This window comes from Salvelinus namaycush, chromosome 18, assembly GCF_016432855.1.
Source record: "Salvelinus namaycush isolate Seneca chromosome 18, SaNama_1.0, whole genome shotgun sequence".
In the NCBI taxonomy this organism is placed as follows: domain Eukaryota; kingdom Metazoa; phylum Chordata; class Actinopteri; order Salmoniformes; family Salmonidae; genus Salvelinus; species Salvelinus namaycush.
The window spans coordinates 21,309,534-21,453,712 of NC_052324.1; the positions used below are offsets into that span (position 1 = coordinate 21,309,534).

Here is a 144,179-nt window from a genome sequence, read left to right on the forward strand (position 1 = left end):
ATTAGCAACAATTTTATAAAAAACTGTTTTGCCTTGTCATTATGGAGGTTGTGTGTAAATTGATGAGGGAAAAAATTATTTATTCATTTTTAGAATAAGGCTGTAACGTAATAAAATGTGTAAAAAGTCAAGGGGTCTGAATACTTTCCGAAGGCACTGTATGAATTTATAGTAGGATCGGAATCGCCGTTATAATCATTGGCCAGTATGGAGAATTAAGAAAAAAGTCTAAATCCCTATCTCCATCCATGGCTAATTTATGAAAGGGACTATTTTAGCTAGCTAGCTACCCACAGGAGGATGACGAGATGCAACAATTCAAGATTTTTATTTTTTGATGAGACAGGACCATTCACAGCGGAGCGCACTCAGCTTAGCTCAACACTAATTGGCTATTTTATATATTTTTTTTATAAAGGGAGGCCAAATGCTCGCTGGCTTCCCTTGTATTCAATGCTACGGCGGCAACAATGTCACTCTCTTTTTGACCAGACAGCATCAGATAGATGAGCTACACATACTGAGAAAGAGGGGCGCTGTTTCGCTCGCATGCTTTCTCTGGTGAGATAGTCAGCCTTTTGTGAATTGAATGAAATTCATGAGAAACAGAGACAAAAGACAGAAAAAAATAATACTTGGTCAATTCTTTGGGGAAAATTAGCTTCCCTTGGCATCCATGAATACACGCCACTGCTAATTCATTCAAGTACTCAGAAAACCAGGTGTTTTAATAGACATATGCTTTGTTTCTGACCTTATGCCGATTAAGATAAGCAGAGTAAGGTGTTTACATGACTATTTCCATACTCTGTCTACTGCCATAATCAGTTTAATATGAAATGATTAATGCGCATGTAAACATACTCAGAGAATGACCGATCTAAAAATCAAATTTTTATGTGAATTTGGTTGGATCGCCCAAAAGTTACATAACAGAGTTGACTGCACAGAGATGAGGGTTTGGAGACAAAAAAAACACACAAAAAAAACACAGAAATGTATAAATTATGTGTCTTTAATTACTTATTTAAATGTACAATAATAGTAACAGACTTAGAAAGCAATGCAAACTCAAGCTTTCCTCCAGACCATAGTGGCAAAAGGAGTATCCTCTATCCGTGCAACATGTGCACCTTTTCCAGTCAGATTGACAAAGGATTTAGTTGCCAATATTCAGGGAATTCTATAATATAGTTACACTTAATTCAATGTACTTTATTTTATTTACATTATACAGTGTGCACATGTTGTATATAGATGGAGTTGTTTTTTTAATAACCAATACTTACTGAGTTATATGGTGTGATAATATGAGATACTGCAATAAATACATTGTCAGACAAAAGTTAGTGGACTCCATCAGCCTGGAATCCTTCCAAAGCAAACAGCAGGACAAGGACACTACTTCAGACAAGGTGGGGTCCCCTCTTACACACTGAGTCCCATAGCCAGAAAGGTTGACAGCTGACAATCTCTGGGAACTTATGAAGTCCAATGACAATTCTCTCAAAATAACAGCGAAGTTCTTCCTTCGTCACTGCTGTGCTTTAGACACGCCTCTACGATGCGGATTTATCAGCTATACTGGAGTCAGGAGTGGCTGCAGGAGGGGAGAGGGTAAGAGGAATGTCTATAAGGTCTGAGTAGTTTCCATTGGACTCAGCCTTGGGCAACCTCTTCTTGCTCATCCTTCACCTGGGAAAGTACATGACACGTTAGGTTCGTCTTGTGAAATCGAGAACTAGACCTACAGGCAACCATCTCAAATTCTGTACGTTCTTTTGTACAGGGTACAAACCTGCTCCACCCCTTCCACTTCAGGGACATAGAACTGCAACATATTCTGGATGCCACTCTTCAGAGTGACCATGGAGCTGGGGCAACTGGTGCAGGAGCCCTGCAGCTTCAGCTTTACAATGCCATCCTCAAAGCCACAATACAGGACATCTCCACCATCCTCCTGCACTGTGGGCCTGGGGGAAGCCACATTAGTTAAGAATTTAATACATACTGATACTGCATTGAGCAGAGAGACACTTCTGATAACAGGGAGGGAGATATCAGCTAAAGGCTATGTATAACTACAGTAATGATACCTGATTCGGGTGTCCAGAAGCTCTTTGATCATAGCAATCACCTCATCATCATCATCTGATGGTGCTGTAAAGACAAAAGGAACAGTTCATGCAAAAATATGCTTACATTACTTAACATTTAACACAGGAAATAAACCATAAACCAAATGCAACCATCTTTAATATAATAGGTAGCCCTTTCCATTCACAGCCCGTAATTTGTATACGGGTTGAAAATGGCAGATTGTCATCGATATGCCACTCATTTCGACGCCAAACACACCAAAACGCTCTATTTTCATGTCATCCAACACATGTAAATGCCTGGAGTTTGCCTAACTGCACTTGGATTGGAACTGGTGGTTTGGTCAGATGACATGAAAATAGAGCTCTTTGACCACACACACCAGTGGTGGGTTAGGCATCAAAATAATAATGCAGGAGCAGAAAATAACCCCACAACTACTGTAAAATATGGTGGTGGATCTTTCTGTTATGGGGCTATTTTGCGTCCACTGGTCCTGGATCCCTTGTTAAGGTCAACGGCATCGTGAACTTTACCCAGCGGCCACCTTTGCCAGGAGGTGGAAACCTGGATATTCCAGCAAGACCAAGCAAATATCAAAATCCACAAAGAAATAGTTAATTGCCCCCCCCCAAAAATCTACATTTTGCAATGACAATCTCCGGACTTTAAAACCTGTGGTTTGCATCGAAGAGGGCAGTTCTTATGCACAGGATATCAAGAATCTGGAAGGATTCAGTATGGAGGAATGGTCTAAAAAAGGTTCAGTGCGGTTTCTCGTTGTTGAGGTATGTTATAACTATATGAAGAATGTCATGTTAACCCCCGAGCCAAAGGTGCCTATTCCTAATAATAAATTTTCAGGACCACGGAGTGCGACTGCAAGCAAGTGTGGGAGAAACCGCTCAGAGTTTAAAAGACCAGTATTCACGCTAACCTGTTCCAACTGGACAGGATTTAGAACTGAACTGCGCCGAGCTCCCCACCAAAGCTTTTAATGAGCAATTTCAATACATTTGTGCTGGGCTACAGGTGCCATGTCTAACTTGTGTTTGGCCTGGCAGGAGCAGAGTTGACCAGGAGAAACAATGAGGGAACTTGCACGATTGAAACAGAGTCGGGGAACGACAAGGCTGTTGAACAGAATTGATCAGGTACTGGGAGAGGAAAACCCTGATGTGAATATCTTGGAGGAATGTATGGAACAATTCATTGCAAAGGAACAAACATTGAATGAGATTGACTGGAACGCTGAAAATGAAACTCCCATGGATAGCTTGAACAAAGTAGTGAATACTGCAATGGGTTTTGCAGTATTCACTACTTTTTGACTGGTACTGTCATTTATAAAACCAGGCACATGTACAGTTAGGCTATTGATTATACACCTAATTAAGTTGGGGTATCCTCTCTCCTCACTTTTCTTAGACAATTAAAGCAAGGGCTGTTTTCTCGTCTCCTAACTCTGCTGCTGCCTCACCGCATTTTTCTCAACACCAATATGCTGGTTAACACATAGCAACATGGTCTAGGAAAAGGTGCCAGTTCAACAGCGCACTGATGTGTTTCAGAACCACGGACAGTGACCACTATCCAACAAAGGAGAACGCACATTTGTTAAACATTTTTTATTTGTGTTGCACCATTGTTCTTATGTAATAACCATATACAATTTCAGTAGCACGTCTTAGAGCGATGGTCTGTGCCATCCCCACGGCCTCCACTATGGATTAGTCCACTCAGACAGGCGCGAATCAGACGGGTGTTTTTGCTACTGCTCAACTAAATAAACCTGTCGACCAACAGCCTATCGACTAAATGAGGTTAGCTTACCACGACGATATCGAATGTTCCTGAGTGGCCTAATTATAGTTGACTTAAAATCGGCTTGAAAATCTATGGCAAGACTTAAAAATGTCTGGCAATCAATGACTAACAACCAACCTGACAGCACTTGAAGAGTTTAAAAAAAGAAAGTGCAAATATTGTATAATCCAGGTGTGCAAAGCTTTTAACTTACCCCAAAAGAATCACAGCTGTAAATCGCTGCCAAAGGTGATTGTAACATGTATTGAATCCGGTGTGTGAATAGTTATGTAAATTGGATTTCTGTATTTCATTACATTTCTATAAAACATGTTTTCACTGTCATTATGGGATATTGTGTGTAGATGGGTGAGATTTTTTTATTTATTGAATCTATTTTGAATTCAGGCTGCAACACAGCAAAATGTGTAGAAAGTCAAGGGGTGACTGAATGATTATTTTCTGAAGGCACTGTATCCATCTTAGCCAAGGTATTGTAGAGCAGGAGCTTAGTGATCATTCAGATAACCCTGTATACTACTTACCAGATCACAGTGATCAAGGAGAGGACAACTATCAAGCTCAGAGTAGTGGTTGATGCATCCTTGCATGAGAGATATAGTGGGGCAGCAGGTAGCCTAGTGGTTAGAGCGTTGGACTAGTAACCGAATGGTTGCAAGATTGAATCCCCAAGCTGACAAGGTAAAAATCTGTCGTTATATATATATATATTAGTAGTTTGTTAAATGACTGCTTACTAACAGGACCAAATCTAAACCATTACCTGTTGAGTATTCTGATTAAGGTCAGGCAGCACAGAATAGAGATAATGGCAGACATCGAGAAAGCATTTTTGCAAATCTCTCTAAACAAAATGGACAGAGAAGTATTTTGAGATTATTATGGAAGTGACATCCCAATGACAAATGAAGAAATCATGATGTACACTGAGAAAGAGGAGAGTTCCGTTTGGAGCATCCGCATGCCCATTCCTTTTAGCAGCCACAATCAAACACCATCTGAACAAGTATGAGGGGGTTTATCCAGGCGTGGTAACTGCACTGAGGGAATACTTGTATGTTGACAACCTTATTTGCGGCACAGAGGACAAAGGAACAGCCTCTGATCTAACCACGAAGGCTAAAGAGATCATGGAAAGCGCAAGCATGAACCTATGTTAATGATTTTTTTTTCTTTTTTACATGAGCTGCAAAGTGAATGGACAAAAGAGAAAGTAACAGAACAAGTTGAAGTGAAAAGTCAAACTCCATAAAAAGTAGCTTACTAGGATTAACATGGAGATCAGACACTGATGACTGTTTGAAAGGACAGATGATTGAATTTCTAAAAGACAAGATCATAAAAAACGAGGACTTCTTCAATCAGCTGCATGAATATTCAATCAGACTGTATCCACATTCAGCATTAGGATCAAGTGTCCATTCCAAGAAGTGTGGAAACAGGGCCTATCATGGGACGAAGAGCTTCCACAAGATTTATCCACTAGGTACATGCACACAGCAAATGCAGAAGGAGAATGCACTACAGGTCTAATCACAGCCAAGACAATAGTTCTCCATTGAAAACTCCACCCAGACTAGAACTCCCAGAAGCAGCAATATGAGCAAGATTAGGAAACCATCAAATTGAAGCAAGATTAGGAAACCATCTAAAGAACTTGAAGATGAGTGATGTACAAGTTCACTACTGGACAGACTCAATGATAACACTCCATTGGATCAAGACCAGTCAAACAATGGAAACCATTCATTGCTAACAAAGGGGATGAAATCCCAAAAGTCTGACACTTCCAGGAAATTGGAGACACTGCAGTGGGAAAGACAATCCTGCAGACAGAGGCACATGAGGAACAAGTGTGGAGAAGTTAACCAACGATTCCCTGGGGTGGAATAGACTGCAGTGGTTAAAACTCAAACGCTGAACCACAGCAAGATCTGGGAGGAACAGAAAAACAAGAAGAAGTCAGTGTCATACAAAACCAAGTTGCTACAAAATAACTAAATGAGAAGAGCGATGTAATACCCATTTTAGAGTTGAGCATAACACACAGAACTGCAAAAATTGAGTCAGCAAAGAAAAACTGGATACAGCTGACAAATGAAAAGTTTCTCTAAAGAAAAGAGACAGCTACAAGCTGGAAAAGGAATCCAGAATTCTTAACCTGAAACACTTTCGAGATGAAGATGGACTTATGCGTGTAGGAGGCAGACTATAACAAGCAGAGTGGTCATACGGGGAAAAACACCCATGGATATTGCCATCTAATGACACGTTTTCAGAACTGCTGTTGAGGACAGCACACAACGAAGTCACATTCAAGGTTGGAGATGTTGCACTTGTGCACAAAGACAAAATCCCACGTCATATGTGGAAGATGGGACATGTAAAAGAGATGTTCAGAGGAACAGATGATAAGATATGCTCAGTGAGCATAAGAATGTCATCGAACACTCTCCTAAAGAAACCCCATTCAATTGTTGTATTTATATGAACTAAACTAATGGATGAATATTGAGAAGGCCAAGTTCATCGGGCCAGAGTTTTATGTAACTATATGAAGAATGTCATGTTAACCCGTGAGCCCGAGAATGTGCCTATTCTGAAGAAACTATTTTCAGGATCACGGAGAGCGACCGCAACAAAGCGCAGGAGAAACAGCTGTCACAAAGTTCAGCCCCACGGCAGTTGATTGCGCCACTCTCTGCACCAACCCAGGCCCCCACCAGAGCTTTTAATGAGCAGATTTAACACACTTGTGTGGGGCTAAGGAACTTGTTTTTGGCATGACAGTGGCAGACTTGCAAGGTAGGAAGAATGCTGTTCTTGATGTTTGTTCCACTTCTCCTAAAGTTTAGATTAGTAAAACAAAAGGGAATAACACAAGATATATGTTTTTCAACAGCAAGTACTGCTTCGGGACTCCAGATTATACACCACAAGGTATTGAAAACAGAGGTGTCAATAATTTACCCCTACCTTGTCAAGAAAACATTTCTTTAACAAAAAACATATATAATTTCACCCCTTTTTTTGTTGCATATAATATAGCTCAGTAGTCATTTTTGTGTGTGTGTGTGTATCTATCGCCTATCCTATGTAAAGTGCCGGTCTTGTACTGCCTTATAAAGTGCTTGTTTGCTTGTCTGTTCTATACCTGTATCTGCACGAGGGGTGTCCTCCTCATTGACAACAGGGAGTCCAGATGTGAAGAAGTCCATAATGGCAGCAAACACATCAGGTTTGATTAACTTCCATTCCAGATCTACATCTGTCTGAATAAGAAGCCAGAAACAGAGGAATTCTTATCATTTCTACCCATGATTCAGACATGACATATTTTAAAATATACATGTAAATGACTGGTAATATTACCTTGGTTATGGTTATGAAGTCAGGACCCAAAAAGACACCCTTGACACCATCGATTCTAAATAGCTGCCTGAAGAAATAATACGTATTACAATGTTGCCCAAGATAAGTTAGGGCTGTAACAAGATGTCTCAGACTGCTTGTTCTTTTAATTGTTTAAATGTTATTTTCAATATTGGTAGGCATGATTTCAGTAGCCGAAGTCATTAACCTTGCGAGGGGGGAGCAATAGGCTTCACGGGGTGCAGTAAAATCCATCGTTCCTTGTTCAAGGACCATGCGACCAGGCAGAAATTTCAAGCTGTTTGGGTTGGGAGTGTCCTGGGTCTGAATAAACATGGTCCTTGCTGGAAAGAGGGGCACAATACTGTCAAAGTAATTTTAGCAATTGTGGTGCTAAAACACATTTTAGATAGCTCCAGAAGACATTTCTATACACGGTTTTCATGCCTACCAGATACAACTGAAAATGGTGGCAGTGACCATCTCCTGGTAACACCAATGTTGTGTGGAGTCCAATGCAGCCCAGCAAACTGATATGCACGCACAGCAAGCCTAAAGAAAAAACATTTTGATAAGTTCAATTTAGAATAAGAATAAGGTAAATTGATTACCGGGATCAACCAGACCAAATAAAAACAGAACCAGTCACGCACGCTAGATTTGCCAATATGATGTCACATGATGCAACACTATTGGAGCACAGCATGCTGACAATTAACAATGTAATTAGTTGGAGACCTGGGCAGCAATTTATTTTAAAAATCCAGTATGAAAATATTCCTGTGATCAAACGCAACCGTATTAATTATGCAAGTAGGGATATTATTGTGCTTGCTGAGCTCTGTGGGGTTATGTATTTTTCACCAATGAGGCAAGCTGAGCAACTAGCTAGTTTGCTAGCTACAAATGAAATGTTTTATTAAACCAGTTCAATCATATTGCAACTATAATAACTTCTTACTGGAGCTTGAGCTACAATAATCACGTTACCTCACTACTCCTAAACTGCGTCAGACCGTATCTTATGAAACAGAGCTAGCTAAAGGTTAGCCGCTAACAAATTAGTTGACGAACACGTAGTGAGAGAAAAGGTGAAAACATGCATTACTACAGCTTTATAGACATCCTCAGTCAGTGTTCAACAGAGCACAACTTACGGACTTGAAATTCTTGCAGAAATACCCAACAACCTCCCGACCTGCCTGTAAGTCGCCATGTTTGTGATACTTATAAACAATTACGCAATTTCCGTCCTTGTATTATTTCCCTGGAACCACATTTTATGTAGGAATCAAAACATGGTTCCTGTATACACTGAACAAAAATAGAAATACAACATGCAACAAATTTACAAGATTGTAATGATAGTTCATAAGGGAATCAGTCAATTGAAATAAATAAATTATGCCTTAATCTATGGATTTCACATGACTGAGAATACAGACATAAATCTGTTGGTCACAGATACCTTCAAAAAACAAGTTAGGTGCGTGGATCAGAAAACCAGTCAGTATCTGGTGTGACCACCATTTGCCTCATGCAGCGCGACATCTCCTTCGCATAGTTGATCAGGCTGTTGATCGTAGCCTGTGGAATGTTGTCCCACTCCTCTTCAATGGCTGTGCGAAGTTGCTGGATATTGTCGGGAACTGGAACACGCTGTCATACACGTTGATCCAGAGTATCCAAAACATCCTCAATGGGTGACATTTCTGAGTATGCAGGGCATGGAAGAACTGTGACACTTTCAGCTTCCAGGAATTGTGTACAGATCCTTGAGACAGGGGGCCGTGCATTATCATTCTGAAACATGAGGTGATGGCAGATGAATGGCATGACAATGGGCCTCAGGATCTCGTCACGGTATCTCTGTGCATTCAAATTGCCATCAATAAAAAGCAATTGTGTTCGTTGTCCGAAGCTTATGCCTGCCTATAGCATAACCCCACCACCACCATGGGGCACTCTATTCACAACGTTGACGTCAGCAAACTGCTCGCAGCCGCGACGCCATCTTCCTGGTACAGTTGAAACCGGGATTCATCTGTGAAGAGAACATTTCTCCAGAGTGCCAGTGCCATTTTCCCACTGAAGTTGGTTATGACCTCAAACTGCAGTCAGGTCAAGACCCTGGTGAGGATGACGGGCTTCCCTGAGACAATTTCAACACAAATTCTTCGGTTGTGCAAACCCACAGTTTCATAAGCTGTCCGGGTGGCTGATCTGAGAGATCCTGCAGGTGTAGAATCCAGATGTGGAGGTCCTGGGCTGGCGTCGTTACATATGGTCTGCGATTGGGAGGTTGGTTGGACGTACTGCCAAATCTTCTAAAACAACGTTGGGGGCGGCTTATGGTAGATACATTAACATTAAATTCTCTAGCAACAGCTCTGGTGGACATTCCTGCAGTGCGCATACTTGAAACATCTGTGGCATTGTGTTGTGACAAAACTGCACATTTTAATGGCCTTTTATTGTCCCCAGCACAAGGTGCACCTGTGTAATGATCATGCTGTTTAATCAGCTTCTTGATACGCCACACCTGTCAGGTGGATGGATTATCTTGGCAAAGGATACTTTTTTTTTCACAATTTGAGCAAAGTAAGATTGTGTGTATGGAAGATTTCTGGGATCTTTAATGTCAGCTCATGAAACATGGGACCAACACTTTACATGTTGCATTTATATTTTAGTTCAGTGTAATACATACCTATAACCACAAGGTAGAGGAAACGTTCATCTTATAACATGCATTGCATATGGGTGCATCTCATGATGATACACAAACGCAACAAATTACAACTGAGATTTACTTGTTTTGCATACATTTATTTATCTTCATCTTTACGTAAGAACATACAAGATATGATGGTGTTGAACGGCAAGCTTTGCATGACTCAAGTATTTTGATATGGGTGCCTTTAGGGTTCAGCAGGTGAGGCTTGCTGTAGAATCAGCCACCACACTTTACAACACAACATATTACAGTCAGACAAATCAAACAAAAATGCTGCTTAAGTTTTCCAGGAAAGGACCTACAAAGAAACTATTTCAACAACTTCAGAAAGCTGTCACCTCAACACATGTAATTGTAGAGTACATTATCATTGCTGCTGATGGTGTTCAGTCTTCATTTGCACGGCAGATGAATTAACATGTTATACAAAGAGTAATCACAAATGACAAAAAGCAAATCAGAATAATTTCTCGTTTTAAGACGGGGATTCTTACTTTGGATCAAGTAGCTGAGAAAGTCTGTATTGGTCCACACCATCACTAGGTAATGTAATGGATCGCAAACATTGAAAAGTGCTTCAAGACTCTACAATAGTCAGTGGAATACCATATCAGCATTTCATATGGCTATAAAAAAAGGAATGCAAAATCTGGTGTAGAAGTGCGAAAGCTTAACACTTATGGGTTTATGATGAAACCATGTGTTGACCCTTTACTTGGAATTGTGTCTTTTGAGCATGTGTAGGTAAGTGTGTGTCTGACTTGCCACAGGTGAAAGTTGTGTGTTTTGCTTGAGGTGCTTCACAAGGGTTTTAGTTATTCTGATATGTTCTGACAGGGGGTGCTGATTTGTAAAGGTAGAATTGGTTGCTGATTGTAAAGGTCTCCAAATCTTATTGAATCGAGTGCAGGTAGAATGTAGGCTTGCTAATTAAGAAAATTATTGAATGAGCAGGTGTGGAATGTGAGTGCATAGAGTTACATAGCATTAACAGTAGATGCTGACGGAGTGTAGTGGAGGTGCTGACTGGGACTTTGCCAACAGTGCTGGTCGTGAGATTTGAGGACTTCTATAAGGCGTCTCTGCTACAACATTAACAACCTGCTCAGTTCAAAATTAAAGTCAACTAACACCAAATTACATACAGCAGAGGCACCCACAAGTGATGACAGGTTTAAGGTGAAACTCTGACCTTTGACCTCAGTAAGGTACGCTCTGTACTATATGCCCTGCATGTACAGTAAGTGACAGATGCCGTAGGCTGACTTTAGCAGCACTGTGAGTCAGGTGACCATAAACACAAGTGAATAAGAAGGATTGGATCAAAACAAAGGCTAAAATGTCAACTCATAATGCATTATAGTTTGACATGTGCAACATAATCCAGCATCGGATTAATATTATAAATGATCAAATATGACAGCACCGCCAGATGTACATTAACCTACCTCGTAAAAAGTATACACCACTAAATAGGCTAAAATGGTCATCAGATAACTTCCAAAACAACAGAAGTATATAAGACATGTAGAGGAACCAATATAGGAGGCCTTTCTTGGGCCCCTGTGAGAGGATAACCCCTGGATGAGTAGTGACATCATCACCCTGAGAGATCAGGGCTGTCATGGGAATACTTATTGGACCTTACAGAGCAATGGATAATGAACTGAGTGAAGGAGCAGAGGGTCAAATTTCATTAAGCGGTAAAGCCTAGAACGGGGGATGTGTGTGTCCTGTCTGTATCTAAACCTCCAACACTGGCCCCCGACAAGAAGCTCTCTAAATTGAGCAATGTTTTCGCTCCGATGGAAAAGCTGAGGGCAAACTGAGGTAGGCAGAAAAAAACAACTGCCATATCCTCTGTGCATACCAAAGGATATGACAGCTACCAGCACAGGGATAACTGGGACTGACTGGAACCTCTATTCTACTGCAGCAAAAAAGTGCATTGATGACCTTGCGCAATTTCAAGACCTTTCCGAGTTTGTAAAGGATAAGATCTTAAGAGTTCTATGCCACCCTGCAGTCCAGCCCCGGTGCTGGTGACAGCATGCAGTGTGTATGCTTTAGTGTAGTGTGCACAGGTGTGGCCTCCAATGCTGGCTCCCCTGCTTTGTAGGGAAGGATGGGAGCTTTCAGGGCTTTTCTTGCGGGGCCTTGAGGTGAAAGGGCGCAGAGACAAAGGGGTCTACTGCACTCACCTCTGAAGTCCAGGAGTGTAAGGGTCCCACGGGTACTGAGCTCACAGCAGTCTGCCTGCTCATGCTGGACAACACCCTCTGAGCTGTCACAGGCTGCTGAGGCAATGGGCCTTGAAAGTGTCGGGAGTACTTGGCCAGGGCCTGTGGGCGGAAAGGCTGCGGGGCCACCTGGCTCAAGAGGGCTGGTTCAGGGGCCACAGGGTAAAGCACAGCTGGGTGAGGGTGCAGGGTCTTGGGCTTCACAAAGGGGGCCTGCAGGAAGACATCTGGATGCTGTTGAGTCACAACAAGGGGACGTGGGAACGGGGCATTTGCGAACACATCGCCTGCCTCTTCCTGTCCAACCCTGAAGGGGGCTTTGGAGAAGACATCAGGGACAACCTCACCCCCCCTGGCTTTCTGGGGCATCTGGTGGGAATTATTCTGGCATGGGACATGTGGGCCTGGGGTAGGTTGGTTGGAGGGAGTGGAGAGTTGTGGGTGTGATAGGCGTGGCTGGGAGGGTGGGAGGGGTAATTCAGACCCCTGCTCCTCCTCTTCATCTGAATCCAGCAGCAAAGGTCTGGAACCACTGCAGTCATGGACCACCTCATCACTCTCACTGGCCCTCCTGCATTGCACCTCCTTTCTCTTGTCTTCCTCCTCAAATTCCTCATCGCTGGAGTGGACACAGCCCTTGTCTGCTCTGTGGCCTTCTTCAGGCAGCTCAAACTTTGACCTCCCCTTGTCTAGCACAGCGTGGCTTTTACTCTCCTCTTTCAGCTCTGCAGAGGGGAGAAGACAAAGTAAAGGATGAGACTTAAAAGGACAATTCTGCCACTTTTCAACCTCATCCATTGTCTCCAGCACCATACCAGTGTCTACATTATGGGAAAACGGCACGTTTCTATGATCTGTGGTTAAAAAGACTAGGCCCTAAAAATGCAGGATTAAAAGTAGAAAAACCTGTCATTTTCAAAACCTGTAACAAGTTTCTAGCCAGGAGAGTATTTTCTGGCTTCCCACATCACCACAAATCTCAATGTTTGAAAATCCCTTTTTAAAATGTTTTACCTTTTGATGACGTCATCAGGTAGAACTTCTAAACTATATATATTTTTTCCTACAAAATATAGAAATGCGCCGTTTCCACATATGTAGACAATAGTATTGTGCTGGAGATAATGACAATGATGTTAGTGGTGGAGTTGCCCTTTAAGATGTGTACACTGAGACAAGATGACTGGTGGTTAAGACTCCAACTTAGTTTACATTGAAAACCCTCTCTCAGCTTTGAACTACACCATCTGTGGTCCTTTGGTCTAACAGAGCATCAATAGGCCACTCCCAAAGATGACACGTACAACAGTTCTACTACAAACACGTAAACACCATGGAAAAACAGCAACAACAGCACAATGGTCCAACAGCAGCAAGCCAGTACAGCACGACTCCAAAAACACAACATGATCTACTCTGTACAACACAACGAACACAACGCGACAGACAAGACGACTATTCAGCGCCATCACTACAACAAAAAATACATTGTTTCCACTTGTTGTTTTTCAGGAGACCTCCAACATCCTCTAAGCAGACACACAACCCCTCACCAAAACAATTCCACGCACCACTACATAGAGTAATACTGGTAGATTTAGGGTCTTTATTGGTAAGTTATATAAAGATATAGGGACTTGATAAGGAGCAAATGGACCCGTGGAAACAAGGTAGAGTGAGGACTCACTGGAGTCCCAGCAGAGAGTGAGATTGACAGGAGCACAGACAGACAGACAGAGGGCGGCAGAAACAGGGGCAGTCTTACCTTGGTAGTGCAGGTAGCAGGAGTTAGCCGGCAGCTCCAGGGGGAGAGGGTTAGTGGCAGCCATTTAGGGCACAGTTCAGAGTCAGCCAGAGGGCAAAGAGTTGGGCAGGGTGTGAGTAAGAGAAGAGGTGGAACTGTAGCTCTAAGATACTCAACCTTCCAGTGGATTGAAAGGCAAGAAGTTAGGTGTGTGAGAGTACTCAAACCCCATGTAAGAGTGCAGTGTGTGTTGGGTGCTCAGTCTAGCACCAAGGCATAATTGGATGAGTGAGCATTTCCATACTGTACTGAGATACTGTGTTTATGATAGGGCGAAAGGAGGAAAAAGGCTTCCGAAAGCCACTAATGCATTCATAAACTGGCAAACTGGCAGCAGATTGTGTTTTCTGTCTGAAGTGTGAGCCTTGACATTTTTAGGGAAGTGAATTATGTGGGTGTGTGACTACGCAACAGACGGATGTGTTATCCACCTATACTTGCTCTTCCAATTATCTCATAACACCATCATATATTGAACTTAATTTCCTACTGATGAATTGAAAAATACACCAAGGAGACTAGAGTTACATTCAGATGTTAATTTAATGTCCCTTTCTTATTGAATATTTTTTTCTCATTTCATAAAAATATAAGGTATACATACACTAGATAATAGCTCTGTGCTTTCACATATGGACAACTGCTGTTTGCGCAGTTCAACAGTGTTCATATATATGCCCCAGCAAACACTAGGTACATCAGTTTCACAGCAACACAAGTCAAATTCTACTGGCAAGGCTAGACCTCTACTGAATACAGCACTGTGGTGTCTAAGGATAATATGAGCACTACTGTAGAATTGCATAGGTTAGCCACACCTAAACCTGAAAAAGACTGAACTGTACAACAAGTAGATCGGAGAGGAAAATGAATAAAAACTAAATAAGAGTAGTTTTACTGATTCTCTCCAGACACTCTTCAAAAGCCACAGCCCAATTTCTACTTACTGAACAATATATGGTTTGGAGAGGGGTAAAACACATTTTTACTTCAAAGTTAAAAAACAAAGAAATTAACTTCAACTTAAAGTATGCGATACTAGCAGTAACACCTCAAATGGAAATGTATATTTTTGCTTTGTCTATTTTCCAAGTATGGAAACAATACTTTCTGAAATTGAATAAATGCATTTTGTAGAGTTGAGAGTTCTTCGATGGGTTGCATTTCAGTTTAGTTTCTGAAACATTGTATCATTTAATTTGAATATTCCTCAGGTAAATCAAGTGTGGGTACAATGTAGTACATTATATCCACTGATTGTGCTGGCTGGGAGGATGATGAAGACGTGTCAAGAGTAAGACACATTTAGGTTCCGTTTCCAACAAATGAGACGGCATTGTAACATGTAAGTAGGTAGGCGATATAGCTTAGCTTGTTTGATGCATTTAGGGGTTAACAGTAAAGAGGAGGAAAGGACAGAGATATCAGGAAGACCCTTCCGTCATAAGCCCTGTTTTCAGAGGGAGGGGACTCTGTTGTTAAATAAACTACAGCTCAGAGGAAGAAGATCAAACCAGGAAAAACGATGGGAAAACCAAGGATGAAGGTTTAAGATAATACCCCAATAAGGCAAGTCACAAGCACAGAGCTGTTCTCAGAACACCACCAAATTAAGATCGCTAAAACCATGGGGCTAGTGGCTTCCCTATGCTGAAAATGTCTCCCACAAGACCAAGGAAAGACAAAAATACTTTGGACAAATTGGAGGGACACAATATCTTTGCACTCTTAAATACAGCCCCATAAAGAATACACAGAAATAAACTTTATTTTAATTTACCTATAATATGTACTTATGAATTGTATATATTTCATATTGATACTCACTTCATACATTCATTCATTCTATAGCACTGTCACATTTATTCATATTATGATAGGTCTTTAAATATGAAGCACTTTAAAATGTATACTGATGAAAAATATAAACGCAACATGTAAAGTGTTGTTCCCATGTTTCATGAGCTGAAATAAAATATTCCCGAATTTTCAATGTGCACAAAAAGCGTATTACTTTTAACTTTTGTACACAAATTTGTTTACATCCCTGTTCGTAAACCTTTTTCCTTTGCCAAGACAATTCATCCACCTGACAGGTGAGGCATATCAAGAAGCTCTATACCTGCAGAGTATTTCTGTCTGGAATAAAGCCCTTTTGTGGGGGAAAACTCATTCTGATTGGCTGGGCCTGGCTCCCCAGTGGGTGCGCCCCTGCCCAGTCATGTGAATTCCATAGATTAGGGCCCAATGAATTTATTTAAATGTACCGATTTCCTTATATGAACTGTAAATCGTTGAAATTGTTGCATGTTGCGTTTATATTCTTGTTCAGTATACTTGAACTACTTCTTTACAATGGGAGAATGAGGAAATAGTGGTTTTATATACATATGACTTGGTAATGGCTATTTGTCCAGATCATTACACTATATAGGACAAGCAACATCAAGGTGTATATATGTGTTTGTGTAGTATGGATGAGTAGATTGGAAAGAAGGGAGATGAATGATGAGGATGAAAATGTGCAACAGAGACACATGGAACAAAAAGAGAAACTGTGATTGGCTGTAGGACCACACCAGCACAACACAAGCAGACAAAACCCAAGCTCAGCTGCACCTACTTGTCACTCTGCTGGCTCACTGGTAAAGATCAGCTGACCCTACTTGTCACTCTGCTGGCTCACTGGTAAAGATCAGCTGACCCTACTTGTCACTCTGCTGGCTCACTGGTAAAGATCAGCTGACCCTACTTCTCACTCTCCTGGCTCACTGGTAAAGATCAGCTGACCCTACTTCTCACTCTGCTGGCTCACTGGAAAAGATCAGCTGACTCTTCTGCTGGCTCACTGGTAAGAGATCAGCTGACCCTACTTCTCACTCTGCTGGCTCACTGGAAAAGATCAGCTGACTCTTCTGCTGGCTCACTGGTAAGAGATCAGCTGACCCTACTTCTCACTCTGTTGGCTCACTGGTAAAGATCAGCTGACCCTACTTCTCACTCTGCTGGCTCACTGGTAAAGATCAGCTGACCCTACTTCTCACTCTGCTGGCTCACTGGTAAAGATCAGCTGACCCTACTTCTCACTCTGCTGGCTCACTGGTAAAGATCAGCTGACCCTACTTCTCACTCTGCTGGCTCACTGGTAAATATCAGCTGACCCTACTTCTCACTCTCCTGGCTCACTGGTAAATATCAGCTGACCCTACTTCTCACTCTCCTGGCTCACTGGTAAAGATCAGCTGACCCTACTTCTCACTCTCCTGGCTCACTGGTAAGAGATCAGCTGACCCTACTTCTCACTCTGCTGGCTCACTGGTAAAGATCAGCTGACCCTACTTCTCACTCTGCTGGCTCACTGGTAAAGATCAGCTGACCCTACTTCTCACTCTCCTGGCTCACTGGTAAGAGATCAGCTGACCCTACTTCTCACTCTGCTGGCTCACTGGTAAAGATCAGCTGACCCTACGTCTCACTCTCCTGGCTCACTGGTAAATATCAGCTGACCCTACGTCTCACTCTCCTGGCTCACTGGTAAATATCAGCTGACCCTACTTCTCACTCTCCTGGCTCACTGCTAAATATCAGCTGACCCTACTTCTCACTCTCCTGGCTCACTGGTAAATATCAGCTGACCCTACTTCTCACTCTCCTGGCTCACTGGTAAATATCAGCTGACCCTCACTAAACAACCACAATGAGATACACGACCATTGCACTGTTCAGCTGTATCCATATTCAATATGGGACTCATTTCTCTCTCACATTCTGGGAAAAGTAGATCTGTTAACCTTGCCAATGGGCCGAGGACAGAAACCCAAATCAAACAGAATAGCCACGATAAAGCTCTTATTGGAATACACATGCTCAATAACCGGTTAGCATGCAGACTCTCTGAGGTCATTAAAGATCCCATGGCACTTTTCGTAAGAGTAGGGGTGTTAACCCCCGGTGTCCTGGCTAAATTCCCAAATCTGGCCCTCAAACCATCACGGTCACTTAATAATCCCCAGTTTACAATTGGCTCATTCATCCCCCTCCTCTCCCCTGTAACTATTCCCCAGGTCGTTGCTGTAAATGAGAACGTGTTCAGTCAACTTATCTGGTATAATAACGGATAAATAAATAAAATATTAAAAAAATTCTGCCCAAGAGAGAAATGTCTTGAGCACCCGTCTTAATGTACAGTATGACCAAGAAGACAAGGGCATTGAAATGAATTACACACATTTAGAATAATACCACGAATGAGTCAACCTTTCCAGATAATTCTTATACTTAGAGGTATAGTAAGAGGCTAAATGCACCAGCTCAATATGACCTTAAACTACAGGAAATGCACAGCACGGGAACAATAATCCCAGGGAATGGTCAGATAAAAAGATTGTAGCTCTTACATAAAGCACAGCCAAGATAAACATGGTTGTGCAGTCAAGGAGATGGTTGTTGTAGAAGACCAGACTATCAGAGGCAGTTTTGGGGTAGCTAGACACAGCCTGTAGATGTCCACCATAACGGGGCATGTTGCATAAGCGCTTTTGACCTCACAATGACACAGACATCTTCGACCATTTGCAACAGACAGCCAAACATTCCCAGGGGGCAGCGGTGAACCACAGCAGTATGAGAAAAGTTAAAAACACGGCAGGAACCTAAGGACTGACAGCTCATTGTCCTCATTGGTCTCATCTGTATGGCCCATGCAAGCAGCTCGTGATAGTTTAGTCAGCGTCTGCTTTCCTAAAGGCCTGCTTTGCTCTAATGACTAGACATGGTCATAGCTGCTACAGGAAGAGTGCATACAGATAGCTAGGAGAGATAGAAGTACTATACTGCTGTGTTACATGGTCAGACCTGGGACACATACGTTTGCATAAACCCTGATCAAACATTGTAAAACAGCAAAGCCAATGGAGTTATGCGCAAGACAGGCAGTATGTGCATAGCGTGGGGTTGAATCCACAAGGCAGGACAAAGAGGAATGTTGACAGATGGATGACAGCGTGATAAAGACCACAGTGCAGCCAAGACAGAAGCAGACAGTCTGTCAGGACGGGGAGTTAATGCCATGTTGTTGCCAACATGGGAATGCCAACGGCCAGGATGAATGGTTTGAAAACAGCTTATCAAGAAAGCAAGAGATGGAGGCGGGGGCACGGAGGCACACAAGAGAAAGTATTCACGAGTCCACACTAAAGCTCCTCCATTTCACCTTGCAAGGTACTACATAAGTGCCTCTGCTGCCCCCTCCCCGACCCCTATGTGTTACGACTGCAAGCTGCCCCTTCGACCTCTCTCTCCCACCCCCTAGAGGTCGATGAGCTGATCCACCAGCAGAAGGGAGCGGGCCAAGTTGGGGATGCTGGACTCTGAAGTGCCACTGTTGCTGCGCGAGTGACCACCTGAAACGTGCCAGAAAGAGAGAGAGAGACAGAGAGAGAGAGAGGAGGACATGGACGGAACAAGGAAGAGAGAAGTGGGAGAAAGTGGAATCAGCGGGAGAGAGTCATATTTAGAGAGTATTCGAGAGAGAATAGGAGAAAGGACAGTTAATAGCAAAGAATTGAGAGTTGGTGAAAGAGAATAGGACAGCAGAGAGGGTGGGATGACAGGAGCATAAAGGAGTGAATGAGGAAGACGGGTAGAAAGAGAAGAAAAGAGAGAAAGTAAGCCAAGATTATCTATATGCAGCCGCAGCATTTCAGGGAAAGAGTGCTGGGAGGAGGACATCTTGTATGTCGACCTAACCTCTAGAAAACACTACTCTTAAAAGATGCCTTAATGCTCTGCCTTTGGTGCTCTGTTCTGACAGACTGTATAAAACAACTGCATAATGGTGCCTGCCTTTGATAGGAACTGCCAATTCTTATTGGCAAAGTTCAACCAGTGAAAAGTCAATGAGAAACCCACTGATGTGAAATCATGCTAGGATGGAAGGGCTAGTTAATGTTACAGCACATCCAGCCATGGTTGCTCTCAGCAGGTGTAAGTGATGAACTAAGGTGTTAGCTAGGGTTTCTCAGTAATGGCTGTGCTCATTCGTGGTCCCCTGGCAGTTATGTGGGTTGAGGAAGGCAGCTCATACAGAACAGTACTTTGATCCTCTGTGTGGATCAATGAGACACATGGATCCAACCCTATCTACACACTGCTGGCCTGCCTTACATACCTTGGTTGTTGGAGTGTTTGGAGATGAGCACAGGGATGGGGTCAAACTCGTCCTCAGTGCCCTTCTCCCCAGCCTCGGGCGGCTGGAAGCCCAACATGAGGTAAGCAGAGTCTGCAGGTGGAGGAGAGGAGGTGAAGGGGTGATGGAGGGGGAGGTTAGCGCAGCCCAGAATAGAGCGAGGGGGAGGGAAGAGTGCAGGGAGTACAGAGACAGACGCAGCCAGAGCAGTCACAGCATTAGTACTAAGCCATGCATCTGATGTGGCTTTTGTAAATGAGTCAAGGGTCTGCAGAAGGTCCCACAATGTTGTGGCAGCTGTATAGCGCTACAAAGAAAGGGCCCTTGATACAGGCTGCCAACATGTCTGTCTCAATATCTCATTCTCCAGTTGAAATGATATAGTTCATGTTGATATTAGTAATATGATAGTTAACTGGGTAGTTTAACATCATCCATTCAAAGGTTGCTTGGCTTTGAACATGTATATATTAGTAGTCTGACTGGGCGTTACAGCTGAGCGATATTGCAGGTCTGTGGTACTGTGATCAGAGGTCAGACTTGCTGTGAGGAGTTAAACCACAGGTATACAATATATGACAGCTGGAGAGAGGTCTTACCAGCAGATGTCTGGGCAGTGCCAAATGAGACTGGAGCTAGCTTGTCCAGACAGGAAGCAGAGCCAGGAGGGGCAGAGGAGCAGGAGGAGGGTGGTGCACAGACAGTTTGATCCCCAGGGGTGGAGGTGTGAGACAGCAGAGAGCAGCCCAGCAGAGAGTCCTCTCCAGCCAGAGGATCTGAGGGAGGGGAGGCCAGGGGTTACGATGGAGGGAGGAAGAAGGTAAGAAAATGAAAGACCATTAGCCTAAGCAGAGGAAAAAGCAGTAGGGCTAGTAAGCATGCTCACCCTTTTCCCCACAGAAAAAAGTTTAGACCAAAAGTGAATGAGCTTCATACTCTCAGATATACAGTACCAGTCAAAAGTTTGGACACACCTACTCATTCAAGGGTTTTTCTTTATTTGCACTATTGTCTACATTGTAGAATAATAGTGAAGACATCAAAACTACGAAATTGCCTTGACAGCTTTGCACAAACTCTTAACCAGCTTCACCTGGAATGCTTTTCCAACCATCTTGAAGGAGTTCCCACATATGCTGAGCACTTGTTGGCTGCTTTTCCTTCACTCTGCGGTCCAACTCATCCCAAACCATCTCAATTGGGTTGAGGTCAGGTGATTGTGCAGGCCAGGTCATCTGATGCAGCACGCAATCACTCTCCTTCTTGGTCAAATAGCCCTTACACAGCCTGGAGATGTGTTGGGTCATTGTCCTGTTGAAAAACAAATGATAGTCCCACTAAGTGCAAACCAGATGGGATGGCGTATTGCTGCAGAATTCTGTGGTAGCCATGCTGGTTAAGTGTGCCTTGAATTCTAAATAAAATCACTGACAGTGCCACTAGCAAAGCACCCCCACACCTCCTCCTCCATGCTTCACAGTGGGAACCGCACATGCGGAGATCATCCGTTCATCTACTCTGCATTTCACAAAGACACGGCGGTCGGAATCAAAAATCTCAAATTTGGACTCATCAGACCAAAGGACAGATTTCCACCAATCTAATGTCCATTGCTTGTGTTTCTTGGTCCAAGCAAGTCTCTTCTTCTTATTGGTGTCCTTTTGTAGTGGTTTCTTTGCAGGAATTCGACCATGAAGGCCTGCTTCACGCAGTCTCCTCTGAACAGTTGATGTTGAGATGTGTCTGTTACTTGAACTCCGAAGCATTTATTTGGGCTGCTATCTGAGGTTCTGTTAACTCTAATGAACTTTTCTGCAGCAGAGGTAATTCTGGGTCTTTCTTTCCTGTGGCGGTCCTCATGAGAGACAGTTTATTCATAGCGCTTGATGGTTTTTGCGACTGCACTTCAATTAACTTTAAAAGTTCTTGACATTTTCCAGATTGACTGACCATGTCTTAAAGTAATGATGGACTGTAATTTCTCCTTGCTTATTTGAGCTGTTCTTGCCATAATATGGATTTGATCTGTTACCAAATACTGCTATCTTCTGTATACCACCCCTACCTTGTCACAACACAACTGATTGGCTCAAACACATTAAGAAGGAATGAAATTCCACAAATTAACTTTTTACAAGGCACACCTGTTAATTGAAATTCATTCCAGGTGACTACCTCATGAAGCTGGTTGAGAGAATGCCAAGAGTGTGCAAAGCTGTTCTCACCGCAAAGGGTGGCTACTTTGAAGAATCTCAAATCTCAAATATATTTTGATATGTTTAACACTTTTTTGGTTACTACATGATTCCATGTGTTATTTCATAGATTTGATTCCTTCACTATTATTCTACAATGTAAAATCAAGACAGACCCTGGAATGAGTAGGTGTCCAAACTTTTGAGTGGTACTGTATGTCCACCCTCAAAGTAGATATCCCCTGATCAAACCCCAGACTATTAGTGGTACTTTGCTGTATGTAGGAGTTGGACCAATGACAGGACCATTGTCCATTGGTGCCCTCTAGAGGAGCAGATTGACACTACAACCAAAAGGTGGGAGAGGAGGGAAAAACTGCCTACTGCGTGATGTTGAGAGGTCAACCTCAGGGGCAGCAGACACGCTCTATTGCTCAGCAGTAGCGGCCTTGTCCCCAGATCCAGCCTACATTCACTGGGGAATGTCAGTCATGACACAAATATTCACACTGTGCTCAAGTTTATCTGGAGCAGAATCAGCAATTCTAATTAACAGTGCACTGCAAATGTTTTCCTGTTCGCCCTCAAGAGTACGTCATGGCAACGGATCATTGCAATAAACCTAGACACTCACTGTCGCAACCGTTCCAGACAGTTTAGTGGACAGCATTGAAGAAATGGCGACAGGGAATATTAATTTGGTGCAGGCAAACGTGTCAGCTATCCTTGGCAGGGTATGTTTGCGCAGGTTAATGATAAATTACCTGGTCCTTTCAACATCAAGCAATAGTTAACACAAAGGAAACCACAACAGAGCCCCTGAACTAAGAGTCATATCCCTGTATGATGTTGGTGCCAGAAAAAAACCATTCAATCTTAGTGTTATCCCAATAACTCATTACCTTGTGGCACCACACAGAGCACACGTCATATGAATTAATGCAAGCCAAGGGATAATGTAATAACATTGCCTATATTATTTAAGGCTGACACAAAGGAGTGGTAAGAACAGGAAGGTACAGTACAGGGCACTAACCTGGCAGGCTGGCTGAGACTGTATCCAGGCCCGGGATGAGAGAGTCCACACACATCTCAGCCTTCACTGCTGATGAAAGAGGAGGAGACACGGTCAGATAAGGAAACGAATGAGAAGAGAGAGAGGAAACCAAAGAGCTCCAGCTCCAGAGAATAAAGGTAGATGAGACGGACTTCAGTTCATAAACAACCTGAAACATCTCTCATGTGTGGAGAGGATACAGGAAGGGGAGAGGAAGGCATGCAGCCAGGCAGGCAGGCAGAAGAGCCTGTTACCATTGCTGTTGCCCTCTGCAGAGCTGCTGAAGGGGTCAGCCAGGGGTAAAAGGTCAGGGAGCAGCAGAGATGTCTCAGGGGACTTCAGTCCCTCAATCAGCTTTTCTGTGAGAGGGACAGGGGGACGAGGAGAGGACAGGGAGGAAGGCATTGAAAGAGAGAAAAGAGAATGTGCATAAGAAAAGTATGAGCAGGGAGAGAAATAGGGAGACGATGATGTAGGACTGAGGACAAGGGAAGATGCAGTGCACACGGAAAGTATTCAGACCTTGACTTATTCCACATTTTGTTACGTTAGCCTTATTCTAAAATGGATTGAATATGTTTTTCCTCATCAATCTACACACAATATCCCATAATGAAAAAGCAAAAACTGTTTGACATTATTGAACATTTATTAAAAAAATTAAACTGAAATATCACATTTACATAAGTGTTCAGACCCTTTACTCAGTACTTTGTTGAAGCACCTTTGGCTGTGATTACAGCCGCGAGTCTTCTTGGGTATGACGCTACAAGCTTGGCACACCTGTATTTGTGGAGCTTCTCCCATTCTTCTCTGCAGATCCTCCCAGCTCTGTCAGGTTGGATGGGGAGCATCGCTGCACAGCTATTTTCAGGTCTCTAAAGAGATGTGCGTTGCCTTGGCTGTGTGCTTAAGGTTATTGTCCTGTTGGAAGGTGAACCTTCGCCCCAGTCTGAGGTCCTGAGCGCTCTGGAGCATGTTTTCATCAAGGATCTCTCTGTACATTGCTCCATTCATCTTTCCCTCGATCCTGACTAGTCTCCCAGTCCCTGCCGCCCGAAAACATCCCCACACTATGATGCTGCCACCACCATGGTTTAAAGTAGGCAAACTCCAAGTGGGCCCCCATGTGGCGCAGTGGTCTACGGCACTGCATCTCAGTGCTAGAGGCGCTACTACAGACCCTGGTTCGATTCCAGGCTGTATCAAAACTCGCCATGATTGGGAGTCCCATAGGGAGGTGCACAATTGGCCCAGCATCGTATGGATTTGGCTGGGGTAGGCCGTCATTGTCAATAAGAATTTGTTAACTGACTTGCCTAGTTAAAAAAATAAGAAAGTATTTAACCCTTATTTAAGTAGGCTGTCATGTCCCTTTTACTGAGGAGTGGCTTCCATCTGGCCAATTTACCATAAAGGCCTGATTGGTGGAGTGCTGCAGAAATGGTTGTCCTTCTGGAAGGTTCTCCCATCTCCACAGAGGAAATCTGGAGCTTTGTTAGAGTGACCATCGGGTTCTTGGTCACCTCCCTGATCAAGGCCCTTCTCCGATTGCTCAGTTTGGCCAGATCTAGGAAGAGTCTTGGTGGCTCCAAATTTCTTCCAATTAAGAATGATGGAGGCCACTGTGTTCTTGGGGTCCTTCAATGCTGCAGAAATGTTTTGGTACCCTTCCCCAGATCTGTGCCTCGACATAATGCTGCCTCAGAGCTCTATGGACAATTCCTTCAACCTCATGGCTTGGTTTTTGCTCTGACATGTCCTGTCAACTGTGGGACCTTATATAGACACGTGTGTGCCTTTCCAAATCATGTCCAATCAATTGAATTTACCACAGGTAGACTCCAATCAAGTTGTAGAAACATCTCAAGGACGATCAATGGAAACAGGATGCACCTAAGCTCAATTTTGAGTCTCATAGCAAAGGGTCTGAATACTTACGTAAATTAGGCCTGTTTATTTTTTTAAATAAATTAGCACAATTTTCTAAAAACCTGTTTTCACTTTGTCATTATGGGGTATTGTGTGTAGATTGATGAATTCTTTTATTTATTTAATCCATTTTAGAATAAAGCTGTAAAGTAACAAAATGTGGAAAAAGTGAAGGGGTCTGAAAACATTCCGAATGCACTGTATGTACGCTAGGCTCATCTAAGTACAAATGAGAACATGATCATTATACAATCAAGGTGAGAATTAGTTGGTAACGTTTGCAAAGTGTAGCAGCTGTTAGTTCTTGGTTTTGTGAAGTCACTCTATTGGCCGGGTATTTTGCCATGAGGAATGATATGAAGACACCGGTCTTTTCCTTTACTCTTCAGCAGAGGCACATTCGAAGGTTAGGAAAAACTAAAATCACTCCTAGTATGATGACAGAGTGCACAGACCATGCTTGATAAAAGGACATATTAATTTCAGGCGGGTAATACCATTCATGTCAAACAAGTAGTGGAGAAAAACAGCATGCCTTCAAAAGGACTGCTAGCCTTAAACCACCAACACATCATTCCATCCCACCAACCAACGACGTGGAGACGAATACAAACACACAGCAGCTAGTCAGTATTTCATCTTTATTGGCTCATTAGTTGGACTAAAGAGCAAAATTTCAGCCTCACTCAACAAAAAAGGTTAGCTACCATAGCACCATTCCACAGACTAGGCCTACATCACTGACTGTCTTTACACGTCTCTTCTCCACTTTCATCACTGAAAACGTGTTGGATCAGTCAGCACTGTTAGACACCTGACTGACAGCATCCTTGTTAAGTAACTTTGCTGGGTGTCCCAGGGCCGTGCCACAGACAAATCAGGAGGACTGCCTTCAGGATGTGCCTCTCCAGCAGGTTAGTGCATCCAAACAGACTGAGTGCAAACCAGGTGCATGCATGTGAGTAAGTATCTTCTGGGTCAAAACCTAAACTCCATACATACTTACAGGTGACTGGCTGCTATGGAGAGACAGGGGGGCAGAGGACCTGGGGTAGGGGGCTCAGAATATGACACAGCACAGCTGCCCATTTGCCCCCTTCACTAAGGGAGAGAGGTCATAGGTCGCAGGTCAATGATAACAAACTGCTATGACACAAAGTCTGAACTCCAGAGCCTTATTTATGCTGAACAAAAATATAAACACAACATGTAAAGTGTTGGTCCCATGTTTCATGAGCTGAAATTAAAGATCACAGAAATGTTTCATACACACAAAAAGCTAATTTCTCTCCAATGTTGTGCACAAATGTGTTTACATCCCTGTTAGTGAGTATTTTTCCTTCGCCAAGATAATCCATCCACCTGACAGGTGTGACATATCAAGAAGCTGATTAAACATCATGATCATTACACAGGTGCACCTTGTGCTGGGGACAATAAAAGGCCACTCAAAAATGTGCAGTTGTGGCACACAGCACAATGCCACAACTGACTGCAGGAATGTCCACCAGAGCTGTTGCATGTTAATTTCTCTACCATAAAGCCGCCTCCAATGTTGAATTTAGCAGTACCTCCAACCGGACTCAAAACCACAGACCACGTATAATTACGCCAGCCGAGGATCTCCACATCCAGCTTCTTCCCCTGCGGGATCGACTGAAACCAGCCACAGGCTGACCACCTGTTACGTGAGTGCAGCATCAAAAGGACCTTGTGGCTGCAAGGAGCCAAGGTAAGTTGCTAGCTAGCATTAAACTTATCTTATAAAAAACAATACATTTTCACATAATCACTAGTTAACTACAACTGTGGGTTTGCACAACTGAAGAATTTCTGCACAAACTGCCGGAAACAGGTCTCAGGGAAGCTAATCTGCATGCTCGTCTTCCTCACCAGGAACTTGACCTGACTGCAGATCGGTGTCGTAACCTTCAAATGGCCACTGTCACACTGGAGAAGTGTGCTTTTCACAGATTAATCCCGGTTTCAACTGTACCGAGCAGATGGTGGAGGGGTTATGGTATGGGCAGGCATAAGCTACGTACAACAAACACAATTGCATTTTATCGATGGCAATTTGAATACACAGAGATACCATTCCATTTATCCGCCACCATCACCTCATGTTTCAGCATGATAATGCATGGCCCCATGTCGCATCGTACACAATTCCTGGAAGCTGAAAAAGTCCCAGTTCTTCCATGGTCTGCATACTCACTAGACATGTCAACCATTGAGCATGTTTGGGATGCTCTGGATCAACGTGTACAGCAGCATGTTCCAGTTCTCGCCAATATCTATGAACTTCGCACAGCCATTGAAGAGGAGTGGGACAACATTCCACAGGCCACAATCAACAGCCTGATCAGCTCTATGCGAAGGAGATGTGTTGTGCTGCATGAGGCAAATAGTGTGCACTCTAGAGGTCGACCGATTAAATGGCCGATTAATTAGGGACGATTTCAAGTTTTCATAACAATCGGTAATCGGCCTCTTTGGACGCCGATTGTGGCCGATTACATTGCAATCTGCGTGGCAGGCTGATCACCTGTTACGCAAGTGCAGCATCAAAAGGACCTTGTGGCTGCAAGGAGCCAAGGTAAGTTGCTAGCTACCATTAAACCTATCTTATAAAAAACAATCAATCAATCTTCACATAATCACTAGTTAACTACACATGGTTGATGATATTACTAGGTTAACTAGCTTGTGCCTGTTAATTTATCATCGAATCACAGCCCACTTCAACTTCACCAAACGGGTGATGATTTAACAAAAGCGCATTCGGGGAAAAAGCACAATCGTTGCACCAATGTACCTAACCATAAACATCAATGCCTTTCTTAAAATAATACACGAGTATATATTTTTTTAAACCTGCATATGAAGTTAAGTCATTCATGTAAGCAGGGAATATTAACTAGGGACTTTGTGTCACTTCTCTTGCGTTCAGTGCAAGCAGAGTCAGGGTATATGCAGCAGTTTGGGCCGCCTGGCTCGTTGTGAACTATGTGAAGACCATTTCTTCCTAACAAAGACCGTAATTAATTAGCCAGAATTTTACATAATTAAGACATAACATTGAAGGTTGTGCAATGTAACAGCAATATCTAGACTTAGGGTTGCCACCCGTTCGATAAAATACGGAACAGTTCCGTATTTCACTGAAAGAATAAACGTTTTGTTTTCAAAATGATAGTTTCTGGATTTGACCATATTAATTACCAAAGGCTCGTATTTCTGTGTGTTTATTATATTACAATTAAGTATATGATTTGATATTTGATAGAGCAGTCTGAGTGGTGGTAGGCAGCAGCAGGCTCGTAAGCATTCATTCAAACAGCACTTTCCTGCATTTGCCAGCAGCTCTTCGCTGTGCTTCAAGCACAACGCTGTTTATGACTTTAAGCCTATCAACTCCAGAGATTAGGCTGGCAATACTAAAGTGCCTATAAGAACATCCATTAGTCAAAGGTCTATGAAATACAAATGGTAGAGAGAGAAATAGTCCTATAAATCCTATAATAACTACAACCTAAAACTTATTAACTGGGAATATTGAAGACGTTAGCATTTTTAAATGGCACATATTGCACTTTTACTTTCTTCTCCAACACTGTGTTTTTGCCTTATTTAAACCAAATTTAACATGTTTCATTATTTATTTGAGACTAAGTTGATTTTATGTATTATATTAAGTTAAAATAAAAATGTTCATTGTTCATTCAGTATTGTTGTAATTGTCATTATTACATACACACATATATATATATAAATAAATCGTCCGATTAATCGGTATCGGCTTTTTTTTGGTCCTCCAATAATTGGTATCGGTGTTGAAAAATCATAATCGTCGACCTCTAGTTCACACCAGATACTGACTGGTTTTCTGACTAGGGCTGTGGCGGAAGGAAATTTCATCAGCCGGTGATCGTCAAGCAAATAACTGTCGGTCACACAGTAATTGACCGTTTAGCATCTTCTGGCTTCCACACATGGCTTGTAGGCCATTTTAAAAAGTCAAAAAAATCCATGTAATACAGCCTACACCTTCACAATAAATCCATCATATATTTTAGACAGGTCTAAAAAACATATGACAAAAACGGAGTCTATTTTAGAATAAAAGAACAGAATACCGAGTAGTCCTTATGTTAGGTCCTGATGTGGGTATGACTGTGTGCTACACTAGTTAATTTAGCAGACAATATTTGCTTATAATTCCGTGGCATGCGTGCATATGTATTCACCCCTTTGCTATGAAGCCCCTAAATAAGATCTGGTGCAACCAATTGCCTTTCGAAGTCACACCATTAGTTAAATAAAGTCCACCTGTATGCAATCTAAGTGTCACATGATCTCAGTATATATACACCTGTTCTGCAACACCACTAAGCAAGGGGCACCACCAAGCAAGCGACACTATGAAGACCAAGAAGCTCTCCAAACAGGTCAGGGACAAAGTTGTGGAGAAGTACAGATCAGGGTTGGGTGGGTTATAAAAAAATATCAGAAACTTAACATCCCACAGAGCACCATTAAATCCATTATTAAAAATGGAAAGAATATGGCACCACAACAAACCTGCCAAGAGAGGGCCTCCCACCAAAACTCACAGACCAGGCAAGGAGGGCATTAATCAGAGATGCAACAAAGAGACCAAATATAACCCTGAAGGAGCTGCAAAGCTCCACAGCGGAGATTGGAGTATCTATCCATAGGACCACTTTAAGCTGTACACTCCACAGAGCTGGGCTTTACGGAAGAGTGGCAAGAAAAAAATAAGCAAACATGTTTGGTGTTCACCTGTGGGAGATCCCCAAACATATGGAAGAAGGTACTCTGGTCAGATGAGACTACAATTTAGCTATTTGGCCATCAAGGTAAACGCTATGTATGGCACAAACCCAAAACTTCTCATCACCCCGGAACACCATCCACACAGTGAAGCATGGTGATGGCAGCATCATGCTGTGGGGATGTTTTTCATTGGCAGGGACTGGAAAACTGGTCAGAATTTAAGAAATGATGGATGGCGCTAAATACAGGGAAATTCTTGAAGGAAACCTGTTTCAGTCTTCCAGAGATTTGAGACTGGGACGGAGGTTCACCATCCAGCAGGACAATGACCCTAAGCATACTGCTAAAGCAACACGAGTGGTTTAAGGGGAAACATTTAAATGTCTTGGAATGGCCAAGTCAAAGCCCAGACCTCAATCCAATTGAGAATCTGTGGTATAACTTACAGATTGCTGTACACAAGCGGAACCCATCCAACTTGAAGGAGCTGGAGCAGTTTTGCCTTGAAGAATGGACAAAAATCCCAGTGGCTAGAGGTGCCAAGCTTATAGAGACATAACCCAAGAGACGTGCAGCTGTAATTGCTTCAAAAGGTGGCTCTACAAAGTATTGACTTTGGGGGGGGGGGGGTGTGAATAGTTATGCAAGCTCAAGTTCTGTTTATTTCTCGTATTTCTCGTTTGTTTCACAATAAAAAAAAATGTGTATCTTCAAAGTGGTAGGCATGTTGTGTAAATAAAATGATACAAACCCCCCCCCCCCCCCCCCCAATCCATTTTAATTCCAGGTTGTAAGGCAACAAAATAGGAAAAATGCCAAGAGGGGTGAATACTTTCACAAGCCACTGTATAGGCCTATGGGCTGGGCTACATGAGGTATGCGACTATGATTGAAAAAGTCGCCAAAAAATGCATTGTTTCTTATGCTGGGCATCATGCACAAGTGATATAAAATTCACAAGTGATATGCTAATATTGTCACCCATCAGACGATTCTTGATTTAATCTTGTCTTTACATATACTAAATAATGTTTTGATTTAGAATGGACCATTATCATGCACCTGTATCGAAACGGGCAGCGGAAAAATACAGTTGAAGTCAGAAGTTTACATACACTTAGGTTGGCGTCATTAAAACTCGTTTTTCAACCACTCCACAAATTTCTTGTTAACAAACTATAGTTTTGGCAAGTCGGTTAGGACATCTACTTCGTGCATGACACAAGTCATTTTTCCAACAATTGTTTACAGACAGATTATTTCACTTATAATTCACTGTATCACAATTCCAGTGGGTCAGAAGTTTACATACACTAAGTTGACTGTGCCTTTAAACAGCATGGGAAATTCCAGAAAATTATGTCATGGCTTTAGAAGCTTCTGATAGGATGATTGACATAATTTGAGTCAATTGGAGGTGTACCTGTGGATATATTTCAAGGCCTACCTTCAAACTCAGTGAATCTCAAATCAAATTTTATTTGTCACATACACATGGTTAGCAGATGTTAATGCGAGTCTAGCGAAATGCTTGTGCTTCTAGTTCTGACTATGCAGTAATATCTAACAAGTAATCTAACCTAACAATTTCACAACAACTACCTTATACACACAAGTGTAAAGGAATGAATAAGAATATGTACATAAAAATATATGAATGAGCGATGGCCGAACGGCATAGGCAAGATGCAGTAGATGGTATAGAGTACAGTACATACATATGAGATGAGTAATGTAGGGTATGTAAACATTATATGAAGTGGCATTGTTTAAAGTGGCTAGTGATACATTTATTACATCAATTTGTCATTATTAAAGTGGCTAGAGATGAGTCAGTATGTTGGCAGCTGCCACTCAATGTTAGTGATGGCTGTTTAACAGTCTGATGGCCTTGATAGAAGCTGTTTTTCAGTCTCTCGGTCCACGCTTTGATGCACATGTACTGACCTTGCCTTCTGGATGATAGTGGGGTGAACAGGCAGTGGCTCGGGTGGTTGTTGTCCTTGATGATCTTTTTTGGCCTTCCTGTGACATCGGGTGGTGTAGGTGTCCTGGAGGGCAGGTAGTTTGCCCCCGGTGATGAGTTGTGCAGACCTCACTACCCTCTGGAGAGCCTTACGGTTGTGGGCGGAGCAGTTGCCGTACCAGGCGGTGATACAGCCCGACAGGATGCTCTCGATTGTGCATCTGTAGAAGTTTGTGAGTGCTTTTGGTGACAAGCCAAATTTCTTCAGCCTCCTGAGGTTGAAGAAGTGCTGCTGCGCCTTCTTCACAACGCTGTCTGTGTGGGTGAACCAATTCAGTTTGTCCGTGATGTGTACGCTGAGGAACTTAAAACTTACTACCCTCTCCACTACTGTCCCGTCGATGTGGATAGGGGGCTGCTCCCTCTGCTGTTTCCTGAAGTCCACGATCATCTCCTTTGTTTTGTTGACATTGAGTGTGAGGTTATTTTCCTGACACCACACTCCGAGGGCCCTCACCTCCTCCCTGTAGGCCGTCTCGTTGTTGTTGGTAATCAAGCCTACCACTGTAGTGTTGTCTGCAAACTTGATGATTGTGTTGGAGGCGTGCATGGCCACGCAGTCATGGGTGAACAGGGAGTACAGGAGAGGGCTCAGAACACACCCTTGTGGGGCCCCAGTGTTGAGGATAAGTGGGGTGGAGATGTTGTTACCTACCCTCACCACCTGGGGGTGGCCCGTCAGGAAGTCCAGGACCCAGTTGCACAGGGCGGGGTCGAGACCCAGGGTCTTGATGACGAGTTTGGAGGGTACTATGGTGTTAAATGCTGAGCTGTAGTCGATGAACATAGGTACATAGGTATTCCTCTTGTCCAGATGGGTTAGGGCAGTGTGCAGTGTGAATGCGATTACGTCGTCTGTGGACCTATTGGGGCGATAAGCAAATTGGAGTGGGTCTAGGGTGTCAGGTAGGGTGGAAGTGATATGCTCCTTGACTAGTCTCTCAAAGCACTTCATGATGACGGAAGTGAGTGCTACGAGGCGATAGTTGTTTAGCTCAGTTACCTTCGCTTTCTTGGGAACAGGAACAATGGTGGCCCTCTTGAAGCATGTGGGAATAGCAGACTGGGATAAGGTTTGATTGAATATGTCCGTAAACACACCAGCCAGCTGGTCTGCGCATGCTCTGAGGACGCGGCTGGGGATGCCGTCTGGGCTGGCAGCCTTGCGAGGGTTAACACGTTTAAATGTTTTACTCACGTTGGCTGCAGTGAAGGAGAGCCCACAGGTTTTGGTAGCGGGCCGTGTCAGTGGCACTGTGTTGTCCTCAAAGCGAGCAAAGAAGTTGTTTAGTCTGTCTGGGAGCAAGACATCGTGGTCCGCGACGGGGCTGGTTTTCCTTTTGTAGTCTGTGATTGACTGTAAACCCTGCCACATACCTCTCGTGTCTGAGCCGTTGAATTGCGACTCTACTTTGTCTCTATACTGACGCTTAGCTTGTTTGATTGCCTTGCGGAGGGAATAGCTACACTGTTTGTATTCGGTCATGTTTCCGGTCACCTTGTCCTGATTAAAAGCAGTGGTTTGCGCTTTCAGTTTTGTGCAAATGCTGCCATCAATCCACGGTTTCTGGTTGGGGAATGTTTTAATAGACGCTGTGGGTACAACATCACCAATGCACTTGCTAATAAACTCGCTCACCGAATCAGCGTATTCATCAATGTTATTGTCCGACGCTATGCGGAACATATCCCAGTCCACGTGATCGAAGCAATCTTGAAGTGTGGAATCCGATTGGTCTGACCAGCGTTGAAAACAGACCTGAGCATGGGCGCTTCCTGTTTTAGTTTCTGTCTATAGGCTGGGAGCAACAAAATGGAGTAGTGGTCATACTGCATAGAAGCAAGGCGGCCATCTCTGTCGGAGCCGGAAGTAAACCAATCTTAGCTTGACATCATGGGAAAATCAAAAGAAAATCAGCAAAGATCTCAGAGAAAATATTGTCGACCTCCACAAGTCTGGTTCATCCTTGGGAGCAATTTACAAACGCCTGAAGGTACCGCGTTCATCTGTACAAACAATAGTACGCAAGTATAAACACCATGGGACCACGCAGCCGTCATACCGCTCAGGAAGGAGACACGTTCTGTCTCCTAGAGATGAACATACTGTGGTGCGAAAAGTGCAAATCAATCCCAGAACAACATCAAACGACCTTGTGAAGATGCTGGAGGAAACAGGTACAAAAGTATCTATATCCACAGTAAAACGAGTCCTATATCGACATAACCTGAAAGACCGCTCAGCAAGGAAGAAGCCACTGCTCCAAAACCAAGCCTATAGAAATGTTGCGCAAAATAGCTCATGGGCTCTGAAGTGTTTGATTAGATTTTCAAATACATTTTCATTGATGTCCGAGTGATTAGAGGGACACTAGAGTGCTGAGTACCAGGCAGTTGGCACGTTTAGTAGGCTACTAATGACCATCAGCAGCATCAGAGCTTGTAGAAGCCTAATTTCCGTGACTAAACGGTCATGTGGAATTTGACTGCCGTCATGACTCGCGACCGCCGGTGTGGCGGTAATACGCTCACCGCAACAGCCCTATCTGTGATCAACAGATGCATATCTGTATTCCCAGTCATGTGAAATCCATAGATTAGGGCCTGATGAATTTATTATATGAATTGTAACTCAGTAAAATCTTTGAAATTGTTGCATGTTGTGTTTATATTTTTGTTCGGTGTAGATGTATGGCTCTGGTGTACTGCTCTTGTGGTACCATATAACAGCAGCATGCACTGACCTGTGAGGAAACGGGTACTCTTTCCAATCGCCTTCTCACATTTAATATGAGAATTGAATAACTAGACTAGATAGTATGGCCATCCCTTCTGAAAGGGCTTTACATCTGGCCTGTGGCTATATGAACTCCTGTAGACACTGTGCAGTGCTTTCCCAACAGCAGGGGTGCAGTTCCTGTTGTGGGCTCTACCAGTGCTATGTGCCAGTAAATCCTCAGTGTTCTCACTCTGTTTGTGCCCTGTGTAGAAGACTGTGTGTGTGGGGAGAGGACAGAGAAAATTAACCACACCCAGATTATGTAACAGCCGCAGGCAGCCTTTTAACCCCTCAGCTCAGTCCCCACTAACTGACAACACTAGCATCCACTGACTGTCATTGGAGCGATTATGTGGGCCTTACAGGGAATACAGCCTAGCCTGGACTAAGACAAACTGAGGACAGAGTATTGCCCCTGAGCCATTTTGAAAAGCCATCAACTACCAACTGAAGGAAGAGCTCAGATGTGATGCTTAACTTTCCCACTGTTCTCAGTGACAGAAGCATTCTAAAGCAGGCACCTCCAGAGGAACAGCAATCCGATTAACAAAGGAGAATGTGTCCTTCAGGTAACCAGGCAACAGTAGTCAGAGGCACGGGTCCACAAGTGTGAGGTGATCCAGCTAAGGTCTCTATTCATAGGAACTGAAAGGGAATCAATGACGCTAACAGAACATGGACAATAGGACTAAAGAGCAAAGCCATGTCACCCCAGACTCATGATCTAAACAATGGCTTTAAACATTAGATATAGGACACATACAATCCTCCAACATGAGTGTCTCAGGAACATCTATGTGCAGGAATTGAAACACACTGGATGGAGGATTAATGGTAAAGTATGGATCCTGGCAGGACAGAGAAGTGGAACCTAACACATTCCACAACAATGTTGCATGCTGGGAAAGGGCGTTACCTGTGGTGTCAGAGAGGGAGAGGGCGTTAAAGGGGTCCGGGACACTCAACATCGCTGAGCCTGCATCCAAACCCAGGATGTCAGCAGTTCTCTCAGCTTAACATTACACAGGGAGAACAAAAGAGGGAGAAGGAGAGAAAGAAGGAGAGAAAGCAGGAGAATAGGGGGAGGAAGGATGTTGGAGAAGACAGGATGGTCAGGTTATGACAGTTACCGATCTAATAGAAAGTCAACAAGATGTAAGAGGACAACAGCGCTGAGGAGAACAAATTACACAACAGTAATTGGTTTGGGTTGGGCTTAGAGAAAATAGTCTCACAGTAAGGTTGGAGAGGTTCACTTGACAGCTCAGACCGATACATCTCTCTATGAAAGAATTCTACAGAGCTGGAGAAACATCGTCCTTCAAAATAAAGATTTACAGAGAAGAAGCCGGCAGATAAAATCACAAGGACACCACATGGGAAATATGTAGAGATGAGGGAGAGGGATAATGACGTCTGTATGACACAGGGAGAGAGAGGAAGGCTGGTGAACACGTAGGGTCTTACCTGGGAAAGCCTTGCATGTGGCCCCAGCAGCAGAGACAGGCTGCAGCCCTGAGATGAGGTTCTCTGTGGAGAGGCCGGCCCTCTCCCCTGTTGTAGCTGTCATAAAGACATACACAATTAGAAAACAACATCACCTCTGATAATTTACCTATCTACCATCTATCCATTGCACTTCTAGATGTCAATAAACAGACTGGACTTTGTGGTCTTACTCTCGGCCAGCTTGGCAAAGTCCTTGTTGAGCAGCTCCTCTGCAGAGAGCTTGGAGAAGTTGTCATCACCAAAAGGGTTCCAGCTGCCAGTGGGTACAGAGGGGGCTGTCTGGGCACCACCCTCCCCTGGCTGGTACACACTCTGCTGGGAGGAGCAGGGGGAGCCAGAGGGGGTGGTGCTGGCTGACCTACAACACACACAGGAAAACACAAAGGTTACAGTGGAAACCATCCATCTCATTTATCTCACGTACAAACAAGTATGTGCCAAATATAAAACATGCATACAAATATGGGTGATAAAAAAGCCTATTGAGTTATTTGTAGATTGAAAGGACTGTTTATTCCTGTGTTGAACTATATGGGCTATAAAAGGGAGTGTTTAAAGGGTTCTCTGAATGAATGCCTGTTCGCGCGCGCTCTCTCTCTCTCTCTCTCGCTCTCTCTCGCTTGCTCTCTCTCTCTCGCTTGCTCTCTCTCTCTCGCTTGCTCTCTCTCTCTCTCGCTTGCTCTCTCTCTCTCTCGCTTGCTCTCTCTCTCTCTCTCTTGCTCTCTCTCTCTCTCTCTTGCTCTCTCTTGCTCTCTCTCTCTCTCTCTCTCTCTCTCTCTCTCTCTCTCTCTCTCTCTCTCTCTCTCTCTCTCTCTCTCTCTCTCTCTCTCTCTCTCTCTCTCTCTCTCTCTCTCTCTCTCTCTCTCTCTCTCTCTCTCTCTCTCTCTCTCTCTCTCTCTCTCTCTCTCTCTCTCTCTCTCTCTCTCTCTCTCTCTCGCTTGCTCCCTCTCTCTTTCAGTGCGTGTGGAATGAATGGACAGTTGATTCCTCAGTTCATTGAGATGGGTTAATTCAGCTCACTTGGACTTGTTGAGGCTGGCCTCGGCTGCAGCCGCCTGCAGTAGCTGGGTTGACTTGCTGATTGGGACCCCAAACACAGCACTGTGGGTGACGTCGCTCAGGATGCGTCTGTGACTGCCTCGGGGGGGCATCTTTGGGGAGGAGGGGGGCGTCAGGGAGCCAACCTTGTGGAGCCCACGTCCAGGAGCCAGATGCTGGGAGGAGAGAGCGAGAGAAAGGGTCTAATATGGAGATAAGGAAAATATCACACCAAATATCAATATCAGTGGGAGAAGGAAGAAAATTACAGGCTGATTCAAGTTGATTAGCTATTCTATTGGTTAGTTTAAAGACATGGTTAATTAGTGGCAAAATTCCAAAGGATGGTTTTCAGGATGTTATTGATTCATATTGGATTTAGAACAATACATCCTAAAGGAGACAGAACTGAGTGTTGACAGGTTCCAGTGACAGACGTTTCATGACAACTTGAAACATTATAACTACAGTGAAAGGAAAAGCAGCTAGACAGCTTCTGAATCCTATCTTTTTGGTTTGATTCTATTTGATCACTATGCAAAGCATGAAATGGCTGTCTTCAGTGTTAGGTGATTAGCTAGATTCTAAGGCCCCAGACAGAGAGAGTCAGGGCCTGTTAGCCCTCCCTGTCCTACAGACCAGCAGGCTGCCAGAGGGGATGGACCTGTTAGCCCTCCCTGTCCCACAGACCAGCAGGCTGCCAGAGGGGATGGGCCTGTTAGCCCTCCCTGTCCCACAGACCAGCAGGCTGCCAGAGGGGATGGGCCTGTTAGCCCTCCCTGTCCCACAAGGCAGCAGACTGCCAGAGGGGATGGGCCTGTTAGCCCTCCCTGTCCCACAAGGCAGCAGGCTGCCAGAGGGGAGGGGGGTTACTGTGGGCTCAGAGTCAGTCAAGTGCAGGTCCTGTGGCTGCAGGTCCAGGGGCTGCAAGCTGAGGGGGTGCTGCTGATTGGGGGGAGGGGGGGTCTGCTGCAGGGCCAGCTGGCTGCTTTTGCAGAGGAGCAATTGCAGCCACAGGATTAGCTTTGGGCTGCACAGCCACAGAGCCCTGGAGGATCGGCATGGGAGGCTGCTGCTGTTGTTGTTTGTAGAGGGTCTGCACCAACTGATGCTGCTTAGGGATAAGACGGTGGGAGAAACACTTCCTACTGTCTCATTTTGCCCAGTTTGGGATGAGTTATTGCTCTGCCAAGTGCAAACCAGTTCACCACATGTAAATACTATTCTGTTCCCTGTGTTTTTCATGAAAGTTGTCATTTTTGCAGTTGGATTTTTGTTAAACATGACATGTCAGTGTATTTTAATGAACAGATCAGATGGGAGTTCGTGTAAAGTCAATAAAGTTATTCAGTTGGATTCAATTTCATTCAAAACCACAAGGTCATTCAGAGGTCCTGCTAAAAGTGCACTCCACATAGAAATATCATAAGTTAGAAGGCAATAAACGGATAAATAAAAAACAAATGACTTAATATTATTGGCAAATGGTAAAAAGATACTCTGATATATTAAGAATCCCAAACACAAGGTAATATGCCCACCTGGTTGGTCTGCTGCTGTGGGCTGAAGAAGGCTGCAGCCTGCTGCTTCATGAAGAGACCCTGCTGATGCTGGGGCGTGGCCATGGGCTGCGAAGGGGCGGTCTGAGCCAGTGGGGGTGTGGCCTGCTGGACTAATTGGACAGCAACTGCAGGCTGGGCGGTGCCTAAAACACCTGTAGTACAGGGGAAAAGATGCTTGTCTTGTAAGGGTGACATTGATAACAAGTGACTAAAACAGACAAGCTTGCAGCTACTACCTGTCTCTATACAAGCAGATGGGCAGAAGGGCTCAGAGAGACTACGGGTGTCACCAAGGGCTCATTAATAGACTATTAAAGCCTTGTCCGGATGGACAAATTGAACCACTGGGATTACAAGGCCATGTTATGTCAGCCAAACACTTGGAACAGTTCAATACATCAAGCTCAATACAGGATGTCTATCTTGGTGAGTGTTTTGTTACAGGATAAGAGACTTCCCCTGCTAGCAGGCCTCACCTCTCTGCTCACCACATCATCAGGTCCTTGTGGTTCAAGCTTTGACTGAGAAACAAAGCAGGTACAGAGGGTAGTTAATGCGTACCTATGGGCTGGGGCCCTCCTGCAGCCATGTTGGGTCTCTTGCGTGGGGTGAGGGCCGGCTGGATGGGCAGGATGCCTATGGACTGTGCCCCTCCAGCTTTGGGGCGTGAACGGGGCGCGATGGACGTCTCCATTGTGGGGACAGGGTCTGAGAGCCTGGGAGGGGAGAGGAAGGGCAGGCCAGATTATCCTTTGCCAGAGCTTTACATCTGTAACTATAAAAAAGCTCTGTTTCTCATGCTCCTCACTTACCTGGCTTTGGATTGACTCTTTTTGGCCACAGCTTCGCTGGCTCTGATTGGTTCAGGGAGTTTTGTAGGAATGGGAGAGTTCTGTGAAGGTGAGAAGAGTTTCAGTAGTATGCTTAGATATACTACTCAATTTTAATCAATCAGCTTCACTCAGATTTCTAGTGTAATGGTTTTCCTTTTGTCACAGCGAGGCAACAAGAACCCTTTATCATTATAACTTCCACATGACATGACTGCAGCAATGTCATGATCAGTTAAAGATTCCATGAATCGACCTTGAATGTCCCCTGGGAATGACGTCTGAAATGTGCTATGTCAGATGATTGAGTGCTGACATTGCTCAATCAATGCAAAGCAAAGGGGCCTGGGGGACAGAGGGCAGCCAACTGGCAACAACCACAAAGCTCCTTGTTCCCCCATCCTCTGGCATTTTTCACTAGACATGTGTTGCTTTCCAAAAAGATTAGACATGAATAAAACTTCATAGTAAAATGTGGAAGCTTCTTACATTTGAAATTAAATAACATTACACCTGGCATTTGGAGGGCAAGGTAACAATTCAAATAAAGTTAAAAGTTCCTCTACATTTTCGCCCTTTGAATTATTTGGTTGTAACCTTCGTCTCCGGGGAGATTTTCTAGTCCTGTTGTCATTACTGATGGTGAGATGACTTACATGTATGTTCTGGATGGGGCATTCGATACGGGCCAGCCTGAAGGAGAAGTAGGACACTTGGTAGATATCTGGTCTCTTCTCTGGGTCAGGCTCCAGCATGTATCCTGATGAATGGAAGAAAACATGGTTGGTAATTATGATACTGCGACAGTGCATTCGGAAAGTATTCAGACCCTTTTACTTTTTCCACATTTTATTATGTTACAGCCTTGATTAATTGATTAAATAATCCCCCCCCCCCCTAAATCTACTCACAATAACCCATAATGACAAAGCAAAAACAGTTTTTTAGAGAAATGTGCACATTTATTAAATATAAAAACAGAAATACTTTATTTACATTAGTATTCAGACCCTTTGCTATGTGACGCGAAATTGAGCTCAGGTGCATCCTGTTTCCATTGATCATCCTTAAGATGTTTCTACAACGTGATTGGAGTCCATATGTAGTAACTTCAATTGATTCGACATGATTTGGAAAGGCACACACCTGTCAAAATAAAGGTCCCACAGTTGTCAGTGTATGTCAGAGCAAAAACCAAGCCATGAGTTCCGAGACAGGATTGTGTCGAGGCACAGATCTGGGGAAGGGTACCAAAACATTTCTGCAGCATTGAAGCTCCCCAAGAACACAGTGGCCTCCACCATCCTTAAATGGAAGATGTTTGGAACCACCAAGACTCTTCCTAGAGCTGGCCGCCCAGCCAAACTGAGCAATCGGAGGAGAAGGGCCTTGGTCAGGAAGGTGACCAAGAACCCGATGGTCACTCTGACAGAGCTCCAGAGTTTCTCCGTGGAGATGGGAGAACCTTCCAGAAGGACAACCATCTCTGCAGCACTCCACCAATCAAGCTGGCCACTCCTATGGTAGAGTGGCCAGACAAAAGCCGCCACTCAGTACAAGGCACATTAAAGCCCGCTTAAAGTTTGCCAAAAGGCACCTAAAGGACTCTCAGACCATGAGAAACAAGATTCTCTGGTCTAATGAAACAAAGAATGAACACTTTGGCCTGAATGCGAAGCGTCACATCTGGAAGAAACCTGGCACCATCACTACGGTGAAGTATGGTGGTGGCAACATACTGACTGGGAGACTAGTCAGAATCGAGGGAAAGATGAAAGGAGCAAAGTACAGAGAGATACGAATACGCTGATTCGGTGAGCGAGTTTATTAGCAAGTGCATCAGCGATGTCGTACCCACAGCAACTATTAAAACATTCCCAAACCAGAAACCGTGGATTGATGGCAGCATTCGCGCAAAACTGAAAGCGCGAACCACTGCTTTTAATCAGGGCAAGGTGACCGGAGACATGACCGAATACAAACAGTGTAGCTATTCCCTCCGCAAGGCAATCAAACAAGCTAAGTGTCAGTATAGAGACAAAGTAGAGTCGCAATTCAACGGCTCAGACACGAGAGGTATGTGGCAGGGTCTACAGTCAATCACGGATTACAAAAAGAAAACCAGCCCCGTCGCGGACCAGGATGTCTTGCTTCCAGACAGACTAAACAACTTCTTTGCTCGCTTTGAGGACAACACAGTGCCACTGACATGGCCCGCTACCAAAACCTGCGGACTCTCCTTCACTGCAGCCGACGTGAGTAAAACATTTAAACGTGTTAACCCTCGCAAGGCTGCAGGCCCAGACGGCATCCCCAGCCGCGTCCTCAGAGCATGCGCAGACCAGCTGGCTGGTGTGTTTACGGACATATTCAATCAATCCTTATCCCAGTCTGCTGTTCCCACATGCTTCAAGAGGGCCACCATTGTTCCTGTTCCCAAGAAAGCTTAGGTAACTGAGCTAAACGACTACCGTCCCGTAGCACTCACTTCCGTCATCATGAAGTGCTTTGAGAGACTAGTCAAGGACCATATCACCTCCACCCTACCAATTTGCTTACCGCCCCAATAGGTCCACAGACGACGCAATCGCAACCACACTGCACACTGCCCTAACCCATCTGGACAAGAGGAATACCTATGTGAGAATGATGTTCATCGACTACAGCTCAGCATTTAACACCATAGTACCCTCCAAACATGTCATCGAGCTCGAGACCCTGGGTCTCGACCCCGCCCTGTGCAACTGGGTACTGGACTTCCTGACGGGCCACCCCCAGGTGGTGAGGGTAGGTAACAACATCTCCACCCCACTGATCCTCAACACTGGGGCCCCACAAGGGTGTGTTCTGAGCCCTCTCCTGTACTCCCTGTTCACCCACGACGGCGTGGCCATGCACGCCTCCAACTCAAGCATCAAGTTTGCAGACGACACTACAGTGGTAGGCTTGATTACCAACAACAACGAGACGGCCTACAGGGAGGAGGTGAGGGCCCTCGGAGTGTGGTGTCAGGAAAATAACCTCACACTCAACGTCAACAAAACAAAGGAGATGATTGTGGACTTCAGGAAACAGCAGAGGGAGCATCGACGGGACAGTAGTGGAGAGGGTAGTAAGTTAAGTTCCTCGGCGTACACATCACGGACAAACTGAATTGGTCCACCCACACAGACACAGAGGCTGAAGAAATTCGGCTTGTCACCAAAAGCACTCAAACTTTTACAGATGCACAATCGAGAGCATCCTGTCGGGCTGTATCACCGCCTGGTACGGCAACTGCTCCGCCCACAACCGTAAGGCTCTCCAGAGGGTAGTGAGGTCTGCACAACGCATCACCGGGGGCAAACTACCTGCCCTCCAGGACACCTACACCACCCTATGTCACAGGAAGGCCAAAAAGATCATCAAGGACAACAACCACCCGAGCCACTGCCTGTTCACCCCGCTATCATCCAGAAGGCGAGGTCAGCACAGGTGCATCAAAGCAGGGACCGAGAGACTGAAAAACAGCTTCTATCTCAAGGCCATCAGACTGTTAAACAGCCATCACTAACATTGAGTGGCTGCTGCCAACATACTGACAACTCCAGCCACTTTAATAATGTAAAAATTGATGAAAAAAATGTATCACTAGCCACTTTAAACAATGCCACTTCATATAATGTTTACATAACCTACATTACTCATCTCATATGTATATACTGTACTCGATACCATCTACTGCATCTTGCCTATGCCGTTCTGTACCATCACTCATTCATATATTTTTATTCTTCATTCCTTTACCCTTGTGTGTATATGGTGGTTGTTGTGAAATTCTTAGGTTAGATTACTCGTTGGTTATTACTGCATTGTCGGAACTAGAAGCACAAGCATTTCGCTACACTCGCATTAACATCTGCTAACCATGTGTATGTGACAAATAACATTTGATTTGAATACTTTCCGAATGCACTGTTTATTTCTCTCTGTGGACTAAAGGACTTGCACTGTGTAATCGAGAAGGGGCACAGAGAGAAAGACAGAGCCAGAAAGACAACTCTCTTACATACAAATGCATGGACCAGTCAGTAGGAGTTGACAGGGAGGATGGCTACTCACTGATGAGGCAGTGCATGTCCGGGGAATAGCGGGAGTTGTCTGGTATAGTGAAGCTGCCGTCACAGATGGCCACCTGGCTCTCCCCAAATGGCAGGGTGAAGTAGCACAGTTTATACAGTAGGCAGCCCATAGCCTGTAGAGACAGCACAGTGGACATCAGCACACCTTCTATTACCTCAAACTTGCAACCCAGCAAGTCAGTTACACTGTACTTGGCATCACGCCAACATAACTCTATAGTGGAGAGAAACCAGTCATAATCTCTCATGGCGATTCAGCAGTATGCCAACTCACCCAGATGTCTGCCTTTGTAGTGATGACCATGCCATTGTAAAGGTTGATCATCTCTGGGGCTCGGTATGACAGAGTAGTGTACCTTAAGATGGGAAGGGAGCACACTCATTTAGGAAGGACTTCAAATGGCAAAGTAAATCCACAACATCCCAACCTGTTGTACTTGTTGGTTCACTAGACTAAAACTATCAAACCACACCCATGAATTCAGTATTTCAGCTGAGGTGAAGCTCTTCAGAATCACTCACTTCTTGATTTCCTCCTCCACCAGTGGAATGCCCTCTGTCTGAGGGTCCTGGAAGCGGTTGGTGGCGCTACCAAAGTCACACAGCACGTAGTGTCCCCGGTCATGGAGCAGGATATTCTCCACCTGCAGAGGAGATAGACACACAGATGACTCCTGAGACAGGTGACTCCTGAGTTGCTCTTTGAATGGTGTGTAACATATTTATACACTTCATGGTTCACTTCTCATGCTGCAACACACATATGCAGCTCGGACATGTATTAAAGACAAACAGATAGAGGACAAGTGTGAGTAGGGTGTAGACTCCGAGGGTGTGTGTGTGAAGACAAGTGCTCGTGCCTTGAGATCTCGATGGATGATTGGCATCTTGCACTGGTGGAGGCGGGCCACAGCCTCGCAGGTGTCACAGAAGATCTGCAGCACCTCTGCCTCAGTGAAGCCTGTTTGCAGACGCTGGTTCATCAGGTTCACCACCTGACCACCTGCAACAAACCAGGGAGGGCTTACAATGGGTTTGGAAACGAAGTAGATACGCTCCTGTAATGGTATGAGGTTTGTACACTAATGAAACTACGAAAGTGATTGATAAGGAAAGAGGGGCAGAATTACCACGACAGAAATCCATGAGGATGAGGACCTCCCAGACATCTCCTGCTCCCACTGCAGTTATACTGGAGTCCAGGAAACCCACAATGTTCCTGTGGCCCACAAGGTCCCTCTGCACATGCACACACACAATTGGTTAATATTACAAAGAATATAAAGAACCTCATAGGACTCTGGTTTGGTTTCAAGTTCCAAACAGGCTGCCATAACAATGGTGATCTTTGTTTGTTTTTTGGATTGCCCGAGTGTATTCTGCTTCTGGTTGCTCACTATAAGGATCTGCCAAAAGGCTGGAAGTAATAGGGTTGTTCCACAAAATGGGTGCCGTAACAGGTTTCAAACCTGTTTCAAACCTGTTACGGACACTTATGTAACTGCTTAACTTTTATTTAAAAACATGTTTGAGATAAATCCCAAATGTTCTCATTGATCAAGTATCCCTTCTACAAATAAACTCCCATATAATATCAAATGGATAAAGTTACCGTTGGGCCTCTAACAGGGTTGACGATAACACAGTTTGGGTTTAAGGTGAAGATCGGCCATTACTCCTCATGTGGTGAAGAGCATGGGACCACATGGTGTTCATAAAATTAGGAATTATACACAAGACTTACTTCCTTTTCCACCATGCTGTTCAGAGGCCCCAAACAATGTCACCTGCTGTGAATCATTTAACATGGTGGAATGGTCCATTATTTTAAAGGAATACATTGTTTGCATAACAGGGTTGGCCTTTAAAATGAGGGACAGACGTAAATGCATCACCAATCACATTAATAGCAATAATAACCTTCAGAAATGACTGTCAAAGCAGCAAATATAAATAGGCCTTTACAATGGTGAAACTTGGAGACATTTTGGGATTAAGCGAGTTGAAATCTTCCTAGAAGTGACATGTCAAAATGTTGAATTTTGGCACTTTAGCAAGCCATTATTCATACAAAAAAAATCAGATGTATTGAATTCTTCATGTGGTCTATATTATAGTGTACTTCATTTAATATGACAGGCTTTTTAAAATTCAATATTGGTGCATAATTTGTACTTAAAATATCAAAGGGACGCAAAAAGCACCCATTTCGTGGAACGACCCAACAATGATAGCCATCCTGTCCCAATTATGCCCCCCAGGGTGTGGCTGCAGGGGCTGGTTATCTTACAGCATGGCCTCCAGTTATGGAACTGAGGCCCAAGGGGGCGGGGGAGTTTATCTGCATGATGTCCAAATCAACATATTCAGCAGCAGGCTCTAATGGAGTGAAGAATGTATGACTCAGTTACTACCCACCCTTCTGCTCCCTCCCTCTCTATATATGTTTGTTTAAATTAGTCTTGTCAACCCTCCCCTTCCACAGTCAGCAACTCTTTCCCATATCACCTCTTCCAGAATAAAAACACAATCCTATTCTTTAATTTGTGTAGTTTTATCTGTGTGGTTCTACATCAGCTTCACTACAGCAGTGGCACAGTGATTTGCCCCCTTTGTGAAGCCCATTTGTCTGAGAGAGCCTGTGCATTATAAGGTAGACTGGGTGACAGACTGAGCTGAACTCCAGCCCAGAACCGGTTCTCACCATGATCTGGATCTCTAGCTTGCAGATATGCAGGTCATGCTCGCTGTTGACGTACATTCTCTTCAGGGCACAGCGGACCCCCTGGTGGGTCCGCACCAGGAACACAATGGCAAAGCCTCCTGGAGAGAGAAAGATTTCAGCATTGTCCTGTGACTGAGTGGCACAGGTCACCACTGAGGCCAGCTGCGTTGTCAGCTAACCTAACAGTAAGAGAATACAATAAACACAACAAGAGACCAGCTAAATATGGAGCTACAAAAGTTTTGATTCGTGACACTGGGTTCCCCTCAAGCCAAACAGCTAAATGACGTGCTTTGCTTCGACAAATATCAGTAACAGTGACTGAATTAGCCCTGAGTCATGGTCAGTCAGCCTGGATGAGTCAAAGCTGCTGATACTGCCGAGTGGCTGACGGTGTGCAGAGCAGGCCCCCTTCAGTCTGTCCATTACCTCATCATGATAGCAGCACACCACACAACCCTGGCAACGTTCGTCCTCTCTGTCATATAAACTTCTGGTATAAACACACACTGTATGACCCCAGATCAACAGTGGCAGAGCTAGCTGGGAAGAAATGCTGTGAAATCTGTGTTCAGTCAGAGGGGTGGATGAAGCTGTGGTTAAGGAAGGCTCAACAGAGCATTGGTGAGTCAGCAGTAGAGATGAGAATCAGAGGAAGACTGCAGGTAGCGGAGCAGCCGCACTGTGACTGGAGAAGGTGGAGAGAGTGTGAGTCCATCATCCGACTATTAGAGGCACATTGTGCTGAGACATTGGGCAGTCGGGCACGGCTCCAAAACAGCCCTTTTGTCTGGGTCTCTCCATTTCACTCCCTCATGGATGCTAATTCAGACATATGCAGACACACAAACCCATGAGTGATTGTGTGGCTGGCTGTGCACACTATTTGTTTCTGGTGACCCAGGAGGCAGTGCTGGCTTGCTGTGATCCATGAGTGATACAACACTGGTCTCTTTCATCTACACACCATTCACACAGTGAGGGGGCTGGCTCTGCCTACATAAAGAATAACACCAAAGGGCAGGGTTCAGCAGAAGCACTGTCTGGAACCAAACATACTGAGCATGTATTTTAGCTAGAATGATCTTACATTGTTCAAAGAGAAAAAACAGTTGTGTATTATGTTGGTGATGCAGATATGGTGTTTTGAAGGACTGGTGGCTCTACAGTGTTATTGGAGCACAGCGCTGTAAGATGTTGGTAGTATGTGTGTCTGATTACAGGCTAGTAGAAGGTGAGCTAATGCTCTGAGGGGTTGGTTGAAAGCTCTGCTGGGCTGCTGCACTAGGCTCAGCACCTCAGCACCAGATGCAGGGCTGGCCTGCAGCCTCCACTGGCTGAGCTGGAGGGTTCTGATCAAAGCAGAAGCAGATACGGGTCAGGATCAAGTTTCACTAATCTGAATAAGAAATTCACATCCTATTAGTAGTTCTCAAATCAAATTTTATTAATGCCGAATATAACCTTACCGTGAAACGCTTACTTACAAGACCTTAACTCTTATTTTTCTTAAAACTGCATTGCTGGTTAAGAAACAATATGTACAAAATAAAAGAGTAACAATAAAATAACGAGGCTATATACAAGGGGTACCGGGTCAATGTGCGAGGGTACAGTTTAGATGAGGTAATATGTACATTAATAAAAAATGTCACCTTTATTTAACCAGGTAGGCCAGTTGAGAACAAGTTCTCATTTTCAACTGCGACCTGGCCAAGATATTTTTATTTTTTATTTCACCTTTATTTAACCAGGTAGGCTAGTTGAGAACAAGTACTCTTTTGCAACGGCGACCTGGCCAAGATAAAGCAAAGCAGTTCGACATATACAACAACAGAGTTACACATGGAATAAACAAACATAGAATAATACAGTAGAAAAATCTATATACAGCATGTGCAAATGAGGTAGGATAAGAGAGGTAAGGCAATAAATAGGCCATGGTGGCGAATAAAGCAATTAAACACTGGAATGGTAAGATGTGCAGAAGATGAATGTGCGAGTACAGATACTGAGGTGCAAAGGAGCAAGATAAATAAATAAATACAGTATGGGGATGAGGTAGATTGGATGGGCTATTTACAGATGAGCTATGTACAGGTGCAGTCATCTGTGAGCTGCTCTGACAGCTGGTGCTTAAAGCTAGTGAGGGAGGTAAACGTCTCCAACTTCAGAGAATTTTGCAGTTCGTTCCAGTCATTGGCAGCAGAGAATAGGAAGGAGAGGCGGCCAAAGGAAGAATTGGCTTTGGGGGTGACCAGTGAGATATACCTGCTGGAGCGCGTGCTACAGGTGGGTGCTGCTATGGTGACCAGTGAGCTGAGATAAGGCAGGGCTTTACCTAGCAGAGACTTGTAGATGACCTGGAGCCTGTGGGTTTGGCGACAAGTATGAAGCGAGGGCCAGCCAACGAGAGCATACAGGTCGCAGAGGTGGGTAGTATATAGGGCTTTGGTGACAAAACGGATGGCACTGTGATAGCAAATTGGATGCAGTCTGAGTATGCTGAGTGTTGGAGGCTATTTTGTAAATGACATCGCTGAACGGAAGGCCACGGAAGGAGAGTTGTATGGCATTGAAGCTCATCTGGAGGTTAGTTAACACCGTGTCCAAAGGGCCAGAGGTATACAGAATGGTATTGTTTGCGTAGAGGTGGATCAAAGAATAACCAGCAGCGAGAACGACATCATTGATGTATACAGAGAAGAGAGTTGGCCCGAGAATTGAACCCTGTGGCACCCCCATAGAGACTGCCAGAGGTCCGGACAACAGGCCCTCAGATTTGACATATTGCACTCTATCGGAGATTTAGTTGATGATCCATGCGAGGTAGTCACTTCAGAAGCCAAGTCGAAAGCCTTGGCCAAGTCGATGAGGACGGTTGCACAGTACTATCTTTTATCAATGGCGGTTAAGATATCGTTTAGGACATTGAGTGTGACTGAGGTGCACCCATGACCAGCTCAGAAATCAGATTGCATAGTGGAGAAGGTACGGTGGGATTCGAAATGGTCGGTGATCTGCATGTAGGTTGGGGTAAAGTGAATAATAAACAGCGAATAGCAGCAGCGTAAAGGGGGGGGGGGGGGTCAATGCGAATAGTCCGGGTAGCCATTTGATTAGCTGTTCAGTTTGGGAGTAGCTGTTGTTTAGGAGCCTTTTGGACTTAGACTTGGTCCTCTGGTACTGCGCGCCGTGCAGTCTATGACTAGGGTGGCTGGAGGCTTTGGCAATTTTTAGGGCCTTCCTCTGACACTGCCAGGTATACAGGTCCTGGATGGCAGGAAGCTTGGCCCCAGTGATGTACTGTGCCGTACACACTACCCTCTGTAGCAGTTACCATGCTCTTGATGGTGCAGCTGTTTAACTTTGAGGGTCTGGAGGACCCATGCCAAATCTTTTCAGTCTCCTGAGGGGGAATAGTCATTGGCGTGCCCTCTTCACGACTGTCTTGGTGTGTTTGGACCATGATAGTTTGTTGGTGATGTGGACACCAAGGAACTTGAAGCTCCACTACAACCCCGTTGATGAGAATGTGGGCGTGCTCGGCCCTCCTTTTCCTGTAGTCCAAAATCACCTCCTTTGTCTTGATCACGTTGAGGGAAAAGTTGTTGTCCTGGCACCACACTTCCACACTTTGACCTCCTCCCTATAGGCTGTCTCATCGTTGTCGGTGATCAGGCCTACCACAGTTGTAGTGTTGGCACGCTTAATGGTTTTGGATTTTTTTATTTGTCAACCTCCAAAATGTGGTTCATCCTTGGGAGCAATTTACAAACGCCTGAAGGTACCACGTTCATCTGTACAAACAATAGTACGCAAGTATAAACACCATGGGACCACGCAGCCGTCATACCGTTCAGGAAGGAGACTCGTTCTGTCTCATAGAAATGAACGTACTGTGGTGCGAAAAGTGCAAATCAATCCCAGAACAGCAGCAAAGGACCTTGTGAAGATGCTAGAGGAAACAGGTACAAAAGTATCTATATCCACAGTAAAACGAGTCCTATATCAACATAACCTGAAAGGCCGCTCAGCAAAGAAGAAGCCACTGCTCCAAAACCGCCATAACAAAGCCAGACTACGGTTTGCAACTGCACATGGGGACAAAGTTCATACTTTTTGGAGAAATGTCCTCGGGTCTGATGAAACAAAAGTAGAACTGTTTGGCCATAATGACCATCATTATGTTTTGAGGAAAAAGAGGGATGCTTGCAAGCCGAAGAACACCATTCCAACCGTGAAGCACGGGGTGGCAGCATCATGTTGTGGGGGTGCTTTGCTGCAGGAGGGACTGGTGCACTTCACAAAATAGATGGCATCATGAGGCAGGAAAATGATGTGGATATATCAAAGCAACATCTCAAGACATCAGTCAGGAAGTTAAAGCTTGGTCGCAAATGGGTCTTCCAAATGGACAATGACCCCCAAGCATACTTCCAAAATTGTGGCAAAATGGCTTAAGGACAACAAAGTCAAGGTATTGAAGTGGCCATCACAAAGCCCTGACCTCAATCCTAGAGAAAACTTGTGGGCAGAACTGAAAAATCGTGTGCGAGCATGGAGGCCTACAAACCTGACTCAGTTACACCAGCTCTGTCAGGAGGAATGGGCCAAAATACAACCAACTTATTGTGGGAAGCTTGTGGAAGGCTAGCCGAAACATTTGACCTAAGTTAAACAATTTAAAGGCAATGCTACCAAATACTAATTGAGCGTATGTAACTTCTGACCCACTGGGAATGTGATGAAAGAAATAAAAGCTGAAATAAATCATTCTCTCTACTATTATTCTGACATTTCACATTCTTAAAATAAAGTGGTGATCCTAACTGACCTAAAACAGGGATTTTTTACTAGGACTAACTGTCAGGAATTGTGAAAAGTTTTAAACGTATTTGGCTAAGGTGTATGTAAACTTCCGACTTCAACTGTGCGTACGGTCACTGTGTGGACAACGTCATTGATGCAGTTATTGATGAAGCCAGTGACTGATGTGGTATACTCCTCAATGCCATCGGATGAGTCCTGGAACATATTCCAGTCTGTGGTAGCAAAACAGTCCTGTAGCTTAACATCTGCGCCATCTGATCACTTCCGTATTGAGCGAGTCACTGGTACTTCCTGCTTTAGTGTTTGCTTGTAAGCAGGAATCAAAAGGAAAGAACTATGGTCAGATTTGCCAAATGGAGGGCGAGGGAGAGCTTTAAATTGCATCTCTGTGTGTGGAGTAAAGGTAGTGTAGAGTTTTTTTCCATCTTGTTGGTAGAAATGAGGTAAAACGGATTCAAGTGTCCCTGCAAGTCCCCGGCCACTATGAGCACCACCTCTGGATGAGCATTTTCTTGTTTGCTTATGGCTTTATACAGCTCGTTGAGCGCGGTCTTGGTGCCAGCATTGGTTTGTAGTGGTAAATAGATAGCTACGAATAATATAGATGAGAACTCTCTTGGTAGATAATGTGGTCCACAGCTTAACATGAAATACTTTACTTCAGGTGAGCAAAACCTTGAGACTTCCTTAATATTTGATTTTGCACACCAGCTGTTATTGGCAAATAGACAGACTGCAACCCCTTGTCTTACCGGAGGCAGCTGCTCTGTCTTGCCAATGCACGGAAAAACCAGCCAACTGTATATTATCTCTGTCGGCGTTCAGCTACGATTCGTGATATATAAGACATTACAGTTAATGTCCCATTGGTAGGATAGTCTTGAACGGAGCGAATCCAGTTTATTCTCCAATGACCGCCAATAGGACGGATGGTAGAGGCGGGTTACCCACTCGTCGACGAATTCTCACAAGGCACCCGGACCTGCATCTTCTCTTCAGCCGAATGACGGGGATTTGGGCCTGGTCGGGTGTCTGGAGTAATTAATTTGCATCCAACTCGTTAAAGAAAAACATCTTTGTGCAGTTCGAGGTGAGTAATCGCTGTTCTGATATACAGAAGCTCTTTTCAGTCATAAGAGACAGTGGCAGAAACATGTACAAAATAAGTTACAAATAATGCAGAAAAAAACCACACAAAATAGCACAATTGGTTAGGAGCCCGCAAAACGGCAGACATCTCCTCCGTTGAGTCCCATCTTCTGCATCCACACACAAGCACCATAAACACAGACACTTCACAGTGGCTCCTCACCCTGCACCAGACAACAGGCTTGTCTGTACTCATGAATCTTGTAGATTATTCTTTAAAAAAGGGGCCTTCATGCCCTGGGCAGAATACAAACTGGGAGATGGCTGTGTATGTGAATGCAGAGCACCTGCAGTCTGTAAAACAAGCAAGGTCCAAATCAAGCCTTTGAGAGCATTTTATTGGACACCTGCTTCCTTGTCTATTCCTACTGCTAGCACAGCTAAAGCATTTCAAACCTGCAGAAAGTCTCTGGCCATGTACACAATCTGGCTCGCCTGCTACTAAGTTAAACAGCATAGTGCAGCATACTATTTAGCAGTTATGGCTTCATATGAAGTGGACAGGATCGTTTGTAGCCCCACCCAGTGACCTTTCATGTTGTTGTTTTGGGCTAACATTAGCCAAGTACCTAGCATTTGGAATGAAGTATTTTGAGTAATCTTGAGTGTACCATAGGCCACGCATGTTTGAACTGAAGAGTCACCTGAAGCTTGAGAGGAATGGGAGATGCAGTGGAGGAATGCAGTGCTGAAGCAGGGGGCTCATAATGAGGATGACTGGCTACTACTCTGAACTGTGTGTGGTGAGCTTACTGGCGCCCAGAGCGAATGAGGCATCACCCAAGTGGGTGCCATACATTGTGAAGGAGAAGTCCAGTGGCTACAAGACTCTGGTTCCCAGAGTAGCCCTCTTTAAGATCATTACCAGACTCAATCTTCATCAACCATCTCCCTGATCAACTTCCTCTGATCAAGCCAGGAACTGTCCCTCTCCATCTTCGGAGGATGCATGCACTCAGACTTGGCCTCTATTGGTTGAACTAGCCAACTATAGCTCTGCTACTCATGATGTATTGCTTGTTTGTTTGCGTTTGAAATTATGAAAAGTGCTATTGAAATGTAATCAGTTATTATATCAAAAGATGGCTTATTTAGTTTAGTAGAGCAAAAAGCTCTGACGAAGGCCAAGAGGCCGACACGTAAGCTTCAATAAAAAAGGGATACTAGCAAGATCAGTGTGCGGGTTTCTTTTTTGTTTCAACTTATAAACTGTGTGGTTCGATCTCTGAATGCTGATTGGCTGACAGCCGTGGAATATCAGACCGTATACCACGGGTATGACAAAACATGTATTTTTACTGCTCTAATTAAGTTGGTAACCAGTTTATAATACCAATAAGGCACTTCGGGGGTTTGTGGTATATGGCACACCGCGTTGCGCTGTCCCTTAGCCGTGGTATATTGATCATATACCACACCCCCTCTGGCTTTATTGCTTAACCATGCACCTGCAACAAGATACCTCAGACGTGGAAGTGAATTTTTTTATGTTGAAATGTTGAAAGTAAAAACACACCAACAGTAGATGTACCGGTATCAATTTTTATTTATTTATTACAAACAAGAAACACTTTTTGATGAGAAAACTGAAATCCACTTGGGGTTTTACAAAAGGACTTCACCAAAACCAGTAGAAAATCAATTAATGTAAAGGATACTTCTGGATGTTGGCAATGAGGCCCTTTATCTACTTCCCCAGAGTCAGATGAACTTGTGGATACCATTTTTGTGTCTCTGTGTCCAGTATGAAGGCCGTTAAACTAACATTAGTGCAATGACTAAATATATGGGTATCTACTAGCATGCTAGCAGATCACACAATGACTGGGAGTCTATGGCTGATGCTCTCGTTAACACAACTTAGAGTCCTACTAAAGCATGTAGCTAGCTTTACTAAAGGCATGGCAAGCAGCAGATCTGTTTCCAAAGAAGTAACGTTACAATTAAAATAGTTGTGATCATTTTAAATGAGAACAAAAGTGACTTCCATTTGAAGACCACCGCAGAAGCTTCACTATCTTGCAAGTTGTTTACTCAAAGAGATCTAGCTATCAAAACATGCATACCCCTCTTCCAATACATTTTAAATTCCTGAAAAGTGTGCAGCGAATTCTACTAGATGAAAAGCCGAAATGACAACATCCTGGCATTTAAACCACAATAGATTTTTTTAAACGCACACACTATAACACTTCCTATTTTCACATACTCAAACAGCCTACTATTTAGGACGCAAGTATGGGCATTCGGACACAAGCCTCCATCTTTATTACTCACTCGGACAGACAAACACAGTCAGTCCTACTAGAGGAGGCTGCTGCAGCTGCTCAGAGAGGCCTGTGGGTAGCCAGCCCCATGCTCTCCCAGGCCAGAATGCCAGAGCCATGCCCTGGGCTGAGTCATCCAGCTCGCCTCGCATCACTAAGCCAAGGACAGCTCCCTCCACGTGATCAGTCTGTTTGATCATCGGAGGCTTTCCACCACAGCCTTCAGTTCAGTAGGTGCTGCTGCTGTCCAATGAGGCTTCGAGTGAATAGTACGTACGCTCAGTAGAATGGTATTCTACATACGTACACATGGTATTGGTAAATGTATGACCCATGGGTCAGGCTAAAATCAACTCCCTTCCGTATTTTCTATTCATCATACCCGCACCATAATACTTAGTCCTATGGTGATTAATTAAGTATTAAAGACAGAATGAGGAATATGGGCTGAAAGAAACCCCATGGTGCTTATTTAAGATTGACTGCATTGAGTTTTTTTTAAAATAGGCTGTCTCATATGAACAAGTTCAAACACATTTATGCAAATGTATGCAAAATAGTGTATCCAGCAAAGCTTGTTTTGTGCCTGAATCAAATTGAACATCAGAATATACTGCGAGGGCAAGAACACAAACATGTACACACTACAGAGAGAGTGTGTGTGTGTGTTCCTGCCACAGCTGATGTTGGGTTTGCCCTGCCAAGCACCTGCTAGTTCGCACCGTCTAATCTCGGGCGCCTGCGTGAATTTAGAGGGATTAGCAACCTTCTTAAGTTACATGCACCAGCACACTGATTTACTGGACTGGACAGGTCAACAACAAGTGCTACAAAATACCCCCCCAACACTGATGACAGTCAGCATAATACGTTGTTGTCCACTCAACCAAACATATACAAATGAACACTTTTTGAATACAGTTCAGTAAACAAAGGGTCATCATCACTGCAATGGAGCTTGTGTAACAGCATGTAGCCTACTATAAAAGAAAAAACTACTACATTGTTTACAAACACGCTCACTGAGGAGTATGCATTACCCTGCATCCTGCATTGAGCAGACAATTCTACTGGCAAAGTCTTGTCTCCAGTAGGCATTAATATTAAACCAGCGTGCACCAGCTGATACTCATCGGTAAATAGAAAAATGAAAGGCAGTCAGATTAAAATTTGATCCTTGCATTTTCCTAGCATGCCCCAGTGGTTGCATTGTGTGTGTGTGAGGGTGCAGCAGCAGGCAGGCTTCCTCCATGACAATGCCAGTCATATATGGTTGTGTCTACACTTTACACTTACACTACCGGTCAAAAGTTTTAGAACACCTAGTCATTCAAGGGTTTTTCTTAATTTGTACTATTTTCTATTTCTATTCTAATTTGGACTCCAGACCAAAGAACAAATTTCCACCGGTCTAATGTATTTCTTGGCCCAAGCAAGTCTCTTATTATTGGTGTCCTTTAGAAGTGGTTTCTTTGCAGCAATGCGATCATTGATTCATCATTGATGCGATCATCCTGATTCATGCAGTCTCCTCTGAACAGTTGATGTTGAGATGTGTCGGTTACGGTACTTGAACTCTGTGAAGCATTTATTTGGACTGCAATTTCTGATGCTTTTAACTCTAATGAACTTATCCTCTGCATCAGAGGTAACTCTGGGTCTTCCATTCCTGTGGCAGTCCTTATGAGAGCCAGTTTCACCATAGCGCTTCACCATAGTTTCTGCGAATGCACTTGAAGAAACGTTCAAAGTTCGTGAAATGTTCAGTTTTGACTGACCTTCATGTCTTCAAATAATGATGGACTATCGTTTCCATTTGTTTATTTCAGCTGTTCTTGCCATACTATGGAATTGATATTTTACCAAATAGCGCTGTTTTCTGTATACCCCCCTACCTTGTCACAACACAACTGATTGGCTCAAAGGCATAAATAAGGAAAGAAATTGCACAAGTTAAAAGTTAAGGCAGCACACCTGTTAATTGAAATGCATTCCAGGTGACTACCTCATGAAGCTGGTTGAGATAATGTCAAGAGTGTGCAAAGCTGTCATCAAGGCAAAGGGTGGCTATTTGAAGAATCTCAAATATATAAAATTATTTTATTTGTTTAACACTTTTTTGGTTACTACATGATTCCATGTGTTATTTCACAGTTTTGATGTCTTCACTATTATTCTACAATGTAGAAAATAGTACAAATACAGAAAAACCCTTGAATGAGTAGGTGTTCTAAAACATTAGACCGGTAGTGTACATGCAACTTCTGCTATCAGAATACGAAGATTGCATTGAAAAGACACGTCTAGACAAACAAAAGTTTGTGGTCAGATTGTGTACAGATCTGGCTTACCACTTCAGGAGGTGGTCAGGGATGCAATGTGTGTGGATTTATCCCCAGTCTGGACGCTAATCAGGCTACCGAAAGTGCATACGGTGTGCCACGTCATCAGCACTCCTCCCACAATTTTTTTGGGGGGCTAAAGTTATGCTAAGCCATTTGCAATCCCTTTAGCGTTGCTTGCTAGCTACAGAGGTTTTCTGGCTAGTTAGCTACTGCCATCAGTTGTGTTATTATACTTTTCCTATTCCACCGTTTGTAGAACACATACTGACATTTGAATATAGTGTGGGAAAAGGGAAGCTTAGGCCCAAAGAAACACATTGGGCTTTTTTTTGACAGATTTTGAAGAGAGTGAAACCTCTCGCTTTGCCTCTTCCTCTCTGATACTACGCATGCATACAAGGACCGGACATTTTTTATTGAGAGCTTAATGGAAATGTGCACCAATCGCAAGCCTATCGTCTTACAGTTCAAAAGGCTATAACTTATTATTGAACATGCAAATCCTGTAAAGAAGCAGCTAATAAAACATGTTAAACATTTGCCAAAATGCAATTCATGGAAAACACCATTCTAAACAGCAGTTAGTGAGCAGTTGTGACAAATATTAAAATCTCTGTTAGAAATTTAGAAAGAGGGGGAATTTAATAGCAACAACTATGATGGGTTGCTAATATGACTAAGATTGTGCCTTTGGCTTTTGGACAATGAAAGAAAAGTGATATGAAAACCAATAGAACAGGAGCTAAAAGCTGATTAATGGCATAAGGAAGTCCTTATAAAATAATTGTCTCTACGTTTCTACGGACAGATTTTCACAGGGCTACTTTGAAGCAAGGCATGCTTCATTATTTGAAGTAAATTAAAGCATTCAGGTTTCAAACAATTATACTGCTTGAAGCTCACATTGCAAAGTGGTGGGTGACTCGCTGATAGTCAACGGTAGGCCTATACACCCGATTGGGAGGCACACTTTAATTACGAGTTGAGATTGAGGTATAAAAATAGCTTATTTTAATCGTGGCCAACAAAGTTTAACAAGCGATTGCATTTAGAATTGGTATTTGTTCCACAATGACTGGGCTTACAAAAGCAGATTTCACTCCAGTAGCCTACAGGCTTTTGAGGAGCTACTCTTGAGCTGTCTGACAGGTGGTAGGCTATTCTGCTCCTCAAACTACACTCTGTATGCTGTGCATGTGTGATGAATAGAATGCATGAAAACTAACACACACACCCCAATTTAAATTCCACAAATTACCCTATAGACATAAGCATGACCAGTCAAATTACCCTATAGACATAAGCATGACCAGTCAAATTACCCTATAGACCGATAAGCATGACCAGTCAAATTAACGGTTAACATGCCTAGTTGCAGCTAAATGCTTTCTGGTTTTGGGTTTGCTGAGTGAACATGGGTAAAGCTGCTTTTAAAATTCCTGCAAATGTGACCAAGCAATACCTCAAAACCATCTGAACAAACAACCTGACTGGAGAGCAAATCTACAGCCAGAAAATATGATCCCTCGAAAAACATTCCAACTGTAATTTCTCAAAATGCACAATTTCTAAATGGAGAGCAGGAGCAGTTTGAGGAAGTCAGCTCAGCTGGTTCCACCACTGGACCCAGACCGGTAAACCACATCAGCATTTAGAAAGCAGCCTGTTCATGCATGGTTTGAGAATATACAGAAAGTTATCAATGTAATGTTATACTGAGCTGTTTCACTGAATTGACTGTACCATCCAACAACCCCCATGTGTCACTGTCCCCTCTGAACAGCACACTCACTTTCATAGAGGAGTAGTCCTAAGCCTGCGGAGGACTGAATGTGAGGATATCCAGGCCATAGAGATCATTTAATAGTATGTTTTTATTTATCATACTTTATGTACTATAATTCCTAATTCTATGATCCAGGCATTTAACCAGGCGTGGTGCGGACCGACAGATGGCGCCCATCTATACCAGTGATGAATAAATCATACTCTGTCCATCCATTATTCAGCAGCAGGCCATCTCAGCTGACAAAATGGCACATTCACTTTGAACATGGTTTGTGGATCAGCATAGCATTGTCCCTAAAGCAGAGCACCAGTGTGCGGGACAAACATCTGGCTCAGCAGACTAGACAACACAGTGAGGGTGTAGATGACAGTATTGTCCCATCAATGGGCTAATACTGTCTAGAGCCCTCAAACCCAACTCTGGACCTCGAAGCCAGTTCGTGCATTTTTTTAATTGTTCCCCTCTAAAATCAGAGACCGATTTAGACCTGAGACACCAGGCGAGTGCAATTAATTATCAGGTAGAACAGAAAACCAGCAGGCTCCAGGTCTAAGAGTTGGATAACTCTGGTCTAGAGCATAGCTCTGGGGCTATGGTGTGGAGAGCAAATTAGCCTAATGATGTAATAGTCTAGAAGAGTAAACAATGTAGTAGTGCTGAGTTATTAGTGCTTTTGTAGGTCGGTTCGGTTAGATTATTATGCTGTAACAGGATAAAACAAATTCATAAGTCTCATGATGGAAGGCCTAGTGACTGGTCATTACTGCTTATCACCTGTTAACTATCATTTATTCACATTACTTTAATACAACATTTCAGTTATGTACATTACATTTGTTTCATTTGATGACTTTATTATTTAATTCCAAGTCAACTCATCTCTATAGAGCTGCCTATGCTGTCGGACAAAATCACTATTAGTTCTTCAAAGTAAATAAAGCATACTTTTATGACTGCTGAATATCAACTTTCAATCGTGTAGATCATTATTTTCAGGTAGAGATACCCCATGAAGCAACTGCTCTCTATCCCTCTCGATGCCGTATCCCTTTGTCTCTTTTACATAGCAGGAGTAAAAGCATTGTAGTGTGCGCATTGAGCTTTGTTAAGAATGGCGCCGGAGAGAATGGCTGCCGTTTTACAGTCTCTTAACTAGAGGTCGACCGATTATGATTTTTCAACGCCGATACCGATTATTGGAGGACCAAAAAAGCCGATACCGATTAATCGGACGATTTTTTTAAATGTATTTGTAATAATGACAATTACAACAATACTGAATGAACACTTATTTTAACACATCAATAAAATCAATTTCGCCTCAAATAATGAAACATGTTCAATTTGGTTTAAATAATGCAAAAACAAAGTGTTGGAGAAGAAAGTAAAAGTGCAATAAGTGCCATGTAAGAAAGCTAACGTTTAAGTTCCTTGCTCAGAACATGAGAACATATGAAAGCTGGTGGTTCCTTTTAACATGAGTCTTCAATATTCCCAGGTAAGAAGTTTTAGGTTGTAGTTATTATAGGAATTATAGGACTATTTCTCTCTATACGATTTGTATTTCATATACCTTTGACTATTGGATGTTCTTATAGGCACTTTAGTATTGCCAGTGTAACAGTATAGCTTCCATCCTTCTCCTCGGCGCTACCTGAGCTCGAACCAGGAACACATCGACAACAGCCACCCTCGAAGCAACGTTACCCATGCAGAGCAAGGGGAACAACTACTCCAAGTCTCAGAGGGAGTGACGTTTGAAACGCTATTAGCGCGCACCCCGCTAACCATTTCACATCGGTTATACCAGCCTAATCTCGGGAGTTGATAGGCTTGAAGTCATAAACAGCGGAATAAACAACAGAAGAGCTGCTGGCAAAACGCAAGAAAGTGCTGTTTGAATGAATGCTTACGAGCCTGCTGGTGCCTACCATCGCTCAGTCAGACTGCTCTATCAAATCATAGACTTAATTATAACATAATAACACACAGAAATACGAGCCTTAGGTCATTAATATGGTCGAATCCGGAAACTATCATCTCAAACAAATTGTTTATTCTTTCAGTGAAATACGGAACCGTTACGTATTTTATCTAACGGGTGGGCTCCATAAGTCTAAATATTCCTGTTACATTGCACAATCTTCAATGTCATAATTACGTAAAATTCTGGCAAATTAGTTCGCAATGAGCCAGGTGGCCCAAACTGTTGCATATACCCCGACTCTGCGTGCAATGAACGCAAGAGAAGTGACACAATTTCACCTGGTTAATATTGCCTGCTAACCTGGATTTCTTTTAGCTAAATATGCTGGTTTAAAAATATATACTTCTGTGTATTGATTTTAAGAAAGGCATTGATGTTTATGGTTAGGTACACGTTGGAGCAACGACAGTCCTTTTTCGCGAATGCGCACCGCATCGATTATATGCAACGCAGGACACGCTAGATAAACTAGTAATATCATCAACCATGTGTAGTTAACTAGTGATTATGATTGATTGATTGTTTTTTATAAGATATGTTTAATGCTAGCTAGCAACTTACCTTGGCTTCTTACTGCATTCGCGTAACAGGCAGGCTCCTCGTGGAGTGTAATGTAAGGCAGGTGGTTAGAGTGTTGGACTAGTTAACTGTAAGGATGCAAGATTGAATCCCTGAGCTGACAAGGTAAAAATCTGTCGTTCTGCCCCTGAACAAGGCAGTTAAACCCACCGTTCCGAGGCCATCATTGAAAATAAGAATGTGTTCTTAACTGACTTGCCTAGTTAACCTGTTTGGGCTGCAAGGGGCAGTATTGAGTAGCCAGATAAAAGGTGCCCATTTCAAACGGCCTCGTACTCAATTCTTGCTCGTACAATATGCATATTATTATTACTATTGGATAGAAAACACTCTCTAGTTTCTAAAACCGTTTGAATTATTTCTCTGAGTGAAACAGAACTCATTCTGCAGCACACTTCCTGACCAGGAAGTGGAAAGTCTGAAACCGAGGCTCTCTTCTACTTCCTGCCTATAAATGGGCATGAGATCTATTAGTATACATGCACGTCATACACCTTCCCCTGGATGTCAAGAGGCTGTGAGAGAAGAAATGAGGTGATTATCTTGGTCTGAGATGGAACACATCATCTTGGAATGACGTGTCCCCCATTTTCGGTACTCTGAAGAGCGCGACGTGGACAGTGGGATTGCCTTCTCTTTAGCTGCCGTAATAGGCGACTACTATCTCCGGCTTTGATTTTATTTGATACATGTCACCATATCATCGTAAAGTATGTTTTTTCAATATAGTTTCATCAGATTATTGAAAATTTTTCGGGAGTTTTGCCGTGTTCCGTTCTCTTCCGTTTGTTGACATGGAGAGATTCGCGCCACTTGGCTAGTGTGCATGCTAATTGAAGAGGGAAAGTTGCCGTTCTAAATCCAAACAACGACTGTTCTGGACAAAGGACACCTTGTCCAACATTCTGATGGAAGATCAGCAAAAGTAAGAAACATTTTATGATGCTATTTCATATAGCTGTCGTGCATGTCAACTAGTCGTCGGCGCTTAAGTGTTTCTGGCTATTGTGGCTACGCTAATATAACGCTACATTTTGTTTTCGCTGTAAAACACTTAATAAATCGGAAATATTGTCTGGAATCACAAGATGCCTGTCTTTCATTTGCTGTACACTATGTATTTTTCAGAAATGTTTTATGATGAGTAATTAGGTATTTGACGTTGGTGTCTGTAAATATTATGGCTGCTTTCGGTGCAATTTCTGATTGTAGCTGCAATGTAAACTATGATTTATACCTGAAATATGCACATTTTTCGAACAAAACATATGCTATACAATAAATATGTTATCAGACTGTCATCTGATGAAGTTGTTTCTTGGTTAGTGGCTATTTATATCTTTATTTGGTCGAATTTGTGATAGCTACTGATGGAGTAAAAAAAGTGGTGGGAAAAAAAGTGGTGTGTTTTGCTAACGTGGCTAGCTAATAGATTTACATAGTGTCTTCCCTGTAAAACATTTTAAAAATCGGACATGTTGGCTGGATTCACAAGATGTGTACCTTTCATATGCTGTATTGGACTTGTTAATGTGTGAAAGTTAAATATTAAAAAAATATATATTTTGAATTTCGCGCCCTGCACTTGAGCTGGCTGTTGTCATAAGTGTACCGACGCCGGGCTGCAGCCATAAGAAGTTAAACAAAGGTGGAAAACAAAACAAAAGAATACTGATTTCCGATTGTTATGAAAACTTGAAAATTGGCCCTAATTAATCGGCCATTCCGAAGGTAAGTGAATCAAAGGTAAGTGAATATATATAATGCTATTTCTGACTTCTGTTGACTCCACAACATGGCAGGTATCTGTATGGCTTGTTTTGGTCTCTGAGCGCTGTACTCAGATTATTGCATGGTGTGCTTTTTCCGTAAAGCTTTTTTGAAATCTGACACAGCGGTTGTATTAAGGAGAAGTATATCTTTAATTCCATGTATAACACTTGTATTTTCATCAACATTTCTGATGAGTATTTCTGTAAATTGATGTGGCTCTCTGCAAAATCACCGGATGTTTTGGAAGCAAAACATTACTGAACATAACGCGCCAATGTAAACAGATTTTTGGATATAAATATAAACTTTATCGAACATACATGTATTGTGTAACATGAAGTCCTATGAGTGTCATCTGATGAAGATCATCAAAGGTTAGTGATTCATTTTATCTCTATTTCTGCTTTTTGTGACTCCTCTCTTTGGCTGGAAAAATGGCTGTGTTTTTCTGTGACTAGGTACTGACCTAACATAATCGCATGGTATGCTTTCGTCGTAAAGCCTTTTTGAAATCGGACACTGTGGTGGGATTAAGAACAAGTTTATCTTTAAAATGGTGTATAATACTTGTATGTTTGAGGAATTTTAATTATGAGATTTCTGTTGTTTGAATTTGGCGCCCTGAAACTTTCACTGGCTGTTGTCATATCGATCCCGTTAACGGGATTTCAGCCGTAAGAAGTTTTAAAGTGACTCCAAAATGACAATACATTATTTATCATTCATTTCTATTAGGGACAACATAATCCGGAATAACCTAAACAAACTGCAAATGCATCCAACAAGTTTGTAGAGTCACAAGCTTGAGGTAGTCATCGCGTGCTAGGAATATGGGACCAATACTTAACTTTGAAATAAATGTAATACACTATAAGTGAATTTGTCCAAATACTTATGACACCTTCAAATATAGGGGAGTATACTGTATATGTTTGATTGGGAAGGCAAACTAGGCATTTTTATCAAAAGCAATCACATTTGCTTGTGAAAACACAGAATCCTAGTCATTACTCCACGCGGTTAACCTGTGCCATTTTTGTTTTGAGAGAACTTCGCTGTCAGCCAAAACGGGGCACCTGGCTCACTCCCGGGAGGCAGCCCGATTCCAAAACTAATGCAATCAACGCTAACCTGGTTCACCCGGGGCGCAAATCGAATCCCATCAATGTTCCAACCAACACTGACAAATACACACACCCATATCAGTCAGTGAGCAGAAACAAGCAGCTAGCCACCAGAACACTCCCAATCTAATCTGAAAGAGAATGTATGGTGTGGAGCAGGTGCTAACATTAAGTGATAGGCCTCACCACTCCCCGTTGACTTCCCCCATGTAGCAAATAACATTTATACCCTCATCAGAAACTCATATGTTTGGTTCCCTCTCCATTTGTCATCGAGAGCTGGGACTTTGAATGTAATATGTCGGATCAGCCTTAAAATGAAAACCTTGTTCCTCCTAGCCTTGAGCAATAGGGGTTAGAAAAGTCAGCCTATAATGTTGGTAATTCATGATGAGATTCCAATTCCATGTTCCTCACACCCGCGCCCACACCCTAGATCCCATCTCTTTCAGGATGCAGGCTGACCAGTTTTTAGATTTCCATAATTCTTAACAGTCTGGTAGGCACATTCCAAATGAATCCTGACACCAGCAGTGACAGTACAGCTGTCTGAGGAGCTCACAGCTGATACAGTTGTAGACCATGCCCTCCCAATGGGTTGGAAACAAGCCTACCCTGAAATGGCCTCCATCCTATGGTATCTAGTTAGCCTAGCTGTTTTTGTTTGCAAATTGTGAAATAAATTGGCGTAGATATATTCTTGGGGTTATCAAGAATTCAGTTATCAGAATTTAACAGTATGCCTGACCATAGGATGGAGGTCATGTCAGGGTAAGCTTGTTTCCAACACAAAGCAAGAGCATTATTGTCACTAGCGATAGTTTGGGCAATTTAGTGATACATTAGCTTGCCTGGATGTAATTAATGAAAAAGCAGATCAATTACTCTAACGTTACCTCACCTTCAGCAACAGTTTCATCAACGGTCACTTGATACCGTCCAATGGTGAATACCCGTCCAATGAAACTGCCACCGCTGCTGCCGGACCCAGTGCCTCCTCCACCCGCTCCAGAACCAGGCCCGGAACTCACAAGTTCCCGGCGTGAATCAAAGAACTTCTTCATTTCCCGGTGATGTTAGCCAAGTGTCGACTGGTTTGCAATCAATACCTATTCACAATAACGCGTTGTTTACTATCAGCTTTGGATAATTGAATGACCGTAGCCAACTTAGGCTAACTAAAGCTATCCTCTTGAAGAGCCTGCTCGTTCGATTTCCAAGCGCAACTAGTTACCAATGTTTCAACTGTCATAATAGCAAGCTAGTTAAATAGTTAACTAGCTATCAACACAATGAGATGACACGGTTAAGCGATATATACATTTCTAGTTAATGTTATTACTAACCAATTAGCTAATGATATCAACAAAAAACCTATCTGGCTTTGAAAATTGCGCTGACAGCCTGCTAAGTTACTAGCTTCTATTTACACACATCTCCACCCATTTTTCAGCGTAAAGGCATTTATTTCACCAGTTTATCGAGAGCTCTTTCTTGGTGTTAACTCCTGAATCTCCTCCCTGGTTTATATTCGATAATTTGCTGCCTATCTAGCTACTTCGGTGTTCTAGCTACCAGCTAGTAATTCATTGCCCGATTTGCTCCCGTAGTAGACAACAACTTGGTGCAATCAGCGTATCGTCAGCGACACTAAAAAAGTACTTCCGGGTCACTGAATTTCGGTAAGTTTTCTAAATAAAAGTCCCCCCGTAATAGTAGCAAAGTGTCAATAGCCTGTATTTATTCATGTTATATGAACAATAATTGTCTAAACATGAACAATGATTCATATTTGTTCGTATTTAAGTGACATAATAACATTTTCATTACATTTGGGTTTTAAACTTGTTCCCAGGTCAAATAAATGCCACTAATGCAAATCCCTGTATATGAAATAGATAGGTGCCAAGTAAAAGTATTGTAGAGAATAGCCAGTAGGGTCTGTAGAATGTACAGTGAGCTCCAAAAGTATTGGGACAGTGACACATTTTTGTTGTTTTGGCTCTGTACTCCAGCACTTTGGATTTGAAGTGATACAATGACCATAATTCAAGTTAAAGTACAGACTGCAGCTTTAATTTGAGGGTATTTTCCTCATATTGTGTGAACCGTTTAGAAATTACAGCACTTTTTGTACATAGTCCCCCCATTCTAGGAGACCAAAAGTATTGAGACAAATTCACTTATATGTATATTAAAGTAGTCAAAAGTTTAGTATGTGGTCCCATATTCCTAGAACGCAATGATTACGTCAAGCTTGCAACTCTACAAACTTGTTGGATGCACTTGCTGTTTGTTTTGGTTGTGTTTCACATATTTTTTTGCTGGACCTTTGGGAAAACGTGCTGCAAACAACCTAGATAATCATAATGGTGATGAGCCGGCTGCGCACCTTTACACATTTAAAATCAGCCCATTGCCAGCCACGTGCCAGAAAATGCATCAGGTTAATCGCTTGGCCACACAAATACACTTTTTTAGGCAGTATCCTAAAATCATGTTGCCATAGGTTTATATCACCCCAATTATGCATACCCTTCCAAAGATTTTCTTAAACCTACCTTGGTCACCAACACAATAGCAATCAATCAAAAGTTTTGCCTCTTTGGTCTGAAAGAAGTCATTCACTTATGCACTGTCAAATGCAAGGAATGTGATTCCTCTCAACATAAAGACATGCCTAAGCCAACTCAGAGGAAAATGTCTTCACAAGCTAAGGATTTTGATGCAATAAGCAATGGAAATTGGTTCAGTGTTAAGATAATTGATGTGTACCGTGATCTTGTAAAATCTCATTTGGAGGATCACTTTGTGTTGATGTGCCCCACTTCTTTTGTTAGCCAACCATTACAAAGTCTCTGTCCTGAGAGGATAAATGTTCTGCCTAAGGTACCTAGAACAGCATGCAATTGGTGGCGTTTTGAGAATGTAATAATAGTTGTGAATTTAAAAGCACATTGGATGTCCAAAGCTATAAACATGAAAGACAAAGTATAGTGGCTTGCGAAAGTATTCACCCCTCTTGGCATTTTTCCTATTTTGTTGCCTTACAACTTGGAATTAAAATTGATTTCTGGGGGGTTTGGATCATTTGATTTACACAACATGCCTACCACTTTGAAGATGCTAAATATTTTTTATTGTGAAACAAACAAGAAATAAGACAAAAAAAACTGAACTTGAGCGTGCATAACTATTCACCCCACCAAAGTCAATACTTTGTAGAGCCACCTTTTGTAGTAATTACAGCTGCAAGTCTCTTGGGGTATGTCCCTATAAGCTTGGCACATCTAGCCACTGGGAATTTTGCCTATTCTTCAAGGCAAAACTGCTCTAGCTCCTTCAAGTTGGATGGGTTCCGCTGGTGTACAGCAATCTTTAAGTCATACCACAGATTCTCAAATGGATTGAGGTCTGGGCTTTGACTAGGCAATTCCAAGACATTTAAATATTTCCCCTTAAACCACTCTAGTGTTGCTTTAGCAGTATGCTTAGGGTCATTGTCCTGCTGGAAGGTGAACCTCCGTCCCTGTCTCAAATCTCTGGAAGACTGACACAGGTTTCCCTCAAGAATTTCCCTGTATTTAGCTCCATCCATCATTCCTTCAATTCTGACCAGTTTCCCAGTCCCTGCCGATGAAAAACATCCGCACAGCATGATGCTTCCACCACCATGCTTCCCTGTGGGGATGGTGTTCTCGGTGTGATGAGAGGTGTTGGGTTTGCGCCAGACATAGCATTTTCCTTGATGGCCAAAAAGCTCAATTTTAGTCTCATCTGACCAGAGTACCTTCTTCCATATGTTTGGGGAGTGTCTCACATGCCTTTTGGCAAACACCAAACGTGTTTGTTTATTTTTTCTTTAAGCAATGGCTTTTTTCTGGCCTCTCTTCCGTAAAGCCCAGCTCTGTGGAGTGTACGGCTTAAAGTGGTCCTATGGACAGATACTCCAATCTCCGCTGTGGAGCTTTGCAGCTCCTTCGGGGTTATCTTTGGTCTCTTTGTTGCCTCTCTGATTAATGCCCTCCTTGCCTGGTCTGTAAGTTTTGGTGGGCAGCCCTCTCTTGGCAGGTTTGTTGTGGTGCCATATTCTTTCCATTTTTTAATAATGATTTTAATGGTGCTCCGCAGGATGTTCAAAGTTTCAATTTTTTTGTTATAATCCAACCCTGATCTGTACTTCTCCACAACTTTGTCCCTGACCTGTTTGGAGAGCTCCTTTGTCTTCATAGTGCCGCTTGCTTGGTGGTGCCGCTTAGTGGTGTTGCAGACTCTGGGGCCTTTCAGAACAGGTGTATATATACTGAGATCATGTGACACTTAGATTGCACACAGGTGGACTTTATTTAACTAATTATGTGACTTCTGAAGGTAATTGGTTGCACCAGAACGTATTTAGGGGCTTCACAGCAAAGGGGGTGAATATATATGCACGCACCACTTTCAGTTTTTTATTTTTTAGAATTTTTGGAAATAAGTTCTTTTTTTCATTTCACTTCACCAATTTGGACTATTTTGTGTATGTCCATTACATGAAATCCAAATAAAAATCAATTTAACTTCCAAGTTATAATGCAACAAAATAGGAAAAACGCCAAGGGGGTGAATACTTTTGCAAGGCACTGTATGTGCTCGCAATAGGATAACATTGAGTGTTAAAATAATGGACTCCTTAAAGCAGTATGAGAAGAAACTGGAGGGCATTCTTCACTCACTACATAACTATCTGGCGCTACAGTATTTGGCATTACATGGAAAGGTTCTAGACATAGTTCTGAAATATAAATTTTCTTATCGTTGTGGTCTCTATGTGTGTTTGTTTACTAAAGCAGTCCTATTTGGAAATAACATTAATTCATTCATTCACAACAACATGAGATGTTGTATTTTGTATGAATTATCAGAAAAAAGATTATTGCAAGAACGAGATTGGATTGAGTATAATGGTCAATGCCTTGAAAGAATCCTATAATGGTGATCGCCATGAAAGAATGCTTCCAAGTACATTGTCAAAAGAAGAAAAATCTGCAATGATGTGATTAAGTGGTGTAACTTGCACATGTACAATGGTTCTCAGATTGTTTGGTGTATTTCAGGAGCTGATATCCTGAACCCTGACCTTGCACATAAGGACATCCAGGGCATACATACAATACCAGGCGGTGTCTGAGGAAGGCTGGAAAACTTTCCAAAGACTCCAGTCACCCCAGCCATGGACTGCTCGCTCTGCTACCGTCCGGCAGGCGGTACCGGAGCTTTGGGTCCCGGACCAACAGGCTCCGAGACAGCTTCTATCCCCAAGCATTAAGACTTTTGAACAGCCAAAGACTCCAGGCACTGCGACTTTTGAACAGCTAGGCAATGGCAGCCCACCCTCACCCACAGTCTATCTGCACTGACTATATGCCACTCATGGGTCTCTACCCATACACTCACACACACACAGACTCATCACCACTTATGCTGCTGCTAGCTATATTGATTAATAATAATAATAATCATCATCATATTTATCCTGCTACCAGACAGTTTCTCCTTACCCCTGCCTACATGTACGTACATATCTACCTTAAAACCACTCAAGGATCCCTGCACATTGTACATTTGGTACTGGCACGGACCCTGTATATACAGTGCATTCGGAAAGTATTCAGACCCCTTGTTATGTTTTAAGCCACTGGAGGGTAATACTAGGATAAGACATATTATGTTTTAAGCCACTGGAGGGTAATACTAGGATAAGACATATTATGTTTTAAGCCACTGGAGGGTAATACTAGGATAAGACATATTATGTTTTAAGCCACTAGAGGGTGCTACTAGGATAAGACATATGATGTTTTAAGCCACTAGAGGGTGCTACTAAGATAAGACACATGATGTTTTAAGTCACTAGAGAGTGCTACTAGGATAAGACACATGATGTTTTAAGCCACTAGTGGGTGCTACTAGGATAAGACACATTACATTTTAAGCCACTAGAGGGTGCTACTAGGAGAAGACACATGACATTTTAAGCCACTAGAGGGTGCTACTAGGATAAGACACATGATGTTTTAAGTCACTAGAGGGTGCTACTAGGATAAGACACATGATGTTTTAAGTCACTAGAGGGTGCTACTAGGATAAGACACATGATGTTTTAAGTCACTAGAGGGTGCTGCTAGGATAAGACATATGTTTTAAGCCATGAGGGTGCTACTAGGATAAGACACATGATGTTTTAAGTCACTAGAGGGTGCTACTAGGATAAGACACATGATGTTTTAAGCCACTAGAGGGTGCTACTAGGATAAGACACATGATTTTTTAAGTCACTAGAGGGTGCTACTAGGATAAGACACATGATGTTTTAAGTCACTAGAGGGTGCTGCTAGGATAAGACATATGTTTTAAGCCATGAGGGTGCTACTAGGATAAGACACATGATGTTTTAAGTCACTAGAGGGTGCTACTAGGATAAGACACATGATGTTTTAAGCCACTAGAGGGTGCTACTAGGATAAGACACATGATTTTTTAAGTCACTAGAGGGTGCTACTAGGATAAGACACATTATGTTTTAAGCCACTAGAGGGTGCTACTAGGATATGACACAATATTTTTTTAAGCCACTAGAGGGGGCTACTAGGATAACACACATAAACCACTAGGCCATATAATCATCCAGGAATACATCTCAAGCAAACTGAAAATTAATTAAAACCGTGATAGGATCTGTAAGGTTCAAGAAACACTTTTAAGGATAGCACCAGTCATATACATAACATACAATTACATATAGCCATTTCTCAATGTGCTCCACCTTATAATATTATTTATCTTATACTAAGTAGTAATTCCCTTGAGTTTGGATTTTTCCCTCATGTAGTTATAATTTTGTAACATAATTTTAACATTATGCACCATGACTATACAAAGTATAGTATAAATATTGATTTTGTATCATACACATGGCGTTTTACTGCAGACTTTTATTTTGAAGGCAACATCGGAAAACCGGAGTCTTTTTGCTGCAGGGACGCTAATGTTGCTGCTTCCCCATAACAGGTAGATCGTGAGTCGTGCAACATCCATGAAAAAAAGGCAACCGGAACGAATATTGGCAGCTATCTGAGAAAACCTATCTAGCTTGGTTCTCCACTATGTAGTACCATGTACTATGTGTGCTACATTTGGAAAATAATAATAAATACCGTAGCTACAGTAATCTGGGAAGCCTGGTCTCATACACTAGACGTAACATATTAAAGTACATCCGGGACACTAACATTGGTATGATATGTTATGTTTGGTATGGTTACATAAGACCAAAGGTTACATAAGGCAAAAAACGAAAGTAGGGTGGGTGGCGATAACAGTAACGTTTAGCTGCAAGATAATTGAATTCTTAACATATCATACCAATTAACCAGCTACCACCCGGTTACTCAATCCTGCACCTTAGAGGCTGCTGCCCTATATACATAGACATGGAATCACTGGTCACTTTAATAATGGAACACTAGTCACTTTAATAATGTTTACATACTGCTTTACTCATTTCATATGTATTTACTGTATTCTATTCTACTGTATTTTAGTCAATGCCACAAAGACATTGCTTGTCCTAATATTTATATATTTCTTAATTCCATTATTTTACTTTTAGATTTGTGTGTATTGTTGTGAATTGTTAGATGTTACTGCACAGTTGGAGCTAGGAACACAAGCATTTCGCTACACCTGCAATATCTGCTAAATATGTGTATGTGACCTATAACATTTCATTTTAATTGTAATTTCGTAACATATCATACGAAATGGATGATGGATATCCACAAATTAATATATACCATACAAAATATGACATATCATACTAATTGCGGCATCTCAAATTTACATTTACTATGTCTATCCCTGAGTCCAGGTTGATCTGAGTGAGTCAAGTTGACCTAAATGAGACCTGGGAAATGTAGTTCTGACAAGGTATAACCCGACCCTAAACAACAGAAGTGAGCCTTGGATACATTAAGGGAGTTCTATTACGCAAGCTAAACGTGGGAGGCACTGAAAAAATTTGCTGTAGCTCATTGCCTATGATTAATTCAATGTGCTCAAATAATTTAAAAGCTATGAAATTAATATGAGATAGAGATAATAAACACCCCCAAAATGTCCTATCAGTCCTCTAATGATTACAATCTTCCACATGGGGTCACTGTTACATTAGAAAATAAATGATGAATGCCATTTTTCTCTAGCTAACATATCATGAAGGGATTCCCTAAAAACACTCCACTTGGATACAGCTACAACCGGAAGTTACTTTTTCGTAGCACTTTAGGACAACTTACGCAGCAGGTTAGGAGAATTAACGTAGCAGGTTAGGAGAATTAACGTAGCAGGTTAGGATAATTAACGTAGCAGGTTAGGAGAATTCGGTTATGGTTAAGAAAAGGGTTAGGGTTAATAAAATGCTCTCCTTACCTGCTACGAAAAGTCACTTCCGGTCATAGCTGTATCGAAGTGCCGTGTTTTTAAGGAGTCCCATATCATGAACACAGTACACTACTATTTGCATGATTTGCTCAATAACTGTAATTCTTTTTTTTTAGGAAGTTCTGGTTTAGATGCAATCCCAGTGGTGCATGGCATGCTCTGCTTTTGTCATGGACTCCTGATACTTCATCTGAACTGCTTCTAGTGTTGGGGAGTGGTGAACTACATGTAGTTCAACTGGTAATTTAAGTAGATTTTGCAGTATCTGGTGGTAGTTAAACTAAATTCAAATCTTGTTAGTGTTTTCAGTAGTTAAACTACTGGAACTACATACTACTTTTTGAGCTAAAATAAAATATGGGTGGGTACGCAAGAATGTCCTTTTTCGGCATTAGACTTGCCTCATTCTCACCTGAACAATAGTTTTTGTGTTTAATAGGCTAAATTACACATTCTGTTAACATCTGACTCAAGAGTGATTTGTTATTGTAATTTATAGTCTATGACATCTCAGATTTAGATATGTTAATTTATCACAAAGTAGTTTCAAAGTAACTTTAGTCAACTATATATTTTTTAAGCCTAGCTTTAGTGTAGCTTAACTTCTTCCAGTGTAAAGTAATTGGTAGCTTGGTAAACTATATTTTTAGAGTAGCTTCCCCAAGACTGACTCCTACCTGCTTGGAACCCTCATTCCCTCATGATTCCACCCAACAACTATTGGTAGGCGAATCACTGTGGAGCCAATAAAACAAATTTTTTCCCCCTCTCCTCAGCTGTTGTCATGTGGACATTGTCACATGAGTTGACGCTGGAGAGACGAAGCAGGTACGGGGGGTAAAACATTTAATAAATAACGGACATGGAACGAGACAGGAACAGCGTCAGCAAACTAATAATACAGACAGAAAAACTATTATCGCAGAAGCGGGGAACAGAGCTGGGGAACTGACAAATATAGGGGAGGTAATAACAGGTGATGAGTGAGTCCAGGTGAGTCCAATATCTCTGATGCGCGTGACGAGGGAAGGCAGGTGTGCGTAATGGATGATGGGAGTGAGTGATGCAGGGCAGCTTGGCACCCTCAAGCGCCGGGGGGGGGGGGGGGGGGGGGGGGGGGGCCTCAAGCGCCATTTGGCGTCCCACCTGGGTGAACCCATCGAGACATGAGCACTGGGCAAGCCGTTGGGGCGTGGAAGCCCAACGAACCGGCAGGAGCGTGAGAGCCTGGCGTGCCGGCTGAGACATGGAAGCCCAACGATCCGGCTGAGGCAAGACGCCTGTCGATCCCGCTGCAGAGAGGGAGCCTGAAGATCCGGTGGAGTGTGACGTGGGATGGGAAGCCGCCGAGTCAACCGAGGAAAGGAAACTTCTCGAGCCAACCAGGGCGTGAAAGCCTGACGGCCAGAATCCACCCGACGTCAACAATAAAACAACAAACAAAAAAAACTCCTGGACCGACTGGGCGAACAAGAACTGACGATCAAGCTGAGGCCTGACGTGAGATGGGCGCCATCTGAGTCAACCGGGGCAAGGAAACCTCAAGAGCCGGCTAGGGCGTGGAAGCCCGTCGAGCTGGCTAGGCACCCCGGTTCCATCGGTGGCGACCCAGAGCTGATGCCACCATACCAACTGGAGCGCCAGTACTCCCCGATGCTTCATGTGATGGCTTCTGCATTCTGTCACAAGGGATGCCGCTGGAGAGACGAAGCAGGTACGGGGAGTCAAACATTTAATATAGAACGGATATGGAACGAGACAGGAACAGCGTCAGCAAACGAGTAACACAGGGAAAAAAACTATTAATGCAGCAGCAGGGAACAGAGCAAGGGAACAGACAAATATAGGGGAGGAAATAAACAGGTGATGAATGAGTCCAGGTGAGTCCAATATCACTGATGCACGTGACGAGGGAAGGCAGGTGTGCATAATAGATGTCAGGAGTACGTGATGCAGGGCAGCCTGGCGCCCTCAAGCGCCAGGGGGGTGAAGAGCGGGAGCAGACATGACAGACATACTGTACGTCACTGTTTCTCCAACATTTATGGATTTAGAAACATACAGTTGGAGTCGGAAGTTTACATACACTTAGGTTGGATTCATTAAAACTCGTTTTTCACCCACTCCACAAATTTCTTGTTAACAAACTATAGTTTTGGCAACTCGGCTAGGACATCTACTTTGTGCATGACACAAGTATTTTTTTCAACAATTGTTTACAGACAGATTATTTCACTTATAATTCACTGTATCACAATTCCAGTGGGTCAGAAGTTTACATACACTAAGTTGACTGTGCAATTAAACAGCTTGGAAAATTCCAGAAAATGATGTCATGGCTTTAGAAGCTTCTGATAGGCTAATTGACATCATTTGAGTCCATTGGAGGTGTACCTGTTGATGTATTTCAAGGCCTACCTTCAGACTCATTGCCTCTTTGCTTGACATCATGGGAAAATCAAAAGAAATCAGCCAAGACCTCAGAAAAAAAATGGTAGACCTCCACAAGTCTGGTTCATCATTGGGAGCAATTTCCAAACGCCTGAAGGTACCATGTTCATCTGTACAAAACAATAGTACGCAAGTATAACCACAATGGGACCACGCAGCTGTCATACCGCTCAGGAAGGAGACGCGTTCTGTCTCCTAGAGATTAATGTACTTAGGTGCGAAAAGTGCAAATCAATCCCAGAACAACAGCATAGGACCTTGTGAAGATGCTGGAGGAAACTGGTACAAAAGTATCTATATCCACAGTAAAACGAGTCCTATATCAACATAACCTGAAAGGCCACTCAGCAAGGAAGAAGCCACTGCTCCAAAACAACCATAAAAAAGCCAGACTACGGTTTGCAACTGCACATGGGGACAAAGATCGTACTTTTTGGAGAAATGTCCTCTGGTCTGATGAAACAAAAATAGAACTGTTCGGCCATAATGACCATCGTTATGTTTGGAGGAAAAAGGGGGAGCCTTGCAAGCTGAAGAACACCATCCCAACAGTGAAGCACGGGGGTGGCAGCATCATGTTGTGGGGGTGCTTTGCTACAGGAGGGACTGATGCACTTCACAAAATAGATGGCATCATGAGGCAGGAAAGTTATGTGGATATATTGAAGCAACATCTCAAGACATCAGTCAGGAAGTTAAAGCTTGGTCGCAAATGGGTCTTCCAAATGGACAACGACCCCAAACATACTTCCAAAATTGTGGCAAAATGGCTTAAGTACAACAAAGTCAAGGTATTGGAGTGGCCATCACAAAGCCCTGACCTCAATCCAAAAGAAATTTGTGGGCAGAACTGAAAAATCGTGTGCGAGCAAAGAGGACTACAAACCTGATTCAGTTACACCAGCTCTGTCAGGAGGAATGTGCCACAATTCACCCAATTTATTGTGGGAAGCTTGTTGAAGGCTACCCAAAACGTTTGACCCAAGTTAAACAATTTAAAGGCAATGCTACCAAATACTAATTGAGTGTACGTAAACTTCTGACCCACTGGGAATGTGATGAAACCAAATAAAAGCTTAAATAAATCTTCCTCCCTACTATTATTCTGACACTTAAAATAAAAAATAAAATAAAGTGGTGATCCTAACTGACCTAATACAGGCAATTTTTACTAGGATTAAATGTCAGGAATTGTGAAAAACTGAGTTTAAACGTATTTGACTAAGGTGTATGTGAACTTCCAACTTCAACTGTACATGTGGTCACTTCTAGGAATGGAAACATGACCAGAACACGTATCTTGATTCAGAGGAAATGGTTTAAATAATTACTTATACCATAGAAATGACCTCAGACAGGTAACACACATCCTTTGGTCAAAATAATGTTCTCATTATTTTCTCCTCGCTGAGATGTATATCTAGTCGGTGAGATTATCTGTGTGTATATATAGTACATTTACTCTGCCATAACTAATGCTTAAGAATGTGTGGATAAAGATGATCAAACATTATGTAATTAATGCTGCATTAAGCAGTTGATTTAAGCAGATGATGAGGGTTGGTGGTGTTTTGGTGAAATATGAAAAGGTTATAGAGTTCTGTTCTCTGTGTTTGTGTATAGTGTACTGTATGTGATTGTGTGTTGAATTAACATTAAGCCCTTTGATATATGATGACGTTGAAAGGAAATGGTGCACATACTTTATTCATATAGCCTATCATGTAATGGTAACAAAATGATCATTCAATGTGAAGACAAACAAAGTCATAGGAAGGAAAACATAGTCATTTTCTTTACTTACCCTCTGCTCACTGCTCTTACAGCATGAATTCTAATAGCTGTTAATCCCAACATGAGCACACGGGAGAGCTATAGTCCCTTTGTGAGACTGTGGCAGGTCTTGACACTGCACTGACATTTCATTTCCTCCTCATGAAACAGCAGTCAGGGACTGAGGCCCAATGGATTTGTGGTACAGTAAAACCCATGGTACTCCACTACTAGCCTGGGAAACAGGAAGGTATGGAAAGGCTTATATTGTGTGCCAGAAAATATAGTGAACTGGTATTGCCATTTCAGTGTATACACTGTCAATTAACATGTTAATGACAATGACAATATGTATTTTCTTCTAGATAGTCTTGTCTTGTAACTCCCAAAGAATTAAACTGAAACCAAATTCATTATTTGAAGCTTTATTAATAAGTAATTCACCTCAAGTTCACTTCAGTATCCTAATTCCCCGAAAAAGCCTCATGATTAAATTAATTAAAAGATATCCGACAATGTCCAAGTTCCTGAGAGCCAAAGGCTTCCTTATAAAACAATATCCATAAACCACCAAGGATTTAGTAGCTTGATGCTGTTAAAGCTGGTTCCTGCTCTGGAAGTTACAGCTTATCGAGAAGATATTTTTCATCCTGGATGGAACTACTGTGTGCATTATTATGAATGTTTGATAAAAAGATTCTTATTAATCAGGTAGGCTATAACATGGAGAAAGTATATTCACTGAACAAAAATATAAACGCAACATGCAACAATTTCAAAGATTTTACGGAAATACAGTTCTTATAAGGAAATCAGTCAATAAACATACATTTATTAGGCCCTAATCTATGGATTTCACATGACTGGGAATACATGATCTGTTGGCCACAGATACCTGAAAAAAAAGGTAGGGGCGTGGATCAAAAAACCAGTCAGTATCTGGTGTGACCACCATTTGCCTCATGCGCAACACATCTCCTTCACATAGAGTTGATCAGGAAGTTGATTGTAACCTGTGGAATGTTGTTCCACTCCTCTTCAATGGCTGTTCAAAGTTTCTGGATATTGACGGGAACTGGAACACGATGTCGTACACGTCAATCCAGAGCATCCCAAACATGCTCAATGGGTGATATGTCTGGTGAGTATGCAGACCATGGAAGAACTGGGACAGGAATTGTGTATAGATCCTTGCAACATGGGGCCATGCATTATCATGCTGAAACATGAGGTGATGGCGGCAGATGAATGGCACGACAATAGGCCTCAGGATCTCGTCACGGTATCTCTGTGCATTCAAATTGCCATTGATAAAATGCAATTGTGTTCGTTGTCCGTAGCTTATGCCTGCCCATACCATAACCCCACCACCACCATGGGGAACTCTGTTCACAACGTTGACATCAGCACCATTGCACTGTTGCGGGCAAATGCTCACCCATTACTGCCCGTCTGCCATCTGTCCGGTACAGTTGAAACCGGAATTCATCCATAAAGAGCACACTTCTCCAGTGTGCCAGTAGCCATCGAAGGTGAGCATTTGCCCGCAGGTAAAGAAGGCAGATGTGGAGGTCCTATGCTGGCGTGGTTACATGTGGTCTGTTATTGTGAGGCCGGTTGGACGTACTGCAAATTTCTCTAAAACGACGTTAGAGGCAGCTTATGGTAGAGAAATTAACATTAAATGATCTGGCAACAGCTCTGGTGGACATACCTGCAGTCAGCATGCCAATTGCAAGCTTCCTCAAAACCAAGATGGAACATTTTAGAGTGGCCTTTTATTGTCCCCAGCACAAGGTACACCTGTGTAATGGTCATGCTGTTTAATCAGCTTCTTGATATGCCACATTTGTCAGGTCGATGGATTATCTTGGCAAAGGACAAATGCTCACTAACAGTGATGTAAACAAATTTGTGTCCAAAATTTTAGAGAAAAAAGCTTTTTGTGCACATGGAACAGTTCTGGGATCTTTTATTTCAGCTCATGAACATGGGATCAGCACTTTAAATGTTACGTTTATATTTTTGTTCAGTATAATTTAGGGACCTATTCCCTGTCAGGAAATCATAATGCTTTCTAATACAGCTGTAGTTATATAAGTATACAACAAATGAAATGCTTCAGTGCAATAGTGTTTACACGTTGAGAAAGGCAGGATGCAAGGTAATTTAAAGTATAATTCCTCAGAGTTTCACAGGGCTCCACAGCCCTGTCCGTGCCACAAAGGATGAAGATGCTGCTGACATATACTGTACACTGAGTGTACAAAACATTAGGAACACCTCCCTAATATTGAGTTGCACCCCCCTTTGCCCTCAGAACAGCCTCAATTCGTCAGGGAATGGACTCTACAAGGTGTTGAAAGCATTTCACAGGGATGCTGGCCCATGTTGACTCCTGTGCTTCCCACAGTTGTGTCAAGTTGGCTGGATGTCCTTTGGGTGGTGGACCATTTTGATTCACACAGGAAACTGTTGAGCATGAAAAACCAAGCAGTGTTGCAGTTATTGTCACACTCAAACCGGTGCGCCTGGCACCTACTACCATTCCCCCTCTGAATGGCACACATACACAATCCATGTCTCAATTGTCTCAAGGCTTAAAAATCAATCTTTAACCTGTCTCCTCTGCTTCATCGACACTGATTGAAGTGGTTTAACAAGTGACATCAATAAGGGATTTTAGCTTTCACCTGGATTCACCTGATCAGTGTATGTCATGGACAGAGTAGGTGTTCCTAAGGTTTTTCTGTTTGTTGTCATTCACAGAGCACTGATATCAATTTGCCCCTGTAGAATTTTTTTTGGTACTTAATACTTGAACAATCAAAGACTTAAACACGGCAACAAGTTCCAAGATGGGATATTACATGTAGCTTGTCAATTATAGACAATCGTGGTGCACAGACAATGTAAGTGAGCTTTTAATATTTATCATACAGCCTGCAGCAGCCCTTCCTATCCCTGATAAACAGGGGTTTCATTTTTGAAAAGCAAATCTCACACCATCGTTAAGCAGCCCCAGACTTCCAGCTCTCATCTTGAGGTTTGCTTTAGCTTCCCCATTGTTTTAGTGCAGCTGGTTGTGGAAAACCCTATCCCCTCTCAGCTAGATCTTGTTTAATAACCTTTTGAAGCTAGGGGGCAGTATTTTGATGTTTGGATAAAAAACGTTCCCAAAGTAAACTGCCTATTTCTCAGGCCCAGAAGCTAGAATATGCATATAATTGGCAGACTAGGATAGAAAACACTCTAAAGTTTCCAAAACTGTCAAAATATTGTCTGTGAGTATAACAGAACTGATATTGCAGGCGAAAACCTGAGGAAAATCCAACCAGGAAGTGCTGTTTTTCTGAAACTACTCTGTTCCATTGCAAGCCTATCCTCCATTTAAAGGGATATCAACCAGATTCCATTCCCTATGGCTTCCACAGGGTGTGAACAGTCTTTAGACATAGTTTCAAGCTTTTTGTTATGCTGATGAATGAGGACCCAAAAGCGACTTAACAGAAACAGAGTCTTTATTCCAGTCTATAACAAAAACGATAATCCTGGATATAATCTCAGGTAAAGTCAACCAGGAAAACTGAAATCCTCTAGGCAGTAGAGGGGAACAACTGGATACGCGACCACAGACTGCAGGTCGCTTCGGGAAGGCGCAGGCCGTAGCTGATATAGATACCTGCTCACACGCAGCATCCGAAGAAGGCGGAAACACGACAGGGCGGAACAAGGACACAGAACAGCAAACATCAAACAATGATCCGACAAGGACAGAAGCGGAAAACAGAGGAAGAAATAGGGACTCTAATCAGAGGGCAAAATAGGGGACAGGTGTGAAAGAGTAAATGAGGTAGTTAGGAGAATGAGGAACAGCTGGGAGCAGGAACGGAACGATAGAGAGAGAGAGCGAGAGAGGGAGAGAGGGAGGGGGAGAGAGAGGGATAGAAAGAGGGAAAGAACCTAATAAGACCAGCAGAGGGAAACGAATAGAAGGGGAAGCACAGGGACAAGACATGATAATCAATGACAAAACATGACAGTACCCCCCCACTCACCGAGCGCCTCCTGGCGCACTCGAGGAGGAACCCTGGCGGCAACGGAGGAAATCATCAATCAACGAACGGTCCAGCACGTCCCGAGATGGAACCCAACTCCTCTCCTCAGGACCGTAACCCTCCCAATCCACTAAGTACTGGTGACCACGTCCCCGAGAACGCATGTCCATGATCTTCCGTACCTTGTAAATAGGTGCGCCCTCGACAAGGACGGGGGGGGGGGGGGGGAAGACGAACGGGGGCGCGAAGAAAAGGCTTGACACAGGAGACATGGAAGACAGGGTGGACGCGACGAAGATGTCGCGGAAGAAGCAGTCGCACAGCGACAGGATTGACGACCTGAGAGACACGGAACGGACCAATGAACCGCGGAGTCAACTTGCGAGAAGCTGTCGTAAGGGGAAGGTTACGAGTGGAAAGCCACACTCTCTGACCGCGACAATACCTAGGACTCTTAATCCTACGTTTATTGGCGGCTCTCACAGTCTGCGCCCTGTAACGGCAAAGTGCAGACCTGACCCTCCTCCAGGTGCGCTCACAACGTTGGACAAAAGCCTGAGCGGAGGGAACGCTGGACTCGGCGAGCTGGGACGAGAACAGAGGAGGCTGGTACCCAAGACTACTCTGAAACGGAGATAGCCCGGTAGCAGACGAAGGAAGCGAGTTGTGAGCGTATTCTGCCCAGGGGAGCTGTTCCGCCCAAGACGCAGGGTTTCGAAAAGAAAGGCTGCGTAATATGCGACCAATCGTCTGATTGGCCCTTTCTGCTTGACCGTTAGACTGGGGATGAAAACCGGAAGAGAGACTAACGGAAGCACCAATCAAACGACAGAACTCCCTCCAAAACTGTGACGTGAATTGCGGGCCTCTGTCTGAAACGGCGTCTAACGGGAGGCCATGAATTCTGAACACATTCTCAATGATGATTTGTGCCGTCTCCTTAGCGGAAGGAAGCTTAGCGAGGGGAATGAAATGTGCCGCCTTAGAGAACCTATCGACAACCGTAAGAATCACAGTCTTCCCCGCAGACGAAGGCAGACCGGTAATAAAGTCTAAGGCGATGTGAGACCATGGTCGAGAAGGAATGGGAAGCGGTCTGAGACGACCAGCAGGAGGAGAGTTACCTGACTTAGTCTGCGCGCAGTCCGAACAAGCAGCCACGAAACGGCGCGTGTCACGCTCCTGAGTAGGCCACCAAAACCGCTGGCGAATAGAAGCAAGCGTACCCCGAACGCCGGGGTGGCCAGCTAACTTGGCAGAGTGAGCCCACTGAAGAACAGCCAGACGAGTAGAGACAGGAACGAAAAGAAGGTTACTAGGACAAGCGCGCGGCGACGCAGTGTGAGTGAGTGCTTGCTTTACCTGTCTCTCAATTCCCCAGACAGTCAACCCGACAACACGCCCTTCAGGGAGAATCCCCTCGGGGTCGGTAGAAGCCACAGAAGAACTAAAGAGACGGGATAAGGCATCAGGCTTGGTGTTCTTATTTCCCGGGCGATAAGAAATCACGAACTCGAAACGAGCGAAAAACAACGCCCAACGAGCTTGACGTGCATTGAGTCGTTTGGCAGAACGGATGTACTCAAGGTTCTTATGGTCAGTCCAAACGACAAAAGGAACGGTCGCCCCCTCCAACCACTGTCGCCATTCGCCTAGGGCTAAGCGGATGGCGAGCAGTTCGCGGTTACCCACATCATAGTTGCGTTCCGATGGCGACAGGCGATGAGAAAAATAAGCGCAAGGATGGACCTTATCGTCAGAATGGAAGCGCTGGGACAGAATGGCTCCCACGCCCACCTCTGAAGCGTCAACCTCGACAATGAATTGTTTGGTGACGTCAGGAGTAACAAGGATAGGAGCGGATGTAAAACGCTTCTTGAGGAGATCAAAACCTCCCTGGGCGGCACCGGACCACTTAAAGCACGTCTTGACAGAAGTAAGAGCTGTGAGAGGGGCAGCCACTTGACCGAAATTACGAATGAAACGCCGATAGAAATTAGCGAAACCGAGAAAGCGCTGCAACTCGACACGTGACTTAGGAACGGGCCAATCGCTGACAGCCTGGACCTTAGCGGGATCCATCTGAATGCCTTCAGCGGAAATAACAGAACCGAGAAATGTGACAGAGGAGACATGAAAGGCGCACTTCTCAGCCTTCACGTAGAGACAATTCTCTAAAAGGCGCTGGAGTACACGTCGAACGTGCTGAACATGAATCTCGAGTGACGGTGAAAAAATCAGGATATCGTCAAGGTAAACGAAAACAAAGATGTTCAGCATGTCTCTCAGTACATCATTAACTAATGCCTGAAAGACAGCTGGAGCATTAGCAAGACCGAACGGCAGAACCCGGTATTCAAAATGCCCTAACGGAGTGTTAAACGCCGTTTTCCACTCGTCCCCCTCTCTGATGCGCACGAGATGGTAAGCGTTACGAAGGTCCAACTTAGTAAAGAACCTGGCTCCCTGCAGAATCTCGAAGGCTGACGACATAAGGGGAAGCGGATAACGATTCTTAACCGTTATGTCATTCAGCCCTCGATAATCCACGCAGGGGCGCAGAGTACCGTCCTTCTTCTTAACAAAAAAAACCCCCGCTCCGGCGGGAGAGGAAGAAGGCACCACGGTACCGGCGTCGAGAGAAACAGACAGATAATCCTCGAGAGCCTTACGTTCGGGAGCCGACAGAGAGTATAGTCTACCCCGAGGGGGAGTGGTCCCCGGAAGGAGATCAATACAACAATCATACGACCGGTGAGGAGGAAGGGAGTTGGCTCTGGACCGACTGAAGACCGTGCGCAGATCATGATATTCCTCCGGCACTCCTGTCAAATCACCAGGTTCCTCCTGAGAAGAGGGGACAGAAGAAACAGGAGGGATAGCAGACATTAAACACTTCACATGACAAGAAACATTCCAGGATAGGATAGAATTACTAGACCAATTAATAGAAGGATTATGAGATACTAGCCAGGGATGACCCAAAACAACAGGTGTAAAAGGTGAACGAAAAATCAAAAAGGAAATGGTCTCACTGTGGTTACCAGATACAGTGAGGGTTAAAGGTAGTGTCTCACATCTGATACTGGGGAGAAGACTACCATCTAAGGCGAACATGGGCGTGGGCTCCCCTAACTGTCTGAGAGGAATGTCATGTTTCCGAGCCCATGCTTCGTCCATAAAACAACCCTCAGCCCCAGAGTCTATCAAGGCACTGCAGGAAGCAGCCGAACCGGTCCAGCGTAGATGGACCGACAAGGTAGTACAGGATCTGGATGGAGAGACCTGAGTAGTAGCGCTCACCAGTAGCCCTCCGCTTACTGATAAGCTCTGGCTTTTACTGGACATGAAATGACAAAATGTCCAGCAGAACCGCAATAGAGGCAAAGGCGGTTGGTGATTCTCCGTTCCCTCTCCTTAGTCGAAATGCGAATACCTCCCAGCTGCATGGACTCAGTCTCTGAGCCGGTGGGAGGAGATGGTTGAGATGCGGAGAGGGGAAACACCGTTAACGCGAGCTCTCTTCCACGAGCTCGGTGACGAAGATCTACCCGTCGTTCTATGCGGATGGCGAGTGCAATCAAAGAGTCCACGCTGGAAGGAACCTCCCGGGAGAGAATCTCATCTTTAACCTCAGCGTGGAGTCCCTCCAGAAAACGAGCGAGCAACGCCGGCTCGTTCCAGTCACTGGAGGCAGCAAGAGTGCGAAACTCTATAGAGTAATCCGTTATGGATCGATCACCTTGACATAGGGAAGCCAGGGCCCTGGAAGCCTCCTTCCCAAAAACTGAACGATCAAAAACCCGTATCATCTCCTCTTTAAAGTTCTGATAATCGTTAGTACACTCAGCCCTTGCCTCCCAGATAGCTGTGCCCCACTCCCGAGCCCGACCAGTAAGGAGTGATATGACGTAGGCGATCCGAGCTCTCTCTCTTGAGTATGTGTTGGGCTGGAGAGAGAACACAATATCACACTGGGTGAGAAAGGAGCGGCACTCAGTGGGCTGCCCAGAGTAACAAGGTGGGTTATTAACCCTAGGTTCCGGAGACTCGGAAGACCAGGAAGTAGCTGGTGGCACGAGACGAAGACTCTGAAACTGTCCTGAGAGGTCGGAGACCTGAGCGGCCAGGGTCTCAACGGCATGACGAGCAGCAGACAATTCCTGCTCGTGTCTGCCGAGCATTGCTCCCTGGATCTCGACGGCAGTGTTGCGAGAATCCGTAGTCGCTGGGTCCATTCGAGGTCGGATCATTCTGTTATGCTGATGAATGAGGACCCAAAAGCGACTTAACAGAAACAGAGTCTTTATTCCAGTCTATAACAAAAACGATAATCCTGGATATAATCTCAGGTAAAGTCAACCAGGAAAACTGAAATCCTCTAGGCAGTAGAGGGGAACAACTGGATACGCGACCACAGACTGCAGGTCGCTTCGGGAAGGCGCAGGCCGTAGCTGATATAGATACCTGCTCACACGCAGCATCCGAAGAAGGCGGAAACACGACAGGGCGGAACAAGGACACAGAACAGCAAACATCAAACAATGATCCGACAAGGACAGAAGCGGAAAACAGAGGAAGAAATAGGGACTCTAATCAGAGGGCAAAATAGGGGACAGGTGTGAAAGAGTAAATGAGGTAGTTAGGAGAATGAGGAACAGCTGGGAGCAGGAACGGAACGATAGAGAGAGAGAGCGAGAGAGGGAGAGAGGGAGGGAGAGAGAGAGGGATAGAAAGAGGGAAAGAACCTAATAAGACCAGCAGAGGGAAACGAATAGAAGGGGAAGCATAGGGACAAGACATGATAATCAATGACAAAACATGACACTTTTATTCTGAAAAATGAACGAGAATGATCACATCGCGTCAGTGGATAGCCAGATGTCCTTAGATTTGTTCATGCGCGCGCCACTGGAGCGAGACCTTTTCTTTCTCTCTTGTATTGAAAAGGCTACCGTCCAGTTGAAATATTATCCATTATTTATTGTAAAAACAACCTGGGGATTGGTTATAAAAAACGTTTCACATGTTTCTACGAACTTTACGGATACTATTTGGAATTTTCGTCTGCCGGTCGTGACCTGCACGAGCCTGTGGATTACTCAACCAAATGGAGGTTTTTGGGAGTCTCGTGAGTGCAAACATACGAAGATCATCAAAGGTAAGCGATTCATTTTATTGCTTTTCTGACTTTCGTTCCCATTCTACTTTGCTGCTAGCTGTTTGTAATGTTTTGTCTACTGAGAGCTGTCCTCACATAAATTCTCATGGTTTGCTTTCGCCGTAAAGCTTTTTTTAAATCTGACACGCCAGGTGGATTAACAACAAGCTAAGCTGTGTTTTGGTATATTGCACTTGTGATTTCATAAAAATTTTATATTTTGAGTAATTTAATTTGAATTTGGCGCTCTGCAATTCACCGGATGTTGACGAAAATGATCCTGCGAAAGGGATCGGTGCGCCAAGAGGTTTTAAGGCAAATCTGCTGTAGTGGGGGAGTGCCTCATCCTCCTCCTCTGAGTGTGCCAAGTATCCGGTTACAGGTCACAACTCTGACCTCTCATGGAACCTTTTACAAGCCAATAATCACCCCTAACCCTGCCAAACCTTGGCCAATTACAAGGTTAGGCCAGGCCCAGTACATAAGAGGTGATCTCACCCAGGCTGACGTCAGAAGTCATTCTCACTTTCCAGAGAAGGGATTACCAACAAAGAGCTGGACTTTATATGAACTCCTTCTTTCCAATAACTGGATTATAAACTTTGAACCATCACTGGTGTGTATGAACGTGTTGAAGACAAAATCCTATTAATTTATCCACCATAAATTGTTAAACTCCTTAATCTTTGTTAATTAATCTTTGTGCCTCTAACCGCAGCGATCATACCTTATCTAAATTGACACCTTACTTTTCAGAGTCCATCACCAGTTGGTGCTGCTCTATTTTACATGATGGTTAGACTTTTGGGAGAAGGAGTAGACATTGTGTACCAAATCAAGAGGATGGAGTGTCCTTCCCTCCAATAGCAGTCCCTCTGCCACATCTGGATCTCATCCCACTCTAAGACAGGGTCAATCAGCACATACTTGAGCAGCCGCACTTGACTTGTTGGGCTTCTCCTACAAGAGGTTCAAGCTATAATTACTGAAGCCATTTGTCAGAAGCTAATGACTTCCACAGACACAGCCAAAAATCTGACATTCCTCTAGAATCTAGAAATTCTGAAATCTAGGGAAGAGGGTAAACAGCATGGCTAATCGCAGCTGGTTCCTGACATTGTGACAGATACTTTGCAATAAAGGTGCCTTTTAAATGGTATGGTGAATGGTTACATTGTGTTTTAGGTTAAAGAAGAACATTTGACATGCTTTAATGGTGCGATTACATGCCCTCAGTTGATAAGATCATACAATATTCCTCTTACAAGTGCCTTTCGAAAAACCTCATGCTATTACAGCTGTCTTCAACAAATGTCAGTCTCTTCTCTTCCAAAACTGTGAACACACACCTCAAAAAAAGCAAACAGAGAAATCAACAGAGCAGAAAATCTAATGCAGATTTCTCTGCTGCATAGGATACTATCCAAGAAAGACCATGATGTTTAAGTGTTCTGTTCTGCCTACTATAAATAATCCTCACTAGCCAACACAAGGTCATTCCTCTGTCTAACGATCTGAGTGCTAATCCCACAGAAATTACAAGTGAGCACATTAGGGAATTGACACATTATTCCAGCTGTTTTCCTTTGCAGCAGAGTAGGCCTATGTCTTCAGTTTTCTGGCCTAATACAACAAAAACAGCAAGGTGCATAAGGGAATACTTGGCATCCAAAAATAAATGTACAGCTCTGCGCTTGCACAAACATTTATAAGCTTTGAGTTGTGTACAGCCTTAATTCATCGGGGCATGAACAAGGTGTCGAAAGCGTTCCACAGGGATGCTGGCTCATGTTGACTCCAATGCTTCGCACAGTTGTGTCAAGTTGGCTAAATATCCTTTGGGTGGTGTCTCAAGGCTTAATAATATATTTTTAACCTGTCTCCTCCCCTTCATCTACACTGATTGAAGTGGATTTAACAAGTGAATAAAGGATCATAGCTTTCACCTGTATTCACCCTGTCAGTCTATGTCATGGAAAGAGCATGTTTTGTACATGTTTTGTCCACTAATACTGTTTTGTACACTAAGAATTTTGTATGTAAATGAAATATGTCAGTGCATGTTTATAGATCTAGCTCCGGGACGTGCTCTCTGTCACAGAGGTCCAGTAAAAGCTGGAGGCAAGCTGTTAGCCCCACACAATGCAGCCTCAGCTGGTGGACTGCTGCTGCTGATAGCAGTGGCAGCTGCATTAACTAGGAAGGTGAAGGTGTTGATGGACTCCGTGACAAAGCCAGCACAGGTAACAGGAACAACGATTATATCTATTGTAAGCACTTATAGCAGCCTGGCAGGTGCTACTATCACATCGATTTTGATTTAGTTGCTCCTTTCTGATAGAATTGATTGGATATCGCTGATAAAACTGTATTCAATTTCAGTATCACCGCTGATGCAATAAGCTCTCATTTGCTTTATAATACAGACACTGATTATCTTGGTGCATTGAGTCATTGTGGCTTTCTTCAGAACAATATACAGTTGGTCCAGACCATTACTGTATGTATACAGGCCAGGGGTCTCCCCAACTCATTCTCTTATCAGCCCACCCAGTCCACAACAATCAGCACAAATCAGAGAGTGGACAGGAAGAGAGAGGGAAGAGGGGAAGAGTAAACTTCCTGTGGAATGTGCCTCTTTCCTATAGCACAGGGTGGGGCACTCCTAACAGACTGCCCAGAGAAGGAGAGGCAAGTGTGTGTCAAATAAGGCCCTCTTCTCCGCAGGACTATTTAGCTCATACTGTATCCTCATGTCTCCACCTGAGCATTCAGACACTTTGGATATAGACACCATCATACAGCCTTCAGACAGTTTGGAAATAGACACCAGCATACAGCCTTCAGACACTTTGGATATAGACACCATCATACAGCCTTCAGACAGTTTGGAAATAGACACCAGCATACAGCCTTCAGACACTTTGGATATAGACACCAGCATACAGCCTTCAGCAGTGGCGTGCCGTGGGCCTGGGGCCTGGGCCTTCAGTGAGGTACTACACAGTCCCACCCGAATTAATCCACCTCATTATGATGCCATGGCTCTAGACACTATACATTTAGACAGAAACGCAGTATAACCAGGCGTTGCGTCACCTTGAAATTGACAAATTGACATTTTTGGGTAAACAGTGTTTACCCAAAAACATGACACAATCAATGAGTCTTTTCAATATTTCCCTTCACCTTTTCATTGTGCAGCTCCGTTGCCCTGCGCGCTTGTTCTTTGAGCTGTAGATCCACTCCGGTGTCCCCAAAAGTTTTCAAAAGCACCATTGCTTGTTAGTGCCCAGCCGTACTTTGGTGTCTCGTTGCTGCCTTGGTTAGACAACTCAAGTTTGCAAAGCCAGTGTGGCTCCAAACACCAAATCGATCACTTGCAAATAATAGGCATTCCCAGCAGTACAGTTTGCAGTGTTTCTCGGAGCCAAGGAGCCTGTGAGCCATTGACAGCGCTCGTAGTTGAAACTTTGAAAGTGGCGAGCGAACGAAGCCCTTTCCCGCCTGTGACAGGCTTTGTGGCTTCGGGCGACCTCTCCTTACAATGTCTAACTTTTCTTGAAAAGTTCGTCTTGAGAATGGCGTTATAATTATATCCTCGACCAAATCGATATCTTCTCCTCCTTCCGCCATTGTGGGTTGAAAAAACAGCTTAGCAGTACCCGAATTAATTCGTTTATCAAATTCAGTTTCCTAGATCTCCATAGGACCTGCCTCTCAATATTGGTAATCCAATCAAAAGACGTGCACGCACTACGCCTGCTAGCTGGCTCCTGTGTAACACTGGAGCCAGCCAGCAGGCGTACAATAGCCAACTCTAAAGCTGATTGGTTGACACTAAATTTCCATTTCCATTCACTATAAGCTACAAGCGCCCGCACTGTTGATTCTGAAGGCCTGAGGGCAGATTTTAGACCCCTGGCAACACATGATGGCTGAATATGATTGGATAAAAGATCTAACGTAAAGACCAGCCCTCCAAATCTCAACCTGGGACTGGAAGCAGTGCAACGAAGAGGAAAGCTATGAAATGAAGAGTATAACTCTTACTCTGGGGAATAATTTAATACATATTTGTGGGAAAATATATTTAAATTTTTTTTATATTCTGATGATGTTTAGGCCAGCAGAGAAGGCCTTGCAGGCCCTGACGGCCCACCACTGGCCTTCAGACACTTTGGATATAGACACCAGCATACAGACTTAAGCCACTTTGGATATAGACACCAGCATACAGCCTTCAATCAGGTTGGAAATAGACACCAACATACATCCTTCTTCAAGACAGTGAGTGAGGAGCTCTTAAATCAGCTAATGCCAAGACCATCTGTCTTCGATTATCATTGGCCATGCACAGAAAGAGCAGGTGCCCTAGTTCTCCATCTGCAGCCACAGGTCCTGTTAGTGATTATAACTAAGGCTACTCCTGGCCTTATACTGAGCACCCTTTGCTTTGTTCTGTCACGCTTTGATCTGTTTCACCTGCCCTTGTGCTTGTCTCCACCCCCTCCAGGTGTCACCCATCTTCCCCACTTATCCTTTGGGTATTTATACCTGTGTTTTCTGTCTGTCTGTGCCAGTTTGTCTTGTTTGTTCAAGTCAACTAGTGTTTGTCTCTGCTCCTGTTTTTCCCCAGTCTCTTTTTCTCATCCTCCTGGTTTTTGACCCTTGTCTGTCCTGACCCTGTACCCGCCCACCTGACCACTCCGCCTGTCCCTGAGCCTGCCTGCCATCCTGTACCTTTGCTCCACCTCTGGATTACCGACCTCTCCCTGAGCCTGCCTGCCGTCCTGTACCTTTGCGCCACCTCTGGATTACCGACCTCTGCCTGAGCCTGCCTGCCGTCCTGTACCTTTGCGCCACCTCTGGATTACCGACCTCTGCCTGTCCCTGAGCCTGCCTGCCGTCCTGTACCTTGGCCTCTACTCTGGATTATCGACCCCTGCATGCCTTGACCTGTCGTTTGCCTGCCCCCGTTACAATAAACATTGTTACTTCACACAGTCTGCACTTGGGTCTTACCTTGATTCCTGATATGCTCAGGTCAGTCCAGCTCCACTCCACAATCACAGCTGCCTACCTAGCTGCAGATCAATATCAGCCCTGGCTCACAAAACAAAGCCCTTTTAGTCTTTGTTAGGTTGCAATCACAGATAATGAAGGCTTTTTATTCTGAGCCAGCATCGTGAGGGTCAGATCTTCGAGAGCAGTCTCTTTAGAAAATGTCTATGTTTGGTGAAAACGCTACATAATTGAAGGCAAGGATTTGAGAGAAGGTTTAAGATAGAATTTAACTTCACAAGCACCTGACTGCAAGTTCCTTTAAAGGGCTTGATTGCACAGATAAGGGGGTAGACAGGTCTTCTATTGGGAACTTATTTGGTTACTTCTTATATAGAGGGAAAAGTAATGACCTGTATGCCATTTGTGTGGCTATCAGAGGGCGTTCATACCCCTTGACTTATTCCACATTTTGTTAGAACCTGAATTCAAAATGGATTAATTATATATTTTCTATCACACATCTGCACACAGGACCCTCTAATGACAAAGTGAAGACATGTTTTTAGATATTCTTGCTAATTTATTGGAAGGTGTCTGAGTTGCTAAGGTTCTTGTAGTGAAAACAATACAGAGAGATCAATGGACTCTGTGGGAATGTTTATCACGATCTTGAATTCCTCCATTATAGCTAACCACACAAGCTTTAATTGACAAAGTAGTGAAATAATGTAAAAATGGATAAAACGTATTAAAGATATAAAATTCTCAGAACTAAACTATATCATTGATGTTTTGAGGAGTATACTTAAACTATAATGTGATTAACTTAAGGTTGTGCCCCCTGCTTCAGGAAAAGTGTCGGGGTGACATCTAGAACGTGCCCCTCATGGGAAATTTTGTCATATGTTTATGTTCTAAAGGACAGAGTAACATCTATTTGTGTTAAATCAAGTGAAAACAGATGGTATGCTGTGATGCAAGATAACTAACAAGAGTCCATGTCACTACTCAGTGGTCATTAATGGTGGATTAGCTTTGCTCATGGGAGTCAATTGTTTCCTCTGGCAGTGCCTCCAAATTTTCATAATGACACTTTGTTCTCCATTTTATGATTCCCCAAATTAATAATTATAAATTAGGGCTGTGGTGGTCACGAAATTTCGTCAGCCTGTGTATGTCAAGCAAATAACTGTCGGTCTCATGATAATTGACCATTAATTAACATAAACACATGTAGCATCTCCTGGCTTCCACACATGTTAACAAAGACATATAACTTCCTAAATGATTCATTTAGAGTAATTAATGTAACTTTAGTTGTTTTACAAACGGGCTATATGTTTTGATCTTTAATCATTGTAAGGCTGCATGATGCGACTCTAATGATCATTTGAAAAAAGTCGCTTGAAAGGTATGAGCTCTGCTTTGTTTCTTGGGCAGGCTGTACACACTACACCAGCAATTGATAATGCCTAGAATTTCACAGCGGCATCCCCTTTGTGTGGCCATAACGCACCCTAAAAGAATCCATGCCTTTTGCAGCCAGTGGCGGTTGTGTGCTTCCCCCTGAGTGGTACATGCTCCATCACGTGATCGGGCCTTTCTCACAGACTGACATCCGGGACGCAACTGCGCGCATCCTTATCCAATTCCGAAGTGTAGATTGAAGATATTGGAAGAACTGTCAACATTTACTTTTCGTCAGCCAACAAGATGAGTAGGCCTAACAAACAGCAAAAGCACTAGCCTATGTCAATCTACTATCCCACATAGTACAAAGGTCGACCTATTCTATTCTGTACGATAAATAAATATTCCAAACATAGTCTGGGACAGTTGTGGGACGCGATTGTTCCCAAATGAATACAACCACTAGCATCAAAAAATATTTTTAACGCAATGTGACTGAAGCAACAGATCAGCACGTTTAGCTTAAAATGTTGATAAACTATTATGCTATTTCTAAACACTATAAGCGCAGCAATGAGCACATGGTAGTAGGCAATAAGCTTAAATGTTCCATTAGCGGAAAACACCATTAGCAAAAGTGACCGCAAATGCAATTATGCATGTAATAATTTTATTATAAAGGTGCACTTTTATGGTGAAAATGATCTTCCCCAAACTTGAAACTCATGAGCTGCTTATGTAAGCCAGTTAGGCTCTACACCCCTTGTAAAGTGGATTAATGTGCTTAATTTAAAAAAGTTATTTGTCCACTTTAGTTGTGATACAAACCTTATTAAAACATATAGGCCTAAGGGCTAGGCTACAGGAGGTGTGCGACTATGATTCGAAAAAGTTGTAAAAAAAAGGCATTGTTTCTTATGCTGGGCATCATTCACAATTGATAATACAGTTGAAGTCGGAAGTTTACATACACTTAGGTTGGAGTCATTAAAACTCGTTTTCAACCACTCCACAAATTTCTTGTTAACAAACTATAGTTTTGGCAAGTCGGTTAGGACATCTACTTTGTGCATAACACAAGTCATTTTTCCAACAATTGTTTTCAGACAGATTATTTCACTTATAATTCACTGTATCACAATTCCAGTGGGTCAGAAGTTTACATACAATAAGTTGACTGTGCCTTTAAACAGCTTGGAAAATTCCAGAAAATGATGTCATGGCTTTAGAAGCTTCTGATAGGTTAAGTGACATAATTTGAGTCAATTGGAGGTGTACCTGTGGATGTATTTCAAGGTCTACCTTCAGACTCAGTGCCTCTTTGCTTGACATCATGGGAAAATCAAAAGAAATCAGCCAAGACCTCAGAAAAACAATTGTTGACTTCCACAAATATGGTTCATCCTTGGGAGCAATTTCCAAATGCCTGAAGGTACCATGTTCATCTGTACAAACAATAGTACGCAAGTATAAATACCATGGGACCACGCAGCCGTCATACTGCTCAGGAAGGAGACGCTTTCTGTCTCCTAGAGATGAACGTACTTAGGTGCGAAAAGTGCAAATCAATCCCAGAACAACAGCAAAGGACCTTGTGAAGATGCTGCATGAAACAGGTACAAAAGTATCTATATCCACAGTAAAACGAGTCCTATATCGACATAACCTATCCTTGCTCAGCAAGGAAGAAGCCACTGCTCCAAAACCACCATAAAAAAGCCAGACTACGGTTTGCAACTGCACATGGGGACAAAGATCGTACTTTTTGGAGAAATGTCCTCTGGTCTGATGAAACAAAAATAGAACTGTTTGGCCCTAAGGACCATAGTTATGTTTGGAGGAAAAAGGGGATGCTCGCAAGCCGAAGAACACCATCCCAACTGTGAAGCACTGGGTGGCAGCATCATGTTGTGGGGGTGCTTGGCTGCAGGAGGGCTGGTGAACTTCACAAAATAGATGGCATCATGAGGATGGAAAATGATGTGGATATATTGAAGCAACATCTCAAGACATCAGTCAGGAAGTTAAAGCTTAGTCACAAATGGGTCTTCCAAATGGACAATGACCCCAAGCATACTTCCAAAGTTGTGGCAAAATGGCTTAAGGACAACAAAGTCAAGGTATTGGAGTGGCCATCACCATGCCCTGACCTCAATCCTATAGAAAATTTGTGGGCAGAACTAAAAAAGTGTGTGCGAGCAAGGATCCTACAAACCTGACTCAGTTACACCAGCTCTGTCAGGAAGAATGTGCCACAATTCACCCGACTTATTGTGAGAAGCTTGTTGAAAGCTACCCGAAACGTTTGACCCAAGTTAAACAATTTAAAGGCAATGCTACCAAATACTAATTGAGTGTATGTAAACTTCTGACCCACTGGGAACGTGATGAAAGAAATAAAAGTTGAAATAAATCATTCTCTCTACTATTATTCTGACATTTCACATTCTTAAAATAAAGTGGTGATCCTAACTGACCTAAAACAGGGAATATTTACTCGGATTAAATGTCAGGAATTGTGAAAAACTGAGTTTAAATGTATTTGGCTAAGGTGTATGTAAACTTCCAACTTCAACTGTATATCATTCGCAAGTGATAGGCTAATATTGTCACCCATCAGACTATTCTTGATTTAATCTTGTATTTACATATACTAAATAATATATTTGTGAAATTTGATTTGATTTAGAATGGACCATTATCATGCACCTGTATTGAAACAGGGTCGGCGGAAAAAATACGTCATCTATGCACTTAAATAGCGAATGGAGGACACTTTTCATCGTGGTTTATTTTAATTCCAACCCGGCAGGCTATACTCCTCTTGTAAATATAAGAAATGTGCTTAATATTAGGAAAGTTGAGAAATAAATATAGTAGGCCTAGTCTATAGAAAGCTGATCCTATTGTTAGTAGAGGCCATCACTCTGTTTTCTTGCGCAATTGCATAGGCTATTGAAATGTTGCACAACATGAGCTCATGGGCTCTCATGAAGTGTTTGATTCAATTTTGAACACATTTGCATTGATGTAAGAGTGATTAGAGGTCATACAGTCACCACAACAGACATACTCATAATTCATTGTCGGTTTTAGTATACTCCTTGAAACTTGTGTAGACGTCTGAGAACAGGAAATCTGAATACAATGAAAATGACACCATAAGGTCATGTCAAGGTCACAAGGCACAGCAGTAGTCAGGAGGTAGGCCTAGTAGAACCATGGGATCTTAGTGATCAAATGGAATTCATTTTAAGCGGAAAGTTCCCACTCTATTTAGAAATCTCATAGACCAGAATAAAGCTGCCTGTTCCGATGTGTGACTGATACAGATATCCCTGCTACTTTCATCCCATCCTTTGGCATGTCACACTGCATTTACCAAATATACACCGACCTCAGTGGACCCTAATACCACAGTATTGAGTGGGGAGGGGAAGACCCCGGATGGATCTGAGTAGTGGCTCCCTCAGGGCTGGATAGCAGCCTGTCCCAAGCAATCAACCATAATAAAACAGTGGAAACCAGCATTGTTGATACTAATCTATGTAGTTTTATCAACAGTTCTAATGTGATTGTATCCTAATCCTATGGGTGTCTAAGCAATGCTCAGCGGGGCAACATATTCTGTTAACGAGCCCCTTGTGGGTAACATAAACATCCTTCCCGAGAATGAAATAATTAAACACACCTGTAATCCCCAGCTATAATACAATGTAGATGCACAGAAAGTAACCTAATGCTCTAACAGGCTGTTAACAGTGTGGGCAGCAGGTCCTTCATGAGAGACCCCACCTCTAGAGGTCACAGACAGAGCTTGAACTTCTTTCATTACAAGAGACGAGGCCAAGAGCGTCATGGGAGACGTTCAACTGCACCAAGGCACTTTGGAGGTGTACGTGCAGACAGGGAAGGGGATCACAGGGAAGGGGATCACAGGGAAGGGGATCACAGGGAAGGCTCGCTGCATGCAGGAACACACTGTGTGCCTATCTGAGGACCATACGTTGACAAACACGAGACAAATGTCCAACTACTGTAAAATGAGCCGAGGATTGTGAACTCATGACGCAGATGCTACTACAATCCTGGCACGTTAGAATATTATTCATTGTGCTCACAAAAATAACACAAAAGATACTGGCAGACAAAACAGAGCTCCAACTTGAAATAACAAGCTGTATGATGATGTGCTTTCTTACTCCGATTTCACTTCAGAGACTTTCCCTTATTTCCCTAGATCATTAGTCATTACATAGAATTGCTATAACTTTCCACTTCACATTGTGCACCATACATTTCAAGTTTGAGGCTTTTATTATTATTATTTTTTCTTCACCTTTATTTAACCAGGTAGGCCAGTTGAGAACAAGTTCTCATTTACAACTGCGACCTGGCCAAGATAAAGCAAAGCACTGCGACGCAAACAACAACACAGAGTTACACATGGAATAAACAAACGTACAGTCAATAACACAATAGAAAAAAAAATGACAGTATCTATTTTCATGACAGTATCTATCAATCTCAACCAGTGTGACCCCAAAAAGGAAGAAGTGGGAATTCTTCCTGTATTTACTTACCTGTTTTCCTGTAAAGCTAAAAAGAAATGTATTTGACAATATGTTTTCCTGTTCTTCCCATCTGTCTCATAATGTCAGTCCCACGCACCTTATAAACAATGAAACTCATTGAAGGGTATAATAGAAACGTTTCTTCACGTTCACGTTATGTGCATTAATAGCCTACTAATTAAAAACCTTTTTAGCACCATTCTTTACACTTAATATTGTGCATAAAACTCATTCAGATTTGAATATTTTATTTTTATTTGTTCTGCGTTAACAGTGATGTGGTGTGATTGCCAATTCTTCTCTCTCTCATACATATTGCTTGTTCTGACAAATACAATTTGACAAGGAAATATGTCTTCTGTTGCTGAGGGCCAGTATTATTTTTGATGCATTTTCTCTGTCTTTTTTAATAATTGTTCTTTTGTTTTCCTTAAACTGAGGAAGAGTGCAATACCAACGTCAGGCTGTGAGTGTTTATAACATTCTGAATACTTCCCTCTTCAGCATGTGTGCATTCTATGTCAGTATTTGCAGTGTACTTCAAGAGCAAGGCCAGACGTTGACCATCAATCCCAGTACCAATCCTGTTAGGCATACCTGGACCAGGGGAGCTGATTTCTGATGTATTACATTATAATTATTTTCTTGCAATCATAGTATTTTAGGAACAGTCAGTCACCTACCAGTTGTGTCCTTCAGAGGAGTCTAGTCTACTGACCCTGGACCTCTAGACCAGAGGATTCCTCTGAGCTGCCCAGAGATGAGTACTGAGCCTTAGATTCACTCACTGGCAGCGGGTCCCACTCAGCAGAGCCAGCCTCTGAAAGCCTACTGGTTGACCTCATTCATAGGCTAAACCTGGTCTGCACACGCCCCAGTCAGGAAAGAGTCATCTTCATGCTGCATTGGAGATGGATTATTTCACTCGGACTGTCTTGTTTGTTTCCTTCCACATAAAAAGCTGATCAAATTGTAAGGAAGTGGGAGGCATGTCTTGAAAAGTCTGTGATAGAGCTCTGCGCCCTGACTAGTACAAATTCAATTTCATCTCAGGCCATGTGCTTTTTAGGAGAATAGTCCTGCTTCTGTAGACTCACACCTGGGGAGATGATAGTGCCTTGTCATGGTGTCAAAGTCTGACTAGGCAGAGTCAGCGTAGATAGTTACATTAATCACAGATATTTCAGAAAGGAAGTAACTTTTCTGCAGGGTTCAGAGGACTACTGACAGATTGGTTACTAAAGAGAAAGGAAACAAATGATTGTGTCCTCATAATGACAATTACTTATGTCATTGTGGTTAGCGCTGGAGAAGCTATTATCTATTTCCACGCTACTGGCTCCTATGTGACACTTATTCATAGGGGTGATATATGGTTTTGTCAGCTATAGCTAACCTGGGGCTCCAAGTTTTGGTGAAGATGTTTGCCAATGATCCCTTCTACCTTTTCAGGGGAGATGGGGATTATTCAGAAGAGATATGGAATACAAGCATTGCCTCTGATAATCTGATAGATGTGCTTTCTGAAATTCCTACAGGTGGGAAAGTAATTGTAACACTGAATCTAACTATGAACACATTGTGGGTGGATGAGGTTGTGAGTTGCGCCTTAATAAGTCAATAAGGTTCTCCAAACTTAACCGCACAGAAGCAATTTCCCAGTGTTTCTCCTTGGTTCTTGGGTTCTATTAATCACAATCGCGCTCGGATGAGTGGGTGAAGTGGTGACTATTTCAAATGACCCTCCCAATACATCATGGGTCCAGGCAGCGTCAGGCTGGGAAAGGATTAATGAGGTTTGAGATTGGGCAGTGGGCCCAAGGCTCTATCCTCCGGCTCCCTTTAACAGCCCTGCAGTGGTCAAGACACCAAGGAGACTCCAGTGGAACATCTCTCTCTGCCTCACTCCATCCTCCAGTCTCTAATCTCATTGGGAGACAGAGAGTCATAATGTAGTCAAACATAAGCCTCTGTGCCTTAAACTTGGCATAGTTCATTAAAAGATTATCTGATCAAATATAATTGTAGCCAAATACAACAGGCTACAAGTTCTGAGGGCGAAAACAGCTCGATGCGAGAGGTCGAAAGAGGATGTCAATAATCGTTCACGCTAACAGGAGGGCCACAAACATACAAATAACGGCGCAGTACAACAGTGGTGTGCAGAACGGCATCTCGAAACACACAACTCATCGGTCCTTGTAACGGATGGGCTATTGGGCTATTGGGCTATTGGGCTATTGCAGCAGACGATCACACCGGATTCCACTCCTATCAGCTAAAAACAAGAAGAAGCGGCTCCAGTGGGCACCCGATCACCAACACTGGACATCTGAGGAGTGGAAAAAAATTACCTGGTCTGTCGAATCATAGTTCCTGTTGTGTCATGCTGATGGCAGAGTCAGGATTTGGCGGAAGAAGCATGAGTCCTGACTGTTGTCAACGGTACAGACTGGTGGCGGTAGCGTACCGGCATCTAATCTGCAGCAACTGCGTGATGCCATCTCGCCAGCATGGACCAACATCCCTGTGGATAGTTTCCGACTTGTAGAATCCATGGCTCGAAAAATTATGGCTGTTCTTGAGGCAAAGGGGGGTCCGAGTCTGACCCGGTACTCATAGCCGCGGGAAAAGGGTTGTTGAGGGTGCTGCAGCACTCCCTGATAAATCAGAATTTTCTTTCACAAAAGTAGTGCACTGGGCCTTCATTAGTCCTGTGTGAGCAACTTTGACTCAGTACCAAGTACCGGTACAGAGTCAATGTGCAGGAGAACGAGGTAGTTGAGGAACACTACCGTTCAAAAGTTTGGGGTCACTTAGAAATGTCCTTGTTTTTGAAAGAAAAGCAAATTTTTCTCCATTAAAATAACATCAAATTGATCAGAAATACAGTGTAGACATTGTTAATGTAGTGTGGTCTACAGTTTATCATGAGATACTCTACTTCAGGCGAGCAATAACTCGAGCCTTCCTTAGATATCGTGCACCAGCTGTTATTTACAAAAATACATAATACGCCGCCCCTTGTCTTACCAGACGCCTCTGTTCCATCCTGCAGGTGAAGTGTATAACCAGCCAGCTGTATGTTGATAGTGTTGTCGTTCAGCCACGTCTCCGTGAATCATAAGATATTACAGTTTTGAATGTCCCGTTGGTAGTTTAATCTTCCGCGTTAGTCATCTATTTTATTGTCCAAAGATTGCACGTTTGCTAGCAGATTGGAAGGAAGTGGGGGTTTATTCGATTGCCTACGAATTCTCAGAAGGCAGCCCGCCCTCCGGCCCTTTTTCTCCGCCTCCTCTTCACGCAAATCACGGGGATCTGGGCCTGTTCCCGAGAAAGCAGTATATCATTTGCGTCGGCTTCATCAGACTCGTGAAAGGAAACAAAGGATTCTGCCAGTCCGTGGTGAGTAATCGCAGTCCTGATGTCTAGAAGTTATTTTCGGGCCTAAGAGACGGTAGCGGCAACATTATGTACAAAACAAGTAAAAAAATAAGTTACAAACAATGCAAATAAATGAACAAAAAAACACAATCGGTTGGGGGCACGTAAAACGTCTGCCTTCGTCTCCGACACCATCTTACACCTATGTGTGAGTGTGTGGTGTCAATATGCATGTGTGTGTGTGTGTGTGTGTGTGTGTGTGTGTGTGTGTGTGTGTGTGTGTGTGTGTGTGTGTGTGTGTGTGTGTGTGTGTGTGTGTGTGTGTGTGTGTTGGAGTGTCAGTGTAGTTTGTTTGAGTGTGTGGGTAGAGTCCAGTGAGTGTAGAGGCAGTGCAAGAGAGTCACTGCAAAAATCAATAATAAAAAAACAAGAATAATAAATAATAGGGGGTGAATGCAAATAGTCTGGGTGGCCTTTTGATGAACTGTTCAGCAGTCTTATGACTTGGGAGTAAAAGCTATTCAGGAGCATTTTAGTCCCAGTCTTGGCACTCCAGTATCTCTTGCCGTGTGGTAGCAGAAAGAACAGTCTATGACTTGGATGGCTGGAGTCTTTAACAATTTTTAGGGCCTTCCTCTGACACCGCCTGGTATAGAGGTCCTGGATGGCAGGGAGCTCGGCCCCAATGATGTACTGGGTCGTATGCCTTGCGGTCAGATGCCAAGCAGTTGCCATACCAATCAGTGATGCAGCCAGTCAAGATGCTCTCTATGGTGCAGCTGTAGAACTTTTTGAGGATCTGATGGGCCCATAACAAATATTTTCAGCCTCCTGAGGGGGAAGAGGCATAGTCGTGCCCTTTTCATTACTGAGTTGGTGCGTTTAGACCATGAAAGGTTCTTAGTGATGTGGACACCGAGGAACTTTAAGCTCTCGACCCACTCCACTACAGCCCCGTCGATGTTAATGGGGGCGTGCTCGGTCCTCCGTTTCCTGTAGTCCACGATCAGCTCCCTTGTCTTGTTGACAAAAGGTCAGCAACAGGATCAGCAACAGTCACTATTAAATGTCCCTATTGAATCATAAAGCCTTCATGATGCTTTAAAGGCCCAGTGCAGTCAAAAACATGATTTCCCACACAAAAGATTGGAATAATATTGTCAAATTGTGAAAATGATGATAATGCCCTTCTAACTTTAAGACCTTGTTTGAAAAAAACACCTTAAATTTCAGCCTGTTTAGTTGGGATGGAGTTTTGGCCTGCCTGGTGACATCACCATCAAATGAGTTAATAGACCAATAAGAAAGAAAGATCCAAACCTCTCTGCCAATAACAGCTAGTGTTCAGTTTTCCTCTCCCCACTTAGACCACTACCAGACAGACCTAACTAAATTCTAGCTTGAGAAATTGCTCTTTGCTTTTTTTATTATTTTAATTGAAAACAATAAGGTACTTAATTGTTATCCAGAAATGATTTGATATTGAGATAAAACAGCGTAACTAGACCTTTAACCAATACAAAAGGTTGACGTATTGTTCACTACATTTAGGAACCCTAATGGCACGGCATGAGAGTGATATCACAGAGCATTTTTAAAATGCCTCAAATAAGCGACTGCCATTTCCCAACCAAGTACAGAACGTCTAAATGTCTAGTAATTACCTAAATTACTATGGGGGAAGTGCTAGCCCATGGGAGCGGAGAACAGAGAGGAACTACGGCCAAGATACACTGAGTGTACAAAACATTAAGAACACCTTCCTAACATTACATTTGAGTCATTTAGCAGAGGAGTAATTAGGGTTAAGTGCCTTGCTCAAGGGCACATTGACATATTTTTTTTCACCTAGTTGTCTTGGGGATTAAAACCAGCGACCTTTCAGTTACTGGCCCAACGCTCTCAACCGCTAAGTTATCTGTCACCCCAGTTGAACCTCCCCCTCTACAAGGTGTCGTGGCTGGATGTCCTTTGGGTGGTAGAACATTATTGATACACACGGGAAACTGTTGGGCGTGAAAAACCCAGCAGCATTGCAGTTCTTGACACAAACCGGTGCGCCTAGCACTTACTACCATATCCCATTCAAAGGCACTTAAATATTTTTGCCCATACACCCTCTGAACGGCACGCATACACAATCCATGTCTCAATTGTCTCAAGGCTTAAAAATCCTTCTTTAACCTGTCTCCTCCCCTTCATCTACACTGATGGAAGTGGATTTAAGAAGTTACATCAATAAGGGATCATAGCTTTCACCTGGATTCACCTGGTCAGTCTATGTCAAGGAAAAAGCAGGTGTTTATATTGTTCTTGCTGATAATGGTACAGAGCATTATGTAATCCCAGCGAGTGTTCTGCTTGGCCCACAGGATTGCACTCCAAAATGAACCCAAGAAAATATTGTATTGAGTATTGCTACAGTATGTTGCAAAATTATACTTGCACTGATCAGTATAATTTGTCAGACAAGATTTTTCTCAAATATCTGCACTTATCTGATCAGAGCCAACCACTTTGGTGGTTTTGGTGTGGAGTGTTTGACAGTTGCCTGTTATTGCCAGATTAAGTTGACAGCAGCTGGTCATGTGCTGTGTTACCGTTCATTTGACCTGCATGGAGTATTTGTAGTCTGTGGTAAAGAAACCGTCATTACAGTACATTAAAGAGAATTTTTCTATAAATCTAAAAAACAACCCATATAGACTTAGCAATCACATGCAATCATATGTTTGTGTACTGTAACCAAGCGACAGAAAAATATAGTAGGGAAGAGAGAGATAATCAGTGCAATGGAGTTGAGTGAGAGAGAGACAGAATGAGAGAAGGAGAGAGAGTAAGCTTGGCACTATGTCCATAGTAAGCCAGGCAGAGACTTGAAAGCAGTGTGCCTGAACGCAAACACAGAAGTCTAATCTGTTGTTTTGCTTTAACAATCAAGACTAATTTGTTAAAGAGGAGAGAAGATTATTTAAGACAACACAATAAATCCCATAGCTCCAGAGCTCTCTCTCTCTCTCTGACTTGTAAAAAACTGGAAAGCTCTATTTTGAGGCTTTTAGGTATGCTGGTATTTTTGCTGCACTGATCACTTCATGAATCAGAAGCCAAAAAGGCCAAGCAGCCAATTGGTCCAAGGTGGATCCAAACCTTTTCTAATGCTCTGTATAAAGATAAAACAAACTCAGCAAAAAAAAGAAACGTCCTCTCACTGTCAACTGCGTTTATTTTCAGCAAATTTAACATGTGTAAATATGTGTATGAACATAACAAGATTCAACAACAGACATAAACTGAACAAGTTCTACAGACATGTGACTAACAGAAATGGAATAAGGTGTCCCTGAACAAAAAGGAGGGGGGGGGGGGGGGGGCAAAATGAAAAGTAACAGTCAGTATCTGGTGTGGCCACCAGCTGCATTAAGTACTGCAGTACATCTCCTCCTCATAGACTGCACCAGATTTGCCAGTTCTTGCTGTGAGATGTTACCCCACTCTTCCACCAAGGCACCTGCAAGTTCCTGGACATTTCTGGGGGGAATGGCGCGAGCCCTCACCCTCCGATCCAACAGGTCCCAGACGTGCTCAATGGGATTGAGATCCGGGCTCTTCGCTGGCCATGGCAGAACACTGACATTCCTGTCTTACAGGAAATCACACACAGAACGAGCAGTATGGATGGTGGCATTGTCATGCTGGAGGGTCATGTCAGGATGAGCCTGCAGGAAGGGTACCACATGAGGGAGGAGGATGTCCTCCCTGTAACGCACAGCGTTGAGATTGCCTGCAATGACAAAAAACTCAGTCCGATGATGCTGTGACACACCGCCCCAGACCATAACAGACCCATAACATAACAAACATAACAGTTTATATACCCTACATTACTCATCTCATATGTATATACTGTACTCTATACCATCTACTGAATCTTGCCTATGCCGTTCTGTACCATCACTCATTCATATATCTTTATGTACATATTATTTGTCCCTTTACACTTGTGTGTATAAGGTAGTAGTTGTGGAATTGTTAGGTTAGATTACTCGTTGGTTATTACTGCATTGTCGGAACTAGAAGCACAAGCATTTCGCTACACTCGCAATAACATCTGCTAACCATGTGTATGTGACAAATAAAATTTGATTTGATTTGATTTGACCCTCCACCTCCAAATCGATCCCACTCCAGAGTACTGGCCTCTATGTAACGCTCATTTTTTCGACGATAAACGCGAATCCGACCATCACCCCTGGTGAGACAAAACCGCAGCTCGTCAGTGAAGAGCACGTTGTGCCAGCCCTGTCTGGTCCAGCGACGGTGGGTTTGTGCCCATAGGTGACGTTGTTGCCGGTGATGTCTGGTAAGGACCTGCCTTACAACAGGCCTACAAGCCCTCAGTCCAGCCTCTCTCAGCCTATTGCAGACAGTCTGAGCACTGATGGAGGGATTGTGCATTCCTGGTGTAACTCAGGCAGTTGTTGTTGCCATCCTGTACCTGTCCCGCAGGTGTGATGTTTGGATGTACCGATCCTGTGCAGGTGTTGTTACATGTGGTCTGCCACTAGCGAGGATGTTCAGCTGTCCGTCCTGTCTCCCTGTAGCGCTGTCTTAGTACGGACATTGCACAGTACGGACATTGCAATTTATTGCCCTGGCCACATCTGCAGTCCTCATGCCTCCTTGCAGCATGCCTAAGGCACGTTCACGCAGATGAGCAGGGACCCTGGGCATCTTTCTTTTGGTGTTTTCAGAGTCAGTAGAAAGGCCTCTAAGTTTTCACAACTGTGACCTTAATTGCCTACCGTCTGTAAGCTGTTAGTATCTTAACAACCGTTCCACAGGTGCATGTTCATTAATTGTGTATGGTTCATTGAACAAGCATGGGAAACAGTGTTTAAACCCTTTTACAATGAAGATCTGTGAAGTTATTTGGATGTTTACGAATTATCTTTGAAAGACAGGGTCCTGAAAAAGGGACATTTCTTTTTTTTGCTGAGTTTATTATGCACCGCAGGTCAGGATCACATATTTTCCAAAAGTAACTCCTTTGATTGAACATATACTGTAAATTACATCATTTTACACCATAAAACACTACTTCAAACTAAACGGTTAGTTTTCCACAATGTTAACTTGATGTGTAACATCACACAGAGAGTAACACCTGCCTGTCCAATTATACCTTTAACAAGAGTTACCACCTGCTCATTCTTACAGCATGCCATCTGACCTGGGGAGATAGTTGTATCTATCATCTCTACACCGTGCCTCTGCTTGCATCTTTTCCTCATTTGTGTGACAAGAGATATCTCAATATCTCCAACAACTGGTCCAAATTCCTTTAAGTTGGTTCAACTCACAGTGTATTTGAACTGGATTCAACTGTGGCTTGTTCTGTGGCAGGAACATACCCATGGGGACACAGTGGGGGGGACTAGATCCAGGGCCTGAGAAAAAGACTGGAATGTCCCACCCAATACCATTTCACAAGTGATGTATACAGTACAGCTGAGGCCAAAATATATCAGCACAGGCATTATAAATAAATGTATAGATTTAAGGCAAATATCCCTTATTTTTCTATTTAGAACAAATCTTGTGACTCTCAAGGGAATGGGGCCTTTTAACTTGAAGCGCACATTAATACAGACGTCTCCTATTGGCTAGGGCTAGGTTCCCACAGGCTGCCATTGACCACGGCCGCACATGGGTGGCTGTCTGTGATTAATCATGTTGGCATAACGACACACAGACCTCTCCAAGTTCACAATGCCCCCCCCCCAACACTTCCCCATTGTCTCTTCCAGTAGAAACAGCCAGTGATATCTCTTGAATTGCTGATAATGCTGGAGGAATAAGTGCAGTGTTGTTTTTCCAGCCATTATGGACTCATTTCACCAGAAAGCCCCTGCTCAGACATTATCTCACTGAGCCTCGTTACTCCAGTCTGGAAACATAACATTTTGCATAGCCAAGCCAAGCCATCCCCTACCCATATTGTATCAATCACAGTCCTCATACAGCACATAATTTGGGAATTTAAACATACTACTGCTGCCTAATGCTAACACATGGTGAGCCGACCATGCATGTGTAGTCATGTATCAGTTTTTCAACAGACTATACGTTTTGTATCAGTTTTTCAACAGTATCACTGGCTCTAATCCTTTACCTATGAATGTCTTTATGTTAAATATGTAAGGCATGTGCATTGTTTCCGTTAACCATGCCTGCAGTCAGACAGGGAGTCGGTGGATGGGTTGGTGGGTAAGGGTCATGTGGAGGTGAGGCACAGGTTAATCTGGTTTGAAATGAAAGCCCAGCAGGGGATCAGATGATCTAATGGAGTCCGACTGGATTCAGAGGAGGCACCTGATGCTGACAGCATACCATCACCTAATCCTAGTAGACAAACAACGGTCACTCCCCAGAGCTCAGGGGGGACACCACAGCAATGACTTGAGCTGCCCAATCCAGACAGCTGTACACTACAGGTGACAAGCATCATCTCTCACCTCAAGAGAACACTTATGAACACCTCTGGTCGAGTTGTTCCACCATTTAGGTGCCTTTTGAGTAGTATAACGTGGTGAATTAAACGTGGTGAATTAAACCTAATTTTAACATTCTGGGGTCTATTTTAACAAACCTAATGCAGTGGTAAATCTTAACACTGGCGGTAGGGCTATATGCTGTGTGTCAGCTATATTTTAGCTATTTTCACTGTGTGAATTATGAGCACAATAGCTGGCAGGGGTGCGAAAAGGGTTGGGTTTTGATGAAAAAAGTTATTATAGTTGTGATGAAGGCTTGGCTACTCAATGGCCAATCAACACACTTCATGGCTTAATACTGCATGCCATTGTTTCAAGTTCTGTAGGTTATTGACAGTCATTGCATTGGCATAAACTCCAGCTGGGGGCATGGAATATTCTCTTCCTAGTCCATTGTGGATAAATACAGTTTATTAAATAGCACAGTAACGAGTAATAGCAACAGTAAAAATATATTTGGAGTGTTGACAGTCGACATTGTTGTAATTGGCTTCCATGAGTATAGGCTTTTCTTTACGCATTGCATTTCTCCTCAAATAAAAAATACTAGGCTCCGGTAAATGCTATTGTGTGTGTGAGAAATGTTCTCAATAAGCAATATTCTGCAAATGCCTACAATTGATATGGTTTTGGACTGAATAATTGAATATGTTTGGAGGAGCGCGTCTTTGGTCAAGAGGCACCGGACAAGAGGCACTCTTTGGACAGAGGAGCCTCTTAAAGAAGAAGTTACAGGTCTGTGAGAGCCAGAAATCTTGCTTGTTTGTAGGTGACCAAATACTTATTTTCCACCACAATTTGCAAATAAATTCATTAAAAATCCTACAATGTGATTTTCTGGATTATTTTTTCTCATTTTGTCTGTCATAGTTGAAGTGTACCTATGATGAAAATTACAGGCCTCTCTCATCTTTTTAAGTGGGAGAACTTGCACAATTGGTGGCTGACTAAATACTTTTTTGCCCCACTGTATACTGAGATCATGTGAGACTTTGATTGCACACAGGTGGACTTTATTTAACTAATTATCTGACTTCTGAAGATAATTGGTTGCACCAGATCTTATTTAGGGGCTTCATAGCAAAGGAGGTGAATACATATGCATGCACCACTTTTCAGTTGTACATTTTTTAGAATTTTTTGAAACAAGTTCTTTTTGGAATTTCACATCACCAATTTGGACTATTTTGTGTATGTCCATTACATGAAATCCAAATAAATATCAATTTAAATTACAAGTTGTACTGCAACAAAATAGGAAAGACACACAGGGAGATGAATACTTTGCAAGGCACTGTATTAGCTGGTGTGTTATTTAGCAATAAGCATTAGCAGTCACACTTTATTTGGATTTTCCGAAAAGTCCATCTGTAGATGCTTTACAGATGGTCATACTATCAACAAATCTGGTGATAAGTAACTGCTTACTGTCACGCCCTGATCATAGAGAGCTTTTTATTCTCTATGTTGGTTAGGTCGGGGTGTGACTTGGGTGGGTTATGTAGGTGATTATAATTATATGTTGGCCTGGTATGGTTCCCAATCAGAGGCAGCTGTTTGTCGCTGTCTCTGATTGGGGGATCATATTTAGGCAGCCATTTTCCCATTGTGCTTTGTGGGATCTTGTCTAGGTATAGTTGCCTGCGAGCACTACATGAGCTTCACTTTTCGTTTTGCGCTTTATTGTTTTCTTTGAGTTTCACTACCTAATAAAGAGGATGGAACCATACCACGCTGCATCTTGGTCCACTCATTATAACGATCGTGACACTTACTAAGGTTATGGTTAGGTTTAGAAGAAAGGTAAGGGTTAAGGTTAAGGTTAGGGTTAGGTCTAGGGTTAGGGTAAGGGTTAAGTTTAGGGTTAGGATAAAGGTTAGGGCTAGGGTTAGGGTTAGTAGATATTTAGTTGCAGTTTTGGGGAAGCTACTCTGAACTTATAGTTTACCAAGCTACCAATTACTTTACACTGGAAGAAGTAAAGCTACACTACAGTAACCTTAATAAAAATGTACACTGAGTGTACAAAACATTATGAACACCTGCTCTTTCCATGACACAGACTCACCAGGTGAATCCAGGTGAAAGCTATGATCCCTTATTGATGTCACCTGTTAAATCCACTTCAATCAGTGTACAGTAGTTCCTCCTTTAAAAGTTGTGAGCTTACACTGCAGGACCCAGCGTCACGGCTTCATTGTTCCAGACCACCACAAGGGGGAGTTAGAGCACTCATTATGGATTTGGGTCCCAAGGTTTTTATATGCCCAATCATATCGAGTGGTTTCAATGACAAATTTGACGCGAGCCACCCGTCCCTAGAGACTTTCTTCAGCAAAGATGGCTGACAAAACATTACGGGGGAAGCAAATGTAAGTAATTATAACGTCATAATGAGTCAAGCAAAACATTTACAATTGAGAGGAGTATGTTTGTTAATGTAGAGACAAACCATTGTGCATATTTTTTTGTCATAAAGTAAATTTATGAAAATCGCTATTTAGCAAGTTAGCTGTCTAGCTAACATTAGCCAGCTAGCTAGCTGGTGTAATGACATGAGTATGACATTGTATATCGTGTTGTTTAATGTTTTAGGGACTCCTGAGAAAACCAGCAAACCAGGCTGTCGTCTTGGGAAACAGCGGATGTAAAGAATCTAGCTAGCTAAAGTATTTACTGCAAATTGAATGTACCATTGTTTAAGCTTGCCTTGCCGTGCAATGCAGCTGAAGTAACATAGCTAGATAACTATTGACTTGCTTATTGTGTAGTGGAGGATAAAAATAACTGTATGCCTATCGATGTGTAGCTAGCTACAGTATGTAGCCGATCTATGTATGGACCCTAAAACGTTAGGTTCTGAACTCATATTCAGACCAATCTATGAACCTCAGCTATCATAGTTGTTGTATCAACTTCAAGTCTGAATGGCATTAATGAAGCCTATGGATTGAGTAGAATATAATAACTTTATTGTGCCAAGGATGCAAGTCCTATATACATGTACTGTAGTTATTACCACGCATGAGATCCCCACATTGTAGCCTGTACATTGAATATATTCACTGATCATGTACTCTGCCTTGGCAAATAACGGTGTGGTTCAGGTATGAATCTCTGAGACATTCTTTTTCAGTCATATCCAATACCAGGTGAATCCAACTCCATTCTTTGGGGAAGAGAAAGGTAAAACAAATACTTTTAAGCCTTGAGACAATTGAGATATTTATTTTTGATTTATTTTTATTTCACCTTTATTTAACCAGGTAAGCTAGTTGAGAACAAGTTCTCATTTAAAACTGCGACCTGGCCAAGATAAAGCAAAGCAGTGTGACACAAACAACAACACAGAGTTACACATGGAATAAACAAACATACAGTCAATAGCACAATAGAAAAAGTCCATATACAGTGTGTGCAAATGAGGTAAGATAAGAGAGGTAAGGCAATAAATATGCCATAGTGGCGAAATAATTACAATTTAGCTATTTTTTTTAAATAACATTATGGGGATGAGTTAGTTGGATGGGCTATTTACAGATGGGCTATGTACAGGTGGAGTGATCTGTGAGCTGCTCTGACAGCTGGTGCTTAAAGTTAGTGAGGGAGATATGAGTCTCCAGCTTCAGTGATTTTTGCAATTCGTTCCAGTCATTGGTAGCAGAGAACTGGAAGGAAAGGCGGCCAAAGAAGGAATTAGCTTTGAAGGTGACCAGTGAAATATAACTGCTGGAGCGCGTGCTACAGGTGGGTGCTGCTATGGTGACCAGTGAGCTGAGATAAGGCGGGGCATTACCTAGCAAAGACTTATAGATGACCTGGAGTCAGTGGGTTTGGCGACGAATATGAAGCGAGGGCCAGCCAACGAGAGCATACAGGTCGCAATGGTGGGTAGTATATGGGGCTTTGGTGACAAAACGGATGGCACTGTGATAGACTGCATCCAATTTGCTGAGTAGAGTGTTGGAGGCTATTTTGTAAATGACATCGCCAAAGTCAAGGATTAGCAGGATAGTCAGTTTTACGAGGATATGTTTGGCAGCATGAGTGAAGGATGCTTTGTTGCAAAATAGGAAGCTGATTCTAGATTTAATTTTGGATTGGAGGTGCTTAATGTGAGTCTGGAAGGAGAGTTTACAGTCTAACCATACACCTAGGTATTTGTAGTTGTCCACATATTCTAAGTCGGAACCGTCCAGAGTAGTGATGCTGGACGGGCGGGCAGGTGCGGGCAGCAATTGGTTGAAGAGCATGCATTTAGTTTTACTTGCATTTAAGAGCAGCTGGGCACCCCTACCTAGGGACATCTACTTTAAGTGCTGCCTGTCTTCCCAGGAGCCTACTTGGTGTGTGAATTGCTGACTGCTATTAACTTGCAGATGATTGTTGACAGATCAACCAGGATCAAGGGGCAGGGCGATTTGTGACTGTTGTTGTTTTGGTAATCAGTGGCTGTTTTGGAGGGGGAGTGGTTTCTTCTCTCCTAGGCAACCAGCAATTAGTGCCGGGAGGTGTGCTCTTGACCTTTGCAAGGCAATTAGCAATTAGTATTAGTACTTCAGTCTTTAAGCAGTGTTTGTGTCGGAAAACTAGGAAGGTTCTGCCAAGTTGTCTCAGGAAGGAAAGAGAGGAAGGCTCCACACCACTCTCTCACTTGATTATCTTACCTAGTTATTTTCAGATGATCTCATATAGCTCTTTTGTAGCTTTGACACGTGTGTGTGTTTTCTATACCTGTTCACTCCTCTCCCTATGGGCTTTACAGACGTTCCCCACCCCTTGGCTGCAACCCTTCTAATTTAGTGTACCCTGCCCAACCCATATGGAATTCCTGGTCTCTGGCAGCGTTTGGAACTGCCTATCTGCAGTCAAGAACGTTGAGTTTAGCTCAGCCTAAGTTGCTCTTCAGTCCCTTGACTTTTTGTCCCTGACGGAGACATGGATCACCCCAGAGATTACTGCTACTCCAGCTGCTCTCTTCATCTGACTACATTTTCTCCATCTCTCACCTGTCCATCTCCTCCTTTGAATTCCATGCTGTCACTTTTCCACTCAAGCTTAACATTGTTGTCATCTAATCACCAACCAGGTGCCCTTAGAGTTCCTCAATGAGCTTGACACCTTCATAAGCTCAGTTCCTGATGGCTCACCGTTCTTCCCAGTTGGTGACTTCAACCTCCTGACGTATGCATTTGATTAATTTCTTTCCAACTCTCTCTTTCCCCTCCTTGCCTCTTTTGACCTCACCCTTTCCCAGTCTCCTCCCACTCACAAGGCAGGCAATGCGCTTGACCTCATCTTTACTAGAGGCACTGCCTAAGCTGACTCTCTCCTCAGATCTAGGAGGATGAGAACAATCTGACCAACTCGCTCAGATTGATCATCTTGACCTTAACCAATCACGCTTCAAGATAGGTGTCACTGCAGCTCGCTGCACTGCCAAAGCTGACTTTCTCCCCTGTTCTCATCCTCCTAGATCTATCTGCTGCCTTTGACACTGTGAACCATCAGATCCTTCTCTCCACCCTCTCAGGGCTGGGTGTCTCAGGCTTTGCACACTCTTGGATTCCATCCTACCTGGCAGGCCGCTCCTACCAGGTATCTTGGAGAGGGTCTGTGTCTGCACCACATACTCTCATGACTGGTGTCGCCCAGGGCTCAGTTCTAGGCCCTGTCCTCTTCTCTCTATACACCAAGTCACTCGGCTCTGTCAAATCCTCACATGGTCTCTCCTATCATTGCTATGAGGATGACACTCAACTAATATTCTCCTTCCCTCCCTTCTGACACCCAGGTGGCAACACGCATCTCTGCGTGGCTGGCAGATATCTCCCCTTGGATGTTGGCCCACCACCTCAAGCTCAACCTCCAAAAAGACAGAGCTGCTCTTTCTCCTGAGGACCTGCCCGCTCAAAGACCTCTCCATCACGGTGTCCCCCTCCCAGAGTGCAAAGAACCTTTGCGTCTGCAAACATCAAAGTAGTGACTCACTCCTGCAAGTTCATGCTCTACAATGTCCGTAGAGTATGACCCTACCTCACACAGGAAGTAGCGCAGGTCCTAATCTGGGCACTTGTCATCTCCCGTCTGGTCTACTGCAACTCGCTGTTGGCTGGTCTCCGGCCCAGACCAGTCCAAGCTCTTCCCTGTCTTGGCACCCCAATGGTGGAACCAGTTTCCCCCTCTAGCTAGGACAGCAGAGTCCCTGCACATCTTCTGAAAACATCTGAAACCCTACCTCTTCAAAAAGTATTTGAAATAATCCCACAGCCCCACCCCTTTACTAGCTCTGACATTGCTGATAGCTACTTTATTGAGGAAAAATGTCTGAAATGTGGTTGTCCCACCTAGCTATCTTAAGATGAATGCACTAACTGTAACTCGCCCTGGATAAAAGCGTCTAAGTTACTAAAATGGATAGGTGGCTGCTGCTGGTGAGTCTGTGAGACAGGCCTCTGACTGGGGAGAGAAACAGGATTGCTTGAGCCTACTGCCTGCCTGAGGTTCAGAGAAACAGCCCTTCTCTAATTCTGCAGCCTACTAGAAACCAGTTGTTCCAAAGTTTATAATACTACCAAAGTTGTGTTTGAACTCACAAAATTTGCCCAATATAATAGTTAACAATTATCACTCACACACGAGATGCGTATCTGTCTCTTTGCAATAGAAACCTTCTCCATTTGAAAAATAAGCTATCCTTTTCTTTCTAATTCTTATTCACGCTCATGAATTTACCATGTTAAATGTGACTGTACTTATTTGTTACAAGTTAGCTCAAAGAATTAAGGAGAGAGCGAGGAAAAAGAGGAACTACACTACATGGCCAAAAGTATGTGGACACCTGCCGGTCGAACATCTGACTCCAAAATCATGAGCAGGAATATAGAGTGTGTACCCCCCTTTGCTGCTATAACAGCCTCCAGTCTTCTGGGAAGGCTTTCCACTAGATATTGGAACATGGCTGTGGGGAAATGCTTCTATTCAGCCACAAGAGGATTAGTAAAGTCGGACACTGATTTTGGGCGATTAGGCCTGGCTTGCAGTCGTCGTTCCATTTCCTCCCAAAGGTATTTGATGACCTTGCGGTCAGGGCTCTGTGCAGGCCAGTGAAGTTCTTCCACACCGATCTCGTCAAACCATGTCTGTATTGACCTCGCTTTGTGCACGCAAACATTGTCATGCTGAAACAGGAAAGGGCCTTCCCCAAACTGTTGCCACAAAGTTGGAAGCACAGAATTGTCTAGAATGTCATTGTATGCTGTAGTGTTAAGATTTCGGGCATTTTAATGAAGGGGCCTAGCCCGAACCACGAAAAACAGCCCCAGACCATTATTCCTCCTCCACCAAAATTTACAGTTGGCACTATGCATTCGGGCAAGTAGCGTTCTCCTGGAGTCTGCCAGGTTTGTCTGTCGGACTGCCAGATGGTAAAGCGTGATTCACTGCTCAAGAGTCCAATGGCAGCAAGCTTTACACCACTCCAGCCGACGCTTGGCATTGTGATCTAAGGCTTGTGTGTGTCAGTTCGGCCATGGAAACCCATTTCATGAAGCTCCCGACAAATAGTTATTGTGCTAACGTTGCTTCCAGGGACAGTTGGGAACTCGGTAGTGAGTGTTGCAACCGACGACAGACTATTTTTTACGTGCTTCAGCACTCAGTGGTCCCGTTCTGTGAGCTTGTGTGGCCTACCACTCCATGGCTGAACTGTTGCTCCTAGACGTTTCCACTTCACAATAACAGCACTTACAGTTGACCGGGACAACTCTAGCAGGGCAGAAATTTGATGAACAGATTTGTTGCAAAGGTGACATCCTATGACAGTGCCACGTTGAAAGTCACTGAGCTCTTCAGTACGGGCCCCTCTAAAGCCAACGTTTGTCTATGGAGATTGCATGGCTGTGTGCTCGATTTTATAAACCTGTCAGCAACGGGTGTGGCTGTAATTTGAAGGGTGTCCACATACTTTTGCAGCTTATATTGCTCGTTCTCATAGCACGCCCTGCACAACTTTTTTTCCCTTCACAAATCAAGGCCTCTGAGGACCGGGCCAAACCAAGCATAATTGGTGGCGGGGGGATTCAATCATAAAATATTGAATTGAGTAGTAGTGTAAAGCCACAGAAAGCCAGAAGCTACGGTGGGAAAAATAATTTCCAATTCATCATGGTATATTATTGTGGGAGGGTCAAATTTACCTGTTTCAAATATTGGGGTGGGGTTCATGTCCCCCCTCCCCCCCCCCCCCCCCCCCTTCCCTGTCCCCCGGTAAGTTACGCGCCCGATAGCACTAAATTATTTCATAATATTAATTACTGTATTGTGCGGGTGGGTTTGAGGGTTGTCCATTGTTGAAGATAGGGTGTGGTGTTCCTGTTGTGGAGAAGAGAGAACCTCTGGCTGTTTGTTCAAGGACTGTGAAAAAAGTAGGCCTGTTCCTGGGCAGCTTAGTTTAGCCCATTCCACTGTGCCAGTCCCAATTTACTGTACACTACCTACTCTCTGCCCAGCCTCGCTCTCCTAGCAAGCTCAAACACAAAGAAAAGACACACCTAGCTTAATCACTGGACCACATACACCCAGACAGACATGAGGGGGGTCAAAGCCTGGTCAGTTGTGCAGCTGCCATCTGGACTCTACCTGTGGTCTGGGGCCCACAGAACAAGCAAAGTTTACACAGAACAAACATATGCCACACCATTCATTAAACAGGCCGCCGTGGAGGACTGGACATTTCTTTTGTACTATGATAGCATTGCGGGATTAAAAATCCCTGTGTGGAAACCTGATTCACTGCGGTCTGGAAACTCAATTACAAGCTTAAGCGTAATTTATGAATTAACACAACTTGTTAAGTGGTATTGATATACTGTAGTATTAGTGAGGGACTGTTGGGGTGATAAGATCAATAAAGTGCTGAGATTTGTACACCACTGTTGATTCACTGAGTATGTAGAGGTAGAAAACAGATTCAACTACAGTACTGGTTAATTTCCTCAATATAGTATATGTGATCATTTCAAACTGTTTCAAAGCCAAATTAGACTGTTTATCTTTGCACAACTACAATAAGTGTTTGTTAATGTGTCCTGTTCAATTGCCTCAGATTTTTGTATGCAGTGATCAGTTAAGTTGCTTTTCAGAAAAATTACTCATCAAGAAAATGCTTGCTCTCTAAAAAGCCGCCAGGTACAGTGCGCAAAATGACCAACCCTGAAACTATTTAGCAACGTGAGACGTATGTGGAAAGGAGACGACAAGCAATCTATGATGGGATCGACTCTGTCACAAACGCACCTGTAGAAGAATGTGAAACATGCTGGAGTCAGCAGACTGACAGACGGAAGGTCAAGGTGGAGTCAGCAGCAGCCTCAAATCAAATTGTATTTCTCACATTCACCTTACAGTGAAATGCTTACTTACAAACTCTTTCCCAAATGTGTAGAGTTAAATAAGAAAAATAAAAAACATAAGAAATTAAACACAATAATGAAGCTAAAGTGCCTTCAGAAAGTATTCACACGCCTTGCCTTTTTCCACATTTTGTTGTGTTGCAGTCTGAATTCAAAATGTATTCAATTGAGATTTTGTATCATTGAGCTAAACAAAATAACCCATAATGTCAAAGTGGAATTATGTTTTTACAAATTCATTAAAAATGAAAAGTTAAAATATCTTAAGTCAATAAGTATTCAACCTTTTTGTTAAGCCTAATAAGTTCAGGAGTAAAAATGTGCTTAACAAGTCGCATAATAAGTTGCATGGACTCACACTGTGTGCAATAATAGTGTTTAACATGATTTGTAAATGACTAACTCATCTCTGTACCCCACACACACAGTTACCTCTAAGGTCCCTCAGTCGAGCAGTGAATTTCAAGCACAGATTCAACCACAAAGACCAGGGAGGTGTTGCAACGTCACGCAAAGAAGTGTTGGTAGATGGGTTGGTAGATGGGTAAAAAAAAGCAGACATTGAATATCCCTTTGAGCATGGTACAGTTGTTAATTACACTTTGGATGGTGTATCAATATACCCATTTACTACAAAGATACAGGCACCCTTCCTAACTCAGTTGCCAGAGAGGAAGGAAACTTTAATGGCTGTGATAGGAGTGAGTTTGATAGGAGTGAGTTTAAAATGAGTTTAATGGCTGTGATAGGAGATAACTGAGGATGGATCAACAACATTGTAGTTACTCCATAATACTAACCTAAATGACAGAGTGAAAAGAAAGATGCCTGCACAGAATACAACTATTCCAAAACATGTAACCTGTTTACAATAAGACGGCAAAGTATACTGCAAAAACAATTGGCAAAAAATGAACTTTTTGTCCTGAATACAAAGTGTTATGTTTGGGGAAAATCTAACAGAACACATCACTGAGTACCACTCTTCATATTTTGAACGTTGTGGTGGCTTCATCATGTAATGGGTTTGCATGTCATCGGCAAGGTCTAGGGAGTTTTTTAGGAATAAAAAGAAAAGGAATAGAGCTAAGCACAGGCAAAATCCTGGAGGAAAACTTGCTTTCCAACAGACACTGGGAGACAAATTCAGGGTGGCAGGAAGCCTAGTGATTAAAGTATTGGGCCAGTAACTGAAAGGCTGCTGGATCAAATCCCCGAGCTGACAAGGTAAAAATATGTCATTTTGCCCCTGAACAAGGTAGTTAACCCACTGTTCCCCGGTAGGCCGTCATTGTAAATAAGAATTTGTTCTTAACTTTACTTGCCTAGTTAAATAGGGGATAAATACATTTTTTTAAATCACCCTGTAAAGTCCATGGCAAGACTTTAAAATGGCTATCTAGCGATGATCAACAACCAATTTGACAAAGCTTGAATCATTTTTAAAAGAATAATGGGCAAATATTGTACAATCCAGGTGTGCGAAGTAAAGGGGCCTGAATAATTTCCAAATGCACTGTATACAAAGAGTACCATTACAATATCAATGTGCAGGGATACGTGGCGTTTGAGCTGTGTCCTGATGGCTCAGATTCCTCACATGACTGATAGATAGACCTGGAGCTCTAGACCTGCTGATGAGCAATATGCTCATCTCTTAGCACCCATGGCCAGCCCATTCATCAGTATCTCTACACTTTTAGAAAAAAGGGTTCCAAAAGGGTTCTTCGAATGTCCCCATAGGAGAAACCTTTTCGGTTCCAGGTAGAACCCTTTTGGGTCCCATGTAGAGCTCTCTTTGGAAAGGGTTTTACATGGAACCCAAAAGGGTTCTACTTGGAACCAAACGGGTTCTACCCGGAACCAACAAGGGTTCTTCAAAGAGTGTAGAGCTCTTTCTGACAGACATTGGATCATACACCCACTATTGTTAGCACTCAGATAGTGGGAAACCACTGTAGTCCTCTATGACTGAATGCGGAATAACATTGAAACCTATTTCCACCACCTCATGGCTACAGCCCAAGTCTGGACCCATTGTACCTGACAGAGGAGAGGGGGCTGTGATTGGGCCATGCAGGATAGGGGAATGCTGGAGCAGGCCAAACACTGAGGTTCCCAGGAGCCCCCGGTAGCAGGAGCAGGAAGTGTGATTCTGTCTTCAGATAAAAGAGGAATCAAATTAATGGACAGTGCGAGGGAAATCGACAGAGACTGATAACACAACCAGCCCAGCATAGCACCAAAATAGCAAAGAGCAACACGATAATTTGACAAGAGACAAAAAGAAAACATGACCGTCTGCCAAAAGAAACCCACAATAAACACTAAGCTGTGTTAAAAGACCACAGATCTGACTCTATGGTCATACATTACCACCACATTCTCCCAGACTAGACTGAAGACAAGGCCCTGCAGGGAAAAGCAATCAATTTCAGAGAAAATTACTTACATAATTACATACGAGGGTGCCCTGCGTGAGAGAGTGTATAATGTATGGCTAGCATTGGCACTCCAACAGATCTCACAACACTGAACTGAGACTTCAGTATGAATGTTGTTGGCAAGTCCTCTTTCCTAATGAACCGAATGTTCTTTTCATGTTGAGGAATTCATAGGGTGAAGTGTTCCTCACTACTCTAGGTTAAGAAGACCGTAAAAGAGGCTCATCATTTTGGAAACAATGTAGCGATAATTACATGCAGCTGCAGCGAGATGAAGTGTTTTGAAGAGATTTGGCGTTTTACTACATAGAATGAATAGAGGAGGACATTATGTAACTGTCTGGTACAGCGAATTAGGAACCAATACCTTAAACATGCAAAGATTGACTTTCAACCACCAGATGCTGTGATATTGATATTCTATAAATTAGCTGATTTTCACCTAGTTATTTTTCTGTTCACCTGGTATGTATTTTAGATCTTGTTTTGACTTATTTGCCTTGAACAACAATAACGGTTTGTCTCCTGAGCCACCATGATTCCAGTCTCCTCGTACCTTTACACCACTCCTAAGACAATTTATGGCACTCCTTCAGTAAACTGTAATGGTTGGTGCACTGGCCTCATCACCCCATTGAGGCTAAGTGGTCTACAACATAAGTGCAGCATAATCAAATTATTTATTATTTGAATTCAGTGTCTCTGTTCCTGGGTAGGAGGTATTGGCTTGGACACTCGCACAATGGCAGACTAAACCTGGAGATCAGTCCCTCAGATAGATCCTTCCATCACTCCCTCACTCCCTCCTCATCTCCATGCACGTCTCAAGTTCTCCAATTCCTGGCTAGGCAACTGGCGGCTGTCTCAACTGATGATGGAAAACCGGCCAGTGGACAAATATTTGTTTTCACTTTGTCTGCTTTTATCATTCACTTTGTCCACCCCCACACATATGAAAACACTGCATAAGCCCTCATTACAAAGCCAATCCCGGAGAAGTGGCTTTTTGCGCACACACCTACACATACACATACACACACATACTGTACATACACACGTACACACACGTACAGACCCATGTGCATGGGTGCACTCTTACGTCCGGCCAGAAAGGTCTGCTGATGAGCTTAAGCCTTGACCAGAATGCAGAATGATAGATGAACATAAATGAGCTGTTCAAGCCTACTGTACATGACAAGTGTGGGAGGAAACTGTCTGAATGTCCGATCTCAACTGGCCAGAACCCAGATTTATATTCCACATGTTGAACTTCCTACCACTCTTCCCTGGTAGAGCTCAGAGAGGCCAGAACAAGGTGAGTGAGATGGACATTGGAAAGCACCAAACTCAATCTAAAGTTTCAGGTAGCAACTTAGCTGAACTCTGGTGAGTCATTCGAGCTCTTTTCACATTGCCTGAATAGATCTAATTGAGTGCATGTACTGAGCAGCCTGTTCGGTCTCTTTCAAGGCCAACCGTGGAACCAAAACGATTTGCTCATGGAATGCAATGGAAACAATAACAACAACTTTAAATCAGGCAAAAGGGCCACATCACAGGAATGGGACATTTCCAATGGCATAAACATATCACTTAGACGACCCAATTATTACAACACTTCTATTTTTGTAGAGTCAAAGCGGGAGACATTTTTACAGTAAAACTTGTACTGCAAACTGATAAGCGCAAGGAACACAGCGGGAGTCATCAGACTAGCAACAGTAAAAGCAATTGCTCTTGTATCTCAATGAACAACTTCCCCTTGGCTCCAATGAACCCATTGAATTTTGCTGTGTGCTATTTGGCATCATTACGATATGCATTTAGAGGGACCAGTTTACTGTGACCCCCTGTGTAATCTGTCATCACACAACTGGTGCAGCAATGGGAAACATCCGGGGATGTGTGTCTGGCTGCAGTGGACAGAGAGAGGGACTGACTGGGCATCAAGCCCACAGAGGATGGAGCCATGAGAACAAACAGTCTGCTAAAGTGTTCTACTCTCTCTCTCTGACTTTATGCCACAGATAGTATTACTAAGATGAAGGGTAATGTAGACCGACAACATTACAATTATGAGCTGTGTATGAATGTTTCTTCTCACTTGGTACTGAGAGGACATATGGTAAGACCCGTATCAGAGTTATCTTAACCTCAATCTCATCTAGACGCATCAAAGGATGGAACCTGTATCAAATTGCTATGGGTAGTCATTTACATGAAACAATAGATCACCTTGGTGCAAATTATGAGCGCTCATATTTCCATCTCTGGTTCATTCAATACCCCAGGCTACCAGCTGACCTGTGTTATGCACACCTGTCTACATTGTAATTAGTCTGCAGCTGATAAGAGCTTGATTAGACACAGTAATGAAAGTCTCAGTGACATATAATTGAATTACTACTTTGCAACTGTTGGTGTTCTTACCCTTAATGAACATTGGGTAATCCTAGATTGTTCCATGAAGCCAGATCCAAAAGTCCCAATGCACTACTTTGTGCCTGGCCCCAATGTCATCACTTGCGTCACCCCGACGGGATGGGTTGGAAAATTGTTTAGCTGGACAAATTACATATAGTTTGCAGAATGACAAAGAACAGTGATGTCAGGGATTCAATCAAATAACTCATCCTGAAACGTGATTACTGGCAATTCAACCTTGGGATTACAACCCCCTTTTCTCCCACTGGTATTTGGACTTGATCTGCAGAGTGTACAGGCTCATGTCAGGCCACTGTTTCTCTATCACTCTGTATTTTGAAATAAATACTCTCCGTCAACGCGGGAACATTGCCGTTAAATTTCAGTTGGGCTTTAACGCTGAACTTCCGCGATAAGGCTTGAATAGAGCCCTAGCTGTTCTATTTCAGAATTCAGAGGAACAGGTCTGTGCTCGCCGCCAGCCTTCATATACCATTAGCAATGTGAGTAATGTTCCAAAGCAAAGGGAAGCGGGCTGCAGAAATGCTATCACAGGCCAGGATCTCATGTTTTCTCTCCCCTCTCTCACCCCCTCCTGTCTCAACCTACAGTAGGTTATAAACTTAGCTGTCTCTCCCTCCTCTGCCATGCCTGTCGACTCCCCACCCCCAGACAACCCAATCTTACGACACCCTCCTCTCTCCTCTCAGTCTCCATTTTGCTCTCTCTGTCTCCTCAGATCAACTCAAGCATTAACTGGCCAGGCCAGATTCTTCAGTGCATGCAGGTGAAAAACAACAAGTTGTATCACAAAGGAGTGTTGAGGTGTGTCTCTTGCTCCTTAGCAGTCTGACCCATGTTAAGGAGGTGAGTATGTTCAGGGACTTGCGTGCAGCGAAAGAATTCAACAACAAAAGAAGGCAGATGCCTCAAAGTCTTCCAGCCTCTCTCCTCTCGCGTTATCTCTAAGCCCCCTGGGATCATCATGAGTACTGAGAAAGACCAAAACAATGCTTTCCCAGAGCCACGGGAGAGAAGGAAAACATATACTATCATAAAATGCATGTATAATGTAAGGTTGTAAAGGCTCATTACAGATTACAGAGTGTTGCTTTAAAGTGAGAGATCTTTCACTGGTTCCTTTAATATAATTCAATCCCCTTTCCTATTTTCCTCGTGTAGCTTTATCTGCAATCAGCACAGCTAAGCCTTATTACAATATGCGTAGCCTGGCGCCAGGGGCAGAACCCTCACATGCACTAACTCTTTAGACATGCTGCTCAGAGCCACAACTGCTGAAACCATCCTTGTGGAATCCCTAAAGACATAGAAAGAGTAGATGCTCGGTAGACATACCTCTGTGATTAATGCCCAAAGAAGTTGGGGGCATTAATCTTTGATTAAAGAGCCACTGACCATGCCAATTGGCGCTTGTTTTTCTGTTGCTAATTAGAAAAACTAGATTTCAGTCTTGGAGGTGTGTTTCCTGACTGATTCTGTATTTGGTTAATGATGTTTGTCCCCATGACACACTGTAGACGCGGAAGCCGATTTCACATCCTCAAAGTCCCCAGAATGAATCTAAAATAACTCAAGAACTATGTAATTATTTTTTACGTTTTTTGTCGAGGATGTTTTAGTATGCCAATTTTACATCTACAGTTGAAGTCAGAAGTTTACATACACTTAGTTTGGAGTCATTAAAACTCGTTTTTCAACCACTCCACAAATTTCTTGTTAACAAACTATAGTTTTGGCAAGTCGGTTAGGACATCTACTTTGTGCATAACACAAGTCATTTTTCCCAAAATTGTTTACAGACAGATTATTTCACTTATAATTCACTGTATCACAATTCCAGTGGGTCAGAAGTTTACATACACTAAGTTGACTGTGCCTTTAAACAGCTTGGAAAATTCCAGAAAATGATGTCATGGCTTTAGAAGCTTCTGATAGGCTAATTGACATAATTTGATTCCATTGGAGGGGTACCTGTGGATGTATTTCAAGGCCTACCTTCAAACTCAGTGCCTCTTTGCTTGACATCATGGGAAAATCAAAAGAAATCAGCCAAGACCTCCGGAAAAAATGTGTAAACCTCCACAAGTCTGGTTCATCCTTCGGAGCAATTTCCAAACGCCTGAAGGTACTACGTTCATCTGTACAAACAATAGTATGCACGTATAAACACCATGGGACCACGCAGCCGTCATACTGCTCAGAAAGGAGACGCGTTGTGTCCCCTAGACATGAACGTACCTTGGTGCAAAAAGTATAAATCAATCCCAGAACAACAGCAAAGGACCTTGTGAAGATGCTGGAGGAAACAGGTACAAAAGTATCTATATCCACAGTAAAACGAGTCCTATATCGACATAACCTGAAAGGCCCCTCAGCAAAGAAGAAGCCACTGCTCAAAAACCGCCATTAAAAAGCCAGACTACGGTTTGCAACTGCACATGGGGACAAAGATCGTACTTTTTGGAGAAATGTCCTCTGGTCTGATGAAACAAAAATAAAACTGTTTGGCCATAATGACCAACGTTGTGTTTGGAGGAAAAACGGGGAGGCTTGCAAGCCGAAGAACACCATCCCAACCGTGAAGCACTGGGTGGCAGCATCATGTTGTGGGGGTGCTTTGCTGCGGGAGGGACTAGTGCACTTCACAAAATAGACGGCATCATGAGGAGGAAAATGATGTGGATATATTGAAGCAACATCTCAAGACATCAGTCAGGAAGTTAAAGCTTGTCGCAAATGGGTCCCCAAGCATACTTCCAAAGTTGTGACAAAATGGCTTAAGGACAACAAAATCAAGGTATTGGAGTGACCATCACAAAGCCCTGACCTCAATCCCAGAGAAAATTTGTGGGCAGAACTGAAAAAGCATGTGGGAGCAAGGAGGCCTACAAACCTGACTCAGTTACACCAGCTCTGTCAGGAGAATTGGGCCAAAATTCACCCAACTTATTGTGGGAAGCTTGTGGAAGGCTACCCGAAACGTTGACCCAAGTTAAACAATTTCAAGGCAATGCTACCAAATACTAATTGAGTGTATGTAAACTTCTGACCTACTGGGAATGTGATGAAAGAAATAAAAGCTGAAATAAATCATTCTCTCTACTATTATTCTCACATTTCACATTCTTAAATTAAAGTGGTGATCCTAACTGACCTAAGACAGGGAATTTTTACTAGGATTAAATGTCAGGAATTGTGAAAAACTGAGTTTAAATGTATTTGGCTTAGGTGTATGTAAACTTCCGACTTCAACTGTAACTTAAGGTGTTTAGTGCAGTATTTCTCAAGTAAAAAAATGCCAGAGCTGCCCACTTTCTATGCTATTGGATAGACAGCAAACACCGTAACTGTTCACCCCATGTTAGTGGGCAAATGGACATTTTCAAATCGAAACCCAACCTCCATTTACCCGTTGTGACGCACAGATGTTCCAAACTCTGTTTAAGACGAGACAGACTTTATAACCAAAATTATCCAAAATAGTCAATTTTGACAATAGAATAAATGTTTCTGACTCATATCAATGTCATAAAGGCCATTTTCTAAAAGGAATTTGTTGCTTTTTAAAGGCAGTCGCTCTTTAAAGCCCACAATGTTGCCATTGGAATACATGCTAGTCTCAACATCAGCTTTTGAGGAGCTTAGTTGACATAAAAAGAGAGAGCAACATGACACAATCTGAAATTGCCCTCATTTCCTTTCAAATGTCTATCTCGTTGAAAATGCAATAGCATCCCACATTAATCATGCGTTTAAAAATTGTGAGAGAGCTAGTAAAGGAACTAAGAAGTTTAAGCAGTAGTTGCACCGGACTAGAAATCCTGTTTCTCTGGTTGTGCCCTCAGTGTATTTGGTAAATAGCCTGACATTTGAAAATGTAGTGAGAGCACCGGTAATAGACCTCAACCTCTGTGAATTAGGCAGTGCTGGTGATAATGGGGGTTTGCAATAAAATCAGAGTAGGGCTAATGTTTTTGATGGGGCATGATAGGGTATGGGTAGGGGCAATTAGAGCTGAATAAATGTAGGCTATAAAAGGGCATTCTCACGAGTAACAACAAATAAAGCAGAGAGAGGGTGAATGAAAATAATTTCTAGAAAACAGGTTTTTCACTTCATCATGTTGGTGGTGTTGTATGCAGAAATATGGAAACTATACCTACAGTGCCTTCAGAAAGTATTCACACCCCTTGACTTTCTCAACATTTTGTTGTGTTACAAAGTAGTTTAATTGTCATTTTTTGTCAACGATCTACACAAAATACTCTGTAATGCCAAAGTGGAAGACTTTTTTTAATTAATGGAAAATAAAACACTCATATTTTGACTAGATAAATATTCAACCCCCTGAGTCAATACATGTTAGAATCACCTTTTGCAGTGATTACAGCTGGTAGTCTTTCTGAATCTCTAAGCGCTTTGCAAATGTGGATTGTACAATATTTGCCCATTATTCTTTTAAAAATTATTCAAGCTCTGTCAAGTTGGTTGTTGATCATTGCTAGAAAGATGAGTCAAAACTGTAACTGTAAGTCAAAACTGTAACTAGGCTGCTCAGGAACATTCAACGTCATCTTGGTAAGTAACTCCAGTGTAGATTTAGCATTAAGTTTTTGGTTGTTGTCCTGCTCAAAGGTGGATTTGTCTCCCAGTGTGTGTTGGAAAGCAGACTGAACCAAGTTTTCCTCTAGGACTTTGCCTGTGCTCAGCTCTATTCCTTTTATCCTAAAAAACTGCCTAGTCCTTGTCGATGACAAGCATACCCATAACATGATGCAGCCACCATCGTGCTTCAAAATATGAAGAGTGGTACTCAGTGATGTGTTGTGTTGGATTTGCCCCAAACATAACGCTTTGTATTCAGGACAAAAAGTTCATTTCTTTGCCACATTTTTTGCAGTTTTACCTTAGTGCTGTATTGCAAACAAGATGCATGTTTTGGAATATTTGTATTCTGTACAGGGTTCCTTCTTTTCACTCTGTCATTTAGGTTAGTATTGTAGAGTAATTACAATGTTGTTGAGCCATTCTAAGTTGTCTCCTAATACAGCCACTTGTCACGATCGTCTTTGGGTGAGAGAGAGGACCAAGGCGCAGCGTGTGAAAAATACATCTTCTCTTTATTATTAAGAAGAAAAACAAAACAAAACAACAAATAGACGAACGTGAAGCTATATAAATGAACTAAGTGCACACATGCAACATAGAACATAGACACAGACAATTACCCACAAAACCCCAATGCCTATGACTGCCTTAAATATGGCTCTCAATCAGAGACAATGAACCACAGCTGCCTCTAATTGAGAACCAATCTAGGCAGCCATAGACATAACTAGACAACTACACTAGACACTACAAAAACACATACATTCCCCATGTCACACCCTGACCTAACTAAAAAACATAAAGAAAACAAAGAATACTAAGGCCAGGGCGTGACAGTACCCCCCCCCCCAAAGGTGCGGACTCCGACCGCACAAACTGACATAGAAAGGGGAGGGTCCGGGGGTGGGCCCCATCATGGCGGCGGCTCGGGTGCGGGACGTGGCCCCCACTCCACCATTGTCAATACCCGCTTTGGTAGCCTCCTCCAAATGGCCACCCTCCAAATTAACCCCACTGGATTAGGGGGCAGCACCGGACTGAGGGGCAGCTCCGGACTGAGGGACGGCAGCTCCGGACTGAGGGACGGCAGCTCCGGACTGAGGGACGGCAGCTCCGGACTGGCTGACGGCAGCTCCGGACTGGCTGACGGCTCTGGCTGGTCATGGCTGGCTGACGGCTCTGGCTGGTCATGGCTGGCTGACGGCTCTGGCTGGTCATGGCTGGCTGACGGCTCTGGCTGGTCATGGCTGGCTGACGGCTCTGGCTGGTCATGGCTGGCTGACGGCTCTGGCTGGTCATGGCTGGCTGACGGCTCTGGCTGGTCATGGCTGGCTGACGGCTCTGGCTGGTCATGGCTGGCTGACGGCTCTGGCTGGTCATGGCTGGCTGACGGCTCTGGCTGGTCATGGCTGACGGACGGCTCTGGCTGGTCATGGCTGGCGGACGGCTCTGGCTGGTCATGGCTGGCGGACGGCTCGGGCTGATCCTGTCTGGCGGAAGGCTCGGGCTGATCCTGTCTGGCGGAAGGCTCGGGCTGATCCTGTCTGGCGGAAGGCTCGGGCTGATCCTGTCTGGCGGAAGGCTCTGGCTGATCCTGTCTGGCGGAAGGCTCTGGCTGATCCTGTCTGGCGGAAGGCTCTGGCTGATCCTGTCTGGCGGAAGGCTCTGGCTGCTCCTGTCTGGCGGAAGGCTTTGGCTGCTCCTGTCTGGCGGAAGGCTCTGGCGGCTCCTGTCTGGCGGAAGGCTCTAGCGGCTCCTGTCTGGCGGACGGCTCTGAAGGCTCATGGCAGACGGGCAGCTTTGCAGGCTCATGGCAGACGGGCGGCTTTGAAGGCTCAGTCCAGACGGGCAGTTCATGCGGCGCTTGGCAGACGGACAGTTCAGACGGCGTTGGGCAGACGGGCAGTTCAGGCGCCGTTGGGCAGACGGGCAGTTCAGGCGCCGCTGGGCAGACGGGCAGTTCAGGCGCCGCTGGGCAGACGGCAGACTCTGGCCGGCTGAGACGCACTGTAGGCCTGGTGCGTGGTGCCGGAACTGGAGGTACCGGGTTAAGGACACGCACCTTCAGGCTAGTGCGGGGAACAACAGGACGCACAGGACTCTGGGGACACACAGGAGGCTTGGTGCGTGGTGCCGGAACTGGTGGTACCGGGCTGGAGACACGCACCATAGGGCGAGTGCGTGGAGGAGGAACAGGGCTCTGGAGACACACTGGAAGCCTGGTGCGTGGTGTAGGCACTGGTGGTACTGGGCTGGGGCGGGGAGGTGGCGCCGGAAATACCGGACCGTGCAGGCGTACTGGCTCCCTTGAGCACTGAGCCTGCCCAACCTTACCTGGTTGTATGCTCCCCGTCGCCTGACCAGTGCGGGGAGGTGGAATAACCCGCACCGGGCTATGTAGGCGAACCGGGGACACCATGCGTAAGGCTGGTGCCATGTAAGCCGGCCCGAGGAGACGCACTGGTGGCCAGATGCGTTGGGCCGGCTTCATGACATCCGGCTCAACGCTCAATCTAGCCCGGCCGATACGTGGAGCTGGAATGTACCGAACCGGGCTATGCACGCGTACAGGAGACACCATGCGCTCTACTGTGTAACACGGTGTCTGCCCGTACTCTCGCTCTCCACGGTAAGTACAGGGAGTATGCGCAGGTCTCCTACCTGACTTCGCCACACTCCCTTTAAGCCCCCCCCCCAAGAAATTTTTGGGTAGTACTCACGGGCTTCCAGCCTTGCCTCCGTGCTGCCTCCTCATATCGCCTCCTCTCGGCTTTCGCTGCCTCCAGCTCAGCTTTGGGGCGGCGATATTCTCCTGGTTGAGCCCAAGGTCCCTTACCATCCAATTCGTCCTCCCATGTCCAGAAATCCTGTGTAGGTGGGTCCTGTTGTCGCTTGACACGCCGCTTGGTCCGATTTAGGTGGGTAATTCTGTCACGATCGTCTTTGGGTGAGAGAGAGGACCAAGGCGCAGCGTGTGAAAAATACATCTTCTCTTTATTATTAAGAAGAAAAACAAAACAAAACAACAAATAGACGAACGTGAAGCTATATAAATGAACTAAGTGCACACATGCAACATAGAACATAGACACAGACAATTACCCACAAAACCCCAATGCCTATGACTGCCTTAAATATGGCTCTCAATCAGAGACAATGAACCACAGCTGCCTCTAATTGAGAACCAATCTAGGCAGCCATAGACATAACTAGACAACTACACTAGACACTACAAAAACACATACATTCCCCATGTCACACCCTGACCTAACTAAAAAACATAAAGAAAACAAAGAATACTAAGGCCAGGGCGTGACACCACTAAACTGTAACTGTTTTCAAGTCACCATTGGCCTCATGGTAAAATCCCTGAGCGGTTTCCTTCCTCTCCAGCAACCGAGTTAGGAAGGATGCCTGAATCTTTGTAATAACTGGGTGTATTGATACATCATCCAAAGTGTAATTAATAACTTCACCCTGCATAAAGGGATATTCAATGCCTGCTTTATATTTTATTTTTATCCAACTAACAATAGGTGCACTTCTTTGCGAGGCATTGGAAAACCTCCCTGGTGTTTGTTGTTGAATCTGTGTTTGAAATTCACTGCTCGACTGAGGGACCTTAGAGATAATTATGTGGGGTACAGAGATGAGGTAGTCATTCAACACAGAGTCCATGTAACTTTTTTATGTGACTTGTTAAGCACATTTTTACTCAGGAACATGTTTAGGCTTGCCATAACAAAGGGGTTGAATGCCATAACAAAGGGGTTGAACTTTTTTGGACTCAGCTTTTCATTTTAAATTATATTGTAAAAACAAAATTTCACTTTGACATTATGGGGTATTGTGTGTAGGCCAGTGACACAAAATCTCAATTTAATCCATTTTAAATTAACTCTCTAACACAACAAAATGTGGAAAAAGTCAAGGTGTGTGAATACTTTCTGATGACACTTCCGTGTTTTATTCCTTATGTTTTTTATTTTTCTTATATAACTCTGCATAGTTGGGAAAGAGCTTGTAAGTAAGCATTTCACTTTTAGGTGAATGTGAGAAATACAATTTACTTCTTCCCACCATATGGATTCACATGCAGTCCTAAGGTTTATGATTATGGTGACTAAGCCACCAAAGGTGTTGTTGCTGTGAGAGAAGAGGTCTGACAGTGTCTCAGACTGCCTGGTAATCAGCTTGTACACAGTGTGGAGAGATAAGTCTCCCTCCGAGCCCCTGCCAAGCAAAAGGGCATCAAGTTCTAGTACTGCAGGGACACACAGCATCCGTAAAGGACATTTTGAACAACAACAAACCAACTGCTACCTGTAGTAGTATTATGCAAACATACAGCATGTAGCATTCTAACAAAGAGAGCCTGTAAAAAGTATTTCACTAGAGGACCTAGAAAGGCAATATATCCAGTACATCTCCATTTCTGATACACATAACTACTAAGCAATCCACAAACTATATACCCACCTTACACATATAGTACCAGTCAAAAGTTTGGACACACCTACTCGTTCAAGGGTTTTTCTTTATTTGTACTATTTTTTACATTGTATAATAATAGTGAAGTCATTAAAACTAAACAAAGAGTGTTAAACAAATCTAAATATATTTTAGATTTGATATTCTTCAAAGTAGCCACCCTTTCCCTTGATGACAGCTTTGCACACTCTTGGCATTCTTTCAACCAGCTTCATGAGGTCGTCACCCAGAATGCATTTCAATTAACAGGTGTGCCTTTGTGGAATTTCTTTCCTTCTTAATGCGTTTGAGCCAGTCAGTTGTGTTGTGACAAGGTAGGGGTACTATACAGAAGATATCCCTATTTGGTAAAAGACCAAGACCAAATTTAGTCAAGAACAGCTCAAACAAGCAAAGAGAAACGACAGTCCATCATTATTTTAAGACATGAAGGTCAGTCAACACGGAACATTTCAAGAACCTTGAAAGTTTCTACAAGTGCAGTCGCAAAAACCATCAAGCTCTATGATGAAACTGGCTCTCATGAGGACTGCCACAGGAAAGGAAGACCCAGAGTTGCCTCTGCTGCAGAGGGTAAGTTCATTAGAGTTAACTGCACCTCAGATTGCAGCCCAAATAAATGCTTCACAGAGTTCAAGTAACAGACACATCTCAACATCAACTGTTCAGAGGAGACTGCATGAATAAGGCCTTCATGGTCGAATTGCTGAAAAGAAACCACTACTAAAGGACACAAATAATAAGAAGAGACTTGCTTTGTCCAAGAAACACGACCAATGGACATTAGACCGGTGGAAATCTGTCCTTTGGTCTGATAAGTCCGAATTTGAGATTGTTGGTTCCAACCGCCGTGTCTTTGTGAGACGCAGAGTAGATGAACGGATGATCTCCGCATGTGAGGTTCCCACCGTGAAGCATGGAGGGGGAGGTGTGATGGTGTGGGGGTGCTTTGCTGATGACACTGTCAGTGATTTATTTAGAAATCAAGGCACACTTAACCAGCATGGCAACCCCAGCATCCCATCTGGTTTGCGCTTAGTGGGACTATCCTTTGTTTTCAACAGGATAATGGCCCAAAACACACCTCCAGGGTGTGTAAGGTCTATTTGAACAAAGAGAGTGATAGAGTCCTGCATCAGATGACCTGGCCTCCACAATCAATTGAGGTGGTTTGGAATGAGTTGGACCACAGAGTAAAGGAAAAGCAGCCAACAAGTGCTCAGCATATGTGGGAACTACTTCAAGACTGTTTGAAACGCATTCCTCATGAAGTTTGTTGAGAGAATGCCAAGAGTGTGCAAAGCTGCCATCAAGGCAGAGTGGCTACTTTGAAGAATCTATTTGTTTAAAACTTTTTAGGTTACTACATGATTCCATATGTCTTATTATGTAGTTTTGATGTCTTCACCATTATTCTACAATGTAGAAAATAGTAAAAAAAAAAAAAAAAAAACTTAAATGAGTAGGTGTGTCCAAACTTTTGACTGGTACCCACACATTACCTACACTCTCAAAGAAACACAGAAACTATGCTGTAAACATACACTATTGACTGTCTGAGCTAGTTTTTGTGAGAAGGCGCCCCGTGAATTGCCCATCCCTGGAGTGGTATGAGCCCAAGGGGTCAGACAGAGACAGGGCATTCAGGAAGGCTCTGGTGTGAAGATGGAGAGGTAGATAGGAACGGGTGGGTGAAGGAAGATGATTGAGGAGAAACATGTGCCACTGGCTGGACAGACTGATGGCAAGACTGGGTTACAGGAGGTTAAGAATGGTGCCCAGATTAGGTATACAGTGGTGATAAAATATACTAGATGCTTATCTCCCCCACTGTATCTATATCTATACACAGATCCACGAGAGTCACTGCGTCAACCACACACGATCTGCCCCTTCATTTGACATTGCATTATACGGTTTAAGGTTATACCAAGCACCCCACCTGAGGTGGTTATTGTAGAGTTACTCTGCATTGGCCTCTTTAAATACAATCATTATAAATAAACTGGCCAGTAATTGCTGGGCCACTTACTGGGGGAGTTGGGGTACTCTGCTGGGAAAAGCAACTACAATGCCCCACTCGGGTTAGCCAGACTGGTCTCATAGACTAGACGTAACAGAGTAAATGTAAATCCAGGACACTCAAATTAGTATGATATTCTAAGTTTGGTATGGTTACTTTGATAAGGCAGAAGGTTACTTAAAGCCAAAACAAAAGGGAAGGGTGGTTGGTCGAGGTGGATAGGAGGGCATATGACGCGAATGTCTTGCATATCAAACTTTGCGTGTTTGAATCTAATCACGGATAACTTTAGCATTATAGCAACTTTTCAACTACTTACTACTTTTTAGTTACTTTGCAACTAAACTCAGCAAAAAAAGAAACGTCCCTTTTTCAGGACCCTGTCTTTCAAAAATAATTCGTAAAAATCCAAATAACTTCACAGATCTTCATTGTACGGGGTTTAAACACTGTTTCCCATGTTTGTTCAATGAACCATATACAATTAATGAACATGCACCTGTGGAACGGTCGTTAAGACACTAACAGCTTACAGACGGTAGGCAATTAAGGTCACAGTTATGAAAACGTAGGACACTAAAGAGGCGTTTCTACTGTCTCTGAAAAACACCAAAAGAAAGATGCCCAGGGTCCTTGCTCATCTGCGTGAACGTGCCTTAGGCATGCTGCAAGGAGGCATGAGGATTGCAGATGTGGCCACGGCAATAAATTGCAATGTCTGTACTGAGACAGTCCTACAGGGAGACAGGACAGACAGCTGATCGTCCTCGCAGTGGCAGACCACGTGTAATAACACCTGCACAGGATCGGTACATTCGAACATCACACCTGCGGGGAAGGTACAGGATGGCAAAAACAACTGCCTGAGTTACACCAGGAACGCACAATCCCTCCATCAGTGCTCAGACTGTCCGCAATAGGCTAAGAAAGGCTGGACTGAGGGCTTGTAGGCCTGTTGTAAGACATCACCGGCAACAACGTCGCCTATGGGCACAAACCCACCGTCGCTGGACGCTGCAAGGCAGGAATGTCAGTGTTCTGCCATTGCCAGAGAAGAGCCCAGATCTCAATCCCATTGAGCACGTCTGGGACCTGTTGGATCGGAGGGTGAGGGCTAGGGCCATTCCCCTCAGAAATGTACGAGAACTTGCAGGTGCTATGGTGGAAGAGTGGGGTAACATCTCACAGCAAGAACTGGCACATCTGGTGCAGTCCATGAGGAGGAGATGCACTGCAGTACTTAATGCAGCTGGTGGCCACACGAGATACTGACTGTTACTTTTGATTTTGACTTTGTTCAGGGACACATTATTCCATTTCTGTTAGTCACATGTCTGTGAAACTTGTTCAGTTTATGTCTCAGTTGTTGAATCTTGTTATGTTCATACAAATATTTACACATGTTAAGTTTGCTGAAAATAAACGCGGTTGACAGTGAGAGGACGTTTCTTTTTTTGCTGAGTTTACTTAGCATGCTAGCTAACCCTTCCGCTAACCCTAACCTTAACCTTTTTAGCTAACCCTTCCCCTAACCTTACCCCTTTAACCTAACTCTGACCCAGGCCAGTCAAAAGGAGCTCTGTAAGCCAGAATAAAGATAATTTTTATGTTGCTGTTGTACAAACATTTTATATCTATGCGCTTCCCACATATTTACTGAGCTGAAAGTGAAGGGGGGTCATTGAAACATTCAGAGAAAGGGGTGGTGATGGTTGTAAAGGTGGGGCCAATCCCAGTAGGCACCAGTGAATGATTGTGATGTCAGACTTTAAGGTAGGCTTCCACGATATTAAGGAATGACATTGGACTGGGACATGTATTGTCTAAATCTCTCTCTCATTGCCTGTTATAGAGGAGCATGTCAAAGTGTTAGACTCAGTAACGTCTAGAGAGCTAAACGTATGAGGGCAGGAGAATTGGGTGTGTCCCTGCTTAGGTCACTGAAACACTGAACTGGTCTAGAATGGCTGTTCTGCAGAACAGCAAGATACAGTAAGATACACACCTGATAATGAACAAATGCAGTGGAACACAACATGAAAGCTATCTGGCAATCTGGAATACTGGATGAGTAAAAAGAAAGTGTTTACAAGACAATTCCTAGACCTTTTCACTTATCTGAATATCTTGGACATGTTTCATATTTTAGATTCTGTTGGAACCCGTCTAAGATTCTTAAACTGTTATTTCACTGCTCAGGCGTATCTGATCACTTTGTGGCTAAATACAGTACCCAATGGCCTGATCATCTCAGTTCGATGGGTTGAGATGTGTTCTAAGAGGAAAACCATTTAAAATGGTACAGTATAGAGAAGTAGATATTTGTGAACTAGGCCTCTGTGTAGTGATGTTTTTGAGCAAACTGTCAGGCCTTTGGGAATGTGGACAAAATCCGCTCCACCCTTCTCATGCAAGAACCAAAAAATCCTCTAGTCGGTCCACACCACCATGATCCCCTGAGTGTCCTCTCAGTGACCACCGTGATAACTTTAAACCCAATTGGATCTCATGTAGAAGAGAACACTGACCTTCCTCTGCTGGAATGCATTAAAGCAGGGAAGGGCAACTGGCGGCCCTTGTATCAATATCCACTAAAATGAAACAATACAAAATGTATTTATTATTATTATTATTATTTTTGGGGGGAACTCAGTCAGGGTCTCAACTTACTGTTGCAAGGTGGAATAGTAGAATGCACAACGTTCAAATTTGGTTGTGCGTCAGTGTTTGATAGTCACTCAATTGGCCCAAATCAGCGAACATGTTTTAGTTTTTTAAGTTAGTCTAGCGGACAACTATTTGAACTTGTAGTAATCAAGGTCGAATTAGAGCCCAGGAGGGTTCCCATTGATTTTGTTAGTCAATCTCAGTTAGATATCATATGAGAAACTGCAAACATTTCTCTCCACCCTATGGCAAAATGTGTATAATTGCAGGGAATTAGCTGTAAAACTGGGTTGGGCAACTGCAACCCTCATGAGTTCAGACTTTTTGTGGCCCCCCACCTCCATCAAAGTTGCCCATCCCTGCATTGGAGTCTCAATAACCTCCACTGAACCCAACAAACCTCTTCATTGTCTTGATCACAGCACATTTACATTTACATTTAAGTCATTTAGCAGACGCTCTTATCCAGAGCGACTTACAAATTGGTGCATTCACCTTGTGATATCCAGTGGAACAACCACTTTACAATATCCACTTTACACACTTTACACTTAACACTTTTTACAATATCCACATATCCACATATCCCTACCGGCCAAACCCTCCCTAACCCGGACGACGCTAAGCCAATTGTGCGTCGCCCCACGGACCTCCCGGTCGCGGCCGGCTGCGGCAGAGCCTGGGCGTGAACCCAGAGACTCTGGTGGCACAGCTAGCACTGCGATGCAGTGCTCTAGACCACTGCGCCACCCGGGAGATATGTCTATTATGTCTATTACACCAGTCTATTACACCAGTGAGTTGTTAAATACTGTTGAAAATAACATTGACATTGTAGAACACTGTCCTCCTACGTTAACTCCCACATACAACTATGCCAACATTACTTTAATGTCATTATTGTTGCCTCTATTCCCTTCTCAATTAAATATGTTTTTCTTCAGTTCATCCCCTTCTTGTTTCATGTTGACATTAGAATTATCATCACGAGTGTACACTGGAGTCATCTTGTGTCTATTAAACTTTATTTTCCTTGACCTTTTTACATGCTTTATTAAGTTGTCATGTTCCCCTGATGCAGAGTTATTGCTCCTGGATCTCACCTTGACAAGGCGAGACCCAAATGCAGACACAGGAGGCAGATGGTAGAGCTCTGAAATGTATTATAACAAAGGGATAGGCAAAGGCAGGTTGGGGACAGGCGAGAGTTCATAAACCAGGTCAGAGTCCAAACAGTACCAGACAATAGGCAGTCTCGAGGTCAGGCCAGGCAGGGGTCAGAAACCAGATCCGAGTCCAAAACAGTACAAGGGGATAGGCAGGCTGGTAGTCAGAACAGGCAGAGTGGTCAGGCAGGCGGGTACGGAGTCATGACAGGCAAGGGTCGAAACCAGGAGGACTAGAAACAAACAGAGACTGGGAAAAATAAAAAAACTGGCACAGAGAGACAGGAAACACAGGGATATATACAGGCAGAATGGTCAGGCAGGCAGGTATGGAGTTCCTGAGTGGCGCAGCGGTCTAAGGCATTGCATCTCATTGCAAGAGGCGTCACTGCAGTCCCTGGTTCGAATACAAGCTGCATCACATCCGGCTGTGGTTGGGAGTCCCATAGGGCGGTGCACAATTGGCCCAGCGTTGTCCAGGTTTGGTCAGTGTAGGCAGTCATTGTAAATAAAAATTTGTTCTTAACTGACTTGCCTAGTTAAATAAAGGTTACACACACGCACATACAGTTGAAGTCGGAAGTTTATATACACTTAGATTGGAGTCATTAAAACTCGTTTTTCAACCACTCCACAAATTTCTTGTTAACAAACTATAGTTTGGCAAGTCAGTTAGGACATCTACTTTGTGCATGACACAAGTAATTTATCCAACAATTGTTTAGACAGATTATTTCACTTATAATTCACTGTATCACAAGACGTATTTCACTCGTCATACCGCTCAGGAAGGAGACGCGTTCTGTCTCATAGAGATGAACGTACTTTGGTGCGAAAAGTGCAAATCAATCTCAGAACAACAGCAAAGGACCTTGTGAAGATGCTGGAGGAAACTGGTGCACTTCACAAAATAGATGGCATCATGAGGATGGAAAATGATGTGGATATATTGAAGCAACATCTCAAAACATCAGTCAGGATGTTAAAGCTTGATCGCAAATGGGTCTTCCAAATGAACAATGACCCCAAGCATACTTCCAAAGTTGTGGCAAACTGGCTTAAGGACAACAAAATCAAGGTATTGGAGTGACCATCACAAAGCCCTGACCTCAATCCCAGAGAAAATTTGTGGGCAGAACTGAAAAAGCATGTGGGAGCAAGGAGGCCTACAAACCTGACTCAGTTACACCAGCTCTGTCAGGAGAATTGGGCCAAAATTCACCCAACTTATTGTGGGAAGCTTGTGGAAGGCTACCCGAAACGTTGACCCAAGTTAAACAATTTCAAGGCAATGCTACCAAATACTAATTGAGTGTATGTAAACTTCTGACCTACTGGGAATGTGATGAAAGAAATAAAACCTGAAATAAATCATTCTCTCCACTATTATTCTCACATTTCACATTCTTAAAATAAAGTGGTGATCCTATCTGTCCTAAAACAGGGAATATTTACTAGGATTAAATGTCAGGAATTGTGAAAAACTGAGTTTGAATGTATTTGGCTAAGGTGTATGTAAACTTCCGACTTCAACTGTATACACCGGGGATAATAAGGGACACCTGGAGGGGGTGGAGACAATCACAAGGACAGGTGAACCAGATCAGGGTGTGACACAGTTAGATCATGGATGTTAATAATACACAATGGCAAAGGTGCGACATGGTTCAACGCGCCTGTAAATCAGGACAATACACTTTTTCGTTTTTTCAAATGGCCACCGTCTTGGAGCTAGAATTGGCTGTATACTATGGTAATGATGACACAAAAAAGAGTAAAGAAGAGCAATGTACAAAACAGCGAACTTAGCAAACAAAGCATTTGTTAAAAGTGCATAGGGGCCGCCATCTTTATGATCCTCCGCTATTACAATGAAGAATGTGTACTAAAGTACACTAAAACAGGCCAGCAGGGTACTGACACTATCCCCACTGATCTATCCCAGAGGACACAATGATGAACTGAAGCGTCACTGCTGCAAACTGTCTCCTCTCCTCCTCCCCTCTCTGTCTCTGTCTCTGTCTCTGTCTTTCTCTCTCTCTCTCTCTCTCTCTCTCTCATCCCTTTTTGTCCTCTGCTGCCATTGTGCTGGCGCCAGACCAAGTGAACCATGGCCTCCTAGCCTTTTCTCTGCTCTATGACCCATTCACTCATCCAGAGGAAGTGCAGAGGGACATGCCTCTCTTAAAGAGATGGTGCCATATAGGGCTGTGGTGGTCATTCAATTTTGTCAGCTGGTTATTGTCATGCAAAAGATGGCCGGTCTCACGGTAATTGACCAGATTATGAGTTGGCCTACTGTAGGCCTATGTTATCTGGCTATGCTCCATGCCATTGGCTGTAGGCTTGTTCATTTAGCTGACAAGATATGCTTATAAGTCCAGTGACATTATTTTATTTTATCTGGTTTTATAGTAAGAAGACTATAATTGAGCTTGGATGAATAAAATAGAAAGGATATTTTTTCCATTACAGAGCGGGTTCTTCTGTATTTTTCCCATTACAGAGCGGGTTCTTCTGTATTTTTTCCATTACAGAGCGGGTTCTTCTGTATTTTTTCCATTACAGAGAGGGTTCTTCTGTATTTTTTCCATTACAGAGAGGGTTCTTCTGTATTTTTTCCATTACAGAGCGGGTTCTTCTGTATTTTTTCCATTACAGAGCGGGTTCTTCTGTATTTTTTCCATTACAGAGAGGGTTCTTCTGTATTTTTTCCATTACAGAGAGGGTTCTTCTGTATTTTTTCCATTACAGAGCGGGTTCTTCTGTATTTTTTCCATTACAGAGCGGGTTCTTCTGTATTTTTTCCATTACAGAGCGGGTTCTTCTGTATTTTTTCCATTACAGAGCGGGTTCTTCTGTATTTTTTCCATTACAGAGCGGGTTCTTCTGTATTTTTTCCATTACAGAGCGGGTTCTTCTGTATTTTTTCCATTACAGAGAGGGTTCTTCTGTATTTTTTCCATTACAGAGCGGGTTCTTCGGTGCATAAAGTGGCAATGTTGAGCGTAAAAGTGATCATTTGAAACAGGTCCTATATATGCTAGATGTACAGTTATTTGGCAACTTTAGTTGTGAATGATACAAACCTTAGAATGTCTTAGAAATCAAACCATATATGGGCTGCATGGTGCGACTATAGGCTATTGATGATTTGAGAAAGTACAGTAGCAAAAAAAGCTTGCACTCTGTTCCTGGCTGCACAGCTGTTCTCTCCTCAAGGGACCATTATTCACCCATCGGACTCAATTCTCAATTTAATTTTGTCTTTACTAATATGTCAAATTAGTTTTGATTTAGAATGGCCCATTATCAAATGGGAAGGAACAGGGGCAGGGGAAAAAATACATTATCATCTGTATGCACTCAAATAGCGAATGGAGGCTGCACGCTTTCCCGCAGGGCCATTTTGTAGGCTACTTCGGTTTTATAGCAGAGCATGTGCTTAATATGAGCAGCTGAGAAATACATATAACAACACTTATATCACTCCAGTATCAACCACTGTTTGAGGAGCATGCTCTTGCTGCGCGACAGGTGAAATTCCACCCAAACTCTATACTCTTAGAAAAAAAGGTGCCACCTAGAACCTAAAAGGTTCCATGTAGAACCCTTTCCACAAAATAGTTCTACCTGAAAACGAAAAGCGTTCTCATATGGAGACAGTAAAATACCTTTTTTCTAAGAGTGTATGCCATGGGCTCTCAAACCTTGTTCCTGCAGCTACCCATTGGGCTGGCGCCAGACCAAGTGAACCAGGACTTGAAAATGGGTGGAATATGCTCCAAAATTAGAAGTGGTTTGATGTGAACACTGACAGTGATAGGCTACTGGACAAAACCGAGATGCGCAGGACAGCAAGACAAGCTACCACATGGAGAATTCAGTAAATCTTATTTTTAATATGAATAAACTTGCTAAAGTGCCAAAATTCTGCATCTTGACATGTCCCTCCGGCTACCCTCTGTGACTTCTAGGAAGATTTAACCACTTAACCCCAACATTTATCTAAGTTTTCACCATCATTGTAAAGCCCTAGTTATTTTGTTGCTTTGACAGTCATTTTCTGAAGACTATTATTAATTTAATGTGATTAGTCTGTCCCTCGTGTTAAGGTCAACCCTGTTACGCGAACTGAACTATCTGTGAAACTATTCATTTTAAATATTGTTTTTCAAAATAAATATTGAACATCAATAGTCAAATCATAGTGTAAAAGCAGGTGAGCTTGTTCTACTCTTTTTGGCAATTTTCTGGTGTTCATATGGTGGTAAACTGAGTGGGTCGAGCATAACACGTTAACCCTGTTACCATAGAAAGACAGGCTACAACTGTTTTAACGTTTCTTTTTGTGTGAAGCTTGCATTCAATTGCCACTCACTGTTGTACACAACAAGCTTCCATTCCCCCATCACAAGGGGATTGATGGTTGATTCAAGATGAAATCGTCAACCCTGTTACGGTCAACCCTACTTATTTGGCACTGGGCACTTACTATAGTATTTTTTATAACCTTTTGAGATGGAAAAACTTGTGGAAAAACATTTGCTCTTTATGACAGAATGTAAACATTTGGTGACATTTCTTTTGACTAAGTAACACTTCTCGAAAGGCACCGAATTGGTGGAGCGACCCACATCAAGAAATGAACAAAGTATCACAATGTATTACAGGTCAATGTTGCATTGTTTGCCAAGTAATGCTACCCACATTGGGTGTTTTAAATGACATGCTGTGACAATGAGTTTTAATTTGAAACTAGTGTAGCAGCATTATCCTATTTTCTCCTGACGATGACTGTGTTTACTGGCTTTATGTCTAATATGCGCTACCCATGGGCCTCTTTTGGACTTGGAAGCTGTGGAAGCCTGTCATACCTTGTTATTCCAAAACAAAAATACAAGCCCAGCTCCACACGTATTATAGCTCTAATGAGAAGGTAAGGGAGTCAAGCTGTGGAGAAGGGTTTTCCTGAGTTGATTACAACCTGATTGACAGCAACTTCCCAGCTCATTCTCCAAATGCGAACTGTACACACACATAGTTCACACATGCACATAAATACATGCAAGTCCAACACAAGCATACGCTGTGGTCAACTTTTGTTTGTCTTATTCGATTCCTCTATAAGATAACAGGAAAACCCTACTTCGAACATGTGCAAGGTGTTCAAAGGAAACCCCCACTGTAAATACACTGTACCATACTGTATGATGCAGAGAGAAACCATATGTATGCATTTAGGTGGTTATCAGAACTCCATGGTCCGATGACCCCAATAATAACCATGCTGTTTGACCTGGAACTGCCTTTAGGGAGGACTGTGGAAGGATAGAGGGCATTGGTGAGCACACAATGTTCGCTGGAACACAGTCTTCTCTATGGAGGGCTCCAGAAACCCCAGCATGTGGTTACACTCACAGGGTAATGTGCGTGATTTCCCCACGACCTGATAGCTGTGGAAGGCTAAACAACCTTCTGTCAGAAGTCCCCCTAAACCCCCTGATCTCCTTCAGTATCTGCTCTCACTAGAGGGACCACTCTGCTCGTGGGCTATAACCCCCTTAGGGTTCACACCACGGGCCAAGGCAGAAGAAACCTGCCAGTTCTCTCCCACTTACATTGTCCAGAACCATTCACAAGCAGGGCCGAAACCAAGAGCGTAGCTAGTACAGCGACCCAGCTAATGGAAGTCTACGTCTGTTGTTGTAACAGTAAATATGATGTGTGTCTGCATCAGTTTTAGACTTGACGTCAGAGAAGATGGGTCCTCCGCTTCTTACAGAGGGCTTGGTATGCAAGATACAATAATAATAATAATAGTAAAGAACAGGTCATAGAAGGTAATACAGATTAAATAAATGAAATGCTAGTGTGGCAATTCCCAAAGAGTACATGGATATTTTGGAAAACTACCTATAAAAAAAAAAAAAACTGTCAATGAGTCAATGGAGTGTAATGCAACATTTCTCGAGAAAATTAGGAATGCATTGCAAAACACGCTGTGTTACATTCACTTTCTGGTCTGACATCTTATGCATCACAAATCATGGAGCTCATTGCATTGAGCAATTATTGGATTGGCTTGCTGGAGAGAACATTCATACTACATGCCATTGCTCCCAAGGGCCCAGAACTGACTTTGATGAGGAATCTTAAGTCAGCACTGATTAATATATGGAACCATAACAGAAATATGTCACTGAGAATTATTGTGCTTTCTCAGTTGGTGGTGCAAAGACCCTGGTATTATGCTCTGATCAATGGCAGATAAGTGGAGAGGCCTCTTGTGTGGTTATCATATCAGGGTGGGAGGGTCAGACTGTTTTGCACTTGCAGTTTCCTCTTTTCCCCCTGTAGTCTTGATTAGCTTCTCATGCTAATGGAGAATTTCCTGTGTAAAAAAAAACTCTAACAAACTTAGACTGGGCACTTGTAAACTTCAGATAAACAGCAGTCACATCATTCGAGAACTGCGGAAGGAGTTAAGTGTAAAACATGTTTTTAAATCTCTGTCCTGATAAGTCAAGCCCGTCTTTGAACCCATGGGAACCTTTTCTTAATGAATCCCTATAGTGGGATTACTGATCAATTTTGGGTGAACTGCTGGAAATTGTTAAAATAAATTGGATAGAATAACAAACTTTCCCCCAATGGCCTATTTGTTTATACTGAATCCGTAATATGATGTGATTTCAATTACATTCTTGTTTGACTGACCTAAAGCCTCCCAGGAAATCTTTGGGGTGGTGGCTCCTTGAGAAATAAGCACTGCTGGAAACGTCAGTATAAAGCTACAATCTACAGGGATTACCCTCATGTTTTAGGACACATGCAGTGCCTGACAAAAGTTTGGACACACCTACTAATTCAAGGGTTTTTCTTTACTTTGACTATTTTCTACATTGTAGAATAATAGTGAATACATCAAAACTATGAAATAACACATATGGAATCATGTAGCAACAAAAAAAGTGTTAAACATATCAAAATATATTTTAGATTTTAGATTCTTCAAAGTAGCGACCCTTTGCCTTGATGACAGCTTTGCACACTCTTGGCAATCTCTCCACCAGCTTCACCTGGAATGCTTTTCCAAAAGTTTTGAAGGAGTTCCCACATATGCTGAGCACTTGTTGGCTGCTTTTCCTTCACTCTGCAGTCCAACTTAACCCAAACCATCTCAATTGGGTTGAGGTCAGGTGATTGTGGAGGCCAGGTCATCTAATGCAGCACTCCATCACTCTCCTTCTTGGTCAATTAGCCCTTACACCGCCTGGAGGTGTGTTGGGTCATTGTCCTGTTGAAAAACAAATGATAGTCCCACTAAGCACAAACCAGATGGGATGGCGTATTGCTGCAGAATGCTGTGGTAG

The 144,179-nt window shown here is 43.3% G+C and overlaps 2 protein-coding genes across 2 annotated transcripts; both read right to left on the reverse strand.

Moving 5' to 3' along the window:
* Positions 1-998: 998 nt before the first annotated feature.
* nfu1 (NFU1 iron-sulfur cluster scaffold homolog (S. cerevisiae)) lies at positions 999-8,556 on the reverse strand. The gene is made up of 8 exons (XM_039013460.1): positions 8,457-8,556; positions 7,751-7,851; positions 7,508-7,643; positions 7,300-7,366; positions 7,082-7,199; positions 2,097-2,160; positions 1,799-1,973; positions 999-1,695 (listed from the first exon to the last, which is right to left on the reverse strand). The coding sequence occupies exons 1-8, from the start codon at positions 8,513-8,515 to the stop codon at positions 1,660-1,662; spliced, it is 756 nt and encodes a 251-aa protein (XP_038869388.1). The 5' UTR covers positions 8,516-8,556; the 3' UTR covers positions 999-1,659.
* A 1,562-nt stretch (positions 8,557-10,118) lies between these two features.
* LOC120063230 (AP2-associated protein kinase 1-like) lies at positions 10,119-66,292 on the reverse strand. The gene is made up of 17 exons (XM_039013461.1): positions 65,589-66,292; positions 46,821-46,939; positions 45,247-45,355; positions 44,977-45,119; positions 44,639-44,760; positions 44,391-44,472; positions 44,097-44,229; positions 40,652-40,755; positions 39,978-40,057; positions 39,727-39,881; positions 39,145-39,317; positions 37,586-37,806; positions 36,736-36,923; positions 36,524-36,619; positions 23,499-23,567; positions 20,867-21,043; positions 10,119-13,001 (listed from the first exon to the last, which is right to left on the reverse strand). Exons 1-17 carry the CDS (start codon positions 65,749-65,751, stop codon positions 12,172-12,174), a joined length of 2,964 nt encoding a protein of 987 aa, XP_038869389.1. The 5' UTR covers positions 65,752-66,292; the 3' UTR covers positions 10,119-12,171.
* Between the last annotated feature and the right edge of the window lie 77,887 nt (positions 66,293-144,179).

Excerpts from the sequence above, each read along its gene's own strand:
- nfu1 (XM_039013460.1), bottom strand. The coding sequence starts at position 8,515 with ATGGCGACTTACAGGCAGGTCGGGAGGTTGTTGGGTATTTCTGCAAGA. Across the intron at positions 7,852-8,456 it reads TCTGCAAGAATTTCAAGTCC|GCTTGCTGTGCGTGCATATC; the intron begins GTAAGTTGTGCT and ends TTTTTTCTTTAG. Across the intron at positions 7,200-7,299 it reads ACTTCATAACCATAACCAAG|ACAGATGTAGATCTGGAATG; the intron begins GTAATATTACCA and ends CTTCTTATTCAG.
- LOC120063230 (XM_039013461.1), bottom strand. The coding sequence starts at position 65,751 with ATGAAGAAGTTCTTTGATTCACGCCGGGAACTTGTGAGTTCCGGGCCT. Across the intron at positions 39,882-39,977 it reads AAGAGTCAATCCAAAGCCAG|GCTCTCAGACCCTGTCCCCA; the intron begins GTAAGTGAGGAG and ends CTCCCCTCCCAG. Across the intron at positions 23,568-36,523 it reads CACATGCAAGGCTTTCCCAG|CAGTGAAGGCTGAGATGTGT; the intron begins GTAAGACCCTAC and ends CTCTTTCATCAG.